Source organism: Oncorhynchus gorbuscha, linkage group LG23, assembly GCF_021184085.1.
Source record: "Oncorhynchus gorbuscha isolate QuinsamMale2020 ecotype Even-year linkage group LG23, OgorEven_v1.0, whole genome shotgun sequence".
In the NCBI taxonomy this organism is placed as follows: Eukaryota; Metazoa; Chordata; class Actinopteri; order Salmoniformes; family Salmonidae; genus Oncorhynchus; species Oncorhynchus gorbuscha.
Window position 1 is genome coordinate 52545495 of NC_060195.1, and position 144179 is coordinate 52689673.

The 144179-nt window shown below is 44.5% G+C and overlaps 2 protein-coding genes across 3 annotated transcripts; one reads left to right on the top strand and one right to left on the bottom strand.

The window, feature by feature from the left end:
* Nucleotides 1–1369: 1369 nt before the first annotated feature.
* LOC124011360 (intersectin-1-like) lies at nt 1370–66651 on the bottom strand. The gene is given in 40 exon segments (XM_046324658.1): nt 1370–3954; nt 4417–4590; nt 5548–5631; nt 6527–6609; nt 6726–6847; nt 9596–9808; nt 10034–10201; nt 10791–10889; nt 14470–14653; nt 14903–15009; nt 15153–15274; nt 18927–19121; nt 19808–20006; nt 20344–20463; nt 20466–20561; nt 21034–21200; nt 21670–21752; nt 22340–22545; nt 22937–23102; nt 23265–23593; nt 24549–24563; nt 24738–24859; nt 25261–25460; nt 25610–25731; nt 30691–30830; nt 31606–31693; nt 39657–39797; nt 39897–40046; nt 40432–40694; nt 41081–41193; nt 41543–41680; nt 42003–42066; nt 42159–42271; nt 44045–44120; nt 44366–44527; nt 45168–45334; nt 45676–45739; nt 46438–46533; nt 47082–47151; nt 66488–66651. Coding segments are annotated over 39 exon segments (5328 nt in total). The 5' UTR covers nt 47110–47151; nt 66488–66651; the 3' UTR covers nt 1370–3805.
* Nucleotides 66652–66884: 233 nt separating this feature from the next.
* Nucleotides 66885–74006, top strand: cryzl1 (crystallin, zeta (quinone reductase)-like 1). Of its 2 annotated transcripts, XM_046323568.1 has the most exons (13): nt 66885–67223; nt 67340–67417; nt 67708–67780; nt 67917–67961; nt 68165–68233; nt 68390–68523; nt 68694–68805; nt 69181–69201; nt 69325–69423; nt 69666–69778; nt 72259–72364; nt 72536–72581; nt 73172–74006. In XM_046323568.1, the coding sequence occupies exons 1-13, from the start codon at nt 67158–67160 to the stop codon at nt 73269–73271; spliced, it is 1062 nt and encodes a 353-aa protein (XP_046179524.1). In that variant the 5' UTR covers nt 66885–67157; the 3' UTR covers nt 73272–74006. The 2 variants fall into 2 exon arrangements, with proteins under 2 accessions (XP_046179524.1, XP_046179525.1); XM_046323569.1 differs by lacking the exon at nt 69181–69201 and having other exon boundaries at nt 66887–67223.
* Nucleotides 74007–144179: the final 70173 nt, after the last annotated feature.

A 144179-nucleotide genomic window follows, 5' to 3' on the forward strand; every position in this document is an offset into this window, starting at 1 on the left:
TGTGTGTGGAAAATATATATACAGTACCAGTCAAACGTTTGGACACATCTATTCATGCCAGAGTTTTTCTCTATTTTTGACTATTTTCTACATTGTAGAATAATAGTGAAGACGTCAACTATAAAATAACACATATGGATTCATGTAGTAAACAAAAAAAGTTTTAAACAAATCTAAATATATTTTATAATTGAGATTCTTTTATGGTAGCCACCATTTGTCTTGAAGACAGATTTGCACACTCTTGGCATTCTCTCAACCAGCTTCATGAAGTAGTCACCTGGAATGCATTTTAATTAACAGGGGTGACTTGTTAAAAGTTCATTTGTGGAATTTATTTCCTTCTTAATGCGTTTGAGCCAATCAGTTGTGTTGTGACATATACAATTAGTTCAAAATGATTTACTATGTAAATTAAAGTTTAAAAAAAATCAAGGTACATGTTGCTTTTATATTTTTTTGTTCAGTGTAGATAGCCAATATCAAAAGCAATGTTGCTGCTGAACGATTCTGAATTAAATGATAATGCCCAACAAGACGGTATTTGGAGGATATATTGGCATGGGCATTGGAGACAGTAACCTTGATAATTTGAAAATGGTGTTTCAGCAGGGTGCAATTTTGTTATGCAAAAAAATGTTTGGAGCAGCAGTACTTCGCTGGATTTGGTGGAGTTTGAGGTTTAAATTGCAATGTGTATTGTTTTTGTGTAGAATGAGCATATATTTCACATTGAAACTGAGAATGTTTTGATGTGTGACATTTTGGTAATTTCTTCTGAGTGAATAGGGTGGAAATAAATGTGTTTTCTAATTTGTTTCCATTAAGATGGCATTCTGTGCGCACCACAATGGAGGCGTCCTTCCTACGAATTGGACGTGATTGCTTATTCAAGGTGGTAATGTAAACTAATAACTGTTTGCAATGTTGTCCGTTTATTACCAAGTACTTCACCATATTTCAGTGTAAATCCGTTTGGCTTGATGTCTAGTTTGCTACAGTTGTTAGCCTAGTAGTTTCTTTGGATGGGTCCAATTCTGGAAGCTGATTGGTTAACGTTCCAGAAGTTACCACCGGCTAAAGCTTGGACGTTGAAGTTCCTATTTACTATGTTCCAGCTCACTGTCTCATTAGCCTCGCCAGACAATTTCTAAAATTGAAATCCACCTAGACACTATCTCCCATTTATTTTAGACTAGCATTTGGGTTTTCAATAGCATTTGCAACATTGTTTCAATATTGAAACGTCGTCGTGTCCGGTTTAACATGAATGATACTTTCAATGTATAAACGTTTCAGGCACTGACTGAAGTGAACACTATCCACGAGACGCATATCATGGAAAAGTAATATGGTGGTAAATTCCAAATGCATTAAAATACATTTTATTAAGTATTTACAATGTTTGTAAATTAAGGCTACCAACCAAACATATAAACTCATTGGTCCAATCAAATTTTATTTTCAACATTTAAGACAACACTTCTCATACATTGATAACAATACATTGTCATCAACATTCTTCTACGGTAGTTGTAATATATTACTTATACTCCTTTCAAATATTTCAACATATTCACATACTGTACTTTATCAGTTAAGACTTTGCTCATTAAAAAGAACCGAGAGCATCACTGGTTTGAGAGTGAACATTAAAAGAGCACTACTGTGGGGTAACCGGGAAGGGGTAGAGAGGTTGCACGCTATAAGGAAATGACTAGTCATAATCTAAGTCCTCCAACTTGGAGAGACCCAGCACAAACCAAAGCACTCGAGAATAGTAAGTTAATTTTACACTCTCACTCCTAGACATTACACATAAGGAACAGGCTCTGCAAAAGCTGTTTTCCTTGACCACTCGCACTAACACGGCAGTGGAATTTCACTAGTATTTGTACATTATCTACACGGATAAATAGCTGGTAACAACATACATTAAACTAATATTACACAAATGAAGATCTTTACCCCTCCACTGTGTTATGCTAACATTGTCAGACTTAACAGACTGAAGTCAGTCGTCTCTGCTGTCTTCGGATGTCCTTGTACATCTCATTTCGAATGCAGAACCCAAGATAATGGGAGGGTCATCATAAAGAATGAAATAACAGATAAAATACCATATGAAAGATTGAAATGGTCTCATACCACCTGGAGGCTGATATTCCCCTTTCATCTGAATTGTCTTTCTGAGCTTCTATAAATATGTAACACAGTGCCACACAACACTCAAAATAATAATTCCCGTTCTCTTATAAAGGAAATAAATTAATTTGAGACCCAAATTGAATGAACCTGAAATACCTCTTCACAAACAGTTACAGCATTGGCCAAATATGTCCGTCACAACAAAGCCTGACCTCAGTCTCCAAAACAAAACACCTACAAATGGCTTTCCAACACAAATATAGCACTCTATATTAAACGGTGCTTTTTTGGCATCCGAAAAAATACAATTAAAAACAACTAAAATATACATACAAAACGTGAAGATATGAATGCGTTGAAAATAACATAATTTTTCGGAACAAGTACAAAAACATTCCTGACATCACCTTATGATTCTTCCAACCATCGAAAAACATGATTTGTAGTACATTGGTACTCCTTATCTTGGCCTACGCTGCAAATGTAACTAGAAATCGTCACTCATTTAGAAATCATTTAGGAAATCTGCTCTTCAATTTCCCTCAAACCGTTCAACAATATACTTTGGGCTAAGCCAATTTGATAGACAATATATTAGTGTGTACATTCGTACAGTACTTCTGTAATGTTTCAAATACACCCAAACATTTCTTTGGGTCTTTCATTTGAATTTCCAATCTGAAACACAACACTCAATATGTGGACAGTATAAAGATGACTGATTAGCTTCATTTTCATTCTCAGCATACCATTGCATACTAACATTAACAACAGTTCTTTCCTTCACCAACACATTTTTTCCAGTGTCTCACCAAACCTTTAAGAGTATATCTCAAAGTATCTCTCTCTTCACATTCATGTACGCACTGTACCTGCTTTTGTACCTTTGTCTCAAACCGACTAATAAATAACTTGAAACGCTTGAATTAAAGAAATACAAGCTAAGATGTTCCAGCTAATACAACCAGGGGTATTGAAATTGTCCGACCTGCAATGACATAATAGCCGTATAGCGGTTTGTTAATAAACATGAACACAGTGTCAAAGGTTATATGGGAGGTTACAGTCTGTCGTCAGAGGGATGGCACAACAACAGTGTGGTCATCTGGGTGGTGTTCATTAGGCCACACAACGGAAGGTGTTTTGCAACGGAAAATTAAAATTAACATTTCTTATTGGACAAGGTAGTATCGCCCGGTGTCAGTCTTCTTGCTTCCGCTTGTTAACTAATGAACACGGACCAGGTGTTAATGCCACAGGGTGGGCTCTTTAAGACATAGAGTGCATAAGCAATGATCATATGTGTTGTTCCAACATTTCTCTACATACAGTATATCATGTCTCAAAGGTTCATTTGCGTTATAAGATGGCCTTTGAGATTTTAGATTAGCTGCGGAATGTTTCATAATTTTGTTCAACCAAATAATAGTGGAATCATGATATCATACATACACCATAATGATATAAATCATAAAGATGAAAAAATTACATCACTTAAGACCTTTTTGCAGAAAATGAATTCACACAGTCACACGGGCTGGGCCGTTGGGGAATGTCACTAGAGCTTGGTGAGACTTCGGGCAGGGGTAACGGGGAGTGTACAGTATGGGTGTTAGGCTGGGTTAGGCTGAGCAGGGCTGGGTTAAACTGGGATGGACTAGGGCTCCTCGAAGAGCTGCAGGTCCAGTCGTACGACAATCTCTCCTGTGGGCACCTCGTGGAGCAGCAGCCTCTTGGTGATAGGCCCTTTGGAGCCCTGGTCCTTCTTAATGTCCGCCAGACGGATCTCTGTCCTGCCTAGGAAATCTACACACACACACACACACACACAGACAGACACACAGACACACAGACAGACAGACACACAGACACACAGACAGACAGACAGACAGACAGACAGACAGACAGACAGACAGACAGACAGACAGACAGACAGACAGACAGACAGACAGACAGACAGACAGACAGACAGACAGACAGACAGACAGACAGACAGACAGACAGACAGACAGACAGACAGACAGACAGACAGACAGACAGAGGGATGATGAGTATACAAGTAAAGAGGGTTCAATATAAGGTTGTGTCACACCCTATACTGGGATAGAATATATCGCATGACGGCACACTGAATCAAAAAGGCCTCTAGTCAGTAAAAGGCTGTTTGTGTGTGTGTATGAGCTTGCGTGTTCGCATAGTCTCACCATAGCCTTTTTAAACAGAGTGTTATTCTGGTGTGTGTGGGTGTGTGTGCGTGCGCAGCCTCACCGTCAGGAGAGAATTGGTCCCTCTCAAACACGGTGACACACAGCACGTCCTGCTCCAGGTCCTTGATGAAGAACTGACAGTTGGAGTTCCACTTGGGGTTGAGAGTGTCCTGCAGGGTCTTGGTGATGTGGCACTGGGAACCCATCGTCACCTCGCAGTACGGGTTGCTCTTACCTGAGAAGAGATCACAACTTAGGGTTGGGAAATTCCACTCACTTTCCCCAAATCCCCTGGTTTGAAAGAAATCCCGGTTGAAGAATTCCAAGTTGGAGGATTCCCTCTATGATTATTCCCTCCTGATTCCTAAATTCTCAAACTGGGATTTCTGGAACAAACATTTTCAAGCTACCAGAATTTTACAACCGAATAACAGATTGTCAGTTGTATAGACGTTTAGAATACCAATATGAGTATTCCTCCACAAAAAAGAGTATTTTAAATCTTCCACATACTTGTGCTCGATTAAGCTGGCCTGGTGAAATAGAACCAATGGAATAATCCCAAAAGGGCAAACCACACCCATCTGGCACGGCAGGCAGGCTCAAAATACTATTTGAAACCCTGCATGTACTCTTAACACTATCATTCTTCTCCTGTGTACTGTTGGGATCAGCTAGACTTTGATCATTGAGGTAGTAAACGAAACTATGTTAGAAGTTAATGGTTCTCTGAAGAAAGACAGGAGGCTTTGGAATGTGTTTGAAGGAGAGGAGAGCGATGTGTTGATATAGGGAAGACAAATGGATATCTGTGGATCAATAGGTGAGGGGTGAGGTCAGTTCCCCTTAAGGGAGTAATCAGGATTAGTATCTGGTTACCTTCTTTCCTGTGGAGCCATAAACTGTGAGGAGGAGGAGTGTCTTAAGTAGGATGTATATAAACTGATGTCTGAAATGTTTTGCTGTCTGATTTCAGCTGTACAGAACCTTTGGGAATGATTCAACTTGGTTAAAGCTTCTAGTGTCCATGAGTTATTTACTCTGAAAAATAAGAAACTAACAGTACTAAACAGCAATCGACACATGTATTAAAGGATGGTATGTGTCACTCTCTCGTGTCAGAGACACAGAGAGCAGTGTTGAGATCAACTTAAGTTCTGGGTGTGGCAGTGGGTCATCTCTCGGGACTTACCGTGGGAGCGGCAGGGTTTCAGCTCGATGCCCTCCACAATGTTTACCATCAGCCGGCCGATGCCCGTGGCCCTCTGTGAGCGAACTGCATCGAGACAGACACAAATGTAAATAGTCAGACCTAAACGTAATGGTCAGAGGCAGACCTAAACGTAATGGTCAGAGGCAGACCTAAACGTAATGGTAATATAATAATAATAATAATAATATAATAATAATATAATAATAATATATAATAATAATATAATAATAATAATGTAATGGTCAGAGGCAGACCTAAACGTAATGGTCAGAGGCAGACCTAAACGTAATGGTCAGAGGCAGACCTAAACGTAATGGTAATATAATAATAATAATAATATAATAATAATAATATAATAATAATATATAATAATAATATAATAATAATAATGTAATGGTCAGAGGCAGACCTAAACGTAATGGTCAGAGGCAGACCTAAACGTAATGGTCAGAGGCAGACCTAAACGTAATGGTCAGAGGCAAACACACAAACACAGAAAAGTCAGAGGAGACTAAGCCAGCATGAAAACACTCAGTTGCATTGAGAGATAGTTTGGTAACACTTTACATGAAGTTGCTCTTATACCTGTGTACTAACACTGTACAAACATTAGAAACCAAATCATTGTTAGTCAGTTCCTTGCTTCTTAGTGAAATTAAGCCATTTTTGTTAAAAGTGGAATAGTCACTATTCCTCATGTATAACACAGAAATCGCTCAACTCCACAATTCCTACACTACTATGTAGCAACATTTTAATCAAAATGTTACTTGCACAAATACAAGGTTACAACGATAAGGAGGTAACTTCAAGTAATAATACAAAGATACTTAAATAAGACACTCATATAGAGTGTTACCAACAGTGCTTTTGAGACCCTGGTCCGGGAGGTTAGGTGACAAAGCTGTCCCTCCCAGACACAGTGGACCTATAGAGGAGCAGAGAGAGACTATTATACCCAGGTAGGCCTTCTCCCTCTTCTTCTTCTCTGTCTCGATGAAGAGCTCCGAAGCTGCTTTGATCTTCTGTACCCAAGCAGTCCTGCACAACAAGGTCAAAAGAAAGCCTTGGCTATGTGTGCGTAAGAGAGAGTGTGTGTGTGTATGTGTGTGTATGTGTGTGTGTGTGACTGCATGCATACGTCTGTGTGTGTGTACCTCTCGTTGATGCTCTCTGCCCGTATGGTGTAGACCCTGTCGATGTGTGAGATGTGGAAGATGGGCTCGTCTCCCGAGGGATCAGTTGGCAGCTTCACCAACACCTCATTCAGGAAGATGGGCTGTAGTGGGGGTCAAAGGTCCGAGGTCACAACAAGGTCAGAACTCCTGGGGTGCATCGCAATAACATCTTGTCTCGTTCCTGAATTGTGCACTCGTTTACTATATCCCACAAATCTAAAAGCATGAGATTGGTGCAGGTTTGGGGTAGAGGGAATAGCCACAATATTTCTTATACAGGTCATTTCCTTTCAAATCAGTGAAGAGAAGTGAACAAAAGTACAGGAAGGAGTGATAATTCGGGATGTAGCCCTGGTCTTGAACATGCCACACTACTGTATGTGGGGATTTGTCCAAGACCAAGGCTACATCCCAATTATCTCCCCTTCCTCCCAAAGTGGTCCAAAGTGGTATTCTCTATTAGCAGTGGTTCTCAAGTGATTTTGCCTTGGAACCCAAATTGAAGCAGGTTCTCTCAGTCGCGACCCAATAATCCATCGCCAAAAGGAGTTGCCAAAATACAATGTGGAAAATATTTCTTTTAAATTATTTTATTACATTTTTTGTCATTTTAGCCCCAATTTCATGATATCCAATTACGATCTTGTCTCATCGCTGCAACTCCCCAACGGGCTCGGGAGAGGCGACGTTCGAGTCATGCGCTTTATTGATAGTAAATATAGCAATTACATGGCAAGGGAACAACCTGACGAAGATCTGTTTCAGATGGAAACGTTGTCAATAAAGCGGTGAATTGGGAGCTTTAACGGTGTGCAGGCCTTCTTGTTCTATACTAGTATTCTTTATTAGCCCAGCACCTATGTTTTTAAGGATGTGCGTACGACCACAAACTTTTCTATAAAGGGAACAACATTAATACAATCTTGCCCATATTCTTGATGAAGAATGTTAATAAACTCACTGGCTTGAGAACACAAAATCATCCAAAATAGTGTTGCTAATAATTCTATATTGAAAATACTGTGATTGAAGAAACATTTTTACATTTCATCTCTGAACAATTTAAATTAATTATAATTTCTACACACTTCCTACCTACCTGGTTTGAGTTGTTTAATTTCAGACTTGACTACATATACACTGCTCAAAAAAATAAAGGGAACACTTAAACAACACAATGTAACTCCAAGTCAATCACACTTCTGTGAAATCAAACTGTCCACTTAGGAAGCAACACTGATTGACAATAAATTTCACATGCTGTTGTGCAAATGGAAGACAACATGTGGAAATTATAGGCAATTAGCAAGACACCCCCAATAAAGGAGTGGTTCTGCAGGTGATAACCACAGACCACTTCTCAGTTCCTATGCTTCCTGGCTGATGTTTTGGTCACTTTTGAATGCTGGTGGCGCTTTCACTCTAGTGGTAGCATGAGACTGAGTCTACAACCCACACAAGTGGCTCAGGTAGTGCAGCTCATCCAGGATGGCACATCAATGCGAGCTGTGGCAAGAAGGTTTGCTGTGTCTGTCAGCGTAGTGTCCAGAGCATGGAGGCGCTACCAGGAGACAGGCCAGTACATCAGGAGAAGTGGAGCAGGACGTAGGAGGGCAACAACCCAGCAGCAGGACCGCTACCTCCGCTTTTGTGCAAGGAGGAGCGGGAGGAGCACTGCCAGACCCCTACAAAATGACCTCCAGCAGGCCACAAATGTGCATGTCTGCTCAACGGTCAGAAACAGACTCCACGGGGGTGGTATGAGGGCCCGACGTCCACAGGTGGGGGTTGTGCTTACAGCCCAACACCGTGCAGAGAACACCAAGATTGGCAAATTCGCCACTGGCGCCCTGTGCTCTTCACAGACGAAAGCAGGTTCACACTGAGCACGTGACAGACGTGACAGTCTGGAGACGCCGTGGAGAACGTTTTGCTGCCTGCAACATCCTCCAGCATGACCGATTTGGCGGTGGGTCAGTCATGGTGTGGGGTGGCATTTCTTTGGGGGGCCGCACAGCCCTCCATGTGCTCGCCAGAGGTAGCCTGACTGCCATTAGGTACCAAGATGAGATCCTCAGACCCCTTGTGAGACCATATGCTGGTGCGGTTGGCCCTGGGTTCCTCCTAATGCAAGACAATGCTAGACCTCATGTGGCTGGAGTGTGTCAGCAGTTCCTGCAAGAGGAAGGCATTGATGCTATGGACTGGCCCGCCTGTTCCCCAGACCTTAATGCAATTGAACACATCTGGGACATCATGTCTCGCTCCATCCACCAACGCCACGTTGCACCACAGACTGTCCAGGAGTTGGCGGATGCTTTAGTCCAGGTCTGGGAGGAGACCCCTCAGGAGACCATCCGCCACCTTATCAGGAGCATGCCCAGGCGTTGTAGGGAGGTCATACAGGCACGTGGAGGCCACACACACTACTGAGCCTAATTTTGACTTGTTTTAAGGATATTACATCAAAGTTGGATCAGCCTGTAGTGTGGTTTTCCACTTTAATTTTGAGTGTGACTCCAAATCCAGACCGCCATGGGTTGATAAATTTGATTTCCATTGATAATTGTTGTGTGATTTTGTTGTCAGCACATTCAACTATGTAAAGAAAAAAGTATTTAATAAGAATATTTAATCTATTCAGATCTAGGATGTGTTATTTTAGTGTTCCCTTTATTTTTTAAGCAGTGTATATATATAACATTTTTTGTACTCAGACACCCATGACACACTCAAAAACCTCACACGATCCAAATTTGGTTCACGACCCACATGTTGAGAATTGCTTCTCTATAGGGTGCAATTTGGGATGCGGACAATGCGTACGTTGGCGAGAGGGGAGTACTTACGGTCTTGTACATGCGGTACTGCAGGTGGGACTTGGCACTGAACACCTTGTCGCAGCCCGAGAAGCCCAGGGGCTTGATGATCTGAGTCAGCAGGAGGAAGTCGTTGAATAGAAAGCCATACAGCTCCTTGTTGCTCTTGGCCTTATAGAGTTTGCCGCTGTGCAGGAACTTGCGCGGGCCCAGGCAGTTGGTCACGGAGTTAAACACGAGTTGCTTAAAAAAAAAGTGCCAAGTGAGTGAGTTGGGAGTGAGTCTGTTCACGGTGTGGAATTGTGCCAATTGTGTGTAATTTTGTGGAATCAAGTACATGTTCCTGTGCTTTTCATTGTGTTTTATTTCACCTTTATTTTACCAGGCAAGTCAGTTTTAAAAAATAATATTATTTTACAATGATTTGTGTTGTGTGTGTTTGTGTGTGTCCGTGTCTGTGTGTATTACCTCAGACAGCCCCTCACACTGGATGTGGGCCTGGATCCACTCTAGCCGGTCAGAGTTCTCCTTCTCCCTGACGCCCTCGTTGACCTGGGAACACAGCTCCTCAGCCTTCTCCAGAGCCTGCTTCAGATGGCTATGGTCCGGGTGAGCCTCCGGAGTATTCTCTAGGATCTGCGCCGCATCACACATAGTTACAGACAGTCAATTCCAGTGTGTGTGTGTATGCATCAGTTAAATCTTTTATTTATTTTCTTTAACCCTTATTTTTACCAGGTAGGTCTACTGAGGACACATTCTCATTTACAGCAACAACCTGGGGAATAGTTACAGGGGAGAGGGGGGATGAATGAGCCAATTGGAAGCTGGGTATGATTAGGTGGCCATAACATTATGAGGGCCAGATTGGGAATTTAGCCAGGACACCGGGATTAACACGGGATTACGATAAATGCCATGGGATCTTTAGTGACCACAGAGAGTCAGGACAGGCGTTTAACATCCTATCCAAAGACAGCACCCTACACAGGGCAATGTCCCCAATCACCGCCCTGGGGCATTGGAATATATTTTTTTAGACCAGAGGAAAGAGTGCCTCCTACTGGCCCTCCAACACCATTTCCAGCAGCATATGGTCTAACATCCAGGGACCGACCAGGACCAACCCTGTTTAGCTTCAGGGGCTGTGGTCAGGCTTCTCGATCACATACACTTTATTCGGATGGTGGGAAGAGTGTGTGTGAGAGAATGTGTGTGTACATACATTTTTGATGATGAGGGGGTAGCGCGTCACCCTTTGCATTGGTTTGAGGAGGAAGCTGGAGAGGGGCATTCCCTTACAACCTGGATCCATGGCCAGTCTCTGTAGGGGAGAGGAAATATTATCACCATCAGATATCAGCATAGAACCTAATAACACTCATATACAGTGGGGCAAAAAAGTATTTAGTCAGCCACCAATTGTGCAAGTTCTCCCACTTAAAAAGATGAGGCCTGTAATTTTCATCATAGGTACACTTCAACTATGACAGACAAAATGAGAAAAAAAATCCAGACAATCACGTAGGATTTTTAATTAATTAATTAGCAAATTATGGTGGAAAATAAGTATTTGGTCACCTACAAACAAGCAAGATTTCTGGCTCTCACAGACCTGTAGCTTCTTCTTTAAGAGGCTTCTCTGTCCTCCACTCGTTACCTGTATTAATGGCACCTGTTTAAACTTGTTTCAGTTTAAAAGACCCCTGTCCACAACCTCAAACCGTCACACTCCAAACTCCACTATGACCAAGACCAAATAGCTGTCAAAGGACACCAGAAACTAAATTGTAGACCTGCACCAGGCTGGGAAGACTGAATCTGCAATAGGTAAGCAGCTTGGTTTGAAGAAATCAACTGTGGGAGCAATTATTAGGAAATGGAAGACATACAAGACCACTGATAATATCCCTCGATCTGGGGCTCCACGCAAGATCTCACCCCGGGGGGTCAAAATGATCACAAGAGTGAATAACCTGCAGAGAGCTGAGACCAAAGTAACAAAGCCTACCATCACTAACACACTACGCCGACTCAAATCCTGCAGTGCCAGACGTGTCCCCCTGCTTAAGCCAGTACATGTCCAGGCCCGTCTGAAGTTTGCTAGAGAGCATTTGGATGATCCAGAAGAAGATTGGGAGAATGTCATATGGTCAGATGAAACCAAAATATCACTTTTTGGTAAAAACTCAACTCGTCGTGTTTGGAGGACAACGAATGCTGAGTTGCATCCAAAGAACATCATACCTACTGTGAAGCATGGGGATGGAAACGTCATGCTTTGGGGCTGTTTTTCTGCAAAGGGACCAGGACGACTGATCCGTGTAAAGGAAAGAATGAATGGGGCCATGTATCATGAGATTTATGAGTGAAAACCTCCTTCCATCAGCAAGGGCATTGAAGATGAAACATGGCCGGGTCTTTCAGCATGACAATGATCCCAAACACACCACCCGGGCAATGAAGGAGTGACTTCGTAAGAAGCATTTCAAGGTCCTGGAGTGGCCTAGCCAGTCTCCAGATCTCAACCCCAAAGAACATCTTTGGAGGGAGTTGAAAGTCCGTGTTGCCCAGCAACAGCCCCAAAACATCACTGCTCTAGAGGAGATCTGCATGGAGGAATGGGCCAAAATACCAGCAACAGTGTGTGAAAACCTTGTGAAGACTTACATAAAACGTTTGACTTCTGTCATTCCCCACAAAGGGTATATAACAAAGTATTGAGATAACAAAAGTTTATTGACCAAATACTTATTTTCCACCATAATTTGCAAATACATTCATTAAAAATCCTACAATTGGATTTTGTTTTGCATGTATGTATGTATGTATGTATGTATGTATGTATGTATGTATGTATGTATGTATGTATGTAAAAAAAAAACACAAAAAAATAATATATATATGTACACACACACACACACACACACACACACACACACACACACACACACACACACACACACACACACACACACACACACACACACACACACACACACACACACACACACACACACACACACACACACACACACACACACACAGCTCAAAAAAAATAAAGGGAACACTAAAATAACACATCCTAGATCTGAATGAATGAAATATTTTTAAATACTATGTTCTTTACATAATTGAATATGCTGACAACAAAATCACACACAAATTATCAATGGAAATCAAATTTATCAACCCATGGAGGTCTGGATTTGGAGTCACACTCAAAATTAAAGTGGAAAACCGCACTACAGGCTCATCCAACGTTGATGTAATGTCCTTAAAAGAAGTCAAAATGAGGCTCCGTAGTGTGTGTGGCCTCCACGTGCCTGTTTGACCTCCCTAAAACGCCTGGGCATGCTCCTGATGAGGTGGCGGATGGTCTCCTGAGGGAACTCCTCCCAGACCTGGACTAAAGCATCCGCCAACTCCTGGAAAGTCTGTGGTGCAACGTGGTGTTGGTGGATGGAGCGAGACATGATGTCCCATATGTGCTCGATTGGATTCAGGTCTGGGGAACGGGCGGGCCAGTCCATAGTATCAATGCCTTCCTCTTGCAGGAACTGCTGACACACTCCAGCCACATGAGGTCTAGCATTGTCTTGCATTAGGAGGAACCCAGGGCCAACCGCACCAGCATATGGTCTCACAAGGGGTCTGAGGATCTCATCTTGGTACTTCATGGCAGTCAGGCTACCTCTGGCTACCTCCACGGCGTCTCCAGACTGTCACATCTGTCACATGTGCTCAGTGTGAACCTGTTTTCATCTGTGAAGAGCACATGGCGCCAGTGGCTAATTTGCCAATCTTGGTGTTCTCTGGCAAATGCCAAACGTCCTGCACGTTGTTGGGCTGTAAAGCACAACCCCCACCTGTGGACGTCGGGCCCTCATACCACCCTCATGGAGTCTGTTTCTGACCGTTTTAGCAGACACATGCACATTTGTGGCCTGCTGGAGGTCATTTTGCAGGGCTCTGGCAGTGCTCCTCCTGCTCCTCCTTTCACAAAGGAGGTAGCGGTCCTGCTGCTGGGTTGTTGCCCTCCTACGGCCTCCTCCACGTCTCCTAATGTACTGGCCTGTCTCCTGGTAGCGCCTCCATGCTCTGGACACTACGCTGACACACAGCAAACCTTCTTGCCACAGCTCGCATTGAGGTTCCATCCTGGATGAGCTGCACTACCTGAGCCACTTGTGTGGGTTGTAGACTCAGTCTCATGCTACCACTAGAGTGAAAGCGCCGCCAGCATTCAAAAGTGACGAAAACATCAGCCAGGAAGCATAGGAACTGAGAAGTGGTCTGTGATTATCACCTGCAGAACCACTCCTTTATTGGGGGTGTCTTGCTAATTGCCTATAATTTCCACCTGTTGTCTATTCCATTTGCACAACAGCATGTTAAATTTATTGTCAATCAGTGTTGCTTCCTAAGTGAACAGTTTGATTTCACAGAAGTGTGATTGACTTGGAGTTACATTGTGTTGTTTAAGTGTTCCCTTTATTTTTTTGAGCAGTGTATATATATATATATATATATATATATATATATATATATATATATAATGTATATATATATATGAATCACATTGGATCAGTCCCAGCCTAGTGCTGTGGCTCCGTTATCCTCAAATAAGAAAGTATACTGACGCTAGTATCTCAGTCTAGTCTTGCTGTGTTCTTCACACAAAGAAACCAAGTACGGCTGAGATCAAGGCTATTCACAGCCAACCAAACAAGGTGCATGAACTGAATGAGCACAAGACATTCAGACACTCAAGGCCAATAGGAGTTCAATACAAAATAGTCAAACATAGGGCTCTGGTCAAAAGTTGTGCACTATATAGGGAATATGATGCCATTTGGGATAGTGACACATGCAACACGTTCTTTGCGGCCTTTCTCCATTACCTTGACAAAGTCCTTGAACTCAGGCACCTCGTCGGTCTTCTGCTGGATGAGCGTGGCCCCGTTGAGCTGGCAGCTGCAGAAGCGGATGTAGGGCTGCATGTGGGGCAGCTGGGCTGTCAGAATGTCTCCAATCATCTTCACCGGCATCCGCTCGCCCGACATCTTCTTCCTAACCCTCAGAGCTCTGGTGATGGGGAACCGGAGGAAGGGGGCAGAAGAGAATGGGACAATTGAGTCTGGTTATAGTTTTAACCATGTTCTGAAGCTGTACCGTGTTTGTTTACAAGAATCAATGGCAATATGTCATTACTTTAAAATGTGTACAATGTACCAATCCCAGATTGCCCCTTTAAAAAAAATCAGCTGCTATCCACCATACAGCCAGTTAAACTATAGTTATGACAACAGGACCAAAGGTAGCTAGGGGGCGTACTTGAGCAGCTTGATGTTACACATGATGAGCTCCTTCCAGTTGACAAAGATCATGGCCACCTCTTTCTCTGTCAGCAGCTCCGACTCCAGCAGAGGCTTCTGAAAGACCTGGCGAGGAAGCGTTGACGCAATGTTAACACAAACGTTCCAGTAACATTTGCATGTAATGCAGATATGGCAGAGAGTGTATGCTTGGACTGCATGTGTGATCATGTTACCATGGAGTGAATGTATGTATGTAGTGTGGCTACCTCGGTGACGAGCTGCAGGTCATTGACATAGTTCTCCTCGGTGACGATGAGCTCGTGCGTGTAGCCCTGTCTCTTCCTCTCAACGGGTGTCAGCATGTCCAGCAGGTGCAGGTCAGCGCACCCTGTGGAACAGGACAACAGCTTCGATCAGCTCCCCTCTGTCACTCAAATACTAAACAGCCAATCAGAACACAATCTCAATGTCCCATCTCTCAAACAAACTTCCATAGAAAGCCAATGGCTGGCACTTTGGACTTTCCGTCTTGAAAGTTCAAGGCACGTAGACACTTGACACCTGAACAAGTCATTGGAATAAACAAAATGTATAAAGAAATAAATTTACAAGGTGTAGGGTAAAAGGGTCTTCCCCTAAAAAGCCAGCCTAACATCGTACAAAAAAAAGAAAAGGAATGCATAATTCTTTAGACCCTTGTAATTTTTCCAAAGTGGTCTACAAAAGGAATTAAAATAAAATATAAAATAAATGTCTTACAAGCAAACATGCTTTGGAAAAAAATGGTGGTAGGTCTCAAGTAAACAAACCCTTTGGTTTTTAAAATCAGTAAATAAAAACACACAAGTCCACTGTTGCCATTGAGCTTTTTAATCATTATACACGTCATTTTCTATATTAAAGACGGCATGACACTTTTTATTAAAGCTGACTTGTTTGTATACATTTTTCAATTTATACATTCATTTCTGAGAAAATGCTTCAGGAATCCAAGTGCAACGATTACATTTTGGATTTGTTGTTGATTCCATAACAGACCAGAAGCAATTCAGTTTATAGTCGATAGAGTATTGAATATACTGTATGAGTAGTCAGAATTTTTGTTGTGCTTCTCAAACCCGAGTCAGTAACGGAGTACAAACCTCCTTGAAACTGATGGGTCTCAAAAGACACATTGGAAAGTCCAACAAACCAATCATAAAGCAGCAAACACCAATACTGTCACATAGTGGAACCAATAGGAACCAAACGGTTATATAAAAAAAGGCGGCATACAGGAATTCCATCTTTGTGTTTTAGAATAACAATAAAATTACAATACTGTTGTGTGACAAATGCAAACAAAATTGATATGGTACCAGTACAATACTACTGTGTGTGTATATTGCTTTGAATGGATGATGCCATGCTTTTTCTTTTGTTTGAGAATAATAGATTAAGGCCATAGCTATATAGCCTTAGAACTTCGTATCCCACTAACATTGACTACAAAAAAAATACCATAGTCTTAGTTTTCATATGTAAACATTGTTAAAAAGGTATTATCAGGAGGGTATTATTTTCATATTTAGTATGTTCATATTCAGCTGAATCACAGTTCTTTTCAATGGGATTTTCTTGACAAAATAACAGAGTAAAAGGTCAAACTAAATGGACATGTTGCTTCAGATTTTTTTTTACAAATGGCAACTGCATAAACTGGTAAAAAGAACAACTTCAGGAGGGAAGGGGAAAACATGACAATACTACATAACCATATATATTTAAAACACTATGCATTATAATTGCATTCATTTATAAAAAATAGACTGTCGTGGTATAGTGACTGGGGACATAGACTTCAATTGACATAGATCTAGGAGAAAACATGTAAACAAACTGAGGAAACTCATGAATACAAAACAACCCATCTACTCTGTGACTAATACATAGTTCTGAGGAGACAAGAATTTACTTACTTTGTGTGTCCATTCAAATCACACAAGTCCAAGTCTGTGCATACTGTGTGTGTGTGTGTGTACCTTCCCCTCTCCATTTGTGGTGGCTGTGCAATATTTGGTTTGCATCAATCATAACCTCGTTTCACAAAATGCTACAGCACAAAGTAAACACCCCAGCACCTCCAAACAACACGATTCATCCAAAGAATGTTTGGTATGAATATAAAAAACAGCTAGATGTGAGTGGATAAATGGAGAGGTTCAGTCCCACCCATAGGTTTGACAGACAGCTTCTCTGTCCACTGTATGAGCTGGCTTTGGGGCAGGGGTGGTCTGGATGTACACTATAGTAAATGTAATAATCTCTCCCTCCATCCTATAACGTGACCTTTGAACCCCTAGACTAGTCCATTAGTCAGGTTGCTCATGATGAACCAATCCCAGGCCCAGTCGGACAACCAACCATCCACCCAATCCCCTAACCCTCTGGTTTGTCCAGATCTGTAAGATGTAAGCAATATGGTTACACCTATCCCGTTTCCTTCAGATCTGCAAACTGAAGGGGTACGGGGAAGGGGCTTGGGGTAGTCTTTCGGGCCAGGCCCTGGTTGTTTTGGCAGCCCGTCTGATGCGGTGTGTCATGAATAGTGGGTCTTTCTGTGGAGCTGTGGGTCGGATGGGGGAGGGGTTAGTAAGGGAGGGAGAAGCTTAACGTCAAATGGAAGCCATTTGACTCATTAGTAAAAATAAAATTTTAAAAACTGTCCGATCAAATCCGTAGTGCTGTGATGGAAAAAAAGCAGAATGACTAAATCTACAAAGGAATCTAAGTTCACAGAAAGCCACAAAAGGACCCACTATCCAGTCTCCCATTCATATGATCACTTCAAGTAGTTATTTTTTTCAATTTCCTAAAAAAAAACATTGAAATGTTTTAATTAATATTAAATGTTTAATTTGTTTAAGTAAATTGTAAAAAAAAAAAAAAAAGCGGTGTATGATAAGGAAGCTGCTTGGCAATTTTGGCGAGTGCGTCTAACAGTTCGAATATAAGGAGGTAACGGCCTGCTCTCTGCAGCTTGACTCTTCTAGCCCACAAGGCCAGGTGGTAATCATGTGGCAGTCACATGATCGGGGTGGCTGCATCTCCCATCATCCCGCGGGGGCAGTGTTTAGGGGATAGTGGGTCTCTTTGAGGACTTTCAAGGCTGAGTGGGAATGGGCAACATATGAGTCCTAGAAAGAGGAGGAGAACACAGCACATAAGCAAAAAACGCAAACCAAAAAAGGAAACAAACCAACAAGACAACAACAAAAGAAAGAAAAATATGCAAATACACGAGCGTGCAGAACTAAATGGACGTCGGTGGCGGACGAGTTCACGAGACGACACACAGCGTGCAGCATAACAGATGAGGTGAAGTCTAACCATGGTATGCATGAGGGATGTGGAGGGGGCGACTACAGGACATTGAGGGAGATGTTAGTGAGGAGGGACTGTACACACACACACACACACACACACACACACACACACACACACACACACACACACACACACACACACACACACACACACACACACACACACACACACACACACACACACACACACACACACACACACACACACACACACACACACACACACACACACACACACACACACACACACACACACACCTCTATTCAACCGAGGATGATACATGATCTGAAAGGTCTTCAAAGAGGGGGCCCATAGGTATCAGTATGATCAGTTGCCTACAGATTGTACCCTTGTTAAACACTGTCTCATTTGATTAGATTCCAGAGATTTCCGAGGGTTTTAGTTTAAATGAATTGGGTATCGAAAAGAGTGAGAGGATACAAGACGGTCACGTCTATACAAAGCAGGAGTCCACATCAGTGTGTGTGTGTGTGGAAGAGAGAGGAAGGAATGTAATCACAGTACTCGTTATGACCCATGTTGGTGTGTGAGTATGTGACTGTGTGTGTGTGAGTGTGTGTGTGTGTGTGAGAGAGAGAGAAGGGTGCAGTATGTACTCAAACTGCTGGGTGTGACTGTGAGAGGACGACTTTAGTAGTAGTGTGTGCACTCACATTGTTGGCTGGGGTCTGTGTCGGTGGTCAGTTTGACGTAGTTGGAGGGGAAGAGGCCCACGGAACCATTCAGCTCGCCTTTCCACCAATCAGGGTCCTCCCTGCTCAGCACGTTGATGATCTGGCCCTTCCCAAAGGGCAGCTCGTCATCATTCTGCGCCATGTAGTCGTACATGCCAATCACCTGACACACTGCTGGAGACACACACACATACAAGTGAAGGGTCAGTCAGACGGCCATACAATAAATAGACTTAGGCCCAGTCCACAAAAAAAAGGGACTAAAGGCAGTGTTTGATCAAATCTGTGAGGCATTGTGGGTAAATTGTTACCGACTGATTGATCTAATAAATATTCAACATCAATGATGCAAACAAGGCGATTCGTAGATCAAACCAGTCGACAATGTCGAACAAAGCACAAAACTCTTGTTTAGGATCTGAGAGGATTGGATGTGTATTATATAGGCTACTATGGAGAAAAGTCTACATATAGCTTATCAGAGGGCAAGGTCGCGTTACTACCAAATGAATTATACCTATCCAATCCCCTCAGATCTACACAGGAGACTAGGGGTGTAGGGGCTAGGACTTACTCCTGGACAGGACCTTAAAAAAGGTACTAACAGGCCTTCTTCACAACACAGTCCTTTGTTACTAATAATGACAATGTTATTGTAAAGAAAGTTACTATAACAGAAAATAATTTAATTACAAGGATGTTATTATTTCAACAGAAAATAATGTTATTATAAAGAATGTTATTGTAAAGAATGTTCCTATAACATGAAAGAATATTATGACAGGAAATAATGATATTATCAAGGATGCTAATATAACATGAAAGTACAGAGAATGTCTGTACAAACACAGTGTTAGTACCAGTCATATGTTGAGTCAAGGAGGGGCCCCAAGGCCCCGGCGGGCCCCCGTCAGGTCCCTGCTCCTGGCCCCTACCTGCACTGGGCATTGGCAGCTTGGGGGGTGTGGGTTCTGTGGGCGTGGTCTTACTGGTGCTGGGGCTCAGGAGCTTCACGTAGTTGGCTGGGAACCAGCCAATCTGCCGCTTCTTTCCCCGGGCCTGGACCAATGAGAGGACTTTTGAGTATGGAGAGGCCACAAGGGCAGAGCAAGATCATTTTAACAGTAAGAAACATAGTCCCTTTCACTAGTGTTTAAAGCAAATGAATGGATGACAATGAATCTACATTACTGTATTGTAATTTCTACATCACTGTCTATGTATAAATTACCATATCACCTTGTATATTAGTATTATATATATTAAGACAATTATTGGCACATCTATGTCTACATATGAACACAACTTAGCATTTAAAACATCTGCTATGACGTCTCAAGTAAGTGTTGTGTGGGGTTTGTTTGTGGTGAGTAGTGTTGAGAGATGGTCCTCCAACCTGCAGCTCCCCTTCCCACCAGCCCCCCGGGTTCTTCTTCCTGATGAGGATGAGCTGGCCGGGCGCCAGGGTGAGCTGCTCGTGAAACGTTAGGCCCCGCATACTCTATTTGGCCGTGTATAGGAGAGCAATGGGGCGATGACCTGGGCTATCTCGGGCATTCTTGACATCCAGTGGGACAGTCCCAGGCTTCCCGTCTTCCCTGCGGCTCCCAGTCCCTAGAGGGAAGACCGAGAGCTCTGGTTTTACTGGAAGCACAGAGGTGTGTTATACAAGGCATGCAGTTCGTGAAACGTTAGCTAATGTTGGCCAACTAGCATACTCTATTTGTTTTATGTTCAACGTGAACGTTCGCTAATGTTAGGAGAGCAATGGAACGTGTAAAGTATATTTTTTATATGTGTACGTATTAACATGCGGCAAAATCATTTATTGTCCTACTGTTGTTTATGTCTGTAACCTAAAAAAGAAAACTCAAATATTTGTATTTATTTTTAAAGGAGCTTTGGTTTTACTGGGAGAGCTGATCAAACAGGGATGAGTTGATGAGCGAGGTGAGATAAGGGAGAAGGTCTCCGGAAATGGTCTGGAGGGAACACCGGTCACAAGAGGACTGCATCGCAGAGTTTCTGAATCGCCACACAACGACTTGACAAAGCGTGTGAGCGAGGAGTGTTTCCTAGAAGTTACCTCAGAGTCCTTGGGTTTGACGTAGTTGGAAGGGAATACACCCGTCTTGCCCGAGACCACGCCCGTCCACCAGTCGCCCTCCTTCTTGGTGACCACGATGACGTCGCCCTGCTGGAAGGTCAGGTCGCCCTGCTCGTTGCTTTCGTAGGTGTACATGGCTATGAATTCTGGGAAACACAACATGTCTGAGCTACAGGGTCTGTTCATACACTTTTCTTTACACAGGATTTAATCTAAATGGGTAGAGTAACTGGAACATGCTGTGTTCCATGATAAACTCTGGTGTAAGTTATTTTGTATGTATGGTGTGGAACATAGTCTGAGAGAGTATTTTAAAGCCGAGATCCGCGATAGGTGAAACGGTGCCACGGGTTTCCCCAGGCGCATTTGTTATTGTTTTTGTTTTGCTTATCAAAAAGGACATGAGCATCCAGCGTCATGTTAAAAAACAAACAATCGTAGTACATACTCTGCTGTTCTATCGCATGTGCAATGATGTCAGAGAAAAAAACAACAGTGCTCATTGTTTGAAGTAATTTATTTGTTTTTGTAATATTGCAAATGGACGTGGCAGTTTCACCGCAATGGATTCCAACTCTATACTGGGCTCTGTGTGTGTCTAGGTCCATCACCCACCTTCTCCTGGGTCCATGGTCTTGGTAGGGGACGGGGTGGGTCTCTTCATGGTGGGCGGGCTGTCGGACGAGCCAGACTCAATGCTGCACCAGAGAGAGGGCAAACATTCACTCAGAGAGCCAAGCCGGTGGCTAATATAACAATAACTCTAGATGGGGAGGGACTAAAGCCATGCACAACAGAGAACTTGGCCATTGAAGATTCAATAAAAAAAATCATAATGATGTCACATCATTCCATGGCAACCATGTTGACAAAATCAAGTTGGGATTTACTTGGAAGTTGGCTGAAGTCTGTAGTCCAGGGCTGCCCAACCCTCTTCCTGGAGATCTACCGTCTTGTAGTCCAACCCTAATTTTACATACCTGATTCTACTTACTAGTTGCACAACAAGACCTTAACTAGCAGAATCTGGTATGCTAGTTTAGAGGTGGACTGAAAACCCTCAGGACGCTAGATGTCGAGGAAGATTGTTGAGCAGCCCTGCTGCAGTTATCCTGCACAACAGGTCACCCTCGCAAAAGCATCTTTCCTAGTTGATAAGGGTCCAATTAAAACACATGACTAGAAATAATTGTTTGGGTTAATAATAATACTCCAGTAACAGTTACATAAAAATATATTATTGATAAATGTGACTATGGGGGAGGGACAGTTTCATCCTCCTCACCTCATGGACTTGCGTACGGGGCCCGAGATGAGCTTGACGTAGGACTTGGGGAACCAGCCCCGCTGGCCCTGCACCTCGCCGAACCACCACATGTCCTGCTGCTCCAGCACTGTGATCACGTCGCTCTTGTTGAAGTTGAGGTGGTTGTCTTTCTTGGCCCGCCACGGGTACAGAGCCTGAGCCTGCAAACCCTCCACCTTCTCCCCCTGAGAGGGAAAGAAAGGAGAGAAAAAAATGGGGAGTGGGAGAGGAGGAGTGGGAGAAATAGGAAGAGAAGAAATGTATTATAGAATCTCTATGTGCTGTTTATAAGTCCTGCTCTTCATTCATCTGACAGTGCCACCGCACTCTTTCTGGTAGAATCAATATCATTCTCCTGCTAGGACCTAGATGACATGTTCCTGTGCTCCTCAGTGTGGTCTAAACTGAGTGTTACAATGAAATGTATTATTATTACCATCTATAAGACTGATATGTGTACTTTGTATTTAATGTGCATTTTTGTATGTTGCAGGGCTCATTTGTAAAAGAGACCTGGGTCTCATTGTGACTCCCTGTTTAAATATAAATAAATATATATTCTAAAAACAACTGTACCTGTCCCAGGACGGGAGATGGAGAGGAGCCAGTGAGAGTGGCGGGGGTGAAGGCAGAGCGCTGGCGCAGCTGGCCCCCACTGGGCACAGAGAGAGACGGTTGGGTGGGCCAAGCGTCCCAGCCCTCCCCAGTCTCAGTCTTCTCCACAGAGCTGGTGGACGGCCATCTGAGCAGAGAGGAACACAGTTTACCAACTCAAACTCTGATTTCTCTTCAATTAATAACTTGGTGTATGTAAGACTATGACTGAAAAACACTTGGATTGTATTATATTGCATTATATTGTATTGAGTGCTGTGTGAGAGGAAGGGTTGGAGCTGTCACTCACGTGGTGCTGAAATCTGCCCAGTTACTTGATGCCGAGGAGGAGGAAGAGGCGGGACCAGGGCCAGGGCAGGGACCGGGGGCAGGGGGAGCGGTCACCGGGGGAGGGGTTGCCATTGGCTGGCTGGGTGGCGTGGGTGTGTTTGAGGCGGCGGTGGGTGTGAGCCGTGAGGCCAGTTTGGGCGCGGCGCCCGTGGTGGCGGCACTGGCCCGCAGGCTCATGGGAACCTCGGATTCTGGGATCTTCTCAGCGTAGTTGGCAGGGAACCAGCCTGTCTTCCCCTTCAGCTCGCCGCCCAGCCAGCCTGGCTCCCCTGTCTGGGACTCGTCCACCTGGGGGTTGAAGGTCAAAGGTCAGTTCACCATCATAGCACTACAGAGCCATCGAAGACTATAGAAATATTCTCATTCAAGTCATGCTGTGATGAGTGGACCGGGTGGGCAATAGAGTGTATCTTCTAGTAACTATATTTCTATGCCAAGAACAACCCACAACCCCAGTCCTCAGGGATCACACTATCCGTTGGACCTTTTCCTTTAACCAGCACAGGCTCATAGCTGACAGCAGGGTTAGGATCAATTCTATTTCCAATTAGGAACATGTACTGAAAAGATTTGCTGAAAAGCAATGAGGAAATTAATGAATTTAGTGAGTGGAAATTGACCCCAACTCTGAGGCGAGTAGTCTGGACCAAGATACTGTCAAGCCAATACAGGATTAGATTGATAAATTGTGGTAAAAATAAATGAAGAGCGGTTACAATAAATCCTGTGGACTGTGGTTGCCCAGCCATGTTTGGTTATTCCTTATTTAAAACATACGACAGAGTGGTTGGACCGCTTTTGGAATGGATGTTTGCGATTCACAAGACAAGTCGAATATCACCTCTTCCTTTCCAAGCATGCGGATGGTCATGAAGATAAGCTGAGAGGATAAAAATGACAGTGGATGGCTTTGGGACTGCTTTGTTGAAGGAGTACTCGGTGAAATGGGATCAAATGTGTCTGTATAAACGTCTCACTGTCTGCAGCTTACAAGATGCTTTATCCAGTATACACCGTAGAGGCATAGATGTATGATCAGATGCCCTTTGAGAACAAGTGTGTATCCTCCGAGTATACTGACCATATAATGGATGTACAACCACAAACATGCAACCAACAGTTCAATTCTTTAAGTGCTTATGAAGAGATGACAGAAGATGAGATGGACACGTGAGATGGACAAATGAGAGCAGGTGTTGGGATCACAGATGAGCAGCTGATTGGACAGTGGACCTGCACTTACCCACTCCCCTTTCACCTTCAGGTAGAGTGAGCAAAGTTGGGAGAGAGTCAGGAGGCAAAAGTTAATACTCGCTCGCACACACACACACACACTCCTTCGTTCATATAGACTAATCACTTCACATAAAACATCCATAACATACACACACAAATGGTGCTTGGCAGGAGTGATTGACAGCTTGCCTCTCACCATGACAATGTCTCCAGGGGTGATGGTGATCTCATCGTGACTGCGGGCATCAAAGGGGTACAGCGCCCGGTAGAAGACCACCTTGACCTTGTCCTGGTTGAACCCAGTCACTGGGATCTTGTCTGCAGGGAGGAGACGAGGAAGGGGGAGAGGAACACAGGACATGGTCACATCTTTCCCTCACACACGGAACCAGGTACATTCAAACATTCTTAGAACGTCTACAGTAGGACCTCTGACATTTGAAGATGTTTGGAATGGATGTCATTCGGAAACACTGAAATACTCGTGACTACTTAAAAACTGCATCAAACTTGACACAAAATCTTAAATTGTGTGAATTGAATCTACATGCATGTTCTAATCATTTATTCAGATACCTTACAGTACACATATTTGTGGTATGATTTAATTGTCCCAGTTCGATATTGCTGGTCAGTCCAGAAATCTGCGTTTTTTGTAAATGTTCTACTGTATGCTCTTTCAAGCCTTCTTTGTAATACATTTTATTTTTGAGACGTACCGCCCGTGGGCCATTGGCTCTGATTCATGAGTTTCCCTGGTTCAGGCTGCTGCATGAAGAGCTGGTTGAGTTTGTCCTGCATGTCCTTCTTAGTGTGCCCCTCCTCACTCACGCGCTTCATCCAGGGCTGGGGGGGCGGGGTGGGGGCCTCCACCGTGCCCTCATCTTGCCACGCCAGGCCCTCGTCAGTGGCAGACAACCTGGAGAGAGGAAAGGGGTGTGCCAGAGGTAAACTCTGTAAACAGACTGGATCACAGTGATGGGGCTGCATCCGCGTAACCCATGCAGATTGAGAGGACATAGGAGCAGCTCGCTCACACATATGGTGTCCACACACAATCACACACACCTTCCGTCTGTGAGCTCGGCGGACTTGGCCCTCTCCTGGGCGATGGCGTGGATGTTGATTTCTCCCTCCAGGTGATCCTTCTGCTTCTGCCTCTGCTGCTTGCTGTGGATCTCTCGGAGCTCCTGCAAGGCAGCGTGGGACAGAGGAGGACCGGTGAGGGGAAGTGTGGGCGGGATCGCCGGGACTCAACACAACACTCACGTCACAATGAGGCATCGGCCATTTTGTGCCCTGTAAGCGCCATTATGATTCCAGCCGGGCTCAGTTATCTGATGGAAAGTCTTTGTTTAGTCTACTGCTTCCCTCCATTTAATCTCATCTCTGTGTTTCTCCAATTAATTATGGGCTACTACTGAAATGTAGGTTTGGTTGGATTTTTGGGGCTGACACACTTGCACAAAACATGGCCACCGCCACAGTGCATTCATTGGACAGCTTTCGTAGTCTGGCAAGCGCTGCACATGAACCACTGAGGGAGGGTTAAACGAGCCCTGGGTACTATGGAAACACAGACACCACTGGAACTGGAAGACTGTGGTGTTTCAGAGCTCCGGGGTGAAGTTTCCCTTAGGTACAGATCTAGGATCAGCTTAATCTTCCCCAATCCTATTCTTAACCTTGTAGTGTTAAAACTGACCTAAGATCACCGTCTAGTGGTAACTACGCTCTGCTCCAGTTTGAGCACCAAATGGAAACACTACTGGTTAAAGCCAAGTGATACCAACCAATCACAGAGATCATTCATGGTCCTGGGAGAAATCTGAGCCAAACTATGATTCTCAAAAGCACACAGACTGATATGGAGTTTGGTCAAAAGAGTTGAATGGGAAATTCACAAGGATCATAGCTAGACGTAATTCAAACCCATCCTCTCTAAAGGGTTAAGAAAGTCTTAATATACAGTCTGAGCAGGGAATTAAGTTCTGAGGACTTGATTTTCCTGAAGGAATAACTATCAATATCAATTAATCTTAGATTAGATGAAAATCCAATTTAAATGATATCTTCATTAAGCAGAGGAATAATCTAATGTCCATATCTGATACGAGGAATAGATATTCGACATATATTTAGATCACACATTAAGGCCAAACGAGCTTGAGAACTTTTGGTCCTGACTGCTACTATGGCCCATTTGGACAGAGTGACTGCTGGGTAATGTAGTCCGGTGTTAGAGAGCACACTGCACACACACCACAGCCCTCAGTTAACCAGGCTCATAGGTTGAGATTGTGATGACCCATGCATTGTGAAACACCATGCAACCAAGGGCTTCACCCTCATATGTTAAGTTGGCGTGTCATCAACACATGGGGCTGGAGAGAGTGAGGTACGTTCAAGAAAGCTATATTTGTTTAGTCCTCTGTTAAAATGGTGAGACCCACGGCTGACTGAGAACCTGTGAAGATTTCTTTAAATAGTCTCACACTAACAACTTGAGGATAATTTTCATATTGCCTCAATCTATTGATAAATGACATTACTCTGTTCATTACCTTGTTCTATATTTCTTTACTGTACCAAGTCTTCAATTAGCCTAGGTCTATATGGATTTGATCTCCCAAAATAGTAGACCCTACACCTCAATTCACTATTAAATAAATACATCCCTAACGCTAGTGGCCACTCACCTAGTAGAAGGACTGTACAGCCGCAAAACGTCAGTCGAGTGTGCCGTTTTTAATCTTGTCCTCCTGCCATGTAATTAATCAAAGGCACTTCATTTCATTCCAATAAGACAGGAGTCTTTTGCCTTAGGAGTCTTTTTGTGCATTCTACAGATGTTTTCCAACGTAACAAAAGTCAGTCTTAAAGGTTTTGGGAATACCAAAGAGGTAACCTCACCGTAACCAAAACTACAAAGCCTGACAACTCTAAGCTCAAGGAGCTGAAAAATATAAAATTGTAATTGATTTGATTTAATGAAATGAAATAGCCAAACAACCAGGTTCATGCACATGGTGGCTAACAACATTGACCGGAGCTGTTTCCCAGTATACACTTGCATACTACCGAGTGTGACCCATTTGACTTTGGTCTTGGCAATGCATACTAAATAGTATGCTAGTATTTTATTGAGCCCTAGTCTAGAGGGTTTAGGAGGCAATGAGAGATATACTCCAGCACCTCCCAGAGGACAGCTGAAGGAGGGAAGCGGCTGGCTTTTATTAACTCCCTGAAGGGCTACCGAGGCTAAAGCTAAAGACGCTCAAGAGGAAGGGCAGCATGGCTTGCTTTGACCAGCCCTTCAAAGGAAGCGGAGGAGTGGTAAAGGGGTTGGGGTGGTGGAGCGCGGGGAGAAGGGCGTGGTGGAAGAGGGGGAGGCAGTAGGGACACCTGCAGGTAGACGTCTATACGCTGCAAACAGGCCAGGGTAACCGACAGACAGTCCAGCAGCGTCTGGTCAACCGAGCCCCCCTCGGACTGAAAAGAGACACACAGGGACCTCAAGGTCAAGGGTCAGATAGAACAGCAGCAGTGCCACCGACGTCAACAACAAGGTCGTGTTCATTAGGCACCAAACAGAAAGAAACAGACTGAAAAAGGGAGGGACTACCTGCCCAATAAGAAAAGCACATTTTTGTTTCCCATTGCGTTGTGCTTAATGAACACGACCCAGGTACACATCCAGATCAGACTCAACCCCTAGCCCTGACCTGGCGCCTTGAGTTAGGTGCCCCAACAGCCCCATGTGGCTGTGTCCGACGTCAAACCATAGCAACCCACATACAGGTTAACCATATATTGATTCCCCAGGTTGAGCCCCCGGGATGTTGTGGGGAAGAGGGCCACACTGGTCGGAAGCAGCACAGCCTACCACAGGCACGGGGTGAGTCTAATATACCCGTCACACTACTGAGCCCAGCGGAGCCGACCCGTGCAGAACCATACTACACTAGGCCTGGTTACGCATCCATCATAGTTTCTGGAACCGTGCTTTGACAGGACAATGTAAAATTGAGCCAGTCTAGTACAGTTCCGGTTGGCCTTGTAGTGTGACATGGGTCTAACTTTCTTCCTTCTTTAGCATTGGGTTTCAAATCTGCTTAGTAACAGCAGCAGCAGCAGCACACGGAGTTATTCTGATTGGTTATTATTCTCCAGCATGCACTACCATAGAATGCCCTGCGGGGGGCAGCAGTGCCGGTGAGTGGACAACCTGTCGCCCCCTCTGCTCCTCCAGCAGCAGCTCCAGACGGAGGCCCTCTATCCGGGCAGTGTGGCCCTGATAGAACGCAGCCAGAGACTGGACGGAGAGATGAGGGCAGAGGTCACGGGGAAAAAAGGTCAGCCAAACAGACCAGACGGGGGTGGCATGGTGGATGGCGGGCAGGGCGACAGAGTGAGCAACAGTCAGAAACAGTGAGAGAATAACAGTGTAAACCCTCACGTTTTCCCCTAGATAACAGACCTAGGATCAGCTCCCCTTCCCCCAATCCAAAACGGACACAAGATCAGTGTCTTCAGGCAATTTCCCCCTACTCCACTACAGTGCACTCCGCATGTAGTGATCACCTTCACACATGGCAATTGGATCACTGTAACATTTCTAGGACCTCATTCACTATAAGCGGAATGCACTGTACTGTGTATCTGAAATTCTGGGCCCCTGATGTGGTATGTGGAGCAATTAAAAAGGTTTTGGTTGAAAAGAAAGGACTAAAGTATTGAGATCCCCTTTTTCATTTCAATGTGATCATCAGACACACAAATCATCAAGCCCTCTGATCGTCTTGGCGTCCCAAGACACAAAGACAACACGAAGAGATGCAAAGGCATCGTTAGGCAGAAAGAAAGTACTGGAAGTCAGTGTTTTAAATGGTACACTGTCAACTGTTAAATTGAGCATATGGGGCAAATCCTAACTTCCATTTATTAAGTCAGATTTTCATTTAGTCTCTTATTGAAATCAATGCATGGTGAAAATTCGACTTGTGGTAGTTAGGATTCACCCCTATGAGAAGAACTGTAAATCCGTTGTTGGTCACTTGTCTGTGCTCTGTGGGATATGTCTATCCACTGGGAACAGGAGATAGGGACAGGGCACTCCAACCCTGTTCCTGGAGAGGTTTTAACTCCAACCCTAATCTAGAGCACCAGATTCTAATAATTAGCTGGTTGATAAGCTGAATCAGGCTAGTCACAACTGGGGTTAGAGCGAAAACCTACAGGAGGATAGCTCTCCAGGAACAGGGTTGGAGAGCCCAGGGCCGAGGTTCCCGATAGCGATGGAACTTAAGCTTTGAAGTGTTTTAACGAGGCATTGTTCCTATAACGGCCTAAGATGTCACATGCTTTTCCCAAAACACCACGTAGAGAATGTCCATAAGTGTGTCGTTGGTACTGATACTGCTCTTGGATCAGCTTTCGCCTTTCAAATCTTATTTTAGCATTAGAATTATTCCACAATACTGACAGCAGATCTGCACTTAGAGAGATATCATCACCTATATGGCTGCAAATATTGAGGCGGGTTATTCTAATGCCAACCCTATAATAATGCATTAATCACAGATTTGGTACATCATTGAGCACGTGTTGTTACACGGTATGAAATATATTGAGACAAAAATTAGAGAGTAGCATTGCAAAACAGAACTCGTTGATTGAACATGAAATTGATTTCAACAGCTTATGCTTGAACTACAGGCTATAGGCCTATAACTGTATCTTCTTTTAATGCAGTCATCTCGGTGTTCATTCAAAGCATTTTTTCCCTTCACTTGTTTGTAACAATTGCAAAAACGTTGACAACTTTCTATTTTCTAGTCAACGTCCCTCTGAAGTTAGCTGCGGCCACAGAGACAGATCAACATTTTGATTCCATGTGTACTGGAGATATTGTGTGTATAAAGGGACGCAGAAGGGTAAAAATGACGCACTGTGCTGTTCTACGAGTGGTCTGGGGCAGTCGGTAAATAACGAGCGCTTTCAAGTGAAACTTTACTAACAGCGGTTTTGAGAAACAGCTCAGAGATTTAACGAAGCTCCTACGGAGGTTCTAACGATGAACTTAGCCTTAAAGAAACGGGCCCTCGTCTTGAACCGAGTAAGATGAGTCCGTTAGGGAGTAGTAGTACCGTGAGCTGGGTGTTGAAGGCGTCGATCTCCAGCAGCTTGGAGCGGGTCTCTCTCTCCACGGTGTCTAGCTGTTCTCTCAGCTGCTGCCGACTAGACTCCTTGATCTCCACCGCCTTCTGCAGCGACGACAGGGAGTCTCCTGGACAAGGACGAGGTTGTATTTATTAGTGCCCAGCGTAGCAATATTTTTTTGCAGCAGAAAACTAAAACAAGCATTTCCTATTGGAGCTAAGTGAATATGACCCAGAGAGCAAGCGCCGTAATAGGTTATTATAAAATGGGTGGTTCGAGCCCTGAATGCTGACTGGCTGGAAGCCGTGGTATATCAGACCGTTCTAATTACGTTGGTAACCAGTTTATAATAGCAATAAGGCACCTAAGGGGTTTGTGGCCTATATACCACGGCGAATGGCTGTATCCAGGCACTCCACGCTGCGTTGTGCTTACGGACATAGCTGTGGTATATTGGTCATATACGACACCTCCTCCGGCCTTATTGCTTAAGTATAGTGTGGCAGTCAGTCTTTCCCTTAGTTTTGTTTGCAGTTGGGGTACAAAGGCCCCCAGGCAACAGATTGCCAATTAAAACTAATAGGACAGATTATTTTATAAGGTGCTAGGTGGGGGGGAACTTCCACACCTGTATTACAGCAGGGGAAACACTAGTACAAGTTATAAGTCAGTCCAATGTGGCCTACCCATGTATAGTATGATAGCATAGCTAGGACAAACTAGCAATCAAGCTAAAGCTAACTACTAATTTATGGCAAGTACATGGGGGAAATATTGCATGGACATAGCAGAGAATTCACAAGCCATCTCTAATAGCAAAGCATATAGTACACAGTCTGAGTCCCAAATGGCACCCTATTCCCTAAAGATGTGCGGAGCTGAGGTAATGAAGCAGTACTTACTGTGCAGGCTGTTCTGTTGAACCTGTTTGAGTTGTTCGTTTAGACACTGTTTGTCAGGGATCAGCCTGCCGAGCCACTGCTGAGAGTCCTGGGGACGACACACAAAGCAACAGCAAGTCTTAGGTAAACTGCATCTGTGAATGTTTAAACGTTAAAACGCATTTGGGATCCTTAACGTTAACGTCAACGTCAATGTGATCCCCCCACTTAAAATCTCAGTGCAGTTATCACAAAACATACTATTTTGTGTGTTATAGCCAATAGGCTATAAAGGCCTGGGAAAGTTGTGTCATTCAAATAAAGCCAGAGAGGAAGAGGCAAACTTCAGGCTACTTTGGTGAATTTGCAAGGAAAGACATTACGAGATGCAGATGACCAAAACATATGAGCAGGTTTCTGCCTGCACCACCTCTCCCTCTCTCTACCTCGTGCTGGGCTGCTTGCGCTGTATCTTTGCAAATGATGCAAGTGTGTGTTCAGTCTTCGGTCTGTTGCATTTCGAATATCCTAGCCTATTCATGGCACCGAATTCGCTGGGATACAGATGGCCTCATAATATGAAATTACAGCCATAATGGAATGTGGCCCCTTGAAACCGCCTCGGCTACGGCATGTCTGTCTGTGTAGGCTACACTACGGATTTTTAAACGCTAAACCTTCTCTGGAGATATTAACAGGTATTTTAGTCGTGTGTAAATGAAGGCTTCTGAAGCAGGACTAACGTCCATCACAAGGCAACCAGAACTGTTGATCTGCAGCTCAAGAGGATTTGATGAACCTATCCTAAAGAAGTGACCTACCAAGACATTTAGTAGAAATTAAACATCTGGCTACCATACCATAAACAAAACAACACAGCAGCACATCAATCAATCAGCAACATTTATTGTTGCTAGTGGGGGAAAAAATGCTGAACATCTTATCCCGGAGTAGAATTTGGTCTTTTTTTATTTTATTGTCCGCTATCAACATGTTACTGTAGCTGTGTTCTGTCTGTAAAGGGTTGTGGTAGATATAACTTCATTGCCCAGCCCGAGCGGTCATACATGTTACTGTAGCTGTGTTCTGTCTGTAAAGGGTTGTGGTAGATATAACTTCATTGCCCAGCCCGAGCGGTCATACATGTTACTGTAGCTGTGTTCTGTCTGTAAAGGGTTGTGGTAGATATAACTTCATTGCCCAGCCCGAGCGGTCATACATGTTACTGTAGCTGTGTTCTGTCTGTAAAGGGTTGTGGTAGATATAACTTCATTGCCCAGCCCTAGCGGTCATACATGAGTAACAGGACCATTATTCTGCATTGTAAACTGACGTGGAATCTTATGATTTTTTTGTTATTGTTTTTTAACCGAAAACCGATAAAAGCATGGTTGTTTAAACGTCAAGCAAAATTGTCAATTTGTCACACCCCAAATCTGTATAGGGTTTGGGTGGAAGATGCACCTGAGGCATCACTCTGTGTGTGTGTGTGTGTGTGTGTGTGTGTGTGTGTGTGTGTGTGTGTGTGTGTGTGTGTGTGTGTGTGTGTGTGTGTGTGTGTGTGTGTGTCAGGGTTTCCATTAGGAATATGTGGGGCCGGACATTTGACTGGCAGCATATTAATTTAACGGACATTTGGGAAATTTACCAGAACCATATGCATTGGGTGCGTCACATTATTAGGGCAAATGCCTACGGTGCTCAATATGACAGAAATCACATTTAGATTATGGTCATTCATATTAACAGAACATGCAACGGCGTGCATCATTTTTACAGACAACGTCCAATGCGAACTTAGAACAACTGCCACATTTACTTTTCCTGAGCCAACAAGACGAGAAACGAACAGCAAATCACTAGCCTTGGCAAATCCAATATCCCCCATAGTAGAAAAGTTTACCTCTTCTATTGGTCAGCTTGTCGTTCTGTGTGAGAAAGAAAAAGCCTGTTCCAAAACAGACTCTGGGACAGTTGTGGGGACGATAGATCTCAAATGTATACCATCAGTAGGCCCAGGCTACATATACAGTGCTTTCAGAAAGTACTCAAACCCCTTGACCTTTCAACATGTTACGTTACAGCCGTATTCTAAAATTGATTATATCCCACTTTATTACATATAAAAAAATACAAATACCACATTTACATAAGTATTCAGACCCTTCACTCAGTACTTTGTTGAAGCACCTTTGGCAGCGATTACAGCATTGAGTCATCTTGGGTATGACGCTACAAGCTTGGCACACCTGTATTTGGGGAGTTTCTCCCATTGTTCTCTGCAGATCCTTTCATGCTCTGTCAGGTTGGATGGGGAGCGTCGCTGCTATTTTCAGGTCTCTCCAGAGATGTTCGACAGGGTTCAACTCCGGGCTCTGGTTGGGCACCTCAAGGACATTCAAAGACTTGTCCCCGAAGCCACTCCTGCATGGTTTTGGCTGTGTGCTTAGGGTCGCTCAGAAGGTGAACCTTTACTCCAGTCTGACATCCTGAGCGCTCTGGAGCAGGTTTTCATCAAGGATCTCTTTGTACTTTGCTCCGTTCATCATTCCCTCTATCCTGACTAGTCTCCCAGTCCCTGCCGCTGAAAAACACCCTCACAGCATGGCACTGCTAACACCATACTTCACCCTATGAATGGTGCCAGGTTTCATCCAAATGTGACGCTTGGAATTCAGGCCAAAGAGTTCAATTTTGGTTTCATAAGGCCAGAGAATCTTGTTTCTCGTGGTCGGAGAGTCTTTAGGTGTCATTTGGCAAACTCCAAGCGGGCTGTCATGTGCCTTTTACTGAGACATGGCTTCCGTTTGACTCTCTATGTCCCCTATCCCAGGCCGGCTCGGTCCTCCCCTCCCGCTCCGTGGCTCGTTGACTCATTGCGAGCTCACAGAACAGGGCTCCGGGCAGCCGAACGGAAATGGAGGAAAACTCGCCTCCCTGCGGACCTGGCATCCTTTCACTCCCTCCTCTCTACATTTTCCTCCTCTGTCTCTGCTGCTAAAGCCACTTTCTACCACGCTAAATTCCAAGCATCTGCTTCTAACCCTAGGAAGCTCTTTGCCACCTTCTCCTCCCTCCTGAATCCCCCCCCCCCCCCCCTCCTCCCTCTCTGCAGATGACTTCGTCAACCATTTTGAAAAGAAGGTCGACGACATCCGATCCTCGTTTGCTAAGTTAAACGACACCGCTGGTTCTGCTCCCACTGCCCTACCCTGTGCTCTGACCTCTTTCTCCCCCTCTCTCTCCAGATGAAATCTCGCGTCTTGTGACGGCCGGCCGCCCAACAACCTGCCCGCTTGACCCTATCCCCTCCTCTCTTCTCCAGACAATTTCCGGAGACCTTCTCCCTTACCTCACCTCGCTCATCAACTCATCCCTGACCGCTGGCTACGTCCCTTCCGTCTTCAAGAGAGCGAGAGTTGCACCCCTTCTGAAAAAACCTACACTCGATCCCTCCGATGTCAACAATTACAGACCAGTATCCCTTCTTTCTTTTCTCTCCAAAACTCTTGAACGTGCCGTCCTTGGCCATCTCTCCCGCCTTCTCTCTCTGAATGACCTTCTTGATCCAAATCAGTCAGGTTTCAAGACTAGTCATTCAACTGAGACTGCTCTCCTCTGTATCACGGAGGCGCTCCGCACTGCTAAAGCTAACTCTCTCTCCTCTGCTCTCATCCTTCTAGATCTATCGGCTGCCTTCGATACTGTGAACCATCAGATCCTCCTCTCCACCCTCTCAGAGTTGGGCATCTCCGGCGCGGCCCACGCTTGGATTGCGTCCTACCTGACAGGTCGCTCCTACCAGGTGGCGTGGCGAGAATCTGTCTCCTCACCACTGGTGTCCCCCAGGGCTCTGTTCTAGGCCCTCTCCTATTCTCGCTATACACCAAGTCACTTGGCTCTGTCATAACCTCACATGGGCTCTCCTATCATTGCTATGCAGACGACACACAATTAATCTTCTCCTTTCCCCCTTCTGATGACCAGGTGGCGAATCGCATCTCTGCATGTCTGGCAGACATATCAGTGTGGATGACGGATCACCACCTCAAGCTGAACCTCGGCAAGACGGAGCTGCTCTTCCTCCCGGGAAGGACTGCCCGTTCCATGATCTCGCCATCACGGTTGACAACTCCATTGTGTCCTCCTCCCAGAGCGCTAAGAACCTTGGCGTGATCCTGGACAACACCCTGTCGTTCTCAACCAACATCAAGGCGGTGGCCCGTTCCTGTAGGTTCATGCTCTACAACATCTGCAGAGTACGACCCTGCCTCACACAGGAAGCGGCGCAGGTCCTAATCCAGGCACTTGTCATCTCCCGTCTGGATTACTGCAACTCGCTGTTGGCTGGGCTCCCTGCCTGTGCCATTAAACCCCTTCAACTCATCCAGAACGCCGCAGCCCGTCTGGTGTTCAACCTTCCCAAGTTCTCTCACGTCACCCCGCTCCTCCGTTCTCTCCACTGGCTTCCAGTTGAAGCTCGCATCCGCTACAAGACCATGGTGCTTGCCTACGGAGCTGTGAGGGGAACGGCACCTCAGTACCTCCAGGCTCTGATCAGGCCCTACACCCAAACAAGGGCACTGCGTTCATCCACCTCTGGCCTGCTCGCCTCCCTACCACTGAGGAAGTACAGCTCCCGCTCAGCCCAGTCAAAACTGTTCGCTGCTCTGGCCCCCAATGGTGGAACAAACTCCCTCACGACGCCAGGACAGCGGAGTCAATCACCACCTTCCGGAGACACCTGAAACCCCACCTCTTTAAGGAATACCTAGGATAGGATAAGTAATCCCTCTCACCCCCCCCCTTTAAGATTTAGATGCACTATTGTAAAGTGACTGTTCCACTGGATGTCATAAGGTGAATGCACCAATTTGTAAGTCGCTCTGGATAAGAGCGTCTGCTAAATGACTTAAATGTAGATGTAATGTAAATTTGTACCTCGACACAATCCTGTCTCGGAGATCTACAGACAATTCCTTCGACCTTATGGCTTGGTTTTTGCTCTGGCATTCATTGTCAACTGTTGGACCTTATAGAGATAAGTGTCAAATCAAATCATGTCCAAATCAAATGAAATGACCACAGGTTGTAGAAAAATCAAGGATGATTAATTGAAACAGGATGCACCTGAGCTCAATTTCGAGTCTCATGGGCAAGGGTCTGAATACTTACGTAAATAATAACTTTTCTCAAATCCTATTTTCGCCTTGTCATTATGGGGTATTGTGTGGAGATTGCTGAGGATTTTTTAAATTTAATCCATTTTAGAATAAGGCTGTATTGTAACAAAATCTGGAAAAGGTCGAGGGGCCTGAATACTTTCCGAAGGCACTGTATATACAGTACCATTCATTCAAAAGTTTGGACACACCTACTGAAGGGGTTTTCTGTTAAAAAATAAACTATTTTCTACATTGTAGAATAATAGTGAAGACATCAAACTATGAAATAACACAAGGATTCATGTAGTAACCAACAAAAAAAAGTTGAACAAATCAAAATATATTTTAGATTCTTTAAAGCCTCTGCCTTTCGGACAGCTTTGCACACTTATTGGGACATTGAAGCATTTTTTCTTTTAGCTTTATAATAATATACGGTGTCCAGCCAATAATCTGAAACGCAACCAAAACGAACAGATAATGCATACGACAAATTTGTTGAGTCACAAGCTTGATGTAGTCATTTTCGTGCTATGAATAAGGGACCAAATACTTCAATTTCGACTACTTTAATATGCAGTTGAAGTCGGAAGTTTACTTAGTCGTGGCCAAACGTTTTGAGAATTGCACAAATATTAATATCCAAAGTTTGCTGCTTCAGTGTCTTCAGATAATTTTATCAGATGTTACTATTGAATACTGAAGTATAATTACAAGCATTTCATAAGTGTCAAAGGCTTTTATTGACAATTACATGAAGTTGATGCAAAGAGTCAATATTTGCAGTGCTGACCCTTCTTTTTCAAGACCTCTGCAATCTGCCCTGGCATGTTGTCAATTAACTTCTGGGCCACATCCTAACTGATGGCAGCCCATTCTTGCATAATCAATGTTTGGAGTTAGTCAGAATTTGTTGGTTTTTGTTTGTCTACCCGCTTATTGAGGATTGACCTGGCCATGGACACAAAATATTGATGTTTTGTTCCCCGAGCCACTTAGTTATCACTTTTGCCTCATGGCATGGTGCTCCATCATGCTGGAAAAGGCATTGTTCGTCACCAAACTGTTCCTGGAGGGTTGGGAGAAGTTGCTTTCGGAGGTTGTGTTGGTATCATTCTTTATTCATGGCTGTGTTCTTAGGCAAAATTGTGAGTGAGCCCACTCCCTTGGCTGAGATGCAACCCCACACATGAATGGTCTCAGGATGCTTTACTGTTGGCATGACACAGGACTGATGGTAGCACTCACCTTGTCTTCTCCGGACAAGCTTTTTTCCGGATGCCCCAAACAATCGGAAAGGGGATTCATCAGAGAAAATGACTTCATCAGAGACAAATCCTCAGCAGTCCAATCCCTGTACCTTTTGCAGAGTAGGGCTGAAATGCAGTGGAAATGTTTTTGGGGGATTCAATTCATTTGCATGGCAAAGAGGGACTTTGCAAATAATCTGATCACTCTTCATAACATTCTGGAGTATATGCAAATTTCCATCATACAAACTGAGGCAGCAGACTTTGTGAAAAGTAATATGTGTCATTCTCAACTTTTGGCCACGACTGTACACCTTAGCCACAACTTTGGAAGTACGCTTGGGGTCATTGTCCATTTGGAAGACCCATTTGCGACCAAGCTTTAACTTCCTGACTGATGTCTTGAGATGTTGCTTCAATATATACACTTAATTTTCCTTTCATGTAGCTATCTATTTTGTGAAGTGCACCAGTCCCTCCTGCAGCAAAGCACCCCCACAACATGATGTTGCCACCCACGTGCTTCACGGTTGGGATGTGTTCTTCGGATTGCAAGCCCCCCCCCCCCTTTTCCTCAAAACAGAATGATGGTCATTATGGCCAAACAGTTCTATTTTTGTTCCATCAGACCAGAGGACATTTCTCCAAAAAGTACGATCTTTGTCCCCATGTGCAGTTGCAAACCGTAGTCTGTTTTTTTTATAATGGTTTTGGAGCAGTGGCTTCTTCCTTGCTGAGTGGCCTTTCAGGTTATGTCGATATAGAACTTGTTTTATTGTGGATATAGATACTTTCGTACCCGTTTCCTCCAGCATCATCACAAGGTCCTTTGCTTTTGTTCTGGGATTGATGTGCACTTTTCGCACCAAAGTACGTTCATCTCTAGGAGACAGAACGCGTCTCCTTCCTGAGCAGTATGACGGCTGCGTGGTCCCATGGTGGTTATACTTGCGTACTATTGTTTGTACAGATGAACGTGGTACCTCAGGCGTTTGGAAATTGCTCCCAAGGATGAACCAGACTTGTGGAGGTCTACAATTTATTTTCTGAGGTCTTGGCTGATTTCCCAATGATGTCAAGCAAAGAGGCACTGCGTTTGAATGTAGGCCTTGAAATACATCCACAGGTACACCTCCAATTTACTCAAATTATGTCAATTAGCCTATCAGAAGCTTCTGAAGCCATGACATTTTTTGGAATGTTCCAAGCTGTTTACAGGCACAGTCGATTTAGTGTATGTAAACTTCTGAATTGTGATACAGTGAATTATAAGTGAAAGAATCTGTCTGTAAACAATTGTTGGAAAAATGACTTGTGTCATGCACAAAGTAGATGTCCTAACTGACTTGCCAAAACTTTAGTTTGTTAACAAGAAATTTGTGGAGTGGTTGAAAAACGAGTTTTAATGACTCCAACCTAAGTGTACGCAAACTTCCAACTTCAACTGTACATACAAGTGACCTTGTCCACAAAATGGGGGGAATACGTACAAAAGGTGCTGTAATTTAGAACAGTTTGCCTGATAAGGATGAAATTTAAAGCTGACAGTCTGCACTTCAACCTCATAGTCATTGTTTGATTTCAAATCCAAGAAACAATGCTTCGCTGTCCCAATCATTATGGAGGGGACTATGTGTTACACAAGGTGTGTACGTACCTGCAGCTGCTGTTGTAGGTGGGTGATCTCAGCGATGCGGATCTCGCGGGTCTTGTTGGTGCTCTCGATCTCATGCCGCTGGGCAGACAGGCGGAAGCGGATGTCCTGCAGCTTGCCCTCCAGCTGGCTCTTCTTGTCGTTCTGGGGAGGGAGGGTGAAACTAATTATCATACATTGTCCTTTCTTCAAAATAACAAAGTAATCTTTACTAAAGTTATAATGTTGTGCGTCTGTCTTTACCAGTGCCTCCAGCTCAAACTCCAGGGTCTTCTTGCGGGCTTTGAGCAGGACAATGTTCTCCTGCTCTCGGTTCCTCTGGGTCAGCAGCTCCTGCCGGCGGTTCCTCTCCCATTCCAACTGACGCTGGCGCTCCAGCTCCCGCTTCGCCGCCTAGCCAGAGGGAATGTTATACTGTGTACGCAGAAATAGTGCAGAGCCAGCCGTGGTCGAGTGGTAACACTTCCAGATCTATGCACATATTCAAGTTCCTGCCGGTGACCTGGGTTCAATGCCCTTTTCTCTACAAATGTCTCCCCCTCTGTCAATAAAGCAATACAATAAGAAACGAGAGTGAATTTATCTTAAAAATACAACATAGTAGTAGAATAGTTAATATACACACACACACTGCATTGGTTCCTGTGTTCTTCACTTTCCCCTTACATCTCCTCCTCCCTCTCAACCTCTTTACTCTGCCTCTCCCTCTCTTTATACATCCTCACTGTCCTCCTTAAACCTATTATCCTTCTCCATCCTCCTTACCACATCTCCTCACCTCTCTCCTCTCGATCTCCTTGCGTCTCTCCTCCTCGCGCTGCCTCTCCACCTCCCTCTGCTTCTCCAGCTGCTTCTCGAGCTCCTGCTGCCGCCGCCTCTCCTGCTCGAGTCGCTCGCGCTCCTTCCTCTCCTGCTCCTCGCGCTCCAGCGCTGCCAGACGCTCTTGCTCCTTGCGCTGCAGCTCAAGCAGGGCCTGTCGACGCTTCTCCAGCTCCAGGTTGCCCCGCTCAAAGTTCTCCCGCTTCCTGTCCTCGAAAGTCACTTTGGGGAGGGAGACAGAGATATAGGAGTCAGAGACAGAGATAGAGGGGTCAGAGACACAGATAGGGGACATATTTTGCCCTGTTGCCTAATTTTCAGTGGCATTTCTTGGAAAACTTGGGCCATTTTTATATAGCTGTTCATATTTATAAAGGAGCTTTTTGCTGTGTGTTTAAAGGGATTGGTACATACATTTTTGGACTTTAAAATTGATGATACATAGCCATAGATTCTAGAAGAATATAACAAATGCTTGTGAGCTTAGTTCAACTGCACCCGAAACCAAAATAGGAGCTCGTTTTGCTCCACTGTTCGTTAACAACGTAACTGTAAACATGGTTAGTCACTGCATCCATAGCTCTGTCTATGAATTTAAGAGTGGTTACGTTTCTCCAGCTTCTGTTTCTCGCTCTCCTGCTCCTCTTCGGCCTCCTCTTGGACCCGCTGGTCAGTGGAGTGCAGGCTGGTGACAGACACCCCACTACCACTACGCACCCTCCTGGAGACGGACAACATCAGATCAGTCAGTCAGAGCAGCCCACTGACTTACAGCACCTCATATGGAGCATGGATGGGCAGGACCAGGAGTTTTTCCTGACCGTGTGACTTGACCAGGAAAAACTCCTAATGGGATCAATATAGACTGATGGACTGATAGTTAAAACTATGACCCAGATATAAAAATAGGACTCTTGTCAGGTCACGGAAAAACCCCTGGCCGAGGTGTGGGGCAATAACATCAATAAAGACAAAACTGCCTAAGGTAAGTGTTGGTATCAATGCATACTCTGCAGACAGAGGTAGAGCTAAGGGGCATTGCCAGGCACAGAGGGAGCAGTGGATTGTACCTAAAGGTGGGGGGGATGAAGTCTGGAGGCAGGATAGGGGGCAGGGGCAGGCCGGACATGGCCATGTCAATCAGGTGCATGGCCAGGATGAACTCCTCGGCTGTCAGCTTGCCGTCCTGGTCGATGTCCGACAGGTTCCTATAGAGAAGCGGGGAGAGAGAAAGACGTGGCGTGTTACCGCCAGCCATGCACTTCCTGTCCTGTGACTAGCAGAGTCGAGGAATGTGAAACAAGTGTCGTTTAGGAGCACCCTGACAACTGATCCGAAACCAGTTTTGCGTTTCATCCTCCTAAACACCAACTGATACGATTAGTTTTGCCATCTGATGGTTAAACTGATCCTAGATCTGTGCCTAAAGCTAACTTCTACCCAGAGTCAGCAGAGAGAAGCAATAGTGAGAGAACAGAGAGGAATTAGTGGCCAAATATCCTAAGTATTGGCTCCGCTCCCATCTCTTACCATATGGACGCCAGCGAGGTCTGGGGCAAGCTGGACTGCATCAGGATGGTTCTTGCTTGGGGTCCTGAAAGACAAGGATAAGAACATGAGCTCTGAGAAACCGCTGAAGTGGATTGGATAAAGCGCAATGAGTATTGTTGACAGACAAGGTCTTACCGGTGAGGTGGCCGCTCATCATCTTGTCATGGCTGTTGAAGAGCTGCCGGTACTTTAGCCGGGACGAGCTGGGAACAGCCCAGTCAATAGGGGGCTGGGGGGGCACAGGGGAGCTAAAATGGAGAGCGGGGGAGTCTTCTTTTATTAAAAGCGTACTTTTGTATGTTTTTGTATGTTGTATCTATTCTTTGTTTTTTTTATAGTACCGTTGTGTTACATGTGTGTTTTTGCTGTGTTGTCTATGCATGAGCCAGTTGGAAAATGCCTTTAAGACACAGACAAATTTCAATTTGAACCCTTTACACTCGTACCCGTATACGGGTTGAAAATGGCAGATTTGGACACTGATAAGCGCCTAAATTGGAACGCAGTTGCTGTATAGTAACATGCTATAAATAACATCAGAGCTCAGGCTCTTACGCTTCACTGCACTGTATGGGTTTTGACTGACAGACGTTCTGAACTTGAGCCCCACATCCCTCCCACTAATTGGGCAACTTTTGCAAATGTTGTGTTGTCAAGAGTCAGGGAAATGCTGTAAATGAAGAAGACTCGATGGATTTAGAAAGATGAGAGGTCGAGGATAAGAAATACAGCTTTGATGTCATACAAGGAAGCCAAACACCCTTGAGTCCAAATGTGCACTTTACATTTCATCATAAAACTCATGTTATATACAGTGTCAACGTTTATGATCACTATGTTTGATGCACAGTTACAAGACGACATGGCATCATACCCTGGGTTGTTCTGAACAGAATGTCTATTGTGGAGAAAAAAATTGCAGTGGAACACACACCTGAATACCCCCATGACTCCTATGTGCACCAAAATTACACAATCTATTTCTCGGAATTGCCTTATAAAATACGATCGTACAGTGTTAGGCTTTCACATCTTAGTTAGTCAGGTTGGCAAAAGAACAAGCTTTCTCCCTCCTGACCCAGATTGCAATTTATAAATGGTTTGTTTTTGGATTGCTTAAAACAACTAATTGTTTGAGTGTAAGGACGCGGGGCTGTTCCAAACAAGTGTGCTTGCTCTAGTTCCTCAACGGCACAGCTAGGAGAATTTTTTTTTAAAGCACCTTATAGCTGAAGACTCTTCTTTGAGTCATAAAAGTGTGTTGAAATAACTTAGGAAATGTGCACACTTTAGAGAGGTGTGTGTGTGGTCACTGGGAGACACCAGTTAGTCTTCTCACTCAAACCCTTCAAAATGTTTCATCTTATGTTGCACCTACCCCCACATTTAACAAGAATATTCTTATCATGTTACTGAATGTATCCAGAGTATTTTCACATTTAGTTATCAACAAATGCAGTGAAAAGTACAAAATGTAAAATGCACATATAATCGACAGTGTAATGTTTGGACTGAGTCTCGTGTGTGTGTTCTCAACTTTGGTGTAATGATTTACCATAATCTCCAAACGGTTCCCTTTCAATTGCTACCATGCTTATGTACATGATTTTCACATTTCTTCTGCAAGAAACATTTCAACGTAACCCTATAGGCCAACTTCCACAAGTGTAAAGGGTTAACTTCTGAAAAATGTGCAATAAACTTTGAAACTTGAACATTAAGTTATTTTTAAGTCATGTTAGAAAGCAAAGCAGTCTGGACAGAATAATTGCTCTTCTCCAACTGACGACACGGGACGTGGCCTGTGCATCTCTGGTTTTAACAGAGGGATCTCATCGCTAAGTGATGAGATGGCTTTTTAATGAGCTAGCCTGTTGTGTGTAAAAAAAATGAAAGACTCAAGTGTCTTGATAAAATTAGATGCAGCAGCAGTCTAAGCACAAACACAGCCACATGTGTCCCTTTGAGTTCGAGCCCAGTGAGCAGGGGCCATTCTTCCAAGTGGGTGACATGTGACTCACCTAGAGGTCTCAAAAGACTGGCCCTGCAGCTTGGCACCCGGGCGGTTGAAAGAAGAGCTTTTGTTGAGTGTCGTGGCTGAGAGACAGAGATGGAGAGAAAGAGACAGAGTGAGATAAAAAAAATACATATACATATATATACATATATATATAAAAAAGGGGAATCACAAAAAACAAAAGAGGAATTTGTTAGTGAGGTAAGGATTAAATCAACAAAGTGAGATGCTCCGAAACATTGCCAGAGGGCTTCACTGTCATTCACTAGAACTCCACTTTGAATATTCAGTGGCGTGTCTAACGACAATTCTGATTGGGCCCTACCTTGGTGGGAGAAGCCAGTCATTGGCGCGCCGTTGGCCATGGGGGGTACAGACGGGGGCACCGACGACACCAGAGGGGGGGACATACCCACCCCTGGCATAGGGGGCATGGGTAATGGAGGGACTGCTGGGAGGCCTGGCATTACCCCTAAACCATGCATTCCTGCAGGGTAGAATGAAGTAAGGTATGTCAGACAAACACAAGACAACAGACCATCATTCATTTTCTATTAACAAGCCTATTATTTTTAACACAGTGTTAATTATTATTATTTTAAGTTCTGACTGATTCACTTGAAAATTAACAACAGTCTGGTCATAAACAGGCAGCGCACAGCAATATGCCCAGGTTGTCAGGGGGAGCAACAGCATATTGACACAGAGCGTTGCTTGTTCAAATACCAGAAAGGGCACATTATGGTTGTGCTTTGAGATAACAGGTAGTCAGGTAGTTAAAGGTTTTAAGTTGCCCCAGTGAAACATTTAGTTATGTACATAGATGGGGCAGATGATATGGCAGAGTTGGCTTCGAGCACTCTAAAGTCCATTTAGTTAATGGTGGCCATGGGGACTGTAAACATGGGTGTATCTCATAGCCTAGTGGCACAATCTCCTAGTCTCTTGTACGTCACCTGCACTGATCTGAAAGAACAAGTGGACAGGTTGAAGAAAATATGTACTTTTTTTGTTGTTGCATCCACCACACTGCTTTTACCTATCCTGCTGTACAGATCAGTGCAGATGGAGGAAAGGAAACCCCTCTAGACTATTGAGACGCACCCTGCCCCTGTCTAGTCCCTTACCGAAGGGTGCGGTGGGTGGCGGGGGCAGGGTGAGGGGCGGCTGCTTCATGGAGGGGGGCAGAGAGGGGGGCAGGGTGTGACCCTGCAGCTTGAGCTTGATCAGCTTCATGGCGATGGAGAACTCGTGCATGTCCATCTTCCCATCATTGTTCATATCGGCCTGGGCCCTGAGAGAGGGAGAGAGAGCAAGAAAGTAAAGATACGATTACATGATGCTGATTACTCTCATTGTTGTTGTGAATCTCTGCTTTACCAATATATGTCTGTGTAGATGGCATGCCAATAGAGCAATTGAAGAGTGCGAGAGAGAGAGGGATGAGAGAACAAGGGGGAGAGAGAGATAAAGGAGATGGAGAGAGAAAGAAAAAGTGAGTGAAAGTGGAGTGGAAGACAGAGGGAGGAGATTGACAAAAACAAGAGAAAGGCAAAGAGAGAGAGACAACAGTGGTTGACATTAACAGTGGATTGAGTTGAGAATGGGAGAGATGGAGTGAGAGGAGACACTCACCATATCTGTGCCAGGATGGGAGGGGGCAGGCCTGACTGCAGGAAGAAATTCCTGGCCTGGTCACCTACGAACGATGAGAAGAGAAAACAATATCATAATAGTGTTGAGTCCGTTGTACACCATTATGGATACATATATTCAAACACACAGAGAAAGAGGCCAGTTAGTTCCTCTTTCAAGAGGAATCAAATGCAAATTATTTCAATTTGAACACAATCATACATTTTGAGAAGTATGAAATGACCGCGGCTTGCGAAATACTTTTTGCTGAAGTAGCCGAGCGAAACAAGCACTTGCACTTCTCTAAAAGGGTGTGTCGACGTTGTGCAAGGTTATGTTGAAATTCAAAACACCAAGGCAATGATATCAGATGATCATATGAGTGAGTGTGAGTGACTGAAATGTCCTTTCTGATAGTGAGATGAGTGGAGAATGAAGTTGCTTGCTACTGTGTGGGCTGTAGGGAATGAAACACCTCAAGGCCCGCCCTAGCCTCAGTCCACCAAGCTTCATTACCCCTTCACCTTTGACCTGGTACTGTGTGGGCTGTAGGGAATGAAACACTTCACCTTTGACCTGGTACTGTGTGTGTGTGTGTGTGTGTGTGTGTGTATATAGTATAAGAGAAAGTCCTGATGAAAAGTGATCTTCTGCTATCTTCAAGCAACTTCTGCCTGACATGATGCTATACTGCAAAGACTGTCCTCCACCACTCTTTCCCTTTGTTTGTCCATCCCCTCCCCTGCTGTGAGTGAAGCTGACCTGTGATGTAGCCAGCTGGTGAGGGGGCCAGGCTGACAAACTGCTGGTCATGTTTGGCTCGCTCGTCCAGAGAGATCACCCAGGCGTCCAGGCCCCCTGAGAGAGAAAGATCAGTTGAAGCTCTCGCCCGGCCTGTGTGAGTGTGTATGGGGGGGGGGGGGGGCGCTCAGTTAAGTCTCCGTAGAGTCATGGAACACAGCATTAAGGTGAGTCAGGGGAGGGGGAGAGAGAGAGATAGTAAATTAAGTGGTGGTTGGTGATCTGAGGTTTACACCATACACCATGGCTGCATCCTAAATGCTACCCCATTTTCTATATAGTGCACAATGTAGGGCAGGGGTATAAAACTCTTACCCTACGAGGTCCAGCAGGCAGGCTTCCACCTCCTGGGACTAATAACTTGATAGTGACCCTTCCTTTGTGCCGAAGTTACAGTAAAACTCTCATTAATCCATGTGTAGAGGGAGATCAGGACTCACACACACACACACACACACACACACACACACACACACACACACACACACACACACACACACACACACACACACACACACACACACACACACACACACACACAGATGCGCGGACGCACACACAGTGTGCCAGGCAGACGGCTGTCAATCTAGTTGGGTGGCACTCACCTCCGAAGGGGGTGGGAAACTGAGCCATTGTTCAGTCGGTCAGTCAACTGCAGCCGCAAGCTGCAAACACCTGAAAGCCAAGACAGGAAGGGCCACAACAGTCAGTCTACAGTGTCTATATCCTCACTCTTCTCCTCCAACTCCCAAAAGACAGTAGCTCCCCTCAAAAGGAAATCAAAGCCGTTTCATGTTCTATGCCTTTTTCTATTCCTTTCATCAGGGGGAGGGCAGGCCAGGCAGCAAGTTGTTAACAGACAGGTAAATATTTTGCAATAGAAACTTGTGATAACATGTTTGGTAATAGGTAGACAGGCCTAAATGCATCACTTGACTGTAAAGTACAGTGAGTCGGTCAGTGGTGTTGCACTGGCTGACAAATTATTGTCATGGGTGCATCCCAAAAGGAACCCTATTCCCTTTATAGTGCATTGATACTGGTCAAAGGTAGTGCACTATAAAAGGGAATATGGTGCCATTTGAGGTGCAGCCATTATGTACAGGTGAATGGTCATCTGGTTAACAACACGGAATCGAGGCTAGCAACACTGAACCATGCACCCGCTGTTCCGGACGACTGTGTGATCATGGTCTCGGTAGCCGGTGTGAGTAAGACGTTTAAACAGGTCAACATTCACAACCTCTACCTGACCCATTCTGTAATGTTTTATGCAGAACGCTAAGGTAACCAGTCTAAATGGACTATCGCCCCTTAGCACTCACATCTGTAGCCATGAAATGATTTGAAAGGCTGGTCATGGCTCACATCAACGCCATCAACCCGGACACCGTCGACCAAGTCTAACTTGCATACTACCCCAACACATCCACAGATGACGCAATTGCTATTGCATTCCAGACTGCCATTTCCCATCTGGACAAAAGGAACCCCTTTGTGAGAACACTGTTCATTGACTACAGCTCAGCATTCAACGCCATAGAAGCCCTCCAAGCTCATCACGAAGCTAAGGACCCTGGGATTAAACACCTCCCTCATCAACTGGACCCTGGACACACACGACTCAAACAGCATCATTAAGTTTTCCGACACACTGGTAGGACAGATCACTGACAACAATTATACAGGGCTGCAGATATCCTAGCAGTTAAGAGCGTTGTGCCAGTAACCGAAAGGTTGTTGGTTCAAATCCCAGAGCTGACTAGGTGAAAAATCTTCCGATGTGCCCTTGAGTAAGTCACTTAGCCAGATCGACTTACAGGAGCAATTCGGTTCAAGTGTCTGCTAAATAACTTTAAAAAAATATATATATATATAGAGAGAGCGCCTATGGCGAGGTGGTAAGAGACCTGTAAGTGCGGTGCCAGGACAACAACCTCAACGTAAGCAAAACAAAAGGAACTGATCGCGGACAACAGAAAACGGAGTGCCGAGCCACGCCCTCATTTACATCTCCGGGGCTGTAGTGGAGCAGGTTGAGAGCATCAAGTTCTTCAGTGTCCAGGATGAATCACTGCTTGGTATGGAACTGCTTGGCATCTGGTTGTAAGGCACTACAAAGGGTAGTGCATATGGCCCAGTACATCACTGGGGCCGAGCTCCCTGCCATCCTAGACCTCTATACCAGGCGTTGTTTCGGCTACCGCACAGCAAGTGGTACTGATGTACTAAATCAACTTTTATTCGTCACATGCGCCAAATACAACAGGTGTAGGTAGACCTTACCGTGAAATGCTTAATTAGAAGCCCTTAACTCTCTTGAGCAGTATTGTTGGTTAAGAAAATATTTACAAAATAAAAATATATAACAATAACGAGGCTATATACAGGGGGTCACAGTACCAAGTAAATGTGCAGGGGTACAGGTTAGTTGAGGTAATTTGTAAAGTGACTATGCATTGATAATAGACAGCGAGTAGCAGCAGTGTAAAAACAAAGGTTGGGGGGGGCAATGTAAATATGCTGGCTGGCCATTTGATTAATTGTTCAGCCGTCTTATGGCTTGGGGTAGAAGCTGTTAAGGAGCCTTTTGCTTCAAGTCTGGAACCAATAGGAGCATGAACAGCTTCTACCCCCGAGCCATAAGAAGGCTAAATAGCTACCCTGAATTTCTGCATTGACCCTTTTTGCGCTCACTCTTTTGACTCATCACATGCACTGCTGTTACTGTTTATTATCTATCCTGTTGCCTAGTCACTTTATCCCTATATCTACATATATACCTCAATTACCTCGTACCCCTGCACATTGGGTACCAGTACCGAGTCAGTCTATATAGCCATGGTATCATTACTCATGTTTTTTATTTATTTTTATGTTTCTATTAAAGGGGATGGGGGGGCCTTCTTCATGTTTCTATAAAGTGGATGAATGACATACAAAGAGGGGAGAAGATGGAGAGGGGAGGGAGGAGAGGCCAATGTTATCTCCCAGCTGTGCAAACGTCATGGTGAGAGAGGACAGCCATAGCCGGAGTATCAGTAAAACAAAGAAAATGGGGGAAGGGAGCAGCACCCAAGACATTTTAATCAGAGCCAGACCACCCCTCCCGTACAGCCCTCACAGTGTGAGCCCCAAGCAGGCTGAAACATTTCAACAACACAGAGACGCAACACTGTATATTTCTCTCTGTTCACAAAAAAATAAGTAATTTCCTACGACATTCCCATACTACGCATTTTCTGAAAGAAAAAAAGAAGCTTGTTTGTGTGCGTTAATTACAGGAGTGACTTTCCGGAGCTGTGAAGGGTTCTGTTTCGTAAGAGCAAAGCCAGGCCAGCAGTGCACTGACACTGCTGCCAGCTTCTCTCAGTCCTCCAGGCAGAAAGGCTTGAGTCAACACAAAGAGCAGACAGAGCAGAGCAGATTACCATGCTGCTCCACAGCGATTCACCATCCTACACTTCATTCACATCTCCCTGGAGAGGCGCACAAGAGCCTCATCACACACTGATCTAGCCTTACACTTACTGGCTCACAGACACGCACGCCTCACACATACCAAGCAAATGAGAGAGGGGGGTGGGCAAGGCTGTTTTGTCCCTCTGACCTAGTTTCTCCCTCTAACTGTCATTGGTGGTGATGAGTGTTTCCCTGTGACCCAGGGTCTTGAAAAGGACAGTTCAGAGAGAGAGAGAGAGAGAGAGACAGAGAGACAGAGAGGCAGAATCCCAAATGGCACTCTATTCCCTTTATAGTGCACAACTTTTGACCAGGGCCCATAAGGCTATGGTCAAGGTAGTGCACTACATTAGGAATATGGCACTATTTGGGATGCATGCACACAGACAGGGAGGGAAAGTTAGAGAAGGATTCTATGGAATTATCAGTTTGCTCGTTCTTGTTCCAGCCAGACAGGACCGGGGCTCTGATGCCACTGGTCTGAGACTGGAAGGTAGATTTATCTGCATAATCTGATCAATTAGCAAGCTCCTGTTGTGGTGGAACGCCCCTTATAAGACAGACAGGCTAGACGCCTAGGGCTGGGGCTAGTTGACAAGTGCACCGCCGCACATGATGTCATCGCAGAGGTATGCAGTCTGCGGGAGGGCATGGCCCAATGAAGTGTTAAGAAGTTGAACTCCTGTGACAGACAGCAAGCAGACACAAAGATGGCAACACAGATGATTGGGAGAATTTTTCTTGGAAACATGCGGCAGTAATCAACTGGCTACGTAGTCTATTCCGCAGAAGACAAGATAGGCCTACATAATGCATTTTTGAAGGACATCGCATGGAGTTGGATATTCGCAAAGGCCTACATGTGCTTTGGCTGGAGGAATGGGAGGAAGGAATATACATGCATAATGATCTACATTGTCATTTTGCCAGTAAAGGGAAAACACTGCACACAGACACACTCTCCCTCCCTTCCTTACACACTCTCTCTTGGTCTCCCTCTCATAAGCACACACACCATTATCTCTCTCCCACAAGCACACATACTGCTCCCAACTTTTAAAACTTTAGGCACCAAACAGAATTTAAGGAGCACCAGAAAGAAAGAGTTGTTATATAGTTTGGGCTTACATTAGGCCTATATGAATCCTACCTTTGAAGCACATCTCAAGAGTAGCAGACCCCTTCTTGCTGTGCCAATCAAGTTAATTTAACAAAATGTACAAATCTAACAACAGAAGATTCATCCGGGTCTGCATCTCTGCTCGACATCACGGCAAAATTAAATAAATAAAACAACTGACAGCGGAATATACGCGCATGAAGAGCAGACAGACAAAAGCCGGTGAGTGAGGGTTGGTAGGATATGAGCAGGAAAGTGAAGTGGATATTACTGGGCCTGTGCAAACAAGAGACTAGTGCCTGTTGCTTAAACTTAACGCTTTAGAAAGGCGCCAGTATGTTCTTTAGATTGGTAGAGCTAAAAAAGTTGGTAGTATCAAACGAAAGGTATTCTAAAATGTTGGTAACATACGTAACCTGATATTTTGGTACCAGTATACCGTACTGCAGTGTCACTCATAGCTCAGGGGACAGGTCAACCGTGCAGAACAACATTCTGCCTGTGTAACAGAATAACTTTACGTCTGTCCCCTCGCGCATACCCGGGCGCGAACCAGGGACCCTCTGCACACATCGACAACAGTCGCCCTCTAAGCATCGTTCCACAAAAGCCGCGGCCCTTGCAGAGCAAGGGGAACTACTACTTCAAGGTCTCAGAGCAAGTGACGTAACCGATTGAAACGTTATTTAGCGCACACCGCTAACTAAGCTAGCCGTTTCACATCCGTTACACTCACCCCCCTTTTGACCTTCCTCCTTTTTCCGCAGCAACCAGTAATCCGGGTCAACAGCATCAATGTAACAGTATAATTTTACGTCCGTCCCCTCGCCCATACCCGGGCGCGAACCAGGGACCCTCTGCACACATCGACAACAGTCACCCTCGAAGCATCGTTACCCATCGCTCCACAAAAGCCGCGGCGGCCCTTGCAGAGACTACTTCAAGGTCTCAGAGCAAGTGACGTAACTGATTGAAACGCTATTTAGCGCACACCGCTAAGCTAGCCGTTTCACATCCGTTACACCTGCTCATAGGACAACATGGACTGTCCCAGTTTCGCTTCCTCTGCACATTTTCACAGCTCAAACTTGTTTTGTAAATTGTCAATGCTCCCCGACTGTCTTGCTTTCATTTCATGTATTGTTTGGGAGCTGGACACTAACTGTATGAATGTAGATCTCTTTATCATTTCAACAGTTACGATTGGCTTTAATCGTTTTGCAGTTATTCCAGCTGCACGGTTTGACGCGACTGTTAGCCATAGTTGGCTAGCTAGCAAACAAGGGATAAGAGTGTTGCCAGCCAGAATGGAAACGGCACATTTAGAACCAACGACTGTGTTGTGTCCATAAATAGAGAACAAAAATACTTAACGATTGTGTCTGGCAACATAACTGATAGAATGAACGGCCAGCTGGCTTGGCTAGAAACGTGTTGGGACTAGGCATATATTTTAATTGAGGGATGAAATAGTAGCATATGAATACATTGATCAAAAGAACATTTTTATTTCATTGGTAACCCATTGTAGAAAAGCAATTGTACACTCGAGGTTGTGCAAAACTTTTTTTTTATAGCACGGCTGTGCTGCAGTAATAAGTACGAGGTGAGGACGAGTACCTAAGATCAGCACGCTGTGCTAAAAAAGTAGTTTTGCACAACCTCAAGTGTAAAATAACTTTATTTTAATTTTTACAATGGATTACCTAAGAAATAAAAACGTTATTTTGATCATGTATTTTCTTATTTTTACCAATCTATAAACAGGTGCCCTTTTGTGAGGCACTGGAAAACCTCCCTGGTCTCTGTACCGGCATCCCCTGTATATATTATTTCTTACTGCTGCTCTTGTATTACTTTTATCTCTTATTCTTATCACTTAAAACAATTGCACTGTTGGTTAGGGGCTCGTAAGTAACCGTTTCACTGTACACCTACACTGTCCGGACCTCTGGCAGTCTCTATGGGGGTGCCACAGGGTTCAATTCTTGGGCCGACTCTCTTCTCTGTATACATCAATGATGTCGCTCTTGCTGCTGGTGAGTCTCTGATCCACCTCTACGCAGACGATACCATTCTGTATACTTCTGGCCCTTCTTTGGACACTGTTAACAACCCTCCAGGCAAGCTTCAATGCCATACAACTCTCCTTCCGTGGCCTCCAATTGCTCTTAAATACAAGTAAAACTAAATGCATGCTCTTCAACCGATCGCTACCTGCCCGCCTGTCCAACATCACTACTCTGGACGGCTCTGACTTAGAATACGTGGACAACTACAAATATCTAGGTGTCAGGTTAGACTGCAAACTCTCCTTCCAGACCCACATCTCCAATCTAAAGTTAAATCTAGAATTGGCTTCCTATTTCACAACAAAGCATCCTTCACTCATGCTGCCAAACATACCCTTGTAAAACTGACCATCCTACCAATCCTCGACTTCAGCGATGTCATTTAAAAAAATAGTCTCTAATACCCTACTCAACAAATTGGATGCAGTCTATCACAGTGCAATCAATTGTCACCAAAGCCCCATATACTACCCACCATCGTGACCTGTAGGCGCTCGTTGGCTGGCCCTCGCTTCATACTCGTCGCCAAACCCACTGGCTCCATGTCATCTACAAGACCCTGCTAGGTAAAGTCCCCCCTTATCTCAGCTCGCTGGTCACCATAGCATCACCCACCTGTAGCACGCGCTCCAGCAGGTATATCTCTCTGGTCACCCCCAAAACCAATTCTTTCTTTGGCCACCTCTCCTTCCAGTTCTCTGCTGCCAATGACTGGAACGAACTACAAAAATTTCTGAAACTGGAAACACTTATCTCCCTCACTAGCTTTAAGCACCAACTGTCAGAGCAGCTCACAGATTACTGCACATAGCCCACCTATAATTTAGCCCAAACAACTACCTCTTTCCCTACTGTATTTATTTTGCACCCCATTATTGTTATTTCTACTTTGCACATTCTTCCACTGCAAATCTACCATTCCAGTGTTTTACTTGCTATATTGTATTTACTCTGCCACCATGGCCTTTTTCTGCCTTTACCTCACCTCATTTGCTCACATCGTATATAGACTTGTTTATACTGTATTATTGACTGTATGTTTGTTTTACTCCATGTGTAACTCTGTGTCGTTGTGTGTCGAACTGCTTTGCTTTATCTTGGCCAGGGCGCAATTGTAAATGAGAACTTGTTCTCAACTTGCCTATCTGGTTAAATAAAGGTGAAATAAAAAAAATAAAACACCTGTTGTATTCGGGCACATGTGACTAAGAACATTTGATTTTGTTGAATTGGTGTTTGAAATACACTGCTCGACTGAGAGACCCTTACAGATTGTATGTGTGGGGTACAGCAATTAGGTAAACACTATTGCATAGAGTGAGTCCATGCAACTTATTATGAAACTTGTTGAGCAACGTTATACTCATGAACCTATTTAGAATTACTATAACAAAGGGGTTGAATAGTTATTGACGAGACATTTCAGCTTTTCATTTAAAAAAAAATGCCGATAAACATAATTCTACTGACATTGCCAGTGACCCAAAAATCTGACAGCTGGTAACACAACAAAACTTGGAAAAAGTCAAGGGGTGTTAATACCTTCTGAAGGCACTGTATGTATGCATAATGGATTAGTAACTAACAAGTGCTTTAGGGTGACATGGGTCAAGGCCCTCTCATTGGGCCTGCCAGAGCAGATGTGAGTCCACTAAGCCCTGAGTACACTAAGTTAGTCAGGCTTAGGGCTGTTTTCTCTGAGTATGAGCTGACCATGTTATCTCAAGGGGGGAGTTAGATACAGCCCTGATACACACCAACCAACCAGACAAAGCAATAAATCCTGGGTATTACTCTTTGGGCCAATTCTTCCCTCTTCATTAAGTGGATGAGGGAATTAAGATGGTGAACAAAACATGTGTTACTAGGGTTATACATTTTGGGGAATATTCAGAGGTAGAAACCTTCAGTGGGAATTAATGGGAATATATGAGAATTCATTTTAATACCATTTAAATGTTGTTTTTTTGCATTGGATATATTTACCATATCATATGGAAACAGAAAAAACTTTTATCGTAAGTAGACAATTGCAAATTATAATCCTTCCAATAGAAATAAAAAACAACAATTTTGTTATGAATTGAACTTTAATCAAATGAGTTGACTCTTCACATGGGATGATTTCACTGAGCAACAAAAGAAAGAATATTGAATGATCATCACATCTCCCAAAAACATTTAACACCTGTAAAATGATAACCAAAGCTTTAGTTTCTAGACGGTCTTCCTCTCAGGCTTCCGTGTCTTCTCCCTGGACCTTCTCCAATGTCCACCTCTTGAACATCAGACTCTGAGGCTTCATCTTCACTGTCACTTTCCAACCTTGTTGAAGATGGCTCGTTGTCAGGCTCAAAAAGCCTCAAATTTGCCCTGATGGCCACCAATTGTTCAACCCTTGTATTGGTCAGCCTGTTGCGTGCTTTGGTGTGCGTGTTCCCGAACAAGGACCAGTTGCGCTCTGAGGCAGCTGATGTTGGTGGGATTTGGAGGATGATGGAGGCAACAGGGGAAAGAGCCTCAGATCCACAAAGTCCCTTCCACCAGTTGGCTGATGAGATATGTTGGCACACTGCCATATTGCATTTCCATCCCAAAGCCCTTGCTTGGAAGTGTACTTCGCCAGACTGCCAAGAACCTTGCCCTCATCCAGGCCAATGTGGCGAAACACAGTAGTGATGACACCATAGGCCTTGTTGATCTCTGCACCAGACAGGATGCTCTTGCCAGCATACTTGGGGTCCAACATGTACGCTGCGGCGTGTATAGGCTACATACTTTTTGATGTATGTCAGAAATGCAGTTTCCTTTGCTTGGAGCAACAGTGAAGTGGGCAGGGCACTACAGATGTATTCTCTTACATCTGCAAGCAGAGTCTGAACATCAGACAGGATGGCATTGTCTCCCTCAATCCGTGCAATAGCTTTCAGGAATTTCAGGCTGCTTACCACACTCTCCCAAAATACATTATCCAGGAGGATCCTCTTGATGGGGCTGTCCATATCAGCAGACTGTAATATGGACATTTCTTGGAGAGACTCCTTCCCCTCCAGGAGACTATCATACATGATGACAACACCCGCCCAACGGGTGTCGCTGGGCAGCTTCAATGTGGTGCTCTTATTCTTCTCACTTTTCTTGGTAAGGTAGATTGCTGATATAACTTGATGACCCTTCACATATCGAACCATTTCCTTGGCTCTCTTGTAGAGTGTATCCATTGTTTTCAGTGCCATGATGTCCTTGAGGAGCAGATTCAAAGAATGACCAACACAGCCAATGGGTGGGACATGAGGGTAGGACTCCACTTTAGACCAAGCAGCCTTCTTGTTCGCAGCATTGTCTGTCACCAGTGCAAATACCTTCTGTGGTCAAAGGTTATTGATGACTGCCTTCAGCTAATCTGTAATGTAGAGATCGGTGTGTCTGTGCTCTTTTAGAATACTGGTTGAGTAGGTGGAGATGATGTACTTCATTATTCCTTGCCCATGAACATTCGACCACCCATCAGAGATGATTGCAATACAGTCTGCTTTCTCTATGATTTGCTTGACCTTCACTTGAACTCTGTTGAACAGCAAATTAGTAGATAAAGCATGTCTGGTTGGAGGGGTGTATGCTGGGCAAAGAACATTCAGAAATCTCTTAAATACACATTACCTGTGAGCATCAAGAGGTGAACCAGTTGCATACACAGCTTGAGCAAGACATTTATCAGCATTTCTCTGACTATGTTCCTCCATTGAGTCAAAAAAACGTCTGATTCCAGGAGGACCATGAGCTGTCGCTATCGATAAGGTGTCTGATTCATCATTTTCACCTTGAATAAAAGTAGAGGGTCTTTTGTCAGAGGTTGCGTGTTGAGAGCGCTGAGGGAACTTTATGTACTTGGCCAGATGATTCTACATCTTTGTTGCATTCTTCACATATGATTTGGCACAGTATTTGCAAATGTACACAGCTTTTCCTTCTACATCAGCTGCAGTGAAATGTCTCCACACATCAGATAGTGCCCGTGGCATTTTCCTGTGAAGATTAGAAAAAAAAAAATAGTAAAAGGAAATGTAGAGATAAATGGAGTAAACAACTTCCGTGTAGGATAAATGTTTTAAAATGAAACATGAATGGAAACAGGTGAATTACCACTCAAGCAAGCTAAAACCCACATGGTAGCAAAAACTAACTTGCAGAAATTGTTCACAAGTTTGAAATGATTTAAAGCACACTTTGCTGTAGGCTACTATTTACTAGTTAACTCATGTCATGAAATATATTCACCCCACCCAGTATTGTAATCAAAACTTACCAGAAAGCATGTAGTCCTTGGCTCAGACAGTGTAGTAGTGTGGGCTCAATAACATCTCATGTGTATGCAAGATCTTGAGAATCAGCTGTACATGTGATGGAAGAGTGCACTGACTGCACGTGACGGAAGAATACACTGTGCATGCAGAGGGTTGCATTTCCATTTAATTTAGGATAGTTTAACCAAAATATTCCATAAGAACTAGAATTTCCTTATGTGTATCCCGCAAAAAAAAGGTTCACTGTTTTTAGATCATTTAAGCAAAATTAACTTGCCATGGAAAACTCCCAGAAAAGAACTCTGGAAATTTACCGTAAAGTTTCCGACCCTTTGCTCCCCTATGTGGAACTGGAAGTCGATGTGTTTTTGTTCTCCATCTTAAGTGGGGCATGGGGTGACGGGACAGTGTGAGGGGTAATAATAGACCCCACTTCACGTCCCTCTCACCCTCACCTAGACACACTCTGGTGTGAAAGTCCTGTGCCGCTACTGTTATCACATTCATGCCTGTAATGTTGACGTCAACAGCAGTGCCACACTGGAGGACAACAGTGGCTAAGTAGAGGGACTGTGAACCTATTAGGGCTAGGCCCTAAAAATTGTTAAAGAATCAAGCCACCCAAGTCATAGATTGTCCTATCTGCTCCTGCACAGTAAGAGGTACCAGAACAGCATGCCTGGGACCAAAAGGCTTCTTAACAGCTTCTACCCCAAAGCCATAAGACTACTAAACAGTTAATTAAATGGCTAACTGGACCATTTGCATTGACCGCCTTATTTTATTCTAATTTAGTATAGATTTTTGCACCGACTCTCTTGCACAGGCTCCATGTACACTCACTGGACTAACCACATATCCACACATACTACACACAAGCATATTGACTCCACACAAAACACACACATATTGACACTACACATATATTCCTTACCTATATGTACATATTACCTCAATTACCCTATACCCCTGCACATTTACTCGGTACCGGTACCCCTTTAATATAGCCTCGTTATTTTAATTGTTTTACAATTTTTACTTTCATTTATTTGACATTTTTCTAACTTTTTCTTTACTCTGCATTGTTGGTTAGGTGCTTGTAAGTAAGCATTTTACTCTAAGGTCAACAAATACCTGTTGTATTTGGCACATGTGACATAATCTGATTTGATATGGCCTAAATATTAGGGCCGAGACCCTACCAGTAACACAATCCTCATTAATATCATGGCAAGGAAACAAAACAAACCGGATTTACCTTATTTAAAAAAAAAAATCCCTAATATTGGAAGGAAACGTCATTATGTTGTCATTCAGAGTCACATTTATTTATTTTCCAAGCTATATCCCACAATATTTGACATACAACAGGTTTTTAAAAAGGACCAAATAGGTGGCCTACTTTGTGTTTTCGTTGTGGAAAAAATATTGCAGGTCACAACCCTACAGCACCAAGTGGGGCTGACTAATGGCACAGGAGTGTTTTTTCAGGATCAAAGAGGCTTAGATGGTTGGCGTGGCAGGGGACGTGGCAATGCCAAATTGTAGTGAGGAGTTTAAAACATATTTTATTGAACTGCTACAGAACTAAATAAATATGGTACCTGATGAGAATAATTGATTTTGATGCATGTATAAATTGCAAGACTGTCTTTCACTGTGTTTTTGATACTCAAATGGATGACAATACTAAAGATGTATGGTGGACTGCATTGTGAACAATAGGATTTGGAAGACAAAAATGTATTGACTATAAAACAACTTGTCACCTTAAACCATTTTTAAACAAATCAAAACAGAATTAAAAATAATTCAAAACGCTGGACTCCAAAAAACAGGTTGACCTACAAAAACTTCCATGGTCTCTTAAATTATATATATATATGCCATTTATGTAAATCATGATAAGTAGCATAACAATGAAGCCATTTATTGATGTGAAAACAGATTTGTAATCATATCAATTAAATGTATTATGTTGGTCAAATTAGATTTAAAATAATAATAGATTATTTTACACACAAAAAAATATTATTGGCACTGTCGGCAAGGATTCATTTTTAAACATTTATTTAGCCATTTTAGCATTCAAGCTAATTTCTTGCAGTTCTAGGAATTTCTCCATGAAACAGAGAAAATGCAGTTTTAAAGCAAATTTCCAAGGATTCTATATAATCTGCCATGGAGCTGAGAAAACTTTGCAGTTTTAAAGATAATGCATATAATGGCAGGAAAATATGCCATGGCTAATGCTGTGTTCTTGTGCTCAAACTTAATAACAAAATCAATACTTCATAGTTTGGAAATGTTCAGTTTGGACTTAGAAACCCTTGGGCGTGCTGCCTATGTCAGAAAAATCCCTGCACAGGTGGGGATACTGTTTAAGTTATCAAGTGACTTTTATAGTGTCCTTGAGCTGCTCAGAAGAATACTAATAGCGGCAAAAAAAGCATTGTGAAAAATCCAAACAAAAAAGTGTAGGAGAAAAAGCTAGTAAAACACAGACATACGAAGTGATCAAGTCGCACAGACATGGGCCCATTTGGATCGGCTGAAGAAAGGAATAAAAAGGAGGTGTCACTCTTCCTAGAGCTGGCCGCCCGGCCAAACTGAGCAATCGGGGGAGAAGGGCCTTGGTCCGGGAGGTGACCAAGAACCCGATGGCCACTGACAGAGCTCTAGAGTTCCTCTGTGGAGATGGGAGAGCCTTTGAGAAGGACAACCATCTCTGCAACACTCCACCAATCAGTCCTTTATGCTAGAGCGACCAGATGGACGCCACTCCTCAGTAAAAGGTACGACAGCCCGCTTTGAGTTTGCCAAAAGGCACCTAAAGTACAGAGAGATCCTTGATGAAAACCTACTCCAGAGCACTCAGGACCTCAGACTGGGGTGAAGGTACACCTTCCAACAGGACAACAACCCTAAGCACACAGCCAACACAACGCAGGAGTGGCTTCAGGACAAGTATCTGAATGTCCTTGAGTGACCCAGCCAGATCCCGGACTTGAACCCCAGCAAACATCTCTGGAGAGCCTTAAATAGCTGTGCAGCAACGCTCCCCACCCAACACTGACAGATCTTGAAAGGATCTGAAGAGAAGAATGGGAGAAACTGCCCAAATACAGGTGTAAGCTTGTAGCGTCACACCCAAGAAGACGCGAGGCTGTAATTGCTGATAAAGGTGCTTCAATAAAGTACTGAGTAAAGGGTCTGAATACTTATTTAAAAGGTGATTTTTCAGTTTAAAAAATATATACACACACATATATATACATACATACATATACATACATACATATACATACACATACATATACACATATATATACACATACATATATACACATACATACACACACACACACACACACACACACACACACACACACACACACACACACACACACACACACACACACACACACACACACACACACACACACACACACACACACACACACACACACACACACACACACACACACATAAATAATTGAGCAAAAATGTAATTATGGGGTAATGTGTGTAGATTGGGGGGGGGGGGTGTCGATTTAATACATTTTAGAATAAGGCTGTAACGTAACAAAATGTGGCAAAAGTCAAAGGGTCTGAATACTTTCCGAATGCACTGTACAGAGGTGCGAACTGTGCAACACACACAGTTCTTTCCACCATCTCCAAGAGAGATCCAAATTGCATGCAGATTTTAGAATTTGTAACAAAATGTGGCAAAAGTCAAAGGGTCTGAATACTTTCCGAATGCACTGTACAGAGGTGCGAACTGTGCAACACACACAGTTCTTTCCACCATCTCCAAGAGAGATCCAAACTGCATGCAGACAGTATTTGAGGGAATCCCAACTGCAGCACCAACATCAGAATTATCGCCCATCAAACTAACATGACCTTGGATAAAGGGGAGTTGGTGTTTAAGAAACCATCATACAACCATCTAACTATCAGATGGCTTGTCAATCTCGGGCCCACAGATCCTGCAGTGAATGCTGCAAGAATGACCTTCTTGATCCAAATCAGTCAGGTTTCAAGACTAGTCATTCAACTGAGACTGCTCTTCTCTGTATCACGGAGGCGCTCCGCACCGCTAAAGCTAACTCTCTCTCCTCTGCTCTCATCCTTCTAGACCTATCGGCTGCCTTCGATACTGTGAACCATCAGATCCTCCTCTCCACCCTCTCCGAGTTGGGCATCTCCGGCGCGGCCCACGCTTGGATTGCGTCCTACCTGACAGGTCGCTCCTACCAGGTGGCGTGGCGAGAATCCGTCTCCTCACCACGCGCTCTCACCACTGGTGTCCCCCAGGGCTCTGTTCTAGGCCCTCTCCTATTCTCGCTATACACCAAGTCACTTGGCTCTGTCATAACCTCACATGGTCTCTCCTATCATTGCTATGCAGACGACACACAATTAATCTTCTCCTTTCCCCCTTCTGATGACCAGGTGGCGAATCGCATCTCTGCATGTCTGGCAGACATATCAGTGTGGATGACGGATCACCACCTCAAGCTGAACTTCGGCAAGACGGAGCTGCTCTTCCTCCCGGGGAAGGACTGCCCGTTCCATGATCTCGCCATCACGGTTGACAACTCCATTATGTCCTCCTCCCAGAGCGCTAAGAACCTTGGCGTGATCCTGGACAACACCCTGTCGTTCTCAACTAACATCAAGGCGGTGGCCCGTTCCTGTAGGTTCATGCTCTACAACATCCGCAGAGTACGACCCTGCCTCACACAGGAAGCGGCGCAGGTCCTAATCCAGGCACTTGTCATCTCCCGTCTGGATTACTGCAACTCGCTGTTGGCTGGGCTCCCTGCCTGTGCCATTAAACCCCTACAACTCATCCAGAACGCCGCAGCCCGTCTGGTGTTCAACCTTCCAAAGTTCTCTCACGTCACCCCGCTCCTCCGCTCTCTCCACTGGCTTCCAGTTGAAGCTCGCATCCGCTACAAGACCATGGTGCTTGCCTACGGAGCTGTGAGGGGAACGGCACCTCAGTACCTCCAGGCTCTGATCAGGCCCTACACCCAAACAAGGGCACTGCGTTCATCCACCTCTGGCCTGCTCGCCTCCCTACCACTGAGGAAGTACAGTTCCCGCTCAGCCCAGTCAAAACTGTTCGCTGCTCTGGCCCCCCAATGGTGGAACAAACTCCCTCACGACGCCAGGACAGCGGAGTCAATCACCACCTTCCGGAGACACCGGAAACCCCACCTCTTTAAGGAATACCTAGGATAGGATAAGTAATCCTTCTCATCCCCCCCCCCTTTAAGATTTAGATGCACTATTGTAAAGTGACTGTTCTACTGGATGTCATAAGGTGAATGCACCAATTTGTAAGTCGCTCTGGATAAGAGCGTCTGCTAAACGACTTAAATGTAAATGTAAATGCTGTGCAACCAATTGGCAGTCTGGTCCCCAAAGGGCAGCTCTGGTTCACTGGTTAAGGGTCAAAAGGTTGAGGTGGGGAACTGGGCACTCGGTTAGCAACAGTGTCTATGGTGTACGCCAGGACAAGGGCATTGCCTGCTTCTTTGAAACATATCTAGCTGTAACCTATATCATGTTGCTTTGGCAGTATAACTAAATATGCTGGGGGAAAAAAAATGCACTGCAGTTGACTGTGTGGATTGCTGGTGGGAATTTAATGTGACACTTTCCTGTCGAGGACCTGAAACGCCATGCTCCAGCCAATGTCAAGTCAAGGTTGCCCTGTAGCTGAGCAACCCAGGAGCGATAGATAGGAACGCTGCAGTATCTGCAACTGTGCAGCCAAAGCTCTCTCCTCACATGCATGCGCACACACACACACACAAGCCCACTGCCTATCAGTCAGCCCATAAGACCCGATGCAGATCAGCTCAGTCAAAGGTTAATGTAAAAACGCAGAAACGATTAGGTTTGGTGGGCTGTTTTCCCTGCGCTATGAAAAGTCTGGAATACCCTCTGCAATAACCACACCATGTTCAGTCCTGAGGGGAGAATTCCCAGTTCAAAAGCCAAGTCAATACTATGTGTATAGTGAATCTACCTACCGTCAACAGGACTGCATTTCTTAACACAGAACATTGCGCTGGCTGTTTTCTTGCCATGACTCCATAGTAGTGCTCAGCGATATGGCCAAATTATCATATCAGTTTTTTCTCTCTCAGTATGACATAATTTTATGTTTAGAAATTTGCTTTATGAGTAGTACGTGCCCCTCGGGTGGCAGCATACATTCTAAGTGATTTCAATGGGTCACTTCATTCTGAATGTTTTATACTATTCAATTCAACCAAAAAATGTACTGCACTTTAATCATTTTCTGCATTTCCTCACATGGCTGCACAATATGGGCCCCCAAAAAATGGAGAACTTATTTGTCACCAAATGTTGCAATTGTGATTTGACTTGCGATTTAGATCAACACACTTGGGTGAACATTTGGAATCATGGAAATAGAATGTTTATTCTAATTCTATATTTATAATATAACAGTGGAGGCTGCTGAGGGGAGGACAACTCATAATAATGGCTGAAAACATGTTTGATACCATTCACGCCATTCCAGCCATTATACTCCATCCCAGACATTATTATGAGCCGTCCTCCCATGGAATATAAATATTAGTGGGCACTTTAAATACAGTGTTGTTTGAAATGACAACAAATGAAAATGTCAGGTAGGAGTTATTGTGACAGGGTAGGAACCAAAGGATTTTTAATGGCTAGCTAGCCAGCTAGCTAACGAGTTATTAGCATTAGCAGCTAACATGATTTAGCTAAAACATGGTAAGGAAAAACTAGCTGTTTGCAGATGTAAGAAAAATAAACTAAGTGTCATTTTAGAACGCTTGTGGATTTCTTAATAGAAGGAGGTCTGTGTGGAAAAAGGAATGGAGAGTATGGAGAGGGATGACTCAAGTTATTTTTATTTAACCTTTATTTAACTAGGCAAGTCTGTAAATAAGAATTTGTTCTTAACTATGACGGCCTATCGTCGTAGTGGTTTAAACTACAAAAATGTAGGTTACACAAGGCAAATCACATTTAACAAATCAAATATTCAAATACCATTATAGAAGGTTAAGTAAAAACCCCAAATGGTCCATGCATCAATACCGGTATATAGTAAAATACAGTATACCGCCCAGCCGTAATCTATAGTATTGAATAAAGCTGATAAACAGAAAAATCCAAAGCCCCATTTGAGAGGGAGATGCAAGTCAAGCAAAGCAGTTCCCCCAGCCTTTGCTGTTAAGACGCCAAAGCAGAAAATCAAATAACTGAATTAGCATGCTAACACTAAAAATGTGCACCAGAGGAGCACAGTGGGTCTCCTACAAGTCAGCCAAAATTCAGCAGGCAATAGCGCTGGAAAGTGAAATTGTGGTGGCAAAAGGCACTCTATGCTATGGCCTTGTGACCAAAATCAAAGCATGTCACTTCCTTCATGCCCCTGAAATCAAGATAAGTTGGGGTAGGGTGTCATTGACAGCAACAAAGTTCAATGCACATTAATAATTTATTAGATCTTTCTTGACAGCCAAGCATGGCTTCTAGATTCAGACAGTGGAGCTTGGTTTAGGTGGGGCTACTGGGTGTGTGTGAGGCAATGCCAAACATGGCTGTTAAAAAACACTCACTCACTCTTCCTCTGCAGGTCTCCCTCTGACAAACACACACAAATGCATGCTAGTGGCATGGTGAGATGTCAGACAGAAATATCCTAGAGTAGACACGTTTTTGAGGGATATTAATTTCATTAGCTAAACAGAAGAAACAAAATAATCCAACCTGTGCAAGACTAATGATGTCAGGGCAAGGGCACAACCCAGCTTTTGGCAATAGCTAACTAGCAAATTAGATATGGCTAGGTCCAAAGCCTTCTTTTCTATTGCAAATAGAAAGCTATGGCCATGACATTCCTATTGAAGCTAAGCAAAATATTAAAATTAAAGCATATATAGGTAGCAAGCTAACTGGCCAGCTAACTGTCAATGGACCGTCGTTAGCTAGCTAGTCAGTCTGCTAGCCGTTGGATTACATGATTGGCTGCTAGCTAGTCTGATTAGTCAGGCTGTAATACACAATTAATTGGTATATACAGTCTGACACATTCGTGTGAAAAATATTGTTAAATGTTCCTTAAAAGCCAGAATGTTGCAAAATAAAATTGCGTTGAAACTTACTCTACCGGTTGTCTGTGCAGTTTGTCCTTGTCCAGATGCTCGAAATTTGACACACAATATCCACAGGAAAGTATTGTTTATCCAACTTTTTAGCAGTAGGTAGGTATATGGTTCAGTTAGGCACCTAGGTCAAATTTGTTTTACATTATATATTCAGTTCTCTCTCATCAATAGCTATTGAGCATGCATGCCACAACAATGCAAATGTTATATTCTGAATGCTTGCTTGGTCAAATATCTATTGACGAGATAATATCCAATAAAACTACCTTTATTACCTCGGTGCCGAACCCAACAACATAGTAACATATGTAACTACCTACTTGCTCTCTAGTCGGGTAAACAATTATTTATTGTGGATATTTTGTCTCAAATTAAGAGCAGCTGAAGGGAAAGACGAACCACAGAGACAACCGGTAGAGTAAATTGAAATATTCAAAATTATGTCTTGTAAGGAACACTTACAAGATTTTGCACACAAACGTTTCAGCCTGTACATAATTTAACGTTAGCAATTCATTGTGCATTACAGTCTGATTAATCCGTCTAACGTTAGTTGTTAACCAACGTTAATGTAAATCATTGCTAACTAACGTTAGGTAGCTTGCTTAACTTAACATTCAACACAAATTAACTTGGTTGGCTAAAGTAAAGGAACCTTTGAAATATCACATACTAAAATGCATACAATGGCATATGACTGGTTAGCTAGCTAATAACACGAAATGGGCTGATAAGTGCAGTGCAGCGATTTCCTACCCTCCGTCTTGACTGCCCCCTACTAGCCACTGTTACCAGTTAGCTAGACTAGCCAGCAATTCTTCCACATTTTTACTGATTGATTAAACATATTTTTCTTACCTCATCGTTCGTTTTCCATTCTTAAATAATTGATAAGCTAAGGAACTGTGTGTTACTTATAAGATAGAAATGAATGAATTCCCCTGCAACGGTCGATTTAGCGAGATATTTCCCCTGTAATTGCAAATTCCCTTCCACCAAGGGCCCGCCGTAAGGCTACGCAAATTGGAAAATGGGGTACTACCGCGAGATGTTGAGTTTTCTGAGTATCTGCAATATCGAGCCAATCAGCGAACGATATAATATGATCGACGTAAAATTGTACTAATCACAAATAGGAAAAAATTGATGGAAGTGCCCCATTGGACCATAATCATTGATTGACAATGAATTCTGTGAATGCGATAAAACAAAAAATCGAATGGGCAGCTTAAACCAATCTCGCGGTATCAACATTTTTGGGCGTACGTAGGATTTATAGGAAACCATACAAATATTTGTTGATGCACGTAGTTAGCGGACGTTAACTGTTTTTCTGCCCATTTTCTTTTAACCGAAGACCGTTAGCTAATATCATATGTCCAATATTATATGTATTTGTTTTGTAAGATATATGCATACTCATTGACATGATTTAACAGTTTCTACTTTCAATGCACAGTTAAACAAAGAATTGCCAACTGGCGTCAGTTGCTCTTAATTGCACCTGCCTATTGACAGTTTTTCCACCATGAAAGGGCTTTACTGTAAAGTGGGTGAAACTGCTGCAGAGGCGAAATTTGTCATCCAGGAAACGGTGAGTGCCCAACATAATAATGTAGCCATCGCTTTAGTCTAGCGTGCCAACACTTTTAGCAGGAAGGCTCATTGTTGGCTGTCTGACAAACTCACTGTCTTTTCAACATGTCACAGAATGTACCCAGTGCCCTCGGTAGCAACCAGGTTAAAGTGCAAGTGAAGGCATGTGCCCTTAGTCCACTGGATTTAAAAGTAAGTGTAAATGTGTGTTATACTCATTGTATTGTCAATGTTAACGATATAGACCTAGCAATAGCCCTACTGTCTCAGTCATAATGGACAAGACTTACTGTTGTCACTTTCAATATGCTGCTTAAAATCAGTATCAGACCTGTTTTATCTGAAAAAACAACAATTGGGGACCAAAGTATGTTGCTTTTGGTCAGGGTTGCTGTAGGACAGGCCTACCTTACCTGACCACACATCATGTACGGCTGTATGGGCTACTTGTCACATTTCCTTACCCTCTGTCCTCTGGTTAGCTACATGAGGATCTAAAGTTGCAAAGGGACCTGGTGCCAGTAGGGAGGGAGATTGTTGGGATAGTCCTCCAAGGTAAACAGGATATCCACTTCATGGATTGTAATTGACCTTGTTTATGACTTTGATGTTTAGCACATTTAATTTCACAATGTACTATATTTTTGGAACAAACCTTTAATCGTTTGCAATATTTTTGTTCTGTCTTCAGTTGGGCCTAAGGTGACCTTTTTCCAACCTGATGATGAAGTTGTAGGTAAATGTTACAGGTGGGATCTGAACCTGCTACATAAGGATAAATCATAGAACTTCAAAACATCCCCTTATTTTGATGATTCTGACATTGTCATCGGCGATGTTCCCCATAACCTATTGAAAGACCCTTCCCATTTATCATTTTTAGGATATAACCATGGTGTATTTATCTAGGCTTTGCTTTTCCCTTCTTTCGCACGACAGGAATTCTGCCCTTGGATACAGCGATGTCTGGTTTGTGCGAAGCCGTCGTCATCAACGAGAATCATCTTGGTATGTTGCACACGTCCAAAATCCAAGTGTTAAACAAGAGTACATCTATCGCATTTGTTGGTACAAATTAACAAAGGAATAAAGGGATTTGTTGGTACAAATTAAGTAATTGTTTCTTCTTGCAATAAATGAGTGACTTTTGTGTTCGTTCACCAGTGCAGAAGCCAGAGAAGTTGAGATGGGTGGAGGTGGCAGGGGCTATTCGGGATGGACTCCGGGCCTATACAGCTCTCCATACCCTAGCCCGTATGGCATCCGGGCACACACTGCTGGTGCTGGATGGAGCCAGTGTAGGTATTTCTCCATAGTGGCCCCTCATCTGAGCATTCAATGGGACTGTAGAAATCCATAATTGGACATCACAAGAAGATGGCAGCAAAGAATCTTAATAGTAGCACACAATTGTCTTTAAGAGAATAAGACTACTAACTATTATTTTGGCTGTGTTTATGCCTTTCAGCCCTTTGGTGTTTTGTCCATCCAGCTGGCCCGCTACCATGGGGTTAAAGTACTGGCGTCAGCTCTGTCCTCCGAAGACCAGAAGTTCCTGGAGCAGCTTCGGCCCAGCGTCGGTGAGAACAGGGAGGGGGCCAACGTGTGTGTGTGAATAGACAAGTGGTGTCACAGTAGAGAATGTGTTGGAAGTTGAGGATTGTAAATTGATGCAGCTGGGTAATAATGGATGTGAAGAGACAGTGTTACTATCAGTTACCTAAACTACTCTCATCATGAAAAATAAGGTAGTAAATTTCTGACAGCAACACACAGGGCCGGTTTCTCAGACACAGGTTAAGCAGTCTTGGACTGAAAAGCATGCTAGATGGAACTTCACAGGGAAACTGTCCCGTAGTATTTAATCCTAGTCTATGCTCTCTGTTTCCTCTCTCATTCTCCGCTCTTACCACTCTTACCTCTGTCACTCCTTTGACTCAAATCACGCATTCTAGGAGTGCGAGAGTCTCTTGTAGGTAAGTCGTGTGTGTGTGTCCCCTTGCAGGTCAATGGAAATGGAGTACCAAAAATGTTTATTTATTGTTTGCACACTGTTTGGCATGTAGCCTTCATAAGGGATTTCCCTGTCCTGTGTCTAGCCAGAGTGATAGGTGTGTGGGATACCAAGGTGGACCTGGTGGATTCCTGTTTGGAAGAGACAGGCGGTCTAGGGGTGGACATTGTCATCGACTCTGGAGGTAAGAAGCCAATGTAGGGCCATAGGTTGTTGTTATCCATTATGCTAGCTAGCTTTGTCTAACATGAATCATAGTGCTGTGAGTGTGTGCTTCTGTGATTTTGTATTTTAACACAACGGTAAGGCTTTAACAGGAATAGAAGGAAAATGGAGTCACTGTTGTGCCCTGTTGTTTTTATACCCCTGACACAAGCTTAAGAGGTGTCTTTTGAAGTTATTGTCGTGATTTGTGTGTTCCTCCAGTGAGATTGCATGAGGAGGAGCCAGAGGCCAGGTGTCTTCTGCCCTACAAGCATGACATCATCACCCTGCTCGGGGTCGGAGGTCACTGGGTTACAACTGAGCAAAACCTGCAGGTAGACTGCAGTCAAGTATTCCATCCATTCGTGTTGGATTAGAGCAGCCATTTGGCAGTTCAGTTCCACTAGTCATCATATGACAAGATTTATTCATCACTACTTGTCACACTCATACATACAATGGGTGATTGAAATGTTGCTTGTTTGTTACAGCTTGTTAATGTGTGCTTTATGAAAAGTTAAACATACTGCAAAAAAACAGACCTTGCACACTGCCAATGTTATGTTGGGAGGAGTGAAGAGATCTGGGTTAATGGTGTTTCCTGTAATAATGTGTACAGTTTAAGTCGGAAGTTTACATAAACCTTAGCCCAATACATTTAAACTCATTTTTTCACAATTCCTGACATTTAATCCTAGTAAAAATTCATTGTCTTAGGTCAGTTAGGATCACCACTTTATTTTAAGATTGTGAAATATCAGAATAATAGTAGAGAGAATTATTTCAGCTTTTATTTCTTTCATCACATTCCCAGTGGGTCAGAAGTTTACATATACTCAATTAGTATTTGGCAGCACTGCCTTTAAATGGTTTAACTTGAGTCAAATGTTTCGGGTAGCCTTCCACAAGCTTCCCACAATAAGCTGGGTGAATTCTGGCCCATTCCTCCTGACAGAGCTGGTGTAACTGAGTCAGGTTTGTAGGCCTTCTTGCTCACACACGCGTTTTCAATTCTGCCCACACATTTTCTATAGGATTAATGTCAGGGCTTTGTGATGGCTACTCCAATACCTCGACTTTCTTGTTCTTAAGCTATTTTGCCACAACTTTGGAAGTATGCTTGGGGTCATTGTCCATTTGGAAGACCAAGCTTTAACTTCCTGACTGATGTCTTGATGTTGCTTCAATATCCACATAATTTTCCATCCTCATAATGCCATCTATTTTGTGAAGTGCACCAGTCCCTCCTGCAGCAAAGCACCCCCACAACATGATGCTGCCACCCCATGCTTCACAGTTGAGATGGTGTTTCTTGGCTTTGCTTGCTGCCACTCACGTCACGCCGCTCCTCCGCTCTCTCCACTGGCTTCCAGTTGAAGCTCGCATCCGCTACAAGACCATGGTGCTTGCCTACGGAGCTGTGAGGGGAACGGCACCTCAGTACCTCCAGGCTCTGATCAGGCCCTACACCCAAACAAGGGCACTGCGTTCATCCACCTCTGGCCTGCTCGCCTCCCTACCACTGAGGAAGTACAGTTCCCGCTCAGCCCAGTCAAAACTGTTCGCTGCTCTGGCCCCCCAATGGTGGAACAAACTCCCTCACGACGCCAGGACAGCGGAGTCAATCACCACCTTCCGGAGACACCTGAAACCCCACCTCTTTAAGGAATACCTAGGATAGGATAAAGTAATCCTTCTCACCCCCCTTTAAGATTTAGATGCACTATTGTAAAGTGACTGTTCTACTGGATGTCATAAGGTGAATGCACCAATTTGTAAGTCGCTCTGGATAAGAGCGTCTGTTAAATGACTTAAATGTAAATGTAAAATGCCATTCCCTTTTTCTTCCGAACATAACGATGGTCATTATAGCCAAACAGTTCTATTTTTGTTTAATCAGACCAGAGGACATTTCACCAAAAAGTACAATCTTTGTCCCCATGTGCAGTTGCAAACCGTATTCTAGCTTTTTTTATGGCCGTTTTGGAGCAGTGGCTTCTTCCTTGCCGAGTGGCCTTTCAGGTTATGTCGATATAGAACTCGTTTTACTGTGGATATAGATACTTTTTTACCTGTTTCCTCCAGCATCTTCACAAGGTCCTTTGCTGTCGTTCTGGGATTGATTTGCACCAAAGTACGCTAATACCTAGGAGACACCACGCGTCTCCTTCCTGAGCGGTATGACTGCTGCGTGGTCCCATGGTGTTTATACTTGCGTACTATTGTTTGTACAGATGAATGTGGTATCTTCAGGAGTTTGGAAATTGCTCCCAAGGATAAACCAGACTTGCGGAGGTCTACAAAAAAAAAATCCTGAGGTCTTACTGTTTCTTTTGAGTTTCCCATGTCGAGCAAAGAGGCACAGAGTTTGAAGGTAGGCCTTGAAATGCATCCACAGGTACACCTCCAATTGACTCAAATGATGTCAATTAGGCTATCAGAAGTTTCTAAAGCCATGACATACTTTTCTGGAATTTTCCAAGCTGTTTAAATGCACAGTCAATTTAGTGTATGTAAACTTCTGTCCCACTGGAATTGTGATGCAGTGAAATCTGTCTGTAAACAATTGTTGGAAAAATTACTTGTCATTTACAAAGTAGATGTCCTTAACCGACTTGCCAAAACTTTAGTTTGTTAACAAGAAATTAGTGGAGTGGTTGAAAAATGAGTTTTAATTACTCCGACCTAAGTGTATGTGAACTTCAACTGTATTTATCGCAGTCTTCCCATTGACCTTCAAGTGGATTTTGCTCAAGTAAGTACACAACGTCTTTTGTTTGGGATGTAATCTGAGCTCGTCTCTTCTGTTTCTTAGCTGGACCCTCCAGATAGTCGCAGCCTCTTCCTGAAGGCTGCCTCCCTGTCCTTCCTCAACGAGGAGGTGTGGGGGGCATCCAGTGCCCGCCAGGGGAGGTACCTCCGTATCCTTTAGCCTACCCAGCCCCTCTGGGTCAGCCTCTGGAGGGGGCAGGAATTTAAAATCTAACTCATTGAGATGAAACAAACATATTAAATTAAAAATCTGATATTAGCAATGCCCAACCCCTTAATTGCTATTGTGTTACATGTTAACCTTACATGCTCCTTTTCAGACATCATGAAGGATATAGTGGAGAAGCTTTCCACTGGGACCTTAAGGTACAGCAGAACTGCAATAATGAGTGTGTATGTGCAGTGCAAGTGTGAATAAGCAAGGGCCTCCCGAGTGGCACAGCGGTCTAAGGTACTGCGTTGCAGTCCTTGAGGCGCCACTACAGACTGGGTTCGATCCCAGGCTGTGTCGCAGCTGGCCGTGACCGGGAGACCCATGAGGTGGCGCACAATTGGCCCAGCATCGTTGGGGGAGGGTTTGGCCGGGACGTCCTTGACCCATCGCACTCTATTGACTCCTTGTGGTGGGCTGGGTGCATGCACGCTGACTTCGGTTGCCAGCTGTACGGTGTTTTCTCCGACACATTGATGCGGCTGGCTTCCTGGTTAAGCGAGCAGTGTCAAGAAGCAGTGCGGCTTGGCAGGGTCGTGTTTGGAGGACACATGGCTCTTGACCTTTGCCTCCCGAGTCTGTATGGGAGTTGCAGCAATGGGACAAGACTGTTACTATCAATTTGGATATCATGAAAGAGGGGTGAAAAATATGTTTGAGTAAGCATGGTTATAATGTACGTTTGATATTGGTATGTTTGTTTATCCTGGTGGACAGCGCTCACATTGCCCTCTGTCTTATGCAGGCCCCAGCTAGAGGACCCAGTGCCTTTGTATGATGCCACAGTTTCCATGGAGATGGTGCAAAAGAAACAAGTCCGGAAGAGGTTGGTTATTCAACTCTGAGGCGGACAGACACTCTGGTCCAGCATTCCCCTTGTCAAAGACAGGCCCCCAAATTCTGCCTCTCATATTTCCTATGTATTTTTGGCCAGCAGTGGTGGAAAAAGTACCCAATTGTCATTGTTGAGTAGTAGTAAAGATACCTTAATAGAAAGTTACTCAAATAAGTCACCCAGTAAAATTCTACTTGACTAAGTCTAAAACTATTTGGGTTGTAAATGTAATTGCTCAAATGTACTTAAGTATCAAAAGTATAAATTCAAATTCATAAGGATAGCCAGGGGCACACTCCCAACAGTCAGACATTTATTTACAAAAGATCCATGTGTTTAGTGAGACTGCCAGAGCATAGGCAGTAGGGATGACCACTTGTTCTCTTGATAAGTGTGTGAATTTCACTTTTTTTTCTATCCTGCTCAGTGTTCAAAATGTAACAAGTTTTTGGTTGGAAGGGAAAATGTATGGAATAAAAAGTACAATATTTTATATTGGAATGTATTGAAGTAATAGTACAGATACCCCAAAAAACAACTTATGTAAGAATACTTTAAAGTACAACTTAATCGGTGGTGTAAAGTACTTGCCAGTCATTCCAATACAATGTAAATATGTGCAAAGTTTGAGTTGATCAAAACATATAAAATGAGATGGATATCTAAATGTTTGCTCTGCTTAGTGTAATTACATACAGCACATTTGAGGTTTGTCCTTTTATTAAAAACCTTTGTTAATCCTCAAGCATTGACATTTTTTACAGCCTCCAACAGAACAACACATTAATGGCATGCTTAGTAGGACACACTGTAGGAAATCATTTCGCAACAGACTTCTGTAGAACCTTCTGTTTGAAAACAGTTTTCAGTTTGGTGCCTTACTGAACATTACCCAACTTGAATTCTACATTAACTGCAACTGTGCTTTTCATGTGTCATTTGTGACCAGAGAAATTCTCACTAAATGATTCATCTAAGGTGGGGAAACAGCAATGTCCTGTTAGTGGAGGCTTTCCGGGATTGGAGAGATACTATTGTCCACCTGTACCACTCTCTGAGGGCATATCAGAAGTGTTGAGATGGGTCACTTCCAAATAGTTTGTCCTTCCAGTCAACACACTGTCCTCAGGTAACCCTCACTGTGATTGGCCAGAGTTAACAGGTCTACGTTCAATACATAACGGAACAGAAACTGTGCTGTACTGAAACGATCAGTTGAAAAAACATGGAGGGGTGTGGGTTCAAAATGCACCGCTGTCTTTTAAATGCGTCACTCATTGCTTCAACCCACACTGGCAAACACACTTAAGTGTTCAATAACATACAAAAAAACTTTGGGAAAATGTGTCATTCAGTACAAACTGTTCCGTGAACTTAGCGCACCCCTGATTTCTTTGATTAATTCAGTGGTTCTTAACCTGGGTTTGATCAAACCCCAGGGGTTCGGTGAGTCAGTCTCAGGGGTTCGGCGGAGGTCAAGACACACATCCGACTCATATGATTCGTGTTGACACGCCCTGCTTGGCCATCATTGGCTGCAGGTGATCACGCTACAACGCTTGGCCTATCTGTGCTGCAGGGAATTTGGTGTGCCCAGTAGTCTACTTGTGACTGTTGTGATGGTATGTCTTGTGATTTCTTTCTTAATATTTGAATCCCTTCATACTTACCATGTCAGGCAAAAAATGAAAGTGGTTGGACGAATATGTACAATATGGATTCACATGTGTAATGGAACGTGATGGGAGTCAGCGTCCTAACTGCATGATTTGCAATGCAAAGTTGAGTAATTCTAGTCTAGCATCGGCAAAACTAAGAACACTTCCTTAAGCTGCATGGAGATGGAAAATACAAGAACACAACGCTCGCTGAATTCAAGGTGAAGAGAGCCAGATTCGATGTAAAAGCTACTCTGCCTGTTCTCGGCTTTGTACCCATCAACAAACTGATCCTCACAGCATCGTACGAAGTTGCTTATCTGATCTCAAAGCAGGGCAAACCACACACCATTGGTGAAACACTCATAAAACCAGCTGTGTTGAAAATGGTGAATATCATGCTGGGAAAAGAGGCTGAAGTTAAAGTTATCCCAAATTACTCTTTCAAATGACACCATCAGCGACAGAATAGAGGACATGAGCAAAGACATCTTGGCTCAAGTAGTTGCAGATCTGATTTCAAGCCCCGCAAAATTCTGCCTTCAACTCGACGAGACCACAGACGTTTCCAATCTAAGCCAACTTGCTCTATTCGTGCACTATGTGAAAGACGACGTGATAAAGGAAGAATTTTATTTATTTTTATTTTGTAAGCCTCTTACAACAACTAAGGCAGCCGATGTGAAGAAACTTGTGGATGACTTCTTCAAAGACAATCTTTTGTGTGATATGGTTTCTACAGTTTGTTCGGACGGAGCTCCAGTAATGCTGGGAAGAAAGTCTGGTTTTGCTGTGCTAGTGAAAGCCAATGTACCACACATAATTGTTACGCATTGTATTCAGCACAGGCATGCATTGGCAACAAAAACCTTGCCTCCAAAACTGGCAGAAGTATTAAATATTGTAGTGGAATGTGTGAACTATGTGCCAACTAGTGCTCTGAGGCACCGCATCTTCAGTGAGCTGTGTAAAGAAATGGGCTCTGAATTCGAGGTACTTCTGTACCATTCTAACGTTCGGTGGTGTCCCGGGGACAGGTGCTGAATCGTTTTTTTGCCGTGCGTGTGGAATTAGCCCTGTTTTTGCAAAAGCACCAACATTGTCATGCAGATTGAACTCATTTTTGTAGCATTCTCATTTTAGCATACATGGCTGATATCTTCGCAGCTCTCAATCATCTCAATCAAAAGATGCAGGGCGGTGGAGTCAACATCATCGAAACAGAGGAAAACCTGAAGGCTTTAAAAAAAAAGCTACTGTTATGGAAACGACGAACAGAGAACGATAACTTCGCAAACTTTCCCCTGCTGGACGACTGTGTAAGTAAGATCGAAGATGTATCTGAAATCGGAGACATTTCTGTACCTGCAGAACTGAAGCAAGCAATTGTCACACACTTAGATGAGCTTGCAAAGTCTCTCGACGGATACTTCCCTACAAGAGTCACATCCAGCATGGGCGAGACAGCCGTTCACGTTTAGTGTTGAGACAACAGATGTCAATGATGAATACCTCGATGAAATCATTGAAATTCAGCAGAGCCAGGTTCAACAGCAACTCTTTCAGAACAACAACGCTTTCAAATTTTTGGTGTCAACAAATGGTAACGTACCCTGTTATTGCTAAGAAAGCTCTTGAGATTTTCATACCGTTTGTTACAACATATCTTTGCGAGCAATCCTTTGAGGAATGCTGGACATAAAAACGAAGAAAAGGAACGGACTTTGTTGCGAAAATGACATGAGAGTGGCACTTGTCAAGGTGAAGCCGCGCATTTCTGAACTGGTCTCTGAAAGGCAACAGCAGAAGTCACACTGATTTGCAGTAAATATTAATTATTATGTTTTTGTGTGAAAATCATGTTTTGATGATTTTGTTCTTTGAACACAGTGATGTTGACGCACGGTTCATTTTGTGCACCAGTAAAATATATACCTATGTTTTGAATTTGAAAAAATCTATTTATTCTTCCACTTAAGGGTTCGGTGAATGCGCATATGAAACTGGTGGGGTTCAGTACCTCCAACAAGGTTAAGAACCACTGGATTAATTGAATCGCTAGACAAGTTAATGGAAACAACTCGTGACAGTGTCCTTTTGCTGGGCCACTTCCACCGCACTGGTAATGAAACCGACATGGTAGTCTCCTCATAGAAGCATAGCCTGTGATAGATAAAGTGACTGGTTCTGGAACATCATACTAAGATGTACATGCTGTTCTGTCTGCTTGGCAACAATGGTTTCTGAAGACTCTGCAGCATTTCCTGGTTTCAGACTCAGAATTCCTTGCTCCTTTCGTTGTAGACATCCCACCACAGCTAGCTGCTCCTTGAGAGACTTGTCTGCTCTCTCCGTTAGTTGTGATATCTGGAAAAACAAGGAGGATAAAACCTCACACAATTTCAAAACAAGCTCGTCAGATCCTAGAATCAGCTCATCAGCAAAAACCTAAATAAGCTCGATCTACTCTACGTCTGTAGGTGCAAGTGTGACAGGTTAAAGGAAATATTCATAGCCTGTTATACATTAAAAAGTATTAGTAAATTCATAGTATGGGAGAATCTTAAAACATCTAAGGTTAAAAAGATGCATTCAGTATTAGTTGATAGAGATTGATAACATTCATATAATTGTGTTAAAGTTAATCTGTCAAAGGGTACAAATTGTGAGAGTAATGTGTAAACGTTATATTGATAACTTTATTTTGTGGTGCCTAAAAGTGTTAATCTGTGATCTACGAAATGCTCTTAATCTATGAGCCGGAGATCGATTGCTCTGGTCTCCACCCATATTCCTGGGGAAAATCGGGGTCTTTTCTCATTACACTAAACGTTGAATTGAGAATACAACACCGTATCACTGTCGTGATTATTTCTCCCCTGTTTTCAGGGGTGTAACATTTTTGGAGGCTCCGCTGAGATTGCTGCTCAGATGTCCAGTTTCCACACCCTGGTCGCTGAATTCCGAGCCAGCTAAATCTCCACATAACAACTCAGGCAGGCTGCAGTGAGGAAAGTGTTGCTGTTCGAGGGAAGTTGGAAGTTAGTGGTTAAGTACGTGTCAACTGAGGCCATTGATCGACCATCAGAGACAGTAAGGACCAGCTAATTCAGAGTCAACTCCTGCACAGTAAAAGTTCCTCCTGTTCTGTCAACATGACAAGCACCTTGGAAGAACTACAGGAAGAGGTAGTAGGAGAATTGCACACCCTGACTAAAGACAAATTACTAGAGATATGTGATTTCCTTGAAATATCAGGCGAACAGAGAAGAGATGTTAAAGACAAATCCCGCATATCATTAATGACTCGCATTATGATGTTCCTTGGAAGAGAGGAAGTCGCAGAGTTAGAAGATGGCGGCATGTCGGAATTGTTGCTACTTAAAAGAGACGAAATGACAGAGATGATCAGTGGCATAGATGACAAAACAGGGCAAATTGACCATGATATGGAACCAGCCGGAACACATCACAGAGTAGAGGAACTGAGAACTGTAACCCCACAACAAGGGGGGGGGGGACTGAGCAGATTACTGCAGCCAAAGCCAATGATTCTCTGCGTCAGCCCCAACACCATGTCAATCTTCAGGGGAGCGTGCCGCTCTCACCCAATGCACAGCCCAGCTCATACTGGCGCAAAGAGTTAAAAATTTATGGTCAGATAGGTGAACCGGGCCAGAAAGAAAAACTTTTTTTTCCAGCCTTGCCCATCAGATTGAAAATGGACTTAACAGAGGCTATCCTGAGGTAGAAATAGTAGACTCAGTAGTCAGGGCTATTTCTCCAGGCTCACAGCTATGCAGCTACTTGGAAGATAAACCCCAACTAACTCTTCCCACACTTAGATGTATCCTGCGTTCCCACTTTCAAGAGAAGAGTGCAACAGAGCTTTACAAACAGCTAGCTTCAGAAGCACAGCATAGCAAGGAGACCCCTCAAAGCTTCCTGATGCGCGTTTTAGATTTGAGGCAAAAAGTACTGTTTGCATCCCAGGAGTCAGAATCAGGGCTTAAGTATGACTCTGCTCTAGTCCAGAGCATGTGTTTTCACACAGTCCTTACGGGTCTCCAGAGTGACAGTATCAGGATAGACATGCAGCCTCTCCTGCTAGAGAGCGAAACATCAGATGAGGTTTTGCTAGAGAAGCTTAACATTGCTTGTGCTAATGAGATAGAAAGACTAAACAAAAAGCGGTTTAATGCCCAACAGCCTGCTACAACTGTAAGTGTAGTCCAGTTAGAAGATACGCCATCTGCAAAGTGTCCTGTGAAGGAAGCCAAAGCTAAGATACCTGCAGGACTGTTAACAGAGTTAGCTGAACTTAAGACAGGTGTAGCTTCTCTAAAAGGTCTCAGTGCAGAGATCGCTCAGATTAAGGAGACATTACAGCAGCCTATGTTTCAGTCACTGCATTGTGCCTATGCCCCACCCCCAGTTAGGAGGCCAGATAGGGACCCCCAGCCACCTGTTTCCCAACAGCAGTATTACAGCAACTACAGTCGGTCCCAAGCACCTGACCCTGCGCAGCATCAATATGCACCTAACCGGTATACCAACCACTCTGCTCAAGCTCCAAGGAGGTGTTTTGTCTGCCAGCAGGCCAGAACAGATGCACGCTGCACACACTGCTTCCGATGTGGGAGTGGAGAACATTTTCAAGCTGGATGTAAAATTCGGGGAGCCAGACCATCAAGGGAGGCCCCTTTAAACGGAAACGGGTTACCGCTGAGGGACGAGTGTTAACCGTAGCTACCAAAAAGTCCCAGAAATGTGCAAATTGTGCCAGAGGAGTCATTTGAGAACCTGAAACAATGTTCATCATGTAAAGAGACACTGTACTGTTCCAAAGTATGTCAAAACCAACATTGGACTAAACAAGAAAAAATGCACTCACCTGAAAATTGACTCTACCAGTGAAAGGTTTTCCTGCACAGAGGAAAATGCCCACTCCTTACCATCCCTAGCTCAAGGTTGCCACCCCCGAAAGGTCACCTCACTAGTCGGCAGACAGTGCCTTATTGAGTGTCACCTGAATCGCCACCACCTCCAAGCTCTATGGGACACAGGATCTCAGGTATCAGTCATTGATGAACGATGGAAAGAGGAATCTCTCCCAAACGCAAGGCTGAGAGATGTTTCAGAAATCCTGGACTCACCTGATGATCTAAGGTTGACTGCAGCAAATGGGACTGAAATGCCGTACCTGGGATGGATTGAAACAACTTTTTGGCTAGCCTCTGAAACTGACCAAACAAAGGAACTGATCAGCCCAGTGCTGGTAATGAAAGGCTGTCACCTATCTCATCCCATCATAGGTTTCAATGTTATCGAGCACATCCTGACAATGACTGAAAAGACAACTGTACAGTACAGTAAAAACAGCTTTCCCAAGCCTCAAAAGAAACAAGGTGAGAGCTTTTATACAGACTGTTAGCGCAGAACAGACAGATGAATACGCAGTGAAAACCAAGAAAGAGAAGGTTGCTGTACCAAAACACAGTAGCATTCAGATTGAGTGCCGTGTAGCTTCCCAGCCTTTCAAAGATGACATGACAATGCTTTTCCAGCCAGACCTGAACCCGCAGTGGCCAGACGACCTTGAGTTCTTTGACACACTAGTCAGTCAGGAAAGGTGTTTTTCCAGTTATCCTGCTTGATGTCTCTAACCCCACTGACCACGACATTGCCCTGCTAGGACGCACAATAATCGGTACAGTACAAACCATCATGACTGTGTTACCGGTCACCTCAGCCACAGTGAATCACACCAGTGTTCGAACCCCATGTACTGCTACTGAACAGTGGGATCCACCAGTAGGTTTAACTTACCTAACCGAAGAGCAGAGAGAGGTTGTTAGGCAAATGCTTAGAGAAGAGTGTCACTCCTCCAGATCAGACAATGACATTGGCTGCATTGAACGATTGAAAATTACTTTCTCTAAAGGACCAGTAAAGCGCACATACATGTCAGTGCCCAGGCCACTGTATCAGGAGATGAAGGGTTACATTTATGACCTCATAGTCCAGGGCTGGGTTAGGAAGTCAAACTCTTCATATTCTTCATCTGTCGTGTTCGTTTGTAAGAAGGACGAGACCCTCCGGTTGTGTATAGATTACAGAGACCTGAACAGAAAGACACATCCCGACCGCCAGCCCATCCCTCGGGTCCAAGACATCATGGACAGTTTAGGTGGTAATTCCTGGTTCTCCCTCTTAGATCAAGAGAAAGTGTATCACCAGGGGTTCATCTCTGAAGAAAGCAGACCACTGACAGCATTTGTGACACCGTGGGGACTCTATGAGTGGATACGTATGCCATTCGGCCTCATGAACGCTCCTGCAGCTTTTCAGCGGTGTATGGAGGAGTGTTTGGAAGGGCTCCGGGATAACATCTGCATTCCTTATCTGGACGACACGCTAGTTTTCAGTAAAACATTCAACAGCCATGTGAATGATGTGCGAAAAGTTTTGCAGCGTCTCAGAGAGTATGGCATTCAACTCAAACCAAGTAAGTGTGATCTCTTTTGAACCCCAGGTCCGTTATTTGGGCAGAATAGTGTCTGTAGAGGGCAGCCGAGTTGACCCAGCCGATTTTGAAGCAGTAAGAGCATTGAAAGAAATCAGACCAGAGACTGTGGGCCAGCTCAGAAAAAATGCTTGGTTTACTCACTTACTACAGATAGTACATCAAAGACTTTTCTAGGAGTGCCAGCTGCCTGTATGACCTCATGAAAGCAGATTCAGAGAAATTACCTGACCACCCACGGAAAACAAAAAAAAGAAAGTAAGTTGTGGTGCCCTCAAACAAGCCAATCCTGTGGACTGACCAGCATCAACAGGCACTTGAACAGCTGATTGAGTGTTTGCTTCACCCACCAGTTTTAGGTTTCCCTGATTTCACTCAGCCATTTGTTGTACACACTGATGCGTCACACCAAGGCTTGGGAGCAGTTCTTTATCAAAAGCAAGAGGGGAAGCTTAGGGTCATTGCTTATGGCTCTCGAACCTTAACAGCAGCTGAGAAGAACTATCACTACCACTCGAGCAAGCTAGAATTTCTAGCTCTAAAATGGGCAATCACTGATAAGTTCCATGACTATTTGTACTATGCTCCGACCTTCACTGTATACAGCGATAACAACCCGCTCTGCTACATTCTGTCTACTGCAAAACTGAACGCAACCACTTCCAGGTGGGTTGCAGACTTGGCTGATTTCCACTTTACAATAAAGTACAGGCCAGGCAGAGAGAACGGTGATGCAGATGCTTTGTCAAGGATGCCACTGGATGTAGAGTCACTGATGAGAGAATGTTCTGAGGAGCTTCCACCAGACACCATCGCCGCCACGATACAAGCAGTTGAGGTACAGAAAAAGGCGGTTGTACCTTGGTCACTACAGCTGTATCTATGTCAGTATCAGCTGAAGGTGAGACAACCACTGCAACAACCAGCTCGATCCCAAAAGATGGGATAAGAGAATCACAAGAATCTGATCCGGTCATCCGTCCTGTGCTCAATTTCAAACTATCGGGTTCCAAACCGCCAGTTAAAGAGCAAAAGAAATTCAGTCCAAAGACAAAATGCCTATTCAGAGAATGGGACAAATTGACAATAGACAGTGATGGCATTCTGTACAGAATCACTACAGCCCGCAAGCAGTTAGTTCTACCAGAGCAGTACAAAGGTAAAGTGATGGAAGAGTTGCACAATAACATGGGACACCAAGGTACTGACCGCACTGTATCACTAGTACGTGACTGCTTCTTCTGGCCATATATGCAATCTGACATCGAGCACTATGTGACTAAAACTTGTAGCTGTGTCAAGCAGAAAAAGCCAGCCCATGCAACAAGAGCTCCTCTGACAAACATTGTGACAACACAGCCATTTGAACTGGTATGTATTGACTTCCTTCATCTCGACAGATGCAAAGGGGGATATGAGTACATCCTCGTGATTGTTGATCATTTTACATGTTTCACTCAAGCCTACGCCACCACATCAAAGTCTGGTAAAACTGCTGCAAATCTCATCTTCAATGGCTTTGCCCTGAAGTTTGGGTTCCCGTCCCGCATTGCCTGTATCCGCCACGGAGCCGCAGTCAAACGACCACCCCTCATCACTGTCAAACGCTCCCTAAAACACTTCTGTGAGCAGGCCTTTCTAATCGACCTGGCCCGGGTATCCTGGAAGGACATTGACCTCATCCCGTCAGTTGAGGATGCCTGGTCATTCTTTAAAAGTAACTTCCTCACCATTTTAGATAAGCATGCTCCGTTCAAAAAATGCAGAATCAAGAACAGATACAGCCCTTGGTTCACTCCAGACCAGACTGCCCTCGACCAGCACAAAAACATCCTGTGGCGGACTGCAATAGCATCGAATAATCCCCGTGATATGCAACTGTTCAGGGAAGTCAGGAACCAATACACGCAGTCAGTCAGGAAAGTTAAGGCCAGCTTCTTCAGGCAGAAGTTTGCATCCTGTAGCTCCAACTCCAAAAAGTTCTGGGACACTGTGAAGTCCATGGAGAACAAGAGCACCTCCTCCCAGCTGCCCACTGCACTGAGGCTAGGTAACACGGTCTCCACCGATAAATCCATGATTATCGAAAACTTCAATAAGCATTTCTCAACGGCTGGCCATGCCTTCCGCCTGGCTACTCCAACCTCGGCCAACAGCTCCGCCCCCCCGCAGCTCCTCGCCCAAGCCTCTCCAGGTTCTCCTTTACCCAAATCCAGATAGCAGATGTTCTGAAAGAGCTGCAAAACCTGGACCCGTACAAATCAGCTGGGCTTGACAATCTGGACCCTCTATTTCTGAAACTATCCGCCGCCATTGTCGCAACCCCTATTACCAGCCTGTTCAACCTCTCTTTCATATCGTCTGAGATCCCCAAGGATTGGAAAGCTGTCACAGTCATCCCCCTCTTCAAAGGTGAAGACACCCTGGACCCAAACTGTTATAGACCTATATCCATCCTGCCCTGCCTATCTAAGGTCTTCGAAAGCCAAGTCAACAAACAGGTCACTGACCATCTCGAATCCCACCGTACCTTCTCCGCTGTGCAATCTGGTTTCCGAGCCGGTCACGGGTGCACCTCAGCCACACTCAAGGTACTAAACGATATCATAACCGCCATCGATAAAAGACAGTACTGTGCAGCCGTCTTCATCGACCTTGCCAAGGCTTTCGACTCTGTCAATCACCATATTCTTATCGGCAGACTCAGTAACCTCGGTTTTTCGGATGACTGCCTTGCCTGGTTCACCAACTACTTCTCAGATAGAGTTCAGTGTGTCAAATCGGAGGGCATGCTGTCCGGTCCTCTGGCAGTCTCTATGGGGGTGCCACAGGGTTCAATTCTCGGGCCGACTCTTTTCTCTGTATATATCAATGATGTTGCTCTTGCTGCGGGCGATTCCCTGATGCACCTCTACGCAGACGACACCATTATATATACTTTCGGCCCGTCATTGGACACCGTGCTATCTAACCTCCAAACGAGCTTCAATGCCATACAGCACTCCTTCCGTGGCCTCCAACTGCTCTTAAACGCTAGTAAAACCAAATGCATGCTTTTCAACCGATTGCTGCCTGCACCCGCATGCCCGAATAGCATCACCACCCTGGATGGTTCCGACCTTGAATATGTGGACATCTATAAGTACCTAGGTCTCTGGCTAGACTGCAAACTCTCCTTCCAGACTCATATCAAACATCTCCAATCGAAAATCAAATCAAGAGTCGGCTTTCTATTCCGCAACAAAGCCTCCTTCACTCACGCCGCCAAGCTTACCCTAGTAAAACTGACTATCCTACCGATCCTCGACTTCGGCGATGTCATCTACAAAATGGCTTCCAACACTCTACTCAGCAAACTGGATGCAGTCTATCACAGTGCCATCCGTTTTGTCACTAAAGCACCTTATACCACCCACCACTGCGTATGCTCTAGTCGGCTGGCCCTCGCTACATATTCGTCGCCAGACCCACTGGCTCCAGGTCATCTACAAGTCCATGCTAGGTAAAGCTCCGCCTTATCTCAGTTCACTGGTCACGATGGCTACACCCATCCGTAGCACGCGCTCCAGCAGGTGTATCTCACTGATCATCCCTAAAGCCAACACCTCATTTGGCCGCCTTTCGTTCCAGTACTCTGCTGCCTGCGACTGGAACGAACTGCAAAAATCGCTGAAGTTGGAGAATTTTATCTCCCTCACCAACTTCAAACATCAGCTATCTGAGCAGCTAACCGATCGCTGCAGCTGTACATAGTCTATTGGTAAATAGCCCACCCATTTTCACCTACCTCATTCCCATACTGTTTTATACTGTTTATTTTTTTTATTTTTCTGCTCTTTTGCACACCAATATCTACCTGTACATGACCATCTGATCATTTATCACTCCAGTGTTAATCTGCAAAATTGTAATTATTCGCCTACCTCCTCATGCCTTTTGCACACATTGTATATAGACTGCCCCTTTTTTTCTACTGTGTTATTGACTTGTTAATAGTTTACTCCATGTGTAACTCTGTGTTGTCTGTTCACACTGCTATGCTTTATCTTGGCCAGGTCGCAGTTGCAAATGAGAACTTGTTCTCAACTAGCCTACCTGGTTAAATAAAGGTGAAATAAACAATCAAAATAAAAAAATCCACCATGACCAAGGGGGAGAATTTGAAAATCAGTTGTTCCATCAGTTAAAGAAACTCAGTGGCATGGTGGGGTCCAGGACAACACCCTATCACCCGATGGGAAACGGTCAAGCGGAACGCATGAACAGAACATTGTTGCAAATGTTAAAGACACTAACTGAGACACAAAAGTCAAATTGGAAGGAGTCTCTGAACAAACTGGTTTATGGCTATAACTGCACCTGTTGCGAAGTGACTGGCTATTCACCATTTTAACTTCTGTTTGGGAGATCATCCAGGCTTCCAGTTGATATGCTCTTTGGATTGTGCACAGAGGCAGGTTCCAGTAACCAGCGAGAATACGTGGAGAACTGGAAACGAGGGATGGAAGAAGCATACGCCATTGCAAATTAAAATGCTCAGAAAGCCGCTGAAAGAAGGAAGAAGTACTATGACACTAAAGTTAGGAGTTCAGTGCTACAGCCTGGCGAGCGAGTTCTGATTAAAAACCTGACACCAAGAGGAGGACCAGGAAAACTCCGTAACTATTGGGAAGATGCAATTCACACAGTGATGAGACAAATGGGTTCAGACCTGCCAATTTATGAATTGAGACCAGAAAAGGGTAGGGGACGCTCCAGGGTCTGCACAGAAACCTGCTCATGTCCTGTGACCACTTACCTTTTGAGACACAACCAGAAATGGACAAAGTGGACAAAAGTCAGAAAACGATGAGACACCAGCCTGCATCACAGCCTCTAGATTCTGATGAAGACAGTGGGGATGAATATGACCTTCATCATGAGCCGCTACAGGTTCCCGCATCTCCTACAGTACCTGCGGAGAGGAATGCCTAACCAGCGAGAGAGTGGGAACACAGGCCCCCAACAGTGAAACAGACAGTTGCAGTGCCAGTCCCTGATACGCTACCAGCACAGCCTCTTGTTGAAAATCGGCTGGAGGAGACAACAACAGTTAAAGACCTGCCTGCTGAGGAGATTAACTTGCCTGCTGAAAATGTGCCTGATGATCATCCACCAAGTGCCTTTCCTTCATATACTGATGCTGCTGAACCTAAGGAACCAGCCTACCAGCTGCCACAAAGAGAGAGACACCCTCCAAGACGTATCACCTATGATCAGCTTGGTATCCCTTCCTGCTACAGTATACAGCCACAGTTGTTCCCTGTCTAATATATAATAATAATATATGCCATTTAGCAGACGCTTTTATCCAAAGTGACTTACAGTCATGTGTGCATACATTCTACGTATGGGTGGTCCCGGGAATCGAACCCACTACCCTGGCGTTACAAGCGCCATGCTCTACCAACTGAGCTACAGAAGGACTCTGCACCAGGACTGGTTCCATGGCTGCCATCACTACAGCAATGTTACTTTCAGCCACCTTACGTGTATGGGTTTCAGCAAACATGAGGCTACAGAGTTGACATGTTTGACCATGGACTACTGTCTGATTTCACAGACTGTCAAAAGAGACAATTTGCAGACTATGCATATAGATAATTAAAATGGATGGACTGTTGATCAATAGTATGAGAAAATACTGCTTATGTTATATAGCTGGTAAACAGATATGGACTGTGAAAATAACTTGTTAGTTATATTTGAACTGTGACCCTTGACCTCTGCTCACTTACTACCTTAGAGGATTTTCTAGGTCCAGTGCATACGGACTGTTGAAGAAGACAATGTTGGTAATGTTGGGACAACATTTATTTTGTCGGGGAGAGAGTGACAGGTTAAAGGAAATATTCATAGCCTGTTATACATTAAAAAGTATTAGTAAGTTCATAGTATGGGAGGATCTTAAAACATCTAAGGTTAAAAAGATGCATTCAGTATTAGTTGATAGAGATTGATAACATTCATATAATTGTGTTAAAGTTCAAATCTGTCAAAGGGTACGAATTGTGAGAGTAATGTGTAAACGTTATATTGATTACTTTATTTTGTGGTGCCTAAAAGTGTTAATCTGTGATCTACGAGCCAGAGATCGATTGCTCTGGTCTCCACCCATATTCCTGGGGAAAATCGCGGTCTTTTCTCATTACACTAAACGTTGAATTGAGAATACAACACCGTATCACTGTCGTGATTATTTCTCCCCTGTTTTCAGGGGTATAACACAAGCATCTGCTCAAGTGGCCAATGGAGAATAACTGAACCCAATTATAGCTATGGGTGTCAAGTGCAACTCACAACTATGGTACCTTGTCTTCATGACTTTCTTAGCTTTTCTGCTTCGCTCTTTGTGCTTTTCTGTCTCTTTCCTGCTCTCGATTGTCTGTGTTCATTCATTTCTTTGTCCTTCTCTGCTCCTGAATTCTGTTTTCTGCTTGTCTCTGACTTTCCTACATCGCACCTCTGTCTTCATGAGTTTTTGTCCTTTAGTCTTGTATTCTTTCAGACTTTCAGGTGATCGGCACTATACATACTGCCTTTTTGTTAAGGCTAACAGTTTCCAACTATTATTCCTTCCATTATATCTTTGTAATCCTGTCACCATGAGACCATTTTTTTCTGACATTAGAGACTGACATCTCTTGGCTTAAGTCACACCACCATACCTTTTCATTACATGTTTTGAGCATCTATGGGTTTGCTTTTGGCTTTAAAGTGCATGTCTCTTTCCTACGGTACCTTGTCCAGAGTTCTAGTGTTGTCAATCATCAAGTAGTGACAAAGCCTAAGGGCTGCATCAACACTCCACTCCTCTGTCCCGGCTCACCACTGCCCCCAAGAGGACACTTTTCCAGAAAAGGCTGAAAGACATTCACACACTTCAAAATCATTCCAATTTTAAGCAATCTTGATCTGCGATCGGTACACACATTTAGGTACTTTTACATTTATATACACTACATGTCCAAATTATTGGATTTGGCCATTGCCAAAGTTTTTTTTTTGCTGACAAGTGTATAAAATTTAGCACATAGCCATGCAATCACCATAGACAAACATTGTCAGTAGAATGGGCCATACTGAAGAGCTCAGTGACTTCCAATATGGCACAGTCATAGGATGCCACCTTTCCAACAAGTTAGTTAGTCAAATTTTTGCCCTGTTAGAGCTGCCCTCATTCAAGTGTAAGTGCTGGTATTGTGAAGCTCGCTGCCATTGGATTCTAGACAGTGGAAACACGGTCTGGAGTGATGAATCACGCTTCACCATCTGGCAGTGCCACGGACAAATCTGGATTTGACAGATGCTAGGAGGACGCTACCTGCCCGAATACATAGTGCCAATTGGGGCTGTATTTCATGGTTTGGGCTAGGCCCCATAGTTCCAGTAAAGGAAACTATTAACAATGACCTTCTAAACGATTCTGTGAATTCCAACTTTGTCTCAAGTTTTTGGGGAAAGCCCTTTTCTGTTTCAGCATGACAATACCCCCATGCACAAAGCGAGGTCCATACAGAAATTGTTTGTCGAGATCGGTGTGGAAGAACTTGACTGGTTTGCACAGAGCCCTGAACTCAACCCCATCGAACACCTTTGGGATGATTAAGAATGCTAACTGCGAGCCAGGCCTAATCACCCAACATCAGTGCCCGACCTCACTAATGCTCGTGGCTGAACGGAAGCCAGTCCCCACAGCAATGTTCCAACATCTAGTGGAAAGCCTTCCCAGAAAAGTGGAGGCTGTTATAGCAGCAAAGGAGGGACCCACTCCATATTAATGCCTGTGATTTTGGAATGAGATGTTCGACTAGCAGGTGTCCACATGCTGTGTATACCCATTGATTCTAAAACAATATAATTTATAAATGCCCCCTGAGCTTAATTTAATGGTCGTACCCTATCAAAACTAAATATGAGCTTGTTCTTACTCCACTGTTTATAAACAATTACACTATAGCCTCAAAACATGATTTTAATATCATGGATGGTCAGTTCTTGGATCATATATGAGAATGGATAGATTTCTCCAGCCACACCCCTCAGCTGTTTACCTATACAGTGGTGGGGGTGTGACCACTTTGTTATTATTTGAACTGCGGATTGCCTCTTTAAGAATGTTTTGCAGCTACTGTTGATGGTGTTATAAAACTGAAAGATAATATTTCTTACTGTTGTTCTGTCTTAAGTGACAGCAGTCTGAGGGCGGTCATCAGTCTCCAGGAGGGCCCATCCAAACTAAGGGTCAAGTTTCTGTTTTAGAGAGAGATTGAGCGCAAGTGAACTCATGGTAGTGTAAATACTGGCGTCTGTCCGGGATAGCAGTAAGTTATGATGCTGCTAACACTTACGATAAAAAGTCATTTTTCTTCAGGAAGAGTAGCTTTTGTGCCAGATGATTTATGTCTGTTATACAGAAGCACTGTTGAAGGATACCTAAAACACTTGAACAACCCAAAAACTAAGTCAACTAAATATTACAGCAAACATAAGGACAAACTAAATTGAGGTGCAAGCTCTAACTTTTACATATATCATGCTTTGATGTCAATGAAGTGCAGAACTCAAATTAGGATTGAGACCATGAACATATAATCGTTGCTGAAAAGAACTGGGGTTAGTGTACCATTTTACCACTAAGCTAGGACTCCTTACCTTGGACATACACCACACTGGGGGTTTCCAGGATCAACAAACCCTTACTCTAACAGGAGACATTGGTTGTCAAGGGGACTGTAGCAGATAAAAGCCTGACGGAATCTCTTGCAGCCTTGGATGCTACGGATCTCATAGCACCTGCTCACATGGCGGAAGCTCGCCTTTACCTGAGGACATACTACTTTTTGATACTCCATGCTGATACTTCAATTTGAACTGTCACCAGACAGATAGTTCTGACCTGTGAAGTTAGCGTCCGGTAACTATAGTGAACAAAAATATAAACAATTAAAACATTTTTTCCGAGTTACAGTTCATAAACTCAGCAAAAAAAGAAACGTCCCTTTTTCAGGACCCTGTCTTTCAAAGATAATTTGTAAAAATCCAAATAACTTCTCAGATCTTCATCGTAACGGGTTTAAACACTGTTTCCCATTCTTATTCAATGAACCATGAACAATTAATGAACATGCACCTGTGGAACGGTCGTTAAGACACTAACAGCTTACAGATGGTAAGCAATGAAGGTCACAGTTATGAAAGCTTAGGACACTAAAGAGGCCTTTCTACTGACTCTGAAAAACACCAAAAGAAAGATGCCCAGGGTCCCTGCTCATCTGCGTGAACGTGCCTTAGGCATACTGCTAGGAGGCATGAGGACTGCAGATGTGGCCAGGGCAATAAATTGCAATGTCCGTACTGTGAGACGCCTAAGACAGTGCTACAGGGAGACAGGATGGACAGCTGGTCATCTTTGGAGTGGTAGACCACGTGTAACAACACCTGCACAGGATCAGTACATCCAAACATCACACCTGCGGGACAGGCACAGGATGGCAACAACTGCCAGAGTTACATCAGGAATGCACAATCCCTACATCAGTGCTCAGACTGTCCGCAATAGGCTGAGAGAGGATGGACTGAGGGCTTGTAGGCCTGTTGTAAGGCAGGTCCACACCGGCAACAACGTCACCTATGGGCACAAACCCACCGTCGCTGGACCAGGCAGGACTGGCAAAACGTGCTCTTCACTGACGAGTCTCGACTTTGTCTCACCAGGGGTGATGGTCGAATTCCCGTTTATCGTCGAAGGAATGAGCGTTACACCGAGGCCTGTACTCTGAAGCGGGATCGATTTGGAGGTGAAGGGTCCGTCATGGTCTGGGGCAGTGTGTCACGCATCAACGGACTAAGCTTGTTGTCGCTGTAGGCAATCTCAATGCTGTGCGTTACAGGGAAGACATCCTTCTCCCTCATGTGGTACCCTTCCCGCAGGCTCATCCTGAAATGACCCTCCAGCATGACAATGCCACTAGCCATACTGCTCATTCTGTGCGTGATTTCCTGAAAGACATTAATGTCAGTGTTCTGCCATGGCCAGCGAAGAGCTTGGAACTCAATCCCATTGAGCACATCTGGGATCTGTTGGATTGTAGGGTGACGGCTAGGGCCATCCCCCCCAGAAATGTCTAGGAACTTGAAGGTGCTTTGGTGGAAGAGTGGGGTAACATCTCACAGCAAGAACTGTCAAATCTGGTGCAGTCGATAAGGAGGAGATGCACTGCAGTACTTAATGCAGCTGGTGGCCACACCAGATACTGACCCTTACTTTTGATTTTGACCCCCCCTTTGTTTCAGGGACACATTATTCAATTTGTTAGTCACATGTCTGTGGTACATGTTCAGTTTATGTCTCAGTTGTTGAATCTTATGTTCATACAAATATTTACACGTTAAGTTTTCTGAAAATAAAACTCAGTTGACAGTGAGGACGTTTCTAAGGAGTTTATAAGGACATCAATCAATTTAAATAAATAAATTAGGCCCTAATCTATGGATTTCACATGACTGGGAATCTGTTGGTCACATACCTGTAAAAAAAAAAATAGGTAGGGGCGTGGATCAGAAAACCAATCAGTGTCTGGCGTGACCACCATTTGCTTCATGCAGCGTGACATCTCCTTCGCATAGAGTTGATCAGGCTGTTGATTGTGGCCTGTGGAATTGTGACCCACTCCTCTTCAATGGCTGTGCGAAGTTGCTGGATATTGGCGGGAACTGGAACACGCTGTCGCCCCAAACAAGCTGAATGGGGTGACATGTCTGAATATGCAGGCCATGGAAGAACAGACCTTTTCAGCTTCCAGCAATTGTGTACAGATCCTTGCGACATGGGGCTGTGCATTATCATGCTGAAACATCAGGTGATGGCAGAGGATGAATGGCACAACAATGGGCCTCAGGATCTTGTCACAGTATCTCTGTGAATTCAAATTGCCATCGAGAAAATGCAATAGTGTTTACGATGTCCCTAGCTTATGCTTGCCCATACCATAACCTAACTGCCACCACGGGGCACTCTGTTCACAACGTTGACATCAGCAAACCGCTCGCCCACACGACGCCATACACTTGGTCTGCGGTTGTGAGACCGGTTGGACATACTGCCAAATTCTCTAAAACGACAGAGTAGTATGGTAGAGAATTTAATTCAATTCTCTAACAGCTCCAGCAGACATTCCTGCAGTCAGCATGCCAATTGCATGCTCCCTCAACTTGAGACATCTGTAGCATTATGTTATGTGACAAAACTGCACATTTTACAGTGGCCTTTTATTGTCCCCAGCACAAGAAACACCTGTGTAACAATCATGCTGTTTAATCAGCTTCTTGATATGCCACACCTGTCAGTTGGATGGATTATCTTGGCAAATGAGAAATGCTCACTAACCTGGATGTAAACATATTTGTGCACAAGATTTGAGAGAACTAGCCTTTTTGTGCATCTGGAAAATGTTGGGATTTTATTGTTCAGTGTAGTAGTTTTGAGCCTTGAATAAAAGGAGAAAATTACAGAAACGCCCAAAGATGATGGCAATGGTAGATCTATATTCATTCATATGGTGCCCTGGTCAACTCATCTAGTAATCTCGCACAGACAGACTCGACCAGTGGAGGCTTCTGAGGGGAGGAAGGCTCAAAGTAATGGATGGACCTGAATGAATGGAATGGTATGGTGGCTTCCGTGTGTTTGATAACATTCCATGCACTCCGTTCCAGCCATTATAATGAGCCGTCCTCCCCACAGCAGCCTCCACTGGACTCCACTGATAATTGTTGTTATGGAAATGTCGATGAATACCTTGGAAGTAGGCAAACAAGCACTGGGTTATTGTCTATGGTTTAAAATTGTATAAGATGATTTGGGTATGACATTTAATAGGCTACAGTGCATATCATAAGTATTCACCCCCCTTGGATTTCTTCACATTTGATTGTGTTACACAGTGAGATTGAAATGGATTTGATTTGCCATTTTTTTGTCAATCTACACAAAATACTAATGTCAAAGTGGAAGAATAAAACATATAAACAATGACAATAATGAATTAACCACAAACGACACATCTACATTAGATAAATATTCAGCCACCTAAGTCAATCAGTACATGTTAGAAACACCTTTGGCAGCATTTACAGCTGTGAGTCATTTTGGGTAAGGCCCAGATTCCGACCCGGGTTATGCACTTTTCTCTCTATTAGTATTCTGACATTGATTTTAAGCGTTTTGGGATGGAGTTCAAATGAATGAAGGTGCAGCAGAGGTGTGTCTACAGATAGACTGTGACCTATGATCCCTGGAGACGAATGTGAAACCAGCCATATGGAAGCAAACTGAAAATCATATCAACATGACATGTAATTGCGGCCCCTTTTCCACAGTGAAAAGGGATATAAATAGCTGCGTCATTATTCCGATTTCTAATTGTGTGCCCTCGTCATTTGCTTGGATAAAATTTGGAGACCCAAACTATGGGCTTGTAGGCCTGAACCTGACAAATTGACGTATGTGCTTTAGAATGTTTTGATTATATGCCCGGGCTTTTCTCCGTGTTATTTTAAAATGTGTATCGTGTTAATAAATATTATCCACTATCGGGAGCCACCGTCAGTAACACCCAGATGCATTTATTTTCGCATCATTCCATTCCGTGTACCTTTCTTTCCTCTGTCACGTCCTTGTGAATGTTCCTGGGTGTCGCTAGAATTAGTGGATTATATAAAGCCAACGTCGGGCAATAATGCAGGGCGTGTAGCCTATTTGAATCATTATGGAACTCACGTAGCAGGTTAAACCGGGAGCCTGATTCACGGTTCAAGACGACTGGACTATTGTCGTACAGCTAGTTCCATTATCAGTGAGAATTAAGGTAGATTTGTAGGATTATTGTTTACATTTACATTACATTTAAGTCATTTAGCAGACGCTCTATTCCAGAGCGACTTACAAATTGGTGCATTCACCTTATGACATCCAGTGGAACAGCCACTTTACAATAGTGCATCTAAATATTTTAAGGGGGGTGAGAAGGATTACTTTATCCTATCCTAAGTATTCCTTAAAGAGGTGGGGTTTCAGGTGTCTCCGGAAGGTGGTGATTGACTCCGCTGTCCTGGCGTCGTGAGGGAGTTTGTTCCACCATTGGGGAGCCAGAGCAGCGAACAGTTTTGACTGGGCTGAGCGGGAACTGTACTTCCTCAGTGGTAGGGAGGCGAGCAGGCCAGAGGTGGATGAACGCAGTGCCCTTATTTGGGTGTAGGGCCTGATCAGAGCCTGGAGGTACTGAGGTGCCGTTCCCCTCACAGCTCCGTAGGCAAGCACCATGGTCTTGTAGCGGATGCGAGCTTCAACTGGAAGCCAGTGGAGAGAGCGGAGGAGCGGGGTGACGTGAGAGAACTTGGGAAGGTTGAACACTAGACGGGCTGCGGCGTTCTGGATGAGTTGTAGGGGTTTAATGGCACAGGCAGGGAGCCCAGCCAACAGCGAGTTGCAGTAATCCAGACGGGAGATGACAAGTGCCTGGATTAGGACCTGCGCCGCTTCCTGTGTGAGGCAGGGTCGTACTCTGCGGATGTTGTAGAGCATGAACCTACAGGAACGGGCCACCGCCTTGATGTTAGTTGAGAACGACAGGGTGTTGTCCAGGATCACGCCAAGGTTCTTAGCGCTCTGGGAGGAGGACACAATGGAGTTGTCAACCGTGATGGCGAGATCATGGAACGGGCAGTCCTTCCCCGGGAGGAAGAGCAGCTCCGTCTTGCCGAAGTTCAGCTTGAGGTGGTGATCCGTCATCCACACTGATATGTCTGCCAGACATGCAGAGATGCGATTCGCCACCTGGTCATCAGAAGGGGGAAAGGAGAAGATTAATTGTGTGTCGTCTGCATAGCAATGATAGGAGAGACCATGTGAGGTTATGACAGAGCCAAGTGACTTGGTGTATAGCGAGAATAGGAGAGGGCCTAGAACAGAGCCCTGGGGGACACCAGTGGTGAGAGCGCGTGGTGAGGAGACAGATTCTCGCCACGCCACCTGGTAGGAGCGACCTGTCAGGTAGGACGCATTCCAAGCGTGGGCCGCGCCGGAGATGCCCAACTCGGAGAGGGTGGAGAGGAGGATCTGATGGTTCACAGTATCGAAGGCAGCCGATAGGTCTAGAAGGATGAGAGCAGAGGAGAGAGAGTTAGCTTTAGCGGTGCGGAGCACCTCCGTGATACAGAGAAGAGCAGTCTCAGTTGAATGACTAGTCTTTGGATAAAAGCGTCTGCTAAATGGCATATATTATTATTTATTATATTATATTATTATTATTATTATTATATTATTATTATATTATTATATTATATAGTCTTGAAACCTGACTGATTTGGATCAAGAAGGTCATTCTGAGAGAGATAGCGGGAGAGCTGACCAAGGACGGCACGTTCAAGAGTTTTGGAGAGAAAAGAAAGAAGGGATACTGGTCTGTAGTTGTTAACATCGGAGGGATCGAGTGTAGGTTTTTTCAGAAGGGGTGCAACTCTCGCTCTCTTGAAGACGGAAGGGACGTAGCCAGAGGTCAGGGATAAGTTGATGAGCGAGGTGAGGTAAGGGAGAAGGTCTCTGGAATTGTTCAACCCCTATTGTACAGTTTTTTCCACCTTCCAATATTTCATGGATTTAATTTGAATATAATAATTTTCCGGATTAATTAAACAACTATATTTTGATTTATTATCGTAACGACCCTGGGTTTATAAACGCGGATGTCGACTACTATATATAGCGCGCTGAACTTCGGGCTCGAAGGTCGAGGATTCGAGACCTTGTCATGTTTTGTCTTAGATTGTCTTGTCATTTTGCTTTTCCCTCTGTTCGTTTTCCCCCTGCTGGTCTTTTTAGGTTCGTTCCCCTTTTTCTCTCTCTCTTCCTCTCTCTCTTCTCTCTATCGTTCCGTTCCTGCTCCCAGCTGTTCCTATTCCCCTAATCAATCATTTAGTCTTCCCACACCTGTTCCCTATCCTTTTCCCTGATTAGAGTCCCTATTTCTCCCCTTGTTTTCCGTTTCTGCCCTGTCGGATCCTTGTCTATTGTTCACCGTGCTGTGTCTGTGTATCGCCCTGTCGTGTCGTGTTTCCCTCAGATGCTGCGTGGTGAGCAGGTGTCTGAGTCTGCTACGTTCAAGTGCCTTCCCGAGGCAACCTGCAGTTCTTGATCGAGTCTCCAGTCTGTTCTCGTCATTACGAGTGGAATTATGTCTTATGATTGTAGATTTGCTTTACTGGATTAAAGACTCTGTTTTCGCCAAGTCGCTTTTGGGTCCTCATTCACCTGCATGACAGAAGGATCCGACCAAAGAATGGACCCAGCGACTACAGACGCTCGTAACACTGCCGTCGAGATCCAAGAAGCCATGCTCGGCAGACACGAGCAGGAATTGTCTGCTGCTCGCCATGCCGTGGAGAACCTGGCCGCTCAGGTTTCCGACCTCTCTGGACAGTTCCAGAGTCTTCGTCTCGTGCCACCTGTTACTTCCTGGCCTGCCGAGCCTCCGGAACCTAGGGTTAATAACCCACCTTGCTACTCCGGGCAGCCCACGGAGTGCCGCTCCTTTCTCACCCAGTGTGATATTGTGTTCTCTCTCCAACCCAACACATACTCTAGAGAGAGAGCTCGGGTTGCTTACGTCATTTCACTCCTTACTGGCCGGGCTCGAGAGTGGGGCACAGCTATCTGGGAGGCAAGGGTTGATTGTTCAAACAATTACCAGAACTTTAAAGAGGAGATGATTCGGGTTTTTGACCGTTCAGTTTTTGGTAGGGAGGCTTCTAGGGCCCTGGCTTCCCTATGCCAAGGTGATCGATCCATAACGGATTACTCTATAGAGTTTCGCACTCTTGCTGCCTCTAGTGACTGGAACGAGCCGGCGCTGCTCGCTCGTTTTCTGGAGGGACTCCACGCAGTGGTCAAAGATGAGATTCTCTCTCGGGAGGTTCCTTCCAGTGTGGACTCTTTGATTGCTCTCGCCATCCGCATAGAACGACGGGTAGATCTTCGTCACCAAGCTCGTGGAAGAGAGCTCGCGTCAACGGTGTTTCCCTGCTCCGCATCGCAACCATCTCCCTCCTCTGGCTCAGAGACTGAGCCCATGCAGCTGGGAGGTATTCGCATCTCGACTAAGGAGAGGGAACGGAGGATCACCAACCGCCTGTGCCTCTATTGCGGATTTGATGGACATTTTGTCAATTCATGTCCAGTAAAAGGCCAGAGCTCATCAGTAAGCGGAGGGCTACTGGTGAGCGCTACTACTCAGGTCTCTTCATCTAGATCCTGTACTACTATGTCGGTCCATCTACGCTGGACCGGTTCGGGTGCTACATGCAGTGCCTTGATTGACTCTGGGGCTGAGGGTTGTTTCATGGACGAAGCATGGGCTCGGAAACATGACATTCCTTTCAGACAGTTAGACAAGCCTACGCCCATGTTTGCCTTAGATGGTAGTCATCTTCCCAGTATCAGATTTGAGACACTACCTTTAACTCTCACAGTATCTGGTAACCACAGTGAGACTATTTCTTTTTTGATTTTTCGTTCACCTTTTACACCTGTTGTTTTGGGCCATCCCTGGCTAGTATGTCATAATCCTTCTATTAATTGGTCTAGTAATTCTATCCTATCCTGGAACGTTTCTTGTCATGTGAAGTGTTTAATGTCTGCCATCCCTCCCATTTCTTCTGTCCCCACTTCTCAGGAGGAACCTGGCGATTTGACAGGAGTGCCGGAGGAATATCATGATCTGCGCACGGTCTTCAGTCGGTCCCGAGCCAACTCCCTTCCTCCTCACCGGTCGTATGATTGTAGTATTGATCTCCTTCCGGGGACCACTCCTCCTCGGGGTAGACTATACTCTCTGTCGGCTCCCGAACGTAAGGCTCTCGAGGATTATTTATCTGTGTCTCTTGACGCCGGTACCATAGTGCCTTCTTCCTCTCCGGCCGGGGCGGGGTTCTTTTTGTTAAGAAAAAGGACGGTACTCTGCGCCCCTGCGTGATTATCGAGGGCTGAATGACATAACGGTTAAGAATCGTTATCCGCTTCCCCTTATGTCATCAGCCTTCGAGATTCTGCAGGGAGCCAGGTGCTTTACTAAGTTGGACCTTCGTAACGCTTACCATCTCGTGCGCATCAGAGAGGGGGACGAGTGGAAAACGGCGTTTAACACTCCGTTAGGGCATTTTGAGTACCGGGTTCTGCCGTTTGGTCTCGCCAATGCGCCAGCTGTTTTTCAGGCATTAGTTAATGATGTTCTGAGAGACATGCTGAACATCTTTGTTTTTGTCTATCTTGACGATATCCTGATTTTTTCACCGTCACTCGAGATTCATGTTCAGCACGTTCGACGTGTTCTACAGCGCCTTTTAGAGAATTGTCTCTACGTGAAGGCTGAGAAGTGCTCTTTTCATGTCTCCTCCGTTACTTTTCTCGGTTCCGTTATTTCCGCTGAAGGCATTCAGATGGATTCCGCTAAGGTCCAAGCTGTCAGTGATTGGCCCGTTCCAAGGTCACGTGTCGAGTTGCAGCGCTTTCTAGGTTTCGCTAATTTCTATCGGCGTTTCATTCGTAATTTCGGTCAAGTTGCTGCCCCTCTCACAGCTCTTACTTCTGTCAAGACGTGTTTTAAGTGGTCCGGTTCCGCCCAGGGAGCTTTTGATCTTCTAAAAGAACGTTTTACGTCCGCTCCTATCCTCGTTACTCCTGACGTCACTAGACAATTCATTGTCGAGGTTGACGCTTCAGAGGTAGGCGTGGGAGCCATTCTATCCCAGCGCTTCCAGTCTGACGATAAGGTTCATCCTTGCGCTTATTTTTCTCATCGCCTGTCGCCATCTGAACGCAACTATGATGTGGGTAACCGCGAACTGCTCGCCATCCGCTTAGCCCTAGGCGAATGGCGACAGTGGTTGGAGGGGGCGACCGTTCCTTTTGTCGTTTGGACAGACCATAAGAACCTTGAGTACATCCGTTCTGCCAAACGAGTTAATGCCCGTCAAGCTCGTTGGGCGTTGTTTTTCGCTCGTTTCGAGTTTGTGATTTCTTACCGTCCGGGTAGCAAAAACACCAAGCCTGATGCCTTATCCCGTCTGTTTAGTTCTTCTGTGGCTTCTACTGATCCCGAGGGGATTCTTCCTTATGGGCGTGTTGTCGGGTTGACAGTCTGGGGAATTGAAAGACAGGTTAAGCAAGCACTCACGCACACTGCGTCGCGCGCGCTTGTCCTAGTAACCTCCTTTTCGTTCCTGTTTCCACTCGTCTGGCTGTTCTTCAGTGGGCTCACTCTGCCAAGTTAGCTGGTCATCCCGGTGTTCGAGGCACTCTTGCGTCTATTCGCCAGCGCTTTTGGTGGCCGACTCAGGAGCGTGACACGCGCCGTTTCGTGGCTGCTTGTTCGGACTGCGCGCAGACTAAGTCGGGTAACTCTCCTCCTGCCGGTCGTCTCAGACCGCTCCCCATTCCTTCTCGACCATGGTCTCACATCGCCCTAGACTTCATTACCGGTCTGCCTTTGTCTGCGGGGAAGACTGTGATTCTTACGGTTGTCGATAGGTTCTCTAAGGCGGCACATTTCATTCCCCTCGCTAAACTTCCTTCCGCTAAGGAGACGGCACAAATCATCATCGAGAATGTGTTCAGAATTCATGGCCTCCCGTTAGACGCCGTTTCAGACAGAGGCCCGCAATTCACGTCACAGTTTTGGAGGGAGTTCTGTCGTTTGATTGGTGCGTCCGTCAGTCTCTCTTCCGGGTTTCATCCCCAGTCTAACGGTCAAGCAGAGAGGGCCAATCAGACGATTGGTCGCATACTATGCAGCCTTTCTTTCAGAAACCCTGCGTCTTGGGCAGAACAGCTCCCCTGGGCAGAATACGCTCACAACTCGCTTCCTTCGTCTGCTACCGGGTTATCTCCGTTTCAGAGTAGTCTGGGTTACCAGCCTCCTCTGTTCTCATCCCAGCTTGCCGAGTCCAGCGTTCCCTCCGCTCAAGCGTTTGTCCAACGTTGTAAGCGCACCTGGAGGAGGGTGAGGTCTGCACTTTGCCGTTACAGGGCACAGACTGTGAGAGCCGCCAATAAACGTAGGATTAAGAGTCCTAGGTATTGTTGCGGCCAGAGAGTGTGGCTTTCCACTCGCAACCTTCCTCTTACGACAGCTTCTCGTAAGTTGACTCCGCGGTTCATTGGTCCGTTCCGTGTCTCCCAGGTCGTCAATCCTGTCGCTGTGCGACTGCTTCTTCCGCGACATCTTCGTCGCGTCCATCCTGTCTTCCATGTCTCCTGTGTCAAGCCCTTTCTTCGCACCCCGTTCGTCTTCCCTCCCCCCTCCCGTCCTTGTCGAGAGCGCACCTATTTACAAGGTACGTAGGATCATGGACATGCGTTCTCGGGGACGGGGTCACCAATACTTAGTGGATTGGGAGGGTTACGGTCCTGAGGAGAGGAGTTGGGTTCCGTCTCGGGACGTGCTGGACCGTTCACTTATTGATGATTTCCTCCGTTGCCGCCAGGATTCCTCCTCGAGTGCGCCAGGAGGCGCTCGGTGAGTGGGGGGGTACTGTCATGTTTTGTCTTAGATTGTCTTGTCATTTTGCTTTTCCCTCTGTTCGTTTTCCCCCTGCTGGTCTTTTTAGGTTCGTTCCCCTTTTTCTCTCTCTCTTCCTCTCTCTCTTCTCTCTATCGTTCCGTTCCTGCTCCCAGCTGTTCCTATTCCCCTAATCAATCATTTAGTCTTCCCACACCTGTTCCCTATCCTTTTCCCTGATTAGAGTCCCTATTTCTCCCCTTGTTTTCCGTTTCTGCCCTGTCGGATCCTTGTCTATTGTTCACCGTGCTGTGTCTGTGTATCGCCCTGTCGTGTCGTGTTTCCCTCAGATGCTGCGTGGTGAGCAGGTGTCTGAGTCTGCTGCGTTCAAGTGCCTTCCCGAGGCAACCTGCAGTTCTTGATCGAGTCTCCAGTCTGTTCTCGTCATTACGAGTGGAATTATGTCTTATGATTGTAGATTTGCTTTACTGGATTAAAGACTCTGTTTTCGCCAAGTCGCTTTTGGGTCCTCATTCACCTGCATGACAGACCTGCTCCCTGCAGTTTCATTACATTGGTGTCAGATGTGATCGGACCTTGCATACATGACAGTGCGTGTGCTTGGCCGGTGAGTGCGTTCCTATAAAACGTTGAGTCGCAAACTAGCGCGAGGACGCGCTCTCTGAAATGAGGAAGCAGTGTAACGACCCTGAGCATGGTTTTGCGGCACTGTCGATAGCGCGCTGGACTTCGGGCTAGAAGGTCGAGTGTTCGAGACCTACTCCCTGCCTGGTTCATTACATTATTAATGATTCATACGTAATTTCCTAACCCTAAAATGTGCCTAAATATTTTTCAAGATCAGAGTATTTTTAAATCTATCAGTTGGTGCTGAAACAGATGAAAATGCATATATTGGTTTCTTTCTTAGAGTACCACAGTATGAGTCATAATACCCATAAAACCTAGAGGTCAAACAGGGTAATGGTTCCATTCGAGGTGACTTTTATCAATATATTCACCTGTATTTACCCCCCAAAATGAAATGCTAATTAGCTGCTAATGTGGGTATCATAAAGAACTACAAATGCCATGATCTGGACAAGATGGCTGAATCGAGGCAAAGATAAGAATCTCGGGATTAACTATCTAACATTACTGTTAGCTAAATGTAGGAATTAATAAATTGGTTACATTTCTTTCAATGGACAATTTTGTGAATTGTCTTGTGTACGTTTTAAATTGACATAATACCTGTTAGCAAAGGTGTCAGCTAGAGATGACATGCAGGGATTTGTAGTTTTGCATGATGTCTACTTTGACGCTAATTAGCATTTTTGAATCTGAGAGTAAATAGAGCTGAATATATTGATAAAATCACCTTGTCCGAGAGAGATTTACATGGTTATCAAAACGTCCCCAATGGGAAAAATGAATGGTGGAAAAATTATTGGAGCCATTTCGCTGTTTAACCGCTAGATTTTATTGGTATTATGACACCGCCACTGTGGGGCTCTATTGATTCCCATATTCTGAACCGGTTCTTGCAATGTATTCTATTGAGTTTGTCGACAAATTATCATTAAAAGCGCACCATATTTAAAGGGATGGCTTCAGATAAATGTACTGAAAACCCCAATGAATGAAAACTACAGGAAAGTCTGTTTTCCAGAAAGTGGGAGGGTTTTCAGTGGTTGAATGAAATGTATTCAGAGTGGTAGCCACACCTGCAGAGCGCTTTAATGACTGAATAAGGCAAGTCTGAATACCAAATACAGGGAAGTGTGTAGTAAGGGTAGCGTAGTGGTTAGAGCGTTGGACTAGTAACTGGAAAGTTGCAAGTTCATACCCCTGAGCTGACAAGGACTTCCATTTTAAAGTCCCGCCATAGATTTTCAAGCAAGTTAAGTTAAAACTGAAACTGGGTCATTCACTGTCTTCTTAGTAAGCAACAGCAGTGTAGATTCTGTCTTGTGTTGAGGTCATTGTCGTGCTGAAATGTGAATGTCTTTTCCAGTCTCTGGACTGACTGGACCAAGTTTTTCCTCTAGGATTTTGCCTGTGCTGAGCTCCATTCTGTTGATTTTGTCCTGAAAAACTCCTCAGTCCTTGTGGTATGGCCATTTCTCCAGACAATGCCATGAATTGTCATTGATCACAAGCTGTGCTCTGGCACCAGGAGGTCACTGACATTGTCTTCATCACACTCTTTATCACAGGTCATTCTCTCACCCTCTCTCCCCCTACAATAAGTAGTAAGCCAAACAGCGTTTGTTTTACAAATCTGTCCATATATTGGTCTTTAGTGCCATCTATAGGTTAAAATTGTGGAGGGCGTTATGAAATTGTTTCTCAATTTCAGTTAATAGCGCATGTCAGGGTTTCCTAAACTCGGTCCTGCTCCAACCCCCCACCCACCCAGGGTGCACATTTGTTTTTTTGCCCTAGCACTACACAGCAGATTCAAATAACCAAATCATCATCAAGCTTTGAATATTTGAAATCAGCTGTCTAGTGCTAGGGCAAAAAAACAAAATGTGCACCCAGAGGGGGGCCCCAGGACCGAGTTTCACAAACCTTGGCCTATGTCACCCTGGTTGTTGAAGCTACAGTATCTGTTGTATGATGAACTTGGCCTTCATCAAGGTTAAGTTGTGCTTTGATAATAGCCAGTGCCTATCGAGCCACTGACCTCACCACACGTCACTGCAGGCCATGCCTACCATGTGTGCGTGTGTGTGTGCATGCGTGCATGTGAGTTTCTGTGTACAAACACTACTATTCAAAAGTTTGGGGTCACTTATACATGTCCTGTTTTCCATGAAAACATCCAGAAATGATTTGCAAAATGAAGAGGAAATTTAGTCAAGACATTGACAAGGTTATAAGTAATGATTTTTAATTGAAATGATAATTGTGTCCTTCAAGCTTTGGTTTTGTCAAATAATCTTCCATTTGCAGCAATTACAGCCTTGCAGACCTTTACCATTCTAGTTGTCAATTTGTTGAAGTAAATCTGAAGAGATTTCACCCCATGCTTCCTGAAGCACCTCAAACAAGATGGATTGGCTTGATGAGCACTTCTTGTGTAACCTTTATTTAACTACGCAAATCAGTTAAGAACATATTATTTACAATGACAGCCTACCGGGGAACAGTGGCTTAACTGCCTTATTCAGGGGCAGAATAGCACATTTTTTACCTTGTTAGCTCAGGGATTCAATCCATCAACCTTTCGATTACTGGCCCAACGCTCTAACCACTAGGCTACCTGCCACTCTTCTTATGTACCATACGGTCAAGGTGCTGCCACAACAGCTCAATCGGGTTGAGATCCGGTGACTGTGCTGGCCACTCCATTATAGACAGAATACCAGCTGACTGCTTCTTCTCTAAATAGTTCTTGCATAGTTTGGAGCTGTGCTTTGGGTCATTGTCCTGTTGTAAGAGGAAATTGGCTCCAATTAAGCACCGTCTACAGGGTATGGCATGCCATTGCAAAATGGAGTAATAGCCTTCCTTTTTCGGGACCCTTTTACCCTGTACATTTCTCCCACTTTACCACCACCAAAGCACCTCCAGACCACCTCATTGCCTCCACCATGCTTGACAGATGGCGTCAAACACTCCTCCAGCATATTTTCATTTTTTCTGTATCTCACGAATGTTCTTCTTTGTGATGCGAACACCTCAAACTTAGATTTGTCTGTTCTTCACATTTTTTTCCAATCTTCCTCTGTCCAGTGTCTGTGTTCTTTTGCCCATCTTAATCTTTTCTTTTTATTGGCCAATCTGAGGTATGACTTTTTATTTGTAACTCTGCCTAGAAGGCCAGCATCCCGGAGTCGCCTCTTCACTGTTGATGTGGAGACTGGTGTTATGCGGGTACTATTTAATGAAGCTGCAGGTGAGGACTTGTGCGGCATCTGTTTCTTAAACTAGACACTCTAATATACTTGTCCTCTTGCTCAGTTGTGCACCGGGGTCTCCCACTCCTATTTCTATTCTGGTTAGAGCCAGTTCGCGCTGTTCTGTGAAGGGAGTAATTCAAAGCGTTGTACGAGATTTTCAGTTTCTTGGCAATTTCTCAGAACAAGAATAGATTGACGAGTTTCAGAAGAAAGGCCAGTTTTATTGCTTCTGTATTCAGAACAACATTTTTCAGCGGGGCCAACATAATTGCAAAAGGGTTTTCTAATGATCAATTAGCCTTTTTAAAATGATAAACTTTCAAAAACAAGGACCTTTCTAAGTGACCCTAAACTTTTGAACGGTAGTGTATATCCTTTGATTTTCCTTATAGCGGCCCAGAGATAACACCCTTGATAGGCGCCCTGCTTCAAAGATCCACACACAACACATTCCAATCCGAGAGCTTGTTGAGGCGCAGAGCACGCTCCTTCTGTTCCATAGAAACACAAAGAAACTAAATAAGCCCATTTCTCATTATTCTCATTGACACCACCTCATCCAATCTATCCACAATTTTAATAGATATTTCAAACAAATCTCCCAGGTAACAACATAGTTCCAAAACCCTTATTCCAACCAGAAAAGAATCAGAACTAGGTTTGGATTTACTAGATTCCTCTACCTCTTTACTTCTTTTATTTCCTTCTGCATTCTCCACTGAAATCCAATTCTTCTCGCTCCCGTCTCCACTCGGCACGTCATCCGATTCAAACAGAACATCCGCTTCCACCATTTTCCAAAAACACCCCAGCCGCATCAATGTCTGTCGGTCCTGTTCATTTAAATATTTTAATGGAATGCCAGAGAAAGAAGATGGGGGGGGCAGCTAGGCCTACAGCAGTAGTTGTCAAATTGGGGAATTGTGTCATGCTGATGCTTAGGTGTTTGTTGCTAAATCATCAGTACATGAAATATCCACATGATGGCTTCCTCGCCTAAAGCAATTGATACATTTGTACCTTGCTGTCAAAGGAATTGAACTTCAGCGGCAGAATGACAGCTTGTGCGCTGTCAAGCACATACATACTGTAGATGTATTCTATCTATGGAGAAGAGTGAAGCAGAGGTTTTGTCAGATCTATGTAAATAGGTCTTTATGACATTGCCTCTTGCAAGTAAATGTCAGTGTGAGGAAACAGTCCATCCCTGTTCTTAGTTGACACTTTCCAAACAGATATTTTCTTTCTTCCTTTGCGAAGTTTAACTTCAACAAGGAGCGGAGGTTTGTCTTCTGACTGAGTATAAACACGAACATATTTTGTTAGATGCAGAATGATGGTTTAATAGTAAAATGCTGACCTAACCCCAAGCTGTTTCAGACAAGAAAATCTGTGATCCATATTCTCTCTAGATCTGAAAATACTAGGCTGGGGTAATAAGGACAACTTTATGTTGAAATTGGCACCAGTCCCTTGATCTTCTACTTATGTTCTATGATTTATGGCAGTTGCCTGCCCTGCCATTGTAAATGTATGTGAATAATAATAAATATAAATGTTTGTGTTTGCCTGTTCTAACCATTTCCCCATTGTTTCCAGTCAAATTGGACTTTGTCAATCCCATAGCTGCCCATCCACTTTAACTGTGCTCAATCAGTCCCATGGTCTCTTAACAAATAAAATCATTTCCCTTGGTTATTCTCATGTACTCAATGGCAATCAGACATCCCCCTATCTGTCCATTTCAGCCATGTCGGGGACCATGTTGGGCAGAAGCCAGCTGGGTGGCTGATCAGCTAGCCAGTGGCTGGACAGTGCCTGTGCCTGCTCTGTAATGGGTAGACAACAGGCTGCTGCTCTGCCTCCCTGCCAGTTTCTGCTCTATTCCTGTCTCTTCTGCTTATGTTCGAGAGTCCCCGAGAGCAGGCGTTGCATAACATCTACTGTCAGTTTGAAACCTTGAAATGTTAGACCCTTGCATAGCAAACAACTGCACTGATTGGGGAGAGAACCTGTAAAAAATAGACTGAAATAGATATTCTATGAGAGGACCTGCTGTTGGTGGAGATGGAATTTGTTCTTTAGAGCTGAGAGTGGCTATTAGGCTCTAACTGGTCACATCAGAGGTGATTCTTTTCTGAAATAGTATATGCAGGCATGTTCACAGATTCGGTATAGCATAGATACCGTGCTACCAAGAAAATGTCACATTCTGACATCCCTATGTAGTGGGGTACAGGTATCCAGGAAAAAAGAGAAACTGAGGTGAGGGTAGAAGAATATGTATATATGCATTTATATAATCCTCACCAGTCCATAGAGAAAATAATAGAGATACAATGATGGTGGATTGAAGCTCATTCGCAATCATTTCTTATGTCCCCTGTTCAGTCCATCACTGACCTTGCCCGTGCACGCTCCATCCCCTGCCTCCAGACAGCACATTATCAAATCGCTCTGGAGACAGTTGAATGACATAACCAGCATTTGCTGCCAATCTGACCTGATTTTTATTCACTCAGGGTCACCGCCCGCCTCTGAAAGTAGCACCAATGCGTGCGTAGGGTTTCAATTGACGCCCTGGCTGTCTCTGCTGCAGCCGGCTAACAGATATGTAACTCCCGCACAAATGATATTATACTTGTGCTGACACAACAAACAATGTGCATAGGTAATATTGTGTGCGCTGGAGTCTTTCTTTTATCTTTATCTTTACAATGAAATCAAATTTGGCTCTGTATGGTGGTGTTTTTTAAATTGATCTATTCTTTTCATTTAACATTTATTTATTCAGGAAGTCCAATTGAAGTCAGAATACCTCTTTTACAAGGGAAACATGGACAAGAGAGCGGCTCAATAAAAAACAAATAGATGTATGCATTGGTGTGTATGTTCAGATTTCATCTTTAAGGACAGATCCACAAATGTTTATTGTGGTGCAGGTCTGCGCTCATGAGAGGGTAACAGTATGAGACTACCAGTACAGGTAGAAGACCATATTCAACACTTGCTTTAAAAAAAATAGATGCTTGTGAGACCAATTGAGAGCCATACTGATATCATCAAGGGAGGATTTCTTTATTTGTATATTTTTTCCTCCCCAAATTGGTAGTTACAGTCTGGTACCATCCCTGCAACTCCCGTACGGACTCGGTAGAGGCGAAGGTCGAGAGCCGTGCCTCCTCCGAAACACAACCCAGCCAAGCCGCACTGCTTCTTGTCACAATGCCCGCTTAAACCGGAAGCCAGCCGCACCAATGTGTCGGAGAAAACACCATACACCTGTCGATCGTGCATTGCATCTGGCCCACCACAGGAGTCGCTAGAGCTCGATGGGACAAGAACATCCCTGTCAGTCAAACCCTCCCCTAACCCGGACGACACTGGGCCAATTGTGCACCGCCCCATGGGTCTTCCTGTCGTGGCCGGCTGCGACAGAGCCTGGACTCGAACCAGGATCTCTAGTGGCAGAGCTAGCACTGGGTTGCCTTAGACCACTGCGCCACTCAGGAGGCTATTTTGTTCAGTTAACCTTTCTTTTTTGTCAGGGAATTACATAAATGACTGAAAATACACTCATCAATATAAATACAAAATGCAAGTAGAAAAAAAACATGGTCATAAAAAACAGACACATTCATCAGTAATAAGGTCCTCAATCAGCCTTTTAAATTGCCCTAAAGGCACCAGAGAAGCACATTTTTTAAAATCCCACAAATAAGAAAACTAAAAGCTGGTTTACCTAACTCCGTAGTTAACCTGAGACCGGGTGTGGTAACTTGTATGTCTAAAGCTTAGTAAAGATGTTAGGTACAGTGGGAATTTTTGTAAAATGGCTTTATAAATTAAAACAAATCAATGTATCAACCAACATGACATCAAAGAGGGAAAACAACCTTCTGGTAGCGAAAACAGTCATGAGTACTAAAATTGTAGCCTGTAATAAAGCACAGTGCGCTATGATAAACTTAATCTAACGGCTTTAATGAAGTAGCAGCTGCATTCATATAGATGATGTCGCCATAGTCTAGGACAGATAGGAACGTCGACTGAATAATCTGCTTTCTACTATTTAGCGAGAGGCATGGCCTATTTCAAAAGAAGCCCATTTTTATTCTCAGCTTCTTTACTAACTCATCAATATGCTTTATAAAAGACAGCTTTTCATCTATCCAGATATTTGTAAGCAGGGACACGATCATTATTGACATCCAAACTACATACGGTGCATTCGGAAATTATTCAGACCCCTTGACTTTTTTTGTTAAATTATTTTAATCAATTTAAGAATGTTTTTGCTTAGCAATTTACACACAATACACCATAATGACAAAGAAAAAATGGGTTTTCAGATTTAAAAAAATAAATAATGGAAATATGCCATTTACATAACTTTACTCAGTACTTTGGCAGCGATTACAGCCTCAAGTCTCCTTAGGTATGACTCTACAAGCTTGGCAAACCTGTGGGGGAGTTTCTCTCATTCCTCTCAAGCTCTGTCAGGTTGGATGGGTAGCGTCGCTGCACAGCTATTTTCAGGTCTTTCCAGAGATCGATCGGGTTCAAGTAAGGGATCTGGCTGGGCCACTCAAGAACATTCAGAGACTTTTCCCGAAGCCACTCCTGCGTTGTCTTGTCTGTGTGCTTAGGGTCATTGTCCTGTTGGAAGGTAAACATTCGCCCCAGTCTGAGGTCCTGAGCGCTCTGGAGCAGGTTTTCATCACGGATCACTCTGTACTTTGCTCCGTTCATCTTTTCCTCGATCCTGACTAGTCTCTCAGTCCCTGCCGCTGAAAAACATCCCCACAGCATGATGCTGCTACAACCATGCTTCACCGTAGGGATGGTGCCAGGTTTGCTCCAGATGTGATGCTTGGCATTCAGCCCTTAGAGTTCAATCTTGGTTTCATCAGACCAGAGAATCTTGTTTCTCATGATCTGAGAGTCTTTAGGTTCCTTTTGGCAAACTCCAAGCGGGCTGTCATGTGCCTTTCACTGAGGAGCATATAAGTCATTTAGCTCATCTGGTAGGCTTGTGTCACTGGGCTGCTTGTGTCAGTGCTTCCCTTTGCAGTCCGTAATAGTTTGCAAGCCCTGCCACATCCGACGAGCATCAGAGCCGGTGTAGTATGATTCAATCTTAGTCCTGTATTGATGCTTTGCCTGTTTGATGGTTCATCTGAGGGCTTAGTGGGATTTCTTTTAAGCTTCCGGGTTAGAGTCCCGCTGCTTGAAGGCGGCAGTTCTGCCCTTTAGCTCAGTGCGGATGTTGCCTGTAATCCATTGCTTCTGGTTGGGTTATGTACGGACGGCCACTGTGGTGATGACAATGCACTTATTGATGAAGCCGGTGACTGATATGATATACTTTTCAATGCCATTGGAAGAATCCCGGGACATATTCCAGTCTGTGCTAGCAAAACAGTCCTGTAGCTTAGCATCTGCGTCATCTGACCACTTCCGTATTGAGAAGGGTCGTTGGTAGTTCCTGCTTTAGTTTTTGCTTGTAAGCAAGAATCAGGAGGATAGAGTTATGGTCAGATTTGCCAAATGGACGGCAAAAGAGAGCTTTGTACACGTCTCTGTGTGTGAAGTTAATGTGGTCTCTAGTTTTTTCCCCCTCCGGTTGCACATGTAAAATGCTGTGTAGAAATTAGGTAAAAACGGATTCAAGATTCCCTGCATTAAAGTCCCCGGCCACTAGGAGCGCCGCCTCTGGATGAGCATTGTCTTGTTTGCTTATGGCCTTATCCAGCTCGTTGAGTGTGGTCTTAGTGCCAGCATCGGTTTGTGGTAGTAAATAGACAGCTACAGCTAATATAGATCAAAACTCTCTTGGTAAATAGTGTGGTCTACAGCTTATCATGAGATACTCTACTTCAGGCGAGCAAAACCTTGAGACTTCCTTAATATTAGATTTTGTGCACCAGCTGTTATTTGCAAATAGACACAGACTGCCACCCCTTGTCTTACCGGAGGCAGCTGTTCTGTCTTGCCGATGCACCGAAAACCCAGCCAGTTGTATGTTATCCATGTTGTCGTTCAGCCACGACTCTGTGAAACATAAGATATTACTGTTTTTAATGTCCCCATGGTAGCATAGTCTTGATCAGAACTCATCCATTTTATTATCCAATGATTGCACGTTGGCTAATAGGACTGACGGTAGAGGCGGATTACCCACTTGCCGTCGGATCCTTACAAGGCACCCTACCTACGTCACCAATATCTTTGTCCCTTCTTCATGCGAATGACGGGGATTTGGGCTTTGTAGGGTGTCTGAAGTAAGTCCTTTGCGTCCGACTCGTTAAAGAAAATAATTTGTCCGGTATGAGGTGAGTAATCGCTGTCCTGATATCCGGAAGCTCTTTTCGGTCATAAGAGATGGTGGCAGAAATATTATGTACAAAATAAGTTAGAAATAATGCAAAAAAACACACACAATAGCACAATTGGTTAGGAGCCCATGCAATGGCAGCCATCTCTGCCATCTCCTCTACACATTTTCCTCTCTGCCCCATGGAAAAATGTGTACAATTGTGGGACATTTTCTCTCAGGCTCATGGCAAAATGTGTGGAATAGCATGAGATTACCTATAAAACTGCACATGATTTTCTTTGCCCCATGGCAAAATGTGTAGAATTGCAGGAAGTTAGTTGTCTCCCACCCCTCAAAAAAAAGTCTGCAGGCCACCCACCAACGAATTTCTGACTACGCTACTGCGTCATACCAGTTTAATCTCAGACCACATGCCTTATAATTTTGATCATTGGTAGAACAAAAATAGAACAATATTTTGTTGAGTTTTTATACATAATTCATTCAAATATATTGAATTTAGTCTCCAGTGTCCTCAAAAAAATATGCACGATGCCATTGACTGTGATTATTAAGGGATATGTTTGACTGGGCATGGACGGAGCTATCTCATGTTACATCAGTTTTCAGTCCTCACCAAAGGGAAAAAACAGACAATGAGACAAATCACAGTCCTACTAGTAGCAGGTATGATTAACACAGGAGTAGTAGTGAAACCGATGGGTATTCCTACTTCTCTGTACAGATCATTAATGTGTAATCCTAGGTGAAAAACTCCTCCCAGCTCAAACTAATGTGCAATGAATACACATTAGATTTTCTTACGTGCATACAATTACCAGGTCACTACTGTGCAATGTTCTAGTTAACAGTTGCACAACATTACATATTTTTATCTACACAAAACATTGAGTCACATACAGTACATGTTTATTGAAAATAACAAACATTCAATGTGACAGTGATCTTCTACCATTTTCTTTATTGAGCCTCCCCCTCCCCCTCCTTCATAGAGGGACACAATATTTCCCCAGCATTCACACAGGTGTTATAAAAAGAGTTAGTGATTTGTTAAAACCATACCTCAACATACACATTATAATTGTAGGTTTTTGTGCAGTTCTCAGTTACAGGAATGAGGATAGGAAGAGGCAGCACAGGGGCTTGAGGGAGGAGCACCCCCACGATACAGCTCACATTGGTTCAACCCAATCTCAGGCATTGCAATACCACCAATTCTCAATGGAATACTGTCCCTTTGCCCCGCCCCCACCTCCCTTCCCATTTTGGGTCAGTTGCTGGTATATTTAACCCTTTCCTACTCATTCAGATTCTGTATTGGAGATATCTAGTACCAAATACATCACTCAGACATTGTCAATACCATTTACTGTTATTTGTTCATAGATGTAGGTATGTTAGTGACAGCATACAGTTTCCCATTCCTCTTCTGATGTTGAGGTTTTAAGTCAAAACCCTCCTTCAGAAAGGAGTGATGAAAAAGTGACATGAGGAATTAATACACAGTGAATAACGAATAGCAATGAAGAGTACCGAGTCGATGTGCAGGGGTACGAGGTAATTGAGATAGCTATGTACATACAAGTAGGGGTAAAGTGACTAGGCAAAAAAACGTGATAATACACAGTAGTAGCAGCGTAAGTGGTGAGTGTGAAAGTGTGTGTGTGTGTCTGTGTGTGAATGTATATGTGTGGTGTCATTATGCATGTGTGCACATGTTACTGTATGTGTGTGTGTGTGTGTGTGTGTGTGTGTGTGTGTGTGTGTGTGTGTGTGTGTGTGTGTGTGTGTGTGTGTGTGTGTGTGTGTGTGTGTGTGTGTGTGTGTGTGTGTGTGTGTGTGTGTGTGTGTGTGTGTGTGTGTGTGTGTGTGTGTGTGTGTGTGTGTGTGTGTGTTGTGGTGTCAGTGTAAGTATGTGTGAGTGTATAGGAAGGGTCCAGTGTGTGTGCATAGAGTCAGTGTAAGAGTGTTAGTGCAAAAACGAATCAATACAGGTTGTCCAGGTAGCCATGATTTTCTATTTAACAGTCTTGTTTAGAAGTCATGGCTTGGGGGTAGAAGCTGTTCAGGGTCCCGTTGATTCCAGACTTGGTGCACTGATGCTGCTTGTTAGTCGAGGTAATATGTACATGTAGGTAGAGGAAAAGGGACTATGCATGGATAATAAACAGAGAGTAGCAGCAGCGTAAGCATGGGGGTGGAGGGGACAGTGCAAATAGTCCCAGTAGCCATTTGATTAGCTGTTCAGGAGACCATTTTTTGGGCCTTCCTTTGACTCCGCCTGGTGTAGAGGTCCTGGATGGTAGAGAGCTCGGCCCCAGTGGTGTACTGGGCGGTCCTTTACCACCCTCTGTAGCGCCTTGTGGTCGGGTGCCTTGCCCTTGCCGCACCAAGTGGTGATGCAGCTAGTCAAACCAATCCTAACCCCCCGTGTTGATGGTCAGCGTGGTGGATTTGTTGTTACCTAACCTTACCACCTGGGGACGGCCCGTCAGGAAGTCCAGGATCCAGTTGCAGAGGGAGGTGTTTAGTCCCAGGGTTCTGAGTTTGGTGATGAGCTTGGAGGGGACTATGGTGTTGAATTCCGAGCTGTAGTAAATGAACAGCATTCTTACATAGGTATTCCTTTTGTCCATGTGGGTCAGGGCAGTGTGGAGGGCAATAGAGATTGCGTCTGTTGGGGCGGTCCAGGGTGTCTGGGACGATGGTGTTGACGTGAGCCATGACCAGCCTTTCAAAGCATTTCATGGCTATAGATTAGCCATACCCTTACCCTATTCCTCCTCTGTTCCTCTGGTGATGTAGAGGTTAACACAGGCCCTGCAGCAACCTGCACCACTCTCATTTCCCAGGCGCTCTCATTTGTTGACTTCTGTAACCGTAAAAGCCTTGGTCTCATGCATGTTAACATTAGAAGCCTCCTCCGTAAGTTTGTTTTATTCACTGCTTTAGCACACTCCACCAACCCGGATGTCCTAGCCGTGTCTGAATCCTGGCTTAGGAAGGCCTGAAATTTCCATCCCTAACTATAACATTTTCCGACAAGATAGAACTGCCAAAGGGGGCAGAGTTGCAATCTACTGCAGAGATAGCTTGCAGAGTTCTGTCAGCAGTTAACCCACTGTTCCTTGGTCGTCATTGTCAACCAGAATTTGTTCTTAACTGACTTGCCTACTTAAGTAAAGGTAAAAGAAAAATAATAATAATACCCAGGTCTGTGCCCAAACAATTTAAGCTTCTACTTTAAAAAATCCACCTTTCCAGAAACAAGTCTCTCACCGTTGCCGCTTGTTATAGAGCCCCTTCAGCTGTGCCTTGGACACCATATGTGAATTGATTGCCCCCCATCTATCTTCGGAGTTCGTACTGTTAGATGACCTAAACTGGGACATGCTTAACATGCCATCCTACAATCTAAGATAGATGCCCTCAATCTCACACAAATTATCAAGGAACCTACCAGGTACAACCCTAAATCCGTAACCATGGGAACCCTATTTGATACACCTCTGCTGTCTTCAACCAGGATCTCAGAGATCACTGCCTCATTGTCTATGTGCATAATGGGTCCACGGTCAAACGACCACCCCTCATCACTGTCAAATGCTCCCTAAAACACTTCAGTGTGCAGGCCTTTTCTAATCGACCTGGCTCGGGTATCCTGGAAGGATATTGACCTCAGCCTGTCAGTAAAGGATGCCTGGTTGCTCTTTAAAAGTGCTTTCCTCACCATCTTAAATAAGCATGCCCCATTAAAAAAAATGTAGAACTAAGAAAAGATATAGCCCTTGGTTCACCCCAGACTTGACTGACCAGCACAAAAACATCCTGTGGCATTCTGCATTAGCATTGAATAGCCCCCGCGATATGTAACTTTTCAGGGAAGTCAGGAACCAATATACTCAGTCAGTTAGGAAAGCTAAGGCCAGCCTTTTCAAACAGAAATTTGCATCCTGTTTGGGACACTGTAAAGTCCATGGAGAATAAGAGCACCTCCTCCCAGCTGCCCACTGCACTGAGGCTAGGAAACACTGTCACCACTGATAAATCCACAATAATCAATCATTTCAATAAGCATCTTTCTACGGCTGGCCATACATTCCACCTGGCTACTCCTACCCCGGCCAACAGCTCAGCACCCCCTGCAGCAACTTGCCCAAGCCCCCCTGCTTCTCCTTCACCCAAATCCAGACTGCTGATGTTCTGAAAGAGCTGCAATATCTGGATCCCTACAAATCAGCTGGGCTAGACAATCTGGAACCTCTCTTTCCAAAATTATCCCCCGAAATTGTTGCAACCCCTATTACTAGCCTGTTCAACCTCTCTTTCATATCGTCTGAGATCCCCAAAGATTGGAAAGCTGCCGCGGTCATCCCCCTCTTCAAAGGGGAGACACTCTAGACCCAAACTGTTATAGACCTTTATCCATCCTGCCCTGCCTTTCTAAAATCTTCGAAAGCCAAGTGAACAAACAGATCACCGAACATTTCGAATCCCACCTTACCTTCTCCACTATGCAATCTGGTTTCCAAGCTGGTCAGGGGTACACCTCAGCCACGCTCAAGGTCCTAAATGGTTCACCAACTATTTCTCAGATAGAGTTCAGTGTGTCAAATCGAAGGGCCTGTTGTCCGGCCCTCTGGCAGTCTCAATGGGGGTGCCACAAGGTTCAATTCTCGGGCTGACTCTTTTCTCTGTATATATCAATGATGTCGCTCTTGCTGCTGGTGATTCTATGATCCACCTCTACGCAGACGACACCATTCTGTATACATCTGGCCCTTCTTTGGACACTGTGCTAACAAACCTCCAAACGAGCTTCAACGCCATACACTCCTTCTGTGGCTGACATTAAGCATCTGCAATCCAAGATTAAATCTAGAATTAGCTTCTTATTTCGCAACAATGCCTCCGTTACTCATGCTGCCAAACATACCTTCGTAAAACTGACCATCCTACCGATCCATGACTTCTGCGATGTCATTTACAAATTAGCCTCCAACACTCTACTCAGAAAACTGGTTGCAGTCTATCACAGTGCCATCTGTTTTGTCACCAAAGCCCCATATACTACCCACCATTGCGGCCTTTATGCTCTCGTTAGCTGGCCCTCACTACATATTAGTTTTAAACCCAGTGGCTCCAGGTCATCTATAAGTCTTTGCTCGGTAAAGCCCCGCTTTATCTCAGCTCACTGGTCACCATAGCAACACCCACCTGTAGCACGTGCTCCAGCAGGTATATTTCACTGGTCATCCCCAAAGCCAACACTTCCTTTGGTCGCATTTCCTTCTAGTTCTCTGCTGCCAATGACTGGAACGAATGCAAAATTCACTGAGCTGGAGTCTTATATCTCCCTCTCTAACTTTAAGCATCAGCTGTCAGAGCAGCTTACCGATCACTGTACCTGTGCACATCCAATCTGGAAATAGCACACCCAACTACCTCATTCCCACATGGGGTGGCAGGTACCCTTGTGGTTAGAGCATTGGACTAGCAACCGCAAGGTTGGAAGATCAAATCCCCGAGCTGACAAAGTACAAATCTGTTGTTCTGCCCCTGAACAAGCAGTTAACCCACTGTTCCTAAGCTGTCATTGAAAATAATAATTTGTTCTTACCTGATTTGCCTAGATAAGTAAAGGTACAAAAAATATATATATTGTCATTTATCCTCTTTCTTTTTTGCACCCCAGTATCTCTACTTGCACATCGTCATCTGCTCATCTATCACTCCAGTGTTAATGCCTATTTATTGCCTTACCTGCCTACTCGTCTACATTTGCACACACTGTACACAGATTTTTCTATTGTGTTATTGACTGTACGTCTGGTTATGTGTAACTCTGTGTTGTTGTTTTTGTCGCACTGCTTTGCTTTATCTTGGCCAGGTCGCAGTCGTAAATGAGAACTTGTTCTCAACTGACCTACCTGGTTAAATAAAGGTGAAATAAAATTGCTATGAGTGCTATGGGGCAAAAGTAATTTAGACAGGTTACCTTGGAATTGTTGGGCACAGAGACTATACTGGCTGCATGTGCTATGACTATGAGGCTGCATGTGCAACATAGTCAAGGCCGGTGAGGTGATTTGAAAGCTGAGGGTTAACAGACTACATACCTGTATGATAAAGATACCATTGTGCAGGTTGTCAAAATCACTAAACATATAACCACAAAATAATGGGGTTTTAGTGATAAACACAAAGTGCCTCGGGATTGATTTGTTAACCTGTCTGACTGCCATCTATGTCTGTCAAGCATCAAAATCAAAACACCAAAATCCCACAGACCCACACACTCACTTTATGGGTCAGTTTATATGGGTTGAAGCTGACTTTTACTTTTACCTCCTACATTTGGTGCTCATGGTTCATTGTTCCAAAACCAACACCTTCCTCCTGCTCTCGTCTCCACTATGGCCCCCTGCCCCCTCTTTCACGCTGTGATCTCCAACCTCTGAGGCCAGGCATGAGGACAGATCCTGTCCTACCCAACCCCCCACCTTTCTCTCTTTCCCTCACTCTCCCTTGCCCTCTTTCTATGTAGGTGCCTCTCCTATTCTCCCTCAGTCTGAATCGTCAATGTTTTATCCTACCCGCCCCTCTCGATGTGATGTTTCACCTGTGAAAGCTGGAGCAGTATGGTGCCTGTGCAGTCCTCTGCTGTGTGTGTGTGTGTGTGAGCAGGTCAGAGACTGGAAGGCTTACACGCCAAACGAGAGAGAGGGAGAGGAGGGGCGACCTGAATAGTGGGGGATAAAGAGCGAGTGGCAGAGAGGACGGAGACAGAGGGAGAAAGGGGTGTTTGTAAGGGTAGATGTCTGTGAGTGTGTGTGTGTGTGGGGGGGCTGTCTTGTTTGCAGCTTGTCAGCAATTGCTTGAGACAAGCTTCCCCTCCACCATGTGTGAAAGCTACTTGGCGTGAATACCCGGACTGTACCAAGTGGCGTCGAGTCATGAGGGGGGAGCTGCAAGAAAAACAGACCCACGCAGAGACAATAGGCCCCTGAAGTGTTCCCCCCGAGTTGCTTTGATGTTGTCCTAGTGTCTAGATGCTAGAGGGGACCAGGGCTTGTGAGGAAGAAGAAGTCTTTGTGTGCACTTTTTTTCACCGGCCAGGACAAAAGAGTGGGGAGTAAGAAGCCCAAAGAGAAGAAAAAACACAAAAACAAATGAAAACCAAAGCGCTCCTCTAGATGTTTTGTGTCCGCGGTAGTGGGGAAGCGAGGGAAGGAGAGAGCGAGTGAGGAGGAGAAGAGAGCTGCAGTAGCACAGGTTGATTGGGTGAGTAGTCTCTGTGTGTGTTTCTTCAGCTTTGGTTGTTTTCTATTTCCATGGGGTTAGTTGTATTTTGGGGTTAGTGGGGGTGGGGGCTGGAGTTGGAAAGCCACTGGGTGAATTGCATGGTGTTGGTGTACCTCCCATTAAAAGTGTAAATCTGGATTTTTATTTACACCAGTGTTAATGTGAAGATTGTTTATATGAGGATAAATGCAATGCATTGAGCTGTGTGGTACAGCCTGCTTAAAAGGCAGTGTGTGTGTGAGATTGTCAGTGTGGTTTGGAATGTGGGATTGATTAGTCTGTAAATGGGATAACCCCCCCTATGATAGCCTGACCCTCTGTGTGTGAGACAGAGAGAGTAACGGCGGTGAGGGAGGGTATTAGGTGGGAGGGAGAACCGTCTGAGATCTCCCCAGTCCCATGTGTGAGACAGAGGTGAGACAATGAGACCGCCCTCTCCGTGTCAGCTTTGTCACTTGTGGTTGTGGCTGAACACAGTGTTGGGGGAGTGTGTGGGGGGGCAGGGTGGACCTGAGGGGGTGGACCTGAGGGGTTTTGGGGGTGGGGGGCTATGTCTGTCGAACCAAGTGAGCATGTGGGTAGTGGGCAGATTTCACACAACCAGCGGTTAGAGAAGAAAAAAAAAGCCTGCTGTGATTTGTGGTTCTCCATTCCTTCCTTTCTGTCTCTCTTCCCTTTCCATGTTATGATGCTTGTCCACAGCTGCAGTGTATCTTGAGAATTAGAACTCTCCGTCTTATATACAGAGTCTTTGTTAGGGCCTGGCAGTGAATGGCAGTTTGGGGAGTTAATCATTCTGAGATTGTCTGTCATATTCACTTGGTTAACACTCAACACACGATGCAAAGAGTGAACTGTGCACAACGCGTGGGATTCAGCTGGTATTAAAACGGATACAAAAGCATTAGAATTGTATACACAATTTCTTTGTGGAGTAAATATTGTTTGTTTGTTTGTTGCTATATTCCTTGACTATTCAACTCTAATTCATTTCAAAGAATGGTTCACTGTGACTTAAGTTCACCCTAACTTTAGTTCACCCTAACTTTAGTTCACCAATGTGATTATATTATTTGATCATTTCCATGCTCTCCCAATTCAGCGGTATATTTAACCTGAGAGATATTTGCTGTCGGTCTTTGATATGATCGTTTTGTCTTCAGTCTGGTCCTGAGTTAAGGGAAGTCCTCTCTGTCACGTGGATATGATACAATGAAGTGTGTTTGTTCCTTTATTTGGACCCCCCCCCCCCCTGTTAGCTTTTGCAGCAGCAGCATCTACTCTTCCTGGGGTCCACAATAAACACAAAACATGACAAGTAACAAAACTGATACACTGCTAGACAAGGAAATGCACACACATTTAAAATTCAACAATAATACAAACAATACAACAACAAAACATTTGACAAACAATACAACAACAAAATAATGTGTCCGTTAGAGTACGTCTGTATGTCTGTGTGTTTGTATCCCCTCACAGTCCCGCCATTCCATGAGGTGTTTTTAATCTGTGTTTTTATGGTAATTTTGCTGTTAGCTTGAGTTATTAGAGATGGAAGGGAGTTCCATGTGATCATGTCTCTGTATAAAACTGTGCGTTGTTGTTAATTTGTTTTGGAATTGGGGACTGTGAAGAGACCCCTGGGGATTTGAATGGATGTCTTAGCTGAATGTTATTCAATTATGCAGACAATCTGTCATTTTCTTCACAGTAATATTTCTCATACAAACTAGGAGAAACAGTTCATCTCTGGTCAACCCTACACATCGATGCGGCTGCAGTGGAGTGGGTAGAGAACTTCAAGTTCCTCGGTGTCCATATCACTAGGGACTTAAAATGGTCCACACACGCGTGCACAGTCGTGAAGAAGGCGCGACAGCACCTCTTCCCCCTCAGGAGGTTGAAAAGGTTTGACATGGGCCTTCAAATTCTCGAAAAGCTGCACCATTGAGAATAGCTGGACTGGCTGCATCACTGCTTAGTATGGCAACAGCACCACCCTGGATCGCATGCCGCAACAGAGGAAGGTGCGGACAGTCCAGTAAATCACTGAGCTCCCTGCCATCCAGGACCTCTATATCAGGTGGTGTGAAAGGTAGGCCCTGAAAATCATTAAAGACTCCAGTCACCCAAGCCATAGACTGTTCTCTCCATTTCCGCATGGCAAGCGGTACCGGCGCAACAACTCTGATACCAACAGGCACCTGAACAGCTTCTATCTCCAAGCCATAAGACTGCAAAATAGCTAACACAATGGCCATACAGACTATCTGAGTTGACCCCGTTATTTTATTTTTGTACTGTCTCTATGCACACTCACAGGATTCTACACACTCATACACACTGACACTCCAACACACACACACACACACACACACACACACACACACACACACACACACACACACACACACACACACACACACACACACACACACACACACACACACACACACACACACACACACACACACACACACACACACACACACACACACACACACTTGATTTTCTCACAAGCACAACATGCACACACATTCATACTGACTCTACACACATGAACACACACTCACATACAATCATCATATACACTGCTGCTACTCTGTTTATTATATATCCTGATATGCCTAGTCACCTTACCCTATAAATATCTACCTCTATCACTCCAGTATCCCTGCACATTGTAAATATAGTATTGGAACTGATCCTGTATATTGCTTACTTACTTCTCGTGTTCTTCTTGTTTTATTTTTAATTTTTTATACATTATGTTATTTTTAGTATATTGATTACTACATTAGTGGGTTTAGAGCTAGCAAGAAAGGCATTTCACTGTACTTGTGAACATTAAAACATAAAACTCGAGAGGGGAGGAGAGGAGACATTCACTCTGTTCTACATTAGTCCCGTCTTGGTCCTCAGACATCAGCTTCAAAGATGTGGTAGTTCAGGGATTTACATTCACACTGTGGAGTCAGTGTTACAAGAGGCAGAGTTCACTTCCAGTTGATTCAAGCAAATGCATCAAAAAAATGAGAAGAAATTATCTTCCTGAGTTAACTGCCGTTCATACCTAACGCACCTAAATATAAGTAAATGAGCACTGAATGAATGAGCGTGGGCAATCATGAGTGTTTTATTTGTGTAAGCTTTACCTAATAATGCATCAAAGGGTACTTGGATTTGCTGATAGAGTATATTTGTACTTCTGTGACACAGACACATTTTATCTGTTCAAAATAAAATAATTTTATAAGCGTATTTCTCCTGGCGTTTTTCAGACTCGGAAAAGCGAATAGGTTGTGAGCATTTTTGTTGTGCGAAAAAGGCAGACCACGTGAATGCAACGTAAGTCTGTTATGCAACAGGAAATAGCATTAAACTTAATTCTACTGCTGTATAATCGGTAAAACATCACATTGAGTAATTAGGTAAAAGAAGAAAAGGCATGACGATTAAATGAGTTCTAGGGTTTTAAACGAGTAAATTCTATCATTGAAAGGGATAGTTCATTGGGGAGCGTGCAACAGAATAAATGGGTTTATTCTTCACAGTTGTCAAATATCTAATGCATAAATTATGCCTACATTACAGCAACAGTTAATAATCCACTGCAAACATAAAAAAGCATTTAGTTAGATGACAGTTTAGTTAATGCCAGGATGTGAGAAGGGACGCTCGTAATAGTTTCATTATGTCCTCGGGTTCTGTAGCAGATTTTTGGTCAGCAGAAATAACTTTAGAAGGAGAATGTGGACTGGGGACTTGCCTTGTGAGACACGGTGATTCTAGGAGGTTCATTTGGAGGTGTCCATCAGGCTGTGTATTCAGGGGGGGGGGGGTGACAGCACTCCAAAGACAGTTGAATTTGGAGACCAGAGCGAATCACATCAAAGTTGTAATTGAGCATACTACAAACCCTCTTTGGCATAATCACCCCACCTTTTTGTGTCCTGATTCTGGTTCATATATTAAGCTAGGGTTGGCTATTACGGTAGTAAGAAAGAGTATGTGTAAGTCCTGCAGCACAGCCTGACCTCAGGGACCCATCCCCCATCAACAGGCCCTGTAATCAACATGGATTTCTGCCCAAAGTGGTGACAAATTTACCGGTGCTATTGCTAAGCAATTTCAAGGAAAAACGAGCAGAGGATCCAATAATTGAAGGATCAATGGCCGTGGTTCAGGAGAGAGAGGAGCACTGCTGGCTGGGCAGACAGCAACCAGACATTTGGCCTCAGCTCCCTACTCTGACAGGACCGGACTGAGGGGTGAGTGAGTGAGTGAGTGAGTGAGTGAGTGAGTGAGTGAGTGAGTGAGTGAGTGAGTGAGTGAGTGAGTGAGAGAGAGAGGGAGGGGGGGGTTAGAAGTGTTTGATCCCCTGCTGATTTTGTACATTTGCCCACTGACAAATAAATTATCAGTCTATAATTTTAATGGTGGGTTTATTTGAACAGGGAGAGACAGAATAACAACAAAAACAATACAGAAAAACGCATGTCAAAAATGTTATAAATTGATTTGATTTTTATTGAGGGGAATAAGTATTTGACCCCCTCTCAATCAGAAAGATTTCTGTCTCCCAGGTGTCTTTTATACAGGTAACGAGCTGAGATTAGGAGCACACTCTGAAAGGGAGTGCTCCTAATCTCGGTTTGTTACCTGTATAAAAGACACCTGTCCACAAAAGCCATCAATCAATCAGATTCCAAACTCTCCACCATGGCCAAGACCAAAGAGCTCTCCAAGGATGTCAGGGACAAGATTGTAGACCTGCACAAGGCTGGAATGGGCTACAAGACCATCGCCAAGCAGCTTGGTGAGAAGGTGACAACAGTTGGTGCGATATTTCGCAAATGGAAGAAACACAAAAGAACTGTCAATCTCCCTCGGCCTGGGGCTCCATGCAAGATCTCACCTCGTGGAGTTGCAATGATCATGAGAAAGGTGAGGAATCAGCCCAGAACTACATGGGAGGATCTTGTCAATGATCTCAAGGAAGCTGAGACCATAGTCGCCAAGAAAACAATTGGTAACATACTACGCCGTGAAGGATTGAAATCCTTCAGCGCCCGCAAGGTCCCCCTGCTCATGAAAGCACATATACATGCCCGTCTGAAGTTTGCTGATGAACATCTGAATGATTCAGAGGACAACTGGGTGAAAGTGTTGTGGTCAGATAAGATGGAAATGGAGCTCTTTGGCATCAACTCAACTCCCGTGTTTGGAGGAGGAGGAATGTTGCCTATGACCCCAAGATCACCATCCCCACCGTCAAACATGGAGGTGGAAACTTCATTGGGGTTTTTTTCTGCTAAGGGGACAGGACAACTTCACTGCATCAAAGGGACAATGGACGGGGCCACGTACCGTCAAATCTTGGGTGAGAACCTCCTTCCCTCAGCCAGGGCATTGAAAATGGGTCGTGGATGGGTATTCCAGCATGACAATGACCCAAAACATATGGCCAAGGCAACAAAGGAGTGGCTCAAGAAGAAGCACATTAAGGTCCTGGAGTGGCCTAGCTAGTCTCCAGACCTTAATCCCATAGAAAATCTGTGGAGGGAGCTGAAGGTTCGAGTTGCCAAACTTCAGCCTCGAAACCTTAATGACTTGGAGAAGATCTGCAAAGAGGAGTGGGACAAAACCCCTCCTGAGATGTGTGCAAACCTGGTGGCCAACTACAAAAAAAGTCTGACCTCCGTGATTGCCAACAATGGTTTTGCCACCAAGTACTAAATCATGTTTTGCAGAGGGGTCAAATACTTATTTCGCTCATTAAAATGCAAATCAATTTATAACATTTTTGACATGTGTTTTTCTGTTTTTTTTGTTGTTATTCTGTCTCACTGTTCTTATAAACCTACCATTAAAGTTATAGACTGATCATTTCTTTGTCATTGTGCAAACGTACAAAATCAGCAGGGGATCAAATACTTTTTCCCCTCACTGTATAGGTGGTAGATGAGTGTCTGGATCATTTTGCTCAGTTCACGCTGATTGTTTCCCAGTCTCTCTCTGCTTGATGACTTCCCCATGTGTTCCAGCCAGTCAGTCTGAGATGGCTGCTGAGCTCATTTATATATATATATATATATTTTTTAAAACTTTTTTTAACTAGGCAAGTCAGTTAAGAACAAATTATTATTTTCAATGACAGCCTAGGAACAGTGGGTTAACTGCCTGTTCAGGGGCAGAACAACAGATTTGCACCTTGTCAGTTCAGGGGTTTGAACTTGCAACTTTCCGGTTACTAGTCCAATGGGCTACCTAACCCCTTAACCACTAGGCTACCCTGCCGCCCCAAGCTCCACAGAGTGCAGAGTCAGGGGCTGTCCAGACAGCCTAAGTCCTCTCTACAAAGACCAGAAGTCCCTGAAATTTACCTAAGCCCCTGTCACGGGGGGAAAACTTCCCTCAAGTACTGATACTGAGAAATGTCTAAGGAGGCTTGAGCCAGAATTAAACCAATTGTAAATGAAGGCTAAACCACGCTGCATGTTGACTGAGAATGTTTATGCTGGATTTTAAGGACAGCTGAGGCTTTGTATCAATATCCAATGGCGATATCCACGAAATAATCAGCTTGCGCTGCTGTGTCTTCAGGGCGTTTTTCTTTATAAGCTATCTGGGTCTGTGTTGAGGACTGTGTCTACTCTATAGAGTCGCTACCTTCCTCAAGTGTCAAACCGACATTAAGTTGAGTAGGCCTATTTTCAGAGCTCTTCAGCGTGATTTCACCGATGCTAGCTAAACAATAGCACACGACACTTGATTGAACTCCCCAGCTTCACTTCGTCTCTATCAAGCACGTTACAGCATACAAAGCATGTGCATGTTCAAGAGGCCCTTCACACCTGGGTGGGCTCTACAAAAGTACTCAGAGCAGATGGGAGAATATGCAGAGGAACACACGTTAGCGATTGCATTAGCATTAGCGCATAGCATTAGCAATACTGTTGTCTCAGTTAGGGATGTGGCGGTCACAACATTTTGTCAGTCAGTAATTGTCAAGCAAATAACTGTTGCTCTCATGGTAGTTGACCATTAATTAACATAAACACATTTAGCATATCCTGGCTTCTACACCTACAAGCCACTGATGCAGACCTTTGGAACATCTACATTTTCAAAAGTCTAATAAATCCATGTAATATAGCCTACACCTTCACAATAAATCCGTTATTTATTTTAGAAAGGTCTAAAGAAACATGATATGAAGAGAATTTAGACTATTTCAGAAGAACAGAAGAGCATACTCTGAGTTGTCCTCATGTTAGGCCCTGATCTGGCTATGCCATGTGGTTGTGGGCTACAGTAGTTCATTAAGCAGACAAGATTTGCTTAAAAATGTGCGGCTATTCTGCGTTGAGAGGTTAACAATGAAATAGGTATTCCTGTATGCTTAATTTAGAGTTATTAATGTAACTTTAGCTGTTCTACAAATGTTGGGCTATATGTTTTGATTTGTAATACATTGTAAGACTGCATGATGTGACTCCAATGATGATTTGAGAAAAATCGCTTGAAAGGCATGAGCTCTGCTTTGTTTTTAAGCGCAGGCTGTACACACCACATCAGTCACAAGTTGAGAAGCAGTTGATAATGCCTGGAATTTCACTGTGGCATCCCCTTTGTGTTGTCGTTTGGCACCTAAAAAAATCCATGTCTTTTGCGGGCAGTGGCCTTCGGGTCTTTCTCACAGTCTACAAGTGAAGACAGACACATCCAGACGCAACTGTGAGCCTCCTCATCCAATTCAGAGGAGCATATTGAAAATATTGGAAGAACTGTCCACATTTACTTTTCGTCAGCCAACAATATGAATAGGCCTAACGAACTTGAAAAGCACTAGGCTATGTCAATCTACTATCCCCCATAGGACAAAGGTCAACCTATTCTAGTCTGTGCGAGAAATAAATATTCCATACATAGTCTGGGACAGTTGTGGGATGCGATAGATCCCAAATGAATACAACCACTAGCATTAAAAACACTTTTTTACAGAATGTGGCTGACGCAACAGATCAGAACGTTTCGCAAATGTCATACTTGAGTGAAATGAAAGATACCTTAATAGAAAAGGACTCGAATAAAAGTGAAAGTCACCCAGTAAAATACTACTTGAGTAAGCGTAAAAGTATTTGGTTTTGAGTATACTTAAGTATCAAACGTAAATGTAAATGCTAAAATATACTTAAGTATCAAAAGTAAAAGTACAAGTATAAATCATTTCAAAATCCTTATATTAAGCAAGTCAGACGGACACATTTTCTAGTTTTTTTATTTCTCCAACACAGACATCCGTTACAAACGAAGCATGTGTTTAGTGAGTCCGCCACATCAGATGCAGTAGGGATGACCAGGGATGCTCTCTTGCGATGTTGCACAAAATGAGCTCATGGGCTCTCATGAAGTGTTTGATTCGATTTTCGAATACATTTGCATTGATGCCAGAGTGATTAGAGGGACAACAGAGTGCTGAGTACCAGGCAGTTAGCAAGTTTGGTAGGCTACTAACGACCACCAGCAGCATCAGAGCTTGGAGAAGCCTAATTACTGGCAACGGTCACATGGAATTCGTTATTACCTAGTTATTACCTAGGTTATTACCTAGTCTCAGTTCTTGTTAGAGAGTCATTGATCTTGTGTTGCTTCTCCCTGTAGCTTGTTTGTTATTGTCAATGGTCTCTCATGGTTCTGCTCAATGCCAAGATGCCAGCAGATGAGGGAAATCTAATTTGGGAGAGAGTTCTCTCCATGATGGAACACAGCTGTAGAAATCCTTGCTGAAGTCTCCTGCTTCGTACACATCAGGGTCGTGTTCATTGGGCACCAAACAGAAGAAACTAAAACAAAGAGGGACGACCTGGACTTGGTCCAGGAAGAAACAAGCATTTGCATTTTCTGTTACGTGGCCTAATGAACTCACCCCAGATGGGCGATGATCAAGGAAAGAGACATTGACCAGCTCTGTGAGTATGTGCAGCACATTAGATCACAACTCTGGCTATGGATTGACCTTGGCTTTCCCATGTAACACTACAATAGGATAGCATACTAGATCTCTGCAGCTAACTGCTAGCTGCTAACTTCTATTCATTCCTTTACACTTGTGTGTGTATAAGGTAGTTGTTGTGAAATTGTTAGGTTAGATTACTTGTTAGATATTACTGCATGGTTGGAACTAGAAGCACAAGCAATTTCGCTACACTCTGCTAACAAAGTGTATGTGATGAATAACATTTGATATGATTTGAATTTGAGCCGTGACAAGGCAGGACAGTAACAGGGTCGTCGTCTCTTAGACACATTTGTGCACTTCTAGGAATGGTGCTGTTGTTCAGTGGCTGGAATGTTTCACGGATTTTCCAAAGCTGACCTGATATAGCTGGAACAAATGATGGCGCTACTCTGGCGGTTGGCCTGTAATGCTGATATATTTGCGTTGGCTGTTAGCACTCCATGATATCAGCACAGACCTGCACTTTAGCTTCAATTAATGGACTCAGCATGGGTGAGGAATCAGCATCCCCAGCGTATTAGAAACACACACACACACACACACACACACACACACACACACACACACACACACACACACACACACACACACACACACACACACACACACACACACACACACACACACACACACACACACACACACACACACACACACACACACACACACACACACACACACACACACACACTCTCTCTCTCTCATGGGCACACACATGCCTATACAAAGACTTATACAGTGAAAGGTGGTGCTGTTTCTTCCATTTCAGTGCCACTTCATTCCTAGAACCCCTCTGGTTCGCCACAGTCACATGGAAATAATACCTGCCCCTTTGCTTTGGGATCATTACTACTCTATTTTCATAATTTACTGTGTCTGTATGTTGGATCTGGTTCCCATTTCCCCAGGATTTATGCTGCTCTATTACATTCCTCTCTCTTTAATGCACTTGCACAGAGCCACAGGAGAATTTGATACGCTTCACATTTGGGAAATCTGAGACAGAGAGAGTGAGACAGAGAGAGACAGAGGATGAGAGATATTGAAAGAGAGAGGGGGGAGATAGGAAAAAAGAGGGTCTGAAAATACAAATTAAAATTTTAAATTTTTATAATTTATTTCACCTTTATTTAACCAGGTAGGCCAGTTGAGAACAAGTTCTCATTTACAAAAATAATGACAAAGGATAAAAATATTGAATTCCTGTGTGTAGGTCAGGTTCCTGGTTTAGTGCTTTTGTGGTGCCCTAGTCTCTTGATTGGGCAGAGGTTAAACCAGATCATTGGCTGCTGGTCTTCGGGCCATGGTGGTGGCAGTAGTGGTGGTGTGGGATAGCAGGCATCAGGGAGGAGGGTGAGTCATCAGGGAGCCCAGCGCTCACAATATACAAGCACCAAAAAGGACTGGAGAAAGGGAGGGAGGGAAGGAGGGGGAGAGAAGGGAGGGGGCTGTGATGAATTCAAAGCAGTCTTGCTTGACTTGTGGTGTTTATTGGTCCATGGAAGCTTCTGGAAGTATGCTAATGACTCTTATCCTGTGTGTGTGTGTGTGTGTGTGAGAGAGAGCGAGAGAGAGAGAGAGAGAGAGAGAGAGAGAGAGAGAGAGAGAGAGAGAGAGAGAGAGAGAGAGAGAGAGAGAGGCAATGAGCGACTTTCCCCAACATCTCACACTGTCTGTCTGTCTGTCTGACACAAACACACACACACACACACAGAGACACAGAGAGGCTCGTGGAAAAGGGGCCACTTTAATAATGGGAATTGATGGGAAATTATGTAAAATATATAACTAGCCACTTTAAACAATGCTACCTAATATAATGTTTACATACCCTACATTATTCATCTCATATGTATACATATATACTGTACTCTATATCATCTACTGCATCTTTATGTAATACATGTATCACTAGCCACTTTAAATATGCCACTTTGTTTACATACTCATCTCATATGTATATACTGCACTCAATACCATCTACTGTATCTTGCCTATGCCGCTCTGTACCATCACTCACTCATATATCTTTATGTACATATTCTTATCCCCTTACACTTGTGTCTATAAGGTAGTAGTTTTGGAATTGTTAGCTAGATTACTTGTTGGTTATTACTGCATTGTCGGAACTAGAAGCACAAGCATTTTGCTACACTCGCATTAACATCTGCTAACCATGTGTATGTGACAAATAAAATTGGATTTGATTTGTTTTGGAAGGTACTCTGAATATGGAAAAAACAACATACTTACTGTGATATGTAGAAAGAGGGAGAGATGCGACGGGGGGGGGGGTCCTGGACAGCATATGCTTCTGTAGGTGATAAATGGAGACATTCGCCATAACGGTAAAAAGAGTATAACGTAGAGAGAGGATCGGGATAATCAAACTGCTGAGATCCTTTCCAATCTGATATGATAACCAATGTTAGAGCCGATTCAGCTGATTAATGGTCCCGTTCACGTACAGAGCCCACTACATTGATTATTTTGGCAAGTGTGAACGACTGGGTTCGAAACCCGGGTCTCCTACGTGCCTCAAAACTGTGAGCCTGCTGAGCTAAACGCTATCAGAACCCTATAGCTGGGCCCTTTAAAACCCCTGACAATTGTCCATCTCTTCTCACAGATCTGCGAGGACACAGCTTAGTCACGGATAATAATGTAATAGTCTTTCGATTCACTGGATCGCCACGCCTTCCTCAAGGACAAAGACTTTTCATTCAGACATAGAGAAGTTATATACACTCCTAAACCACACATCATCTGCCATGGCAACAGGTGCATTTCTCAGTGTCACGGGTGGTGTGTGTGTCAACATCACAGGTAGAGTTCTTTTGTGCTGCTCAGGCACAGCAAAGGTCAACTCGTAGTCTCTGTGAGGAGCCACTGGGGCCACACATTCTGCCTGTTACTTTGTACCTGTCGGATCAGTTAGCATTATTTTTTTTACACCTCTCTCACACATTGTAGCCCCTTCACCCTGCTCTCAGCACTTATCTCAACCTCAAATACCAATACAATATAACCTTATACTGTACAGAGTGTACTACTATCAAGGCAGGACAATTAAAATCATAGAGATCTTGAATGACCTACCTTTTTTGTCCACACAGCCATTTTTCTCTGCTGCTGTGAATGATAAGCAATGTGGTATGTTTAATCCTATTCCTCTCTCAAGGCTCCTATACACTCATGCAAACCATACAGGCATGCACAACTCTCCAATATGGATTTACTGTAGAAGGGGGTGTATTGTGTGTCGTGACTATAGCTGTGCGGTTGAGTGGAGCAGGTTGGCATTTATTGTCTTGAATCTTGACCTGGAGGCAGAACATTTTTTGTTTTCATGAATCTTTACGATATAGCCAAGTTTTGCCTCCAGGGCAAGAATCATGACAACAAATATCAACCTGCTTGGGTGGATGACAAGCTGATCTTGTGTCAGCGAGTGTCCCCATGTGCATGAGCATCGTGTGCACGATCATTTATTGTATTTGCAGTGGGAACGTCTTGTTGAAATCTGGTGTTTGTGTGTGTGTATTGTGCATGTGCCGGGTGTCTGTCTGTTTGTGTATGCGTGCTGTGGTGCAGAGCAGTAATGCTTCTGCTCAGCGTAGCAGATCACACTAGCATCTGCGCAGCTGTGCCGGTGACGGCTCCTCCGAGAGCATGGGGAACGGTCGCAGCTGTGCATCTCTTTCTCTCGTTCTCTCTCCTGCTGTCTTTCTCTTTCTAACTCTGTCTTTCTCTTCCAATCTCTCTATTTCTTTTTTTATTGTCTTCTCACTCTCTCCCTCCCTCTATCTCTTTGCTATCATCCTTCCTCCCCTTTTCTCTTCTGTCTATCCTCTGTGTCTCTATTTGTCTCCCTCCCCTCTCTCACTCTCTCTCTCTCGCTGTCTGCTATCTTTTCTTCTGTCTCTCTCTCTCTCCCTTCCACTGCCCCTCCTCCCTTCCTCCACCTCTCTTCGTTCTGGTAAATACAGCCTGTCTTTCGGTAACTCAATCGTGGTTCCACCAAGGGCTTGTTGGACTGTATCCCCATGGTAGCCCTCATCAAAAAGCAGAGAGTGATATGTCAGATGTTCACCCATCAAACCCACATATTACTGGGCCCATAGGTCAGCACAGGCCAGCTCTCACCACACCTCCATACAAGGGATTTTGACTCTCGATTCAACTTCCTGTGTTTTACTTGGCCCATGGCCTCGTGGAACCCTGGCCTTTGGAGCTGCTCCTTAGTTAATATGTGAAATAAACTTGAACTATTCACTTGTTGGATAAGCTCCGTATTCCACCACTTTGTTGTACTTTGAGGAGGAGGTAGACTATGAAATGAGAAAGTTCAGATTCAGAACAAAGCAAATGGAGAATAACTACACTGATAATTCAATCTAGTCTAAAGAACAGGGCCAGTTTCCCCTACACAGATGATGTAAAACTAGTTCTCGACTAAAAAGCTATTTCAATGGAGATTCTACATGGAACATCATTTTTAATCCAGGACTAGTCTTAATCTAGGTCCAGAGTTAGGAGGCCATTTTACCTGATTTATTTACTATTTAAGAAGGTGATTGGCCCAATGAAAAGATTGTGTCAGTAGTTCAGACCCAGACTCTTCATGGTGGTGAGATGTTTTTTATTTATTTATTACATTTTTTTATTTCACCTTTATTTAACCGGGTAGGCCAGTTGAGAACAAGTTCTCATTTACAACTGTGACCTGGCCAAGATAAAGCAAAGCAGTGTGACAAAAACAACAGAGTTACACAAACAAACATACAGTCAATAACACAATAGAAAAAAAATAGAAAAATCTATGTACAGTGTGTGCAAATGTAGAAGATTAGGGAGGTAGGCAATAAATAGGCCATGGAGGTGAAGTAATTACAATTCAGCATTAATAGTGGAGTGATAAATGTGCAGATGATGATGTGCAAGTAGAAATACTGGGGTGCAAAGGAGCAAGAGGGTAAGTAATAATATGGGGATGAGGTAGTTGGGTGTGCTATTTACAGATTGGCTGTGTACAGGTACTCTGATAACTGATGCTTAAAGTTAGTGAGGGAGATATAAGACTCCAGCTTCAGTGATTTTTGCAATTCGTTCCAGTTATTTGCAGCAGAGAAGGAAAGGCGGCCAAAGGAAGTGTTGGCTTTGGGGATGAGCAGTGAAATATACTTGCTGGAGCGCGTGCTACAGGTGGGTGTTGCTATGATGACCAGTGAGCTGAGATAAGGCGGGGCTGTACCTAGCAAAGACTTATAGATGACCTGGAGCCAGTGGGTTTGGCGACGAATATGTAGAGTGAGGGCCAGCCATCGAGAGCATACAGGTCGCAGTGGTGGGTAGTATATGGGTCTTTGGTGACAAAACAGATGGCACTGTGATAAACTGCATCCAGTTTGCTGAGTAGAGTGTTGGGGGCTATTTTGTAAATGGCATCGCTGAAGTCAAGGATCTGTAGGATAGTCAGTTTTACTAGGGTATGTTTGGCAGCTTGAGTGAAGGAGGCTTTGTTGCAAAATATGAAGCCGATTCTAGATTTAATATTGGATTGGCGATGCTTAATGTGAGTCTGGAAGGAGACTTTACAGTCTAACCAGACACCTAGGTATTTGTAGTTGTCCACATATTCTAAGTCAGAACGTCCAGAGTAGTGATGCTAGTCGGGCGGGAGTGTGCGGGCAGCAATCGGTTGAAGAGCATATACTTAGTTTTACTAGCATTTAAAAGCAGTTGGAAGCCATGGGAGGAGTGTTGTATGGCATTGAAGCTCGTTTGGAGGTTAGTACAGTGTCCAAAGAAGGGCCAGATGTATACAGAATGGTGTCGTCTGCGTAGAGGTGGATCAGAGAATCACCAGCAGCAAGAGCGACATCATTGATATATACAGAGAAAAGAGGGCCCAAGAATTGAGCCCTGTGGCACCCCCATTGAGACTGCCAGAGGGCCAGACAACAGGCCCTCCGATTTTACACACTGAACTCTATCTGAGCAGTAGTTGGTGAACCAGGCGAGGCAGTCATTTGAGAGGCCAAGGCTATTGAGTCTGCCGATAAGAATGTGGTGACTGACAGAGTCAAAAGCCTTGGCCAGGTTGATGAAGACGGCTGCACAGTACTGTCTTTTATCGATGGCGGTTATGATATCGTTTTAGACCTTGAGCGAGGCTGAGGTGCACCCATGACCAGCTCGGAAACCGTATTGCATAGTGGAGAAGGTATGGTGGGATTCGAAATGGTCAGTGATCTGTTTATTAACGTGGCTTTCGAAGATTTTAGAAAGTCAGGGCAGGATGGATAAACGTCTATATCAGTTTGGGTCTAGAGTGTCTCCCCCTTTGAAGAGGGGGATGACTGTGGCAGCTTTCCAATCTTTGGGGATCTCAGACAATACGAAAGAGAGGTTGAATAGGCTAGTAATAGGGGTTGCAACAATTTCAGCTGGGGTAAGACCTCTGTCTTTACAGTGAAACTATCAAGCCACAAGGCGAGACCCAGATGCAGACACAGGAGTCAGATGGTTGGAGTCTTACGATGTTTAATAATCCAAAGGGGTAGGCAAGAGCATGGTCATGGACAGGCAAAAGGTCAAAACCAGATCAGAGTCCAGGAGGTACAGAGTGGCAGACAGGCTTGTGTTCAAGGCAGGTAGAATGGTCAGGCAGACGGGTACAGAGTCCAGAAACAGGCAAAGGTCAAAACTGGGAGGACTAGAAAAAGGAGAATAGCAAAAGGAGTATGGGGAAAACACTCTGGTTGACTTGACTAAACATACAGACGAACTGGCACAGCAAGACAGGGATAAATACAGGGATAAATACACTGGGGGAAATAAGTGACACCTGGAGGGGGTGGAGACAATCAGAGGAACAGGTGAAACAGATCAGGCCATGACAGAAACAGAATGCAGGCCAAGGTGTGTTGAGAGTATTAGTAGTTCTGAGGATCAGTAATTTAGAGTTGTGTTTATGCTAAATAAGCTAAACCAAATCTATAATTGGTTTAAATTCTATCGAAACCTAACTCTGAAAATTCGAGATGATGTGACACACAACTGAAATTCCATTGAAAAACCAGAGAGCTAATTTCGCTAGAAGCCAATATTGTGTTCAACCTGGTGTGATTACCCCCTCCAAAAACCCCTCCCTGTAGCCCTTGCCATTGTCTGTAATATTTGCATAATTTCTATCAAGGTTTCATTCCTCTCCCAGCAGGACACATACTCACAAACACACACAAGCCACAAGCTAGCTAGCTAAATAACATAAGACAAAACGTTTTTTGAAACCTTTTCAGCACCGGATGGCAGTACGATCAATAGTGTTTCCACTCTAGGTAAAAGACGCTCAGCGCTGCAGCAGTATTGGACTGTCAGCACAGGGCATCACAGAGGGCTGCTGGGTATGTGCCTCTCCTTTCCTCTCTACCTCTGACTTCCCTTCTCCTTCTCTCTCTCTCTCTCTCTCTCTCTCTCTCTCTCTCTCTCTCTCTCTCTCTCTCTCTCTCTCTCTCTCTCTCTCTCTCTCCTCTGTCTCTCTCTCTCTCTCTCCCTATGTCTCCCTCTGCCCCCTCTCCTTGTCGCCCTCTGCCCCCTCTCCTTGTCTCCCTCTGCCCCCCTCTCCTTGTCGCCCTCTGCCCCCTCTCCTTGTCTCTCTCTGCCCCCTCTCCTTGTCTCCCTCTGCCCCCCTCTCCTTGTCTCCCTCTGCCCCCTCTCCTTGTCTCCCTCTGCCCCCTCTCCTTGTCTCCCTCTGTCCCCCCTCTCCTTGTCTCCCTCTGCCCCCTCTCCTTGTCTCCCTCTGCCCCCTCTCCTTGTCTCCCTCTGCCCCCCTCTCCTTGTCTCCCTCTGCCCCCTCTCCTTGTCTCCCTCTGCCCCCTCTCCTGTCTCCCTCTGCCCCCCTCTCCTTGTCTCCCTCTGCCCCCTCTCCTTGTCTCCCTCTGTCCCCCTCTCCTTGTCTCCCTCTGCCCCCTCTCCTTGTCTCCCTCTGCCCCCTCTCCTTGTCTCCCTCTGCCCCCCTCTCCTTGTCTCCCTCCGCCCCCCTCTCCTTGTCTCCCTCTGCCCCCTCTCCTTGTCTCCCTCTGCCCCCTCTCCTTGTCTCCCTCTGCCCCCTCTCCTTGTCTCCCTCTGCCCCCTCTCCTTGTCTCCCTCTGCCCCCTCTCCTTGTCTCCCTCTGCCCCCTCTCCTTGTCTCCCTCTGCCCCCTCTCCTTGTCTCCCTCTGTCCCCCTCTCCTTGTCTCCCTCTGCCCCCCTCTCCTTGTCTCCCTCTGCCCCCCCTCCTTGTCTCCTTGTCTCCCTCCCTCTGCCCCCCTCTCCTTGTCTCCCTCTGCCCCCCTCCTGTCTCCCTCTGCCCCCCTCTCCTTGTCTCCCTCTGCCCCCTCTCCTTGTCTCCCTCTGTCCCCCTCTCCTTGTCTCCCTCTGCCCCCTCTCCTTGTCTCCCTCTGCCCCCTCTCCTTGTCTGCCCCCCCTCCTTGTCTCCCTCCGCCCCCCTCTCCTTGTCTCCCTCTGCCCCCTCTCTCCTTGTCTCCCTCTGCCCCCTCTCCTTGTCTCCCTCTGCCCCCTCTCCTTGTCTCCCTCTGCCCCCTCTCCTTGTCTCCCTCCGCCCCCTCTCCTTGTCTCCCTCCGCCCCCTCTCCTTGTCTCCCTCTGCCCCCTCTCCTTGTCTCCCTCCGCCCCCTCTCCTTGTCTCCCTCTGCCCCCTCTCCTTGTCTCCCTCTGCCCCCTCTCCTTGTCTCCCTCCGCCCCCCTCTCCTTGTCTCCCTCTGCCCCCTCTCCTTGTCTCCCTCCGCCCCCTCTCCTTGTCTCCCTCTGCCCCCTCCCAGCAGCTCTGTTGTTTTTTTCCTAGCTCAAACAGTAAGCAGCCACACCAGCCAGGGTAAATTATTTCTGTCTGTGTAGACAACCTTGACAATTTCTCAAAGTATTCAACAACAAAAAATGGTTCCTTGCACTGTAAAGTGTGGTTCCATGCAAATGTATGTGCTCTTGATTAAATGTATTGATGGTGATGATGATCAGCATTAATTGACATTTTCTGTTGAGAAACATACAACAACAAAAACTCTGTTGTGTGCCCTAATGAAAACAACCCTGGTGTGAATGGACACAAGCTCCCCTCAACATTGTTCTATTTGTGCCCCAATCAGTCGATGACGTTTGTGAAATAGATCATTAGTGGAGACAGTACTTGTCTGTAGGCTCTGACTGACACAGGAGTGCATGTATGCGCTAATCACGCTAACCGTGCTATGTTCCCTACAATCCAAAGCTCCAATGTTGTTTTTAAAATGCAGCCCCATTCTGGCCTGAGGCTTTCCATGGGCTTAAACCTTGGTGGTTTACTGGAACATTGAGTAAAGAGGACACTTGGCCCCTTTGTTAGCGGGTTAGCTGTTAGCTACGTTAGCTTTGTGTTTTTTTTCTGCATCTAATTCATAACCAGACTCTTTGTCCTTTCTTAACAGCTATGTAAAGTGTGTCAAAAGTTGCATCCAAAACACCCAGGAAATAACACTTGCACAGTAACAGATGTACTGCTAGGGTGTTAGCTATATGATGATGAGGCATTTGCAATGCGTCATGCCTCAATCAATGCTTTCATCTTCGTGGAGATAAATGGCAGTGTGGACAAGGATGCGGACAGAGACAGGGTCTGGTGTCTATCGCCCAGACGGAGACCCTCTGTGTCGGAGGGTCGCCATGGTGATGGCCAGGGCCCATCCCAGATGGGGTCCATGTTACAGACACAAAAAACCCTCCTCCTCGTCCCCCTACTCGTCCCCATGCAGCGAGCAGACGTGCCACTGCTGCTCCACGGCTCTGGGCCTGTTTGTGTGGCCGCTGTGTGGTGGCAGCAGGCAGAGGGGACTCAACCCAGGACCTGAGTCAGCCTGCCACCCCCTCAGGATATAGGTCAGCTCTGGTGAAGTGGCCCACGGGGAGGGGAGGAGAGGTGAGAGAGTGTGACGTGACTGACTGGGAGTCTGCATGGGACTCTCTCTCTCTCTCAATTCAATTTTAGGAGCTTTATTGGAATGGGAAACATATGTTTACATTGCCAAAGCAAGTGAAATAGATAATAAACAAAAGTGAAATAAACAATAAAAAATGAACAGTAAACATTACACTCACAAAAGTTCCAAAAGAATAAAGACATTTCAAATGTCATATTATGTCTACATACTATACATTGTTCTAATGATGTGCAAATAGTTAAAGTACAAAAGGGAAAATAAATCACTATAAATATAGGTTGTATTTACAATGGTGTTTGTTCTTCACTGGTTGCCCTTTTCTTGTACCAACAGGTCACAAATCTTGCTGCTGTGATCGCGCACTGGTATTTCACCCAATAGAGTTTATTAAAATTGGATTTGTTTTCAAATTCTTTGTGGGTTTGTGTGATCTGAGGGAATTGTGTGTCTCTAACATGTTCATACATTTGGCAGGAGGTTAGGAATTGCAGCTCAGTTTTCACCTTGTTTTGTGGGTTGTGTGCACATAGCCTGTCTTCTCTTGAGAGCCAGGTCTGCTTTCGGTGGCCTTTCTCAATAGCAAGGCTGTGCTCACTGAGTCTGTACATGGTCAAAGCTTTCCTTAATTTTGGGTCATTCACAGTGGTCAGGAATTCTCTCTGTTTAGGGCCAAATAGCATTCTAGTTTGCTCTGTTTTTTGTTCATTCTTTCTAACGTGTCAAGTAATTATCTATTTGTTTTCTCGTGATTTGGTTGGGTCTTATTGTGCTGCTGTCCTGGGACTCTGTGGGGTTTGTTTGTGTTTGTGAACAGAGCCCCAGGACCAGCTTGCTTAGGGGACTCTTCTCCAGGTTCATTTCTCTGTAGGTGATGGTTTTGTTATGGAAGGTTTGGGAATCACTTCCTTTTAGGTGGTTGTAGAACTTAATGGCTCTTTTCTGGATTACGATAATTAGCGGGTATCGGCCTAATTCTGCTCTGCATGTGTCTTACATTACGTGGTTTACGATATTTTTCCAGAATTTTGCATGCAGTCTTAATTTGGTGTTTGTCCCATTTTGTGAAATTCTTGGTTGTGACCCCAGACCTCGCAACCATAAAGGGCAATGGGTTCTATAACTGTATTTTTAGCCAGATCCTAATTGGTATGTAGAATTTTATGTTCCTTTTGATGGCATAGAAGGCCCTTATTGACTTGTCTCTCAGATCGTTCACAGATTTGTGGAAGTTACCTATGGCGCTGATGTTTTGGCCGAGGTATGTACAGTTTTTTGTGTGCTCTAGGGCAACGGTGTCAAGATGGAATTTGTATTCGTGGTCCTGGCAACTGGACCTTTTTTGCAACACCATTATTTTCGCTCCAGCAGGTATATTGCACTGGTCATCCCCAAAGCCAAAACTTCCTTTGGCCACCTTTCCTTTCAGTTCTCCGCTGCAAATGACTGGAACAAATTGCAAAAATCTTATATCTTATATCTACCTCTCTAACTTTAAGCATCAGCTGTCTGAGCAGCTTACCCATCACTGTACCTATACACAGCCAATCTCTAAATAGCACACCCAACCACCTCATCCCCATATTATTACTTACCCTCTTGCTCTTTTGCACCCCAGTATCTCTACTTGCACATCAACATCTGCACATCTATCACTCCAGTATTAATGCTAAATTGTAATTATTTTTGCCTCTATGGCCTATTTATTGCCTACCTCCCTAGTCATCTACATTTGCACACACTGTACATTTTTCTTGTCTTTTGTGTTATTGACTGTACGTTTGTTTATGTGTAACTCTGTGTTGTTGTTTTTGTCGCACTGCTTTGCTTTATCTTGGCCAGGTCGTAGTTGTAAATGAGAACTTGTTCTCAACTGGTCTACCTGGTTAAATAAAGGTGAAATCCTAGAAGGGTGAGGCCAGGTGCTTGCTCTTTTTCTCTCTCTCTCTCTCTCTCTCTCTCTCTCTCTCTCTCTCTCTCTCTCTCTCTCTCTCTCTCTCTCTCTCTCTCTCTCTCTCTCTCTCTCTCTCTCTCAGGCCAAAATGTTCAGCAGCAGTGTGGTGTTGCTGGGTTGGTGGTGTGTTGGGAGGTGGTGTGTGTTAATTTCTGAGTGTGTTTTTTTGTTGTGTGTGCGCTTATGTAAAGGTATGTCCATCAAGAAAAATATCTGCCTGTCAATGCCTGGGTTTAGATTATTATAGCAAACCTGGAGGTATGGGTGACTGGAATATGCTTCAGCTTCCTGTCCATTCTCAACCCACCCACCCACCCACCCACCCATCTCTCTCTCTCTCTCTCTCTCTCTCTCTCTCTCTCTCTCTCTCTCTCTCTCTCTCTCTCTCTCTCTCTCTCTCTCTCTCTCTCTCTTCTCACAAGCCCTGAGAGCCTAGTTAGTATTCTATCAACAGCGAGAGAGCAATGTCATTGTCTACATAGCCACTCTCCTCTTTACCTACTGAAAATGAGCACACAACACAAAAAACTTTGTCTGTCTCGAGATGCTTATCCCTGCAAATGGTTTTGAAATTGCAGGAGAAACAATAGGAGACAGAGAGATGAAGAGAGAGAGCTAGACACTGTATGGATGGTGGAGTGTCATCGAAGAAATGCACAGAGACGGAGAGAGATCATCACATCAAATTAGTGGAGAGGGTAATTAAACATAATTATCTGAAGGCGAGAGCAATAAGAACCCAGGAAGTAGTGTACCCACCTGCCTATATTTAGAGTTGGCTACAGAGACAGAGAGGGAGGGGGAGACAGTCATTACTTAATCATGTAACTGTGATTAGGTCGGGGCTGGATAAGTCTGTCCCTCTAGTTGTGTCTGTGCACCAGGAACACGATCGTAACACTAGGAAGAGCCCATGGCTATTTTTGACCATAATCAATGTGTGTGTGTGCGCGTGTGTGCATGCGCGTGTGCACGCGCGTGTGTGCGCGTGTGTGTTAGATGTGTGTATATCTGTGAAGATAATTGTACATTTTTTTATAAGAACGCCTGTGTGTGAGAGTATGTATTGTGTGTGTCTCTGTGTTGTATACGATGCTGCTGCTGTGCATGAATATAAATTCACACCAGAGCCAGGAGGAATCTGAAGGAAGATGACACGTGAACCTGTCTCTTGCCGTTCCCGTGGCAACGCAGGGAGTGGAGGGGGTGGGGGTTTACTCAAAGGCTCTGGAATACGAATGACTCCAGAGAGAGAGCGAGAGAGAGAGAGAGAGAGAGAGAGAGAGAGAGAGAGAGAGAGAGAGAGAGAGAGAGAGAGAGAGAGAGAGAGAGAGAGAGAGAGAGAGAGAGAGAGAGAGAGAGAGAGAGAGAGAGAGAGAGAGAGAGAGAGAGGAGGAAGAGGTGGGGAGAGAGGGAGAGGATTTGATTGACCAGAGCTTTCTTTAATCCGTCCCATAGTCTATCCCAGCCATGGTATGTAGGCATATTATTATACAAAAGTACCTTATGTACATGACAGTATGTGTAGCTCATTTGTCATTTAAAAGCAGTATCTTGGGTAACAGTGCTTGGCTTTACCTACTACTCGGGTAACATGCTGTGTGTGATTCGAACAAGAACCTGGTGACTGTAAATAGAAAACTTTTCTTTTAGGTTTTTCTGAGAACCCTGACAAAAGTGGTAAGGACCACTCACACAGAGAGAGAGAGAGAAGCTTAGATAGCCTCATTGCTTCCAGGGACATTATATAATCAAATGTGCTGAATAACAGGGAGGGGTTTCCCAGGTCCAGAGGTGGGGTCCAGTCTCACACTGTCCGTGTGAGGAGGGCGGGACGGAGACACATGATTGGTAGTCTGGTGGTGGTGGTGTCCTCGAACGGTGATGGTAGATTAACCACTCGACGCTCGACAAGCTCCTTTGTCTCTCTCCCCAGCTGTGGAAGATTTGGGATGTGTTCACTAGGCATCAAATGGAAGAAAACTGACTGAAACAGGGTGGGACTTCTGTTCACCATTGAAAAATGTTTATGAACACAGAATATGCCTCAGTCGTTCCAAGAAACAGACAGGAAAATAGATTTACTTAGTTTACTTCAATCTCAGTCTGTCTGTCTGTCTGTCTGTCTGTCTGTCTGTCTGTCTGTCTGTCTGTCTGTCTGTCTGTCTGTCTGTCTGTCTGTCTGTCTGTCTGTCTGTCTGTCTGTCTGTCTGTCTGTCTGTCTGTCTGTCTGTCTGTCTGTCTGTCTGTCTGTCTGTCTGTCTGTCTGTCTGTCTGTCTGTCTGTCTGTCTGTCTGTCTGTCTGTCTGTCAGTTGACAGCGATCTCACACCTAGAAGGACAGGGGTACACCCTGCGGGAGGACTGTGTGTGATAGAGATGTTCACAGCTACTGAACACAGAGGGGGATGCTCTGTCAGTCAGGGGGGCACAGAGGTGGAACATGTTACAATTCAGATGTTAAAGCACACAACTGGACACTTTATACTGTAGGCCTACACAGTTGCAGACACGTTTGTTTCTAACAAATCAAATTGTATTTGTCACATGCGCAGAATACAACGAGAAATGCTTACTAACAAGCCCTAAACCAACAATGCAGTCTGTATATTTATTTTTACCCTTTTATCTCCCCAATTGCGTGATATCCAATAGGTAGTTACAGTCTTGTCCCATCACTGCATCTCCCGTACGGACTCGGGAGAGGCGAAGGTCCAGAGCCATGCTTCTTCCAAAAACGACCCTGCCAAGCCACACTGCTTCTTGACACACCTCATGCTTAACACGGAAGCAAGCCGCGCCAATGTGTCAGAGGAAACACCATACAACTAGTGACCGAAGTCAGCCTGCAAGCGCCTGGCCCACCAAAGGAGTCGCTGGAGCGCGACAGGACAAGGAAATCCCGGCCAGCCAAACCCTCCCATAACCCGGACGATGCTGGACCAATTGTTGGCCACCTTAAGGGTCTCCCAGACACGGGAGGGGATCTAGTTTGTTGGTGATGTGGACATCAAGGAACTTGAAGCTCTCGACCTGTTCCACTACAGCCTCGTTGATGTGAATGGGGGCGTGCTCGGCCCTCCTTTTTCTGTAGTCCACGATCATCTCCTTTGTCTTGCTCACATTGAGGGAGAGGTTGTTATCCTGGCACCACACTGCCAGGTATCTGACCTCCTCCCTATAGGCTGTCTCATCGTTGTCGGTGATCAGACCTACCACTATTGCGTTGTCGGCAAACTCAATGATGGTGTTGGAGTCATTCTTGGCCACGCAGTCGTGGTTGAACAGGGAGTACAGACGGGGACTAAGCACGCACCACTGAGGGGCCCCCGTGTTGAGGATCAGTTTGGCAGATTTGTTGTTGCCTACTCTTACCACCTGGGGGCGGCCCACTAGTCCAGGATTCAGTTGCAGAGGGAGGTGTTAAGTCTCAGGGTCCTTAGCTTAGTGATGAGCTTAAAGGGTACTATGGGGTTGAACGCTGAGCTGTAGTCAATGAACAGCATTATCATGTAGGTGTTCATTTTGTCCAGTTGGAAAAGGGCAGTGTGGAGTGCAATAGGGATTGCGTCATCTGTGGATCTGTTGGGGCAGTATATGAATTGGAGTGGGTCTAGGGTTTCTGGGATGATGGTGTTGATGTGAACCATGACCAGCCTTTCAAAGCCCTTCATGTCAACAGACGTGAGTAACACGGGTTTGTAGTCATTTAGGCAGGTTACCTTGGAGTTCTTGGGTGGTCTGCTTGAAACATATAGGTATTACAGACTCGGTCAGGGACAGGTTGAATAATGTCAGTGAAGACACTTGCCAGTTGATCAGTGCATGCTCTGAGTACACATCCTGGTAATCCATCTGGCCCTGTGGCCTTGTGAATGTTGACCTGTCTTACTCACATCTGCTAAGGAGAGTGTGATCACACAGCTGGTGCTCTCATGCATGCTTCAGGGTTGCTTGCCTTGAAGTGCACATAGAAGTAATTTTGCTTGTCTGGTAGGCTCGTGTCACTGGGCAGCTCGCGTGTGGGCTTCCTTTTGTAGTCTGTAATAGTTTGAAAGCCCTACCACATCCGATGAGCAGCAGAGCCGGTGTAGTATGTTTCAATCTCATTCCTATATTGATGCTTTGCCTGTTAGATGGTTCGTCAGAGGGCATAGCAGGATTTATTTTAAGCGTCTGGGTTAGAGTCCCGCTCCTTGAAAGCGGCAGCTCTACCCTTTAGCTCAGTGTGGATGTTCCCTGTAATCCATGGATTCTGGTTGGAGTATGTACGTATGGGTACGACGTCATCAATGCATTTATTGATGAAGCAGGTGACTGATGTGGTATACTCCTCAATGCCATCGGAAGAATCCCGGAACATATTCCAGTCTGTGCTAGCAAAACAGTCCTGTAGCTTAGCATCTGCGTCATCTGACCACTTCCGTATTGAGCGAGTCACTGGTACTACCTGCTTTAGTTTTTGCTTGTAAGCAGGAATCAGGAGGATAGAATTATGGTCAGATTTGCCAAATGGAGGGCAAGGGAGAGTTTTGTATGTGTCTCTGTGTGTGGAGTAAAGGCGGTCTAGAGTTGCACTCTGGTTGCACATGTGACATGCTGGTAGAAATGAGGTAAAACAAATAAGTTTTC

Excerpts from the sequence above, each read along its gene's own strand:
- cryzl1 (XM_046323568.1), top strand. The coding sequence starts at position 67,158 with ATGAAAGGGCTTTACTGTAAAGTGGGTGAAACTGCTGCAGAGGCGAAA. Across the intron at positions 67,962-68,164 it reads ACCTGATGATGAAGTTGTAG|GAATTCTGCCCTTGGATACA; the intron begins GTAAATGTTACA and ends TTCGCACGACAG. Across the intron at positions 72,365-72,535 it reads CCGCCAGGGGAGGTACCTCC|ACATCATGAAGGATATAGTG; the intron begins GTATCCTTTAGC and ends GCTCCTTTTCAG.